Source organism: Balaenoptera musculus, chromosome 20 (genome assembly GCF_009873245.2).
Source record: "Balaenoptera musculus isolate JJ_BM4_2016_0621 chromosome 20, mBalMus1.pri.v3, whole genome shotgun sequence".
NCBI classification, from domain to species: domain Eukaryota; kingdom Metazoa; phylum Chordata; class Mammalia; order Artiodactyla; family Balaenopteridae; genus Balaenoptera; species Balaenoptera musculus.
In genome coordinates this window covers 33,605,744-33,729,582 of record NC_045804.1, presented here as the reverse complement: position 1 = coordinate 33,729,582, position 123,839 = coordinate 33,605,744, and the positions used below count along the sequence as shown (strand labels likewise).

The 123,839-nt window shown below is 51.0% G+C and overlaps 2 protein-coding genes across 6 annotated transcripts; both read left to right on the top strand.

Moving 5' to 3' along the window:
- Positions 1-12,706: 12,706 nt before the first annotated feature.
- On the top strand, positions 12,707-87,786 carry CUEDC1 (CUE domain containing 1). 5 transcript variants are annotated; one of them, XM_036837086.1, is made up of 13 exons: positions 12,751-12,823; positions 20,098-20,203; positions 66,948-67,517; positions 72,224-72,351; positions 77,304-77,430; positions 78,120-78,312; positions 79,229-79,312; positions 80,933-81,004; positions 81,848-81,941; positions 83,040-83,098; positions 83,685-83,854; positions 83,939-84,009; positions 86,220-87,786. In XM_036837086.1, exons 3-12 carry the CDS (start codon positions 67,179-67,181, stop codon positions 83,990-83,992), a joined length of 1,320 nt encoding a protein of 439 aa, XP_036692981.1. In that variant the 5' UTR covers positions 12,751-12,823; positions 20,098-20,203; positions 66,948-67,178; the 3' UTR covers positions 83,993-84,009; positions 86,220-87,786. The 5 variants fall into 5 exon arrangements, with proteins under 5 accessions (XP_036692980.1, XP_036692984.1, XP_036692981.1 ...); XM_036837085.1 differs by lacking the exon at positions 20,098-20,203 and having other exon boundaries at positions 12,707-12,823; XM_036837087.1 differs by lacking the exons at positions 12,751-12,823; positions 20,098-20,203 and adding an exon at positions 56,238-56,446.
- Positions 87,787-97,090: 9,304 nt separating this feature from the next.
- On the top strand, positions 97,091-102,181 carry MRPS23 (mitochondrial ribosomal protein S23). The gene is made up of 5 exons (XM_036837760.1): positions 97,091-97,256; positions 98,062-98,232; positions 100,348-100,425; positions 100,739-100,865; positions 101,227-102,181. Exons 1-5 carry the CDS (start codon positions 97,213-97,215, stop codon positions 101,374-101,376), a joined length of 570 nt encoding a protein of 189 aa, XP_036693655.1. The 5' UTR covers positions 97,091-97,212; the 3' UTR covers positions 101,377-102,181.
- Positions 102,182-123,839: the final 21,658 nt, after the last annotated feature.

Genomic DNA, 123,839 nt, shown 5'->3' with positions numbered 1-123,839 from the left:
TGTAGTATCCTCAAGTATCGTTGCATGGAATGGTAATCACTTTCCCCTCCCAGGCTTAATCTGGCCTTCAAGTCCTGCACTCTTTCCTCTCTAAAGAGTCTTGTAGCCTGAAAGAATGCCATCTGTCCCCATTTGGGCCTATAAATCTCCCCCACAACTGATCTGACCCTGGCAGATTACTGGATAATCTCTCCCTGTCTTGTAAAAGTAGGGGCCAGGCAGATCAGTGCATTATGGTTCACGGCTGAATACTGACTGAGTTTGTGCATTGATCTAGACTCCAGCTTCTCTTGGCTGCTCACTTTTGGGCAATCAAAGGCCCATGTAGTTCCCAAGAAAGGAATGGAGGGAGGGTCAAGGGCTCTGCTTTGGATCTTTGTGTGATCTAGCCCTCCCCTTGGACCAGCCCATCAGGGGTTGACTAGTTAGCTCTCTTCTTCCCAAGACAGGCACTTGACCCAGATCTTGGCCTTGGACCATGAGGGTCAAGTATTCTTTCCTTTACAAAAACTGCCCTGTCATGGTAAGGGAATGGAGTTTCACACTTCAGATTCTGTATCACCACTGACTTGCATCATAGTTTCAGAAATTTTCTTCATCCCTGATGATCTTTAAGTTGACATCCCACCTCCTTCCCAACTGTTAAATATCTCTTTGAAGAGTACATAGAAGAAGAAGAACTTAAAGTCACTCTTCTTATTGGAGTAAATCCTTTCTGATGTATATAACTACCAACCATGCAAGAAGAATTCTCTTGGATGTTTTGGTAAATTTATATTGTTTATGGAGTTTTCTCAACGTGAGGTCCACCTGCATTTGGCTGTGTCAGCCCTTTCACCTGAATGTCATTTTTTCCTAAATACACCTATAAAGAGCCTGGGCAAGAACTAATAGGCTAACAATGGACATTTGAGGACAACTTCTCATTCTGCCAGTGAGCGATTCCTTTGGCACAGCAGCTAGAGAGGACAAGGAGACCAAGGGAAATGGAAGGGACATGCCCTTCTAGTGACTGGTCCAGCAGCTCTGTCTGGCAGTCAGTGCCCAGGTCCAAGGCTGGGAGGAGTAATGTGCCAATTCCAGAGGCTGCTCATGGAGAGGGGAGCCAGCCTCAGAGACTGGGACAGGAAGCTAAGTCTTTGTCAACCTCAGGGGCAATTGGGGGCCACCAAAGCCATGGTTCTTACAGAGTCAGCCTAAATCCACTCAGATCAGGCTTGAAGGAGCCTGGATCCCCAAGGCCCTTGGTCGTGAGCCAAGAAATTCCTAGCTTTGTTAATGGTGGGAAAGGAGCCAGAGAGAAATTAGCTTTGCTTATGAGGTGAGGGAGAGAAGGGAAAGGGGGAATTTGGAGGTTAGAAAGAGGCCCAGGGAAGGGGGAGAGAGAGAGACTTTGGAGAAATTGTCCTTGTGCTTCCTGTGGTGTCATCTCCACCCTGTCCCCCTCCCCTTTCCATGCATCTGCCCCGCGCTGGACATGATTACTCAGAGGACCCTGAGACAGGCTGCTAGTCTAAGCCAGCTGTGATGATTTCAGCTCCAGTCAATGGGCAGAAAAGAAGACATGCTCTTCTTAGCCAGAAAAAGAACAAAACCAGTAGCTGAAGAAACAGGCAAGATTCAGGTGATTAGTAGGGAATCCCCACCTGTGGTGGGGACCCAGGAGCCACTTTCAGCTGAGGAGGTAGGGGTTCCCCCTTCCTGAAATCCTAGAGCTTCATCCCAAGAGAGTAGGCCTAGACTCCAGGGTGGCCTGTCCCACACAACTGAAGTTCTGCCACTTTGCCAACACCAGAAAACTGTGACTGTCAAGGATGTCTGAGGGAGAAGACTGGGGAGAGGGTGGAGTTGTGGAAAGAGGAAGGAGATAGAACCTTTGTATATTCTGTCCCTTAGGCCTAGAATGTCCTCCCCCAAGCAACCCTCCAACACATTTTCTCTGTTGTGAACCACTAGATATCCTTCAAAGTCTAATTAAAATGTTGTTTCCCCCCGAAGCCTTCCCTGTAACTTTTAGGCAGTTGGTTCATTCCTCCTTGGTATACAGGCAGAATTGGGAGATACCCAAATAAAGTGGAGGTAGTCCAGGGCCCCGCAGAAGGGAGGCTAGTTCCTAAGTCGGACTGTATATTCCAAATGTTTTGCCACATCCCCTAAATCTCTGGTTCCAAATTAGTGGGACCACTGCAACCTGCTGCTGACTTGCCCTTGTATCAATGAGTCCCAATGTTCAGGAAGCCCGAAACACAAGGCACCAAGTACCAAGGCCAGAAACAGCAGCAACAGGTAAGTGAGGCCCCCAGAAGATCCAGAGCAGGGCAAGACCTGGCATAAGGGACAGCTGGGAGGTGCTGTAATACAGGGTTGCAATTAAGAGCAGGGGCTTGGAATCTGACAGGCTGGGGTGTAAATCCAGGCTATGCCAGTTGGAACTGTGTGTCCTCGGGCAAGATACGTAACCTCTCTGGCCTCAGTTTCCTCAGCTGTAAAGCAAGGATGATAATAGTTCCAACCTAGTAAAGTTTTTGAAGATCTAATTCATGTAAAGTGCTTAGTACAGAGCCTGATATAGAGGAAGGAGCCTCAGATTCAATATACCCACCCCCCTCCACCTGGTCCTCCTATACCCTATGTAGTAACAGCAACATCAATTCCCTCAGAGGCACCAACTGCGTTCTCCAAAAGAGCAAAGGAGCTGATTGCCTTCCTTCGTAGCTTCCCCATCTCAGACGCTGAGATTCTGAGGATCGGCATCTGGCATGGGAGCCAGAACCTCATCTCGGGAAGGAGAAATTCAGATGGGAGACACATCTGACCAGCAGCTAATTGAAGGCTGCCCAATATGTGGCAGGGAGGGCTCAAGTTACACCGAGGTAATAGTCACCAGGTTGGGAGACATGGAAAATGTCAGGATATGTGCCTATCAGAGAAGTCGTTCCATCTCACGGCATTCCCCAACATGCACTATATCCAGAGAAGTCGCCTGTACAGTTTCCCTCTGCAATCTCACCATCCTGACAGAGTTAGTTCTTATAGCTTGCTGCTAGCCTGGCACGGGCCTGACCTCCTTCCTTCCCAAGAGGAAAGGGAGCGCCACCACCTACCCAGGCAGGATGTCGGCGAGAAGCCTGACATACTTCTCAGACCTGCTCGCTCCGAAATCAGCCCTCATCAGCTCCACCTGTTTTCCCGAAGGCGTCCTGGACTCGGCGCTCTGAGAGAGGAGCCCCGCAGAGTGCGCGACAAATGTGGGTTTTGTCAGGGCTGGGTCAGTCAACCTACTACAGTGCCCAAACTGCCAGGCCTAACATCCGATGCCCTCCACCGTTTGGCCAAATCTACTTCGCCTGCCTCGTCTCCGCGGTCCGCGCCCCCGACCCCGCCCAGGGTAGACTAGGGTTAGAGCGGAGGCAAACAAACAACTCTGGGCGTGTCAGCCCCGCCCCGACTAGAGCATTGCGGAGCCGAGATTGGTTGATGTCTCCTGCGTTCTGATTGGTCGGGTGCGGGTGCTCATTCACAGGGAGCATTGCTCCACTCCCGCTGAAGTTTACTCCAATGCTGCTTCACTTTCTACACTCTGCACAGTAGTCGTGCACATTCTATGTAAATAGATAAAATTAAGTTCTATGATGTGCCTCCCAATATAGTGTTGGCCCCCTGAAGGATGGCCGAATCTGTCAGTTTATTGTATTCCATTTCCAAATCACACACGTGCCGGTGAATGGACAGAAGCTGCAGGAGAGCTGTGTTTTGCCTCTCGGGGTGAGGCTACGGCTTATCGTGGGATGCGGCTTATCCCGGGATGCCGTTTGCTGGGTTAGCTTTACAGAAGAGCCATTTTCCCAGCACCGATCCTTTCTATCATCTACACTTATATTTCACATTTCCTTGCCTTCTGTCATGCTGTTCCATATGGTAGGAATGCTTTTCCTTCTCATTCACTTTTTTTTTTTAATGTGGTTAAATATTCCTGCTCACTAGCTCCTCTGGAGAAAAAGCTGATTGCAGGGCTTGGGCAGGGAAAACAGGGAAAGTGAACCTGGAAGAGTTATGAAAACTTTTTATTTGGAAATAATTTCAAACTTACAAAAAGTTGCAAAAATGAAAATAATGCAAGAGACATCCATATACTCTACCCACATTCACCTATTGCTAACATTTTATCCCTTGCTTAATCACATATGGGCTCTCTCTTTCTATATAATTTTTTTTTTCTGAACCATTCCATGGTTTTTTTATACATCATGGACCTTACCCCTAAGTACTTCTGTGTATATTTCCTAAAAATAAAGATAAGCTCTTACACCACAGTCGAGTTATTAACTTTCTACATTTACACTTATATAATACTTTTATTTAATTTACCATCCATATTCCAATTATGATCTGATTATGTCCTTGAGAGCATCTTCACGCCCAGGACAAGGCCTAGTCTAGGGTCAGGTGTTGCGGTTAGTTGCTGTATTTCTTTAGTCTCCCTAAATCTGGACCATTTATATAGCTGGCTGTTTTTAAAAAATTACAGACCCCTGCTTTTTTTTTTTTAATATAACATTCTTCATTTTGTGTTTGTCTGATGTTCTCCGTGATTAAATTGAGATTATGCATTCTCAGCTGGAATACTGCTGAGGCAATGTGTCCTCAGGATGTCATATCTAGAGGCACATGACGGCCCTCTGTGCCTCATAGGTGATGTTACTTTAGATCACTCAGTCAAGACATTGCCTAGTTTCTCCATCATATAATTACTGTTTTCCCCCTTGCAACTAATAAGAAGTCTGTGGGGAAACACTTTAAGACCATTCAAATATCCTGCTCCTCATCAAAATTTCCCTCTAGATTTAGCATCTATTGAAGGTCTGATCCAGTCTTTATGGTGATGGTGGAAACATCTCTGCACAAGAAAGTCAGGATGGGAATGTATCAAAGAAGATGGGAATGTATCAAAAGAACACAGGAGCCAGCAAATGGCCAAATCCGGAACAATCTAAGCATAAAAATAAATAATGATAATAATAAATTATAAGCTCTTGGGAATTCCCTGGTGGTCCAGTGGCTAGGACTTGGCGCTTTCACTGCCATGGCCCGGGTTCAACCCCTGGTCCGGGAACTAAGATCCTGCAAGCTGTGCAGTGCAGCCAACAACAACAACAACAAAATTATAAGCTCTTGAAGGAAAGGAAGAATCCATGAAGACATAAGTAAATGAATTAGTGTATCCTGCTGCTCCTTTAATTCTCAGTTCCGCTTTCTGGGGAAGCAGCCCTGCAGTGGCAGCTGTGCCCCTTAATGCTGTCACACCAGCTGTGCTGCTCCTTTGACCAGCCACCACCAGGTGACAGTTCCCTGACTAGGGAATGGAGCTGAACTGAGCCCTGGGCTCTACCTCCCCCTACCCCAAAGGGAGCAGGCCTTGCAGCCTCAAGTGTGGGACCTGGGCTGAAGGTCTGGACCCCAGGAACCCAGTCCTGTTAGGGTTGTCTTGCCCCGAGGGGCTCAGTCCTGCTCCTTGGGGAGAGGTTTCTATCTTCCTTTTTAAAGAGACACCTGGGGGCTTCCCTGGGGGCTTCCCTGGTGGCGCAGTGGTTGAGAACCTGCCTGCCAATGCAGGGGACACGGGTTCGAGCCCTGGTCTGGGAAGATCCCACATGCCGCGGAACAGCTGGGCCCGTGAGCCGCAATTACTGAGTTTGCGCGTCTGGAGCCTGTGCTCCGCAGCAAGAGAGGCCGCGATAGTGAGAGGCCCACGCACCGCGATGAAGAGTGGCCCCCGCTTGCCACAACTAGAGAAAGCCCTTGCACAGAAACGAAGACCCAACACAGCCATAAATAAATAACTAAATAATAAAAATAAAGGAATTCCTTAAAAAAAAAAAAAAGAGACACCTGGTGAGTGAAATCTCCCTCAAAGATGTCACTCAGCCCTTTAGGGTCCTCCACCCACCACCCTGGAACTAGCTGTGGTATAACCCCAGGGAGGCTCTTCCACTGAAGAATAAGACATTTTTGCCATTTCTCCTATTGCCCAGAACCTGGCTCAGGGGCTGAGGAAGTAGTGCCAGCTCCCTCTCCTTCCTTTCCTGGCCATTTACTGGTGCAACAGAGGTTCCCTCGCCCGAAGCACGAAGGAGCCCTCCCCAGAACTGCAAGGTCCAAAGGCTCCTTCTCCACCTGTGATCCTGCTTCCCAAGTCCCCCAGGAATATGCATCCTGCCCCACCCCCAACCTCCTCCATGGATCTTCATCACTGGAGAGAATCAGATCTGAACATCTGGATGAAACTAATCGCAGGCAGACCTCCTTGGAATTAAAAGAATGACAATAAGTAAAACAGGCATCATTCATTAAGTGTATTAGAGTGACGAGGAACAGACTTTGCAGCCAGACCACCTGAGTTCCTCTCCTGCCTCTGCGAAGAAACTTGGGCAAGTTACTTAATCTCTCTGTGCCTCAGTTTCCTAGTCTGTAAACAGGGCCTAATGGTAGTACCTAGCACAGGGCCGTTGAGGAGTAAATGAGTTAACCATGTAAATGTTAACTGGTATTATGGGTTTAATTTATAATTATTATAATTGTTATCTCCAGGGGTATAGTGAAGTGCATGGGCTCTGGAGTCACAGGCTGGGTCTGTGTCTTGGTTCTATCACTTATTGCTGGACCTTGGGAACACTTTTGACCTCCCTGGGACTCAGTTTCCACATCTGTAAAATAGAAATGGTAATAACGCCTGCCCCTTGGTGTTTTTCTGAAGGCTAAATGAGCTAAAATGTGCAAAAATACTTAAAACAGGGCTAGACATTGTAAACGTTCAAGAAAATTTATCATTTATTATTATTATTTTTAACCTAGTGGGGAGAAAGGTGATATTCTTATCATCATTTTAGAGATGAGGGACTCAGAGAGGTTAAGTAATTCACCCAAGGTCACTCAGCTTGTAAATGGATACAGCTGAGATTTATTTGTACCCTGGTCTGACTGGCACGAAGGTCTGGGCGCTTAGCCACTATGCTGTACTTAGGGGGTTTAGAGGGAGTTTAGGAGGAAGAAGGAATCTGCTGCTTCAAGCTGGGATTGCACATTTAACCTCTGTGAATGTTTAACTCCAGGCTGGCTTTCCCCAGGAGCTGGTCTGGTGCAGGACCAGGGGACCTCACTGCCTCAAACTCTTGGCATTGTCAAGAAAATAAAAATAAATGTTAATATTCTATTTTTAAATTCAAGCTTGTGCCTGCTCCACAGATTCTTTAGTGTGGTGTTCCGGACCATCCACTGTCACGCCCTCCTCACCTTTCCAGCTTCATTTTGCTATGTTACCCACCACCCACCCTGCACTCTGGCCACAGTGGATATTTACCCACATCCAAATATGCCTCAACATTCCCTCCTCCGTGCCTTTGCTTATGCTGTGCTCCCAGATGGGAATGCCTTTATCCCCAGTTAAAATCTTTTTCCTCTCCTGCCTCTTTTGCACAGCGCAAAAGCCAACTCTTCAAAGGTGCTCTCTCTGACCGGTCGTCCATGAGAATTAACCTTTTCCTTCCTGGGCAGCCCCAGAGCCCTCTGCTTACACCTTGATTTTAGTAAGTGTCACACTCTGCCTTTTATTATTTTGCTAGCTGCTCTGTATCCACCTTGCCCTTAGATCTGGAGGCGGGGTGAAGAGGGGCTACATATTGTTCATATTTGGGGTCTCAGTATGAGTACACGGGAAGTCAACAAAAATGGTCATACAACTGGATTGAAATAATCTAAGTTAGACAAAGTTATGGAGGAAAGTTACTTATATTTAACTTTCCTCTTTGCAGTCATATATAATGATTTTTTGGGGGGGGCCACACTGCTCAGCACGTGGGATCTGAGTTCCCCCACCAGGGTTCTGCCAGGGATTGAACCCATGCCCGCTGCAGTTGGAAGCGTGGAGTCTTAACCACTGGACTGCCAGGGAAGTCCCCATACATAATGATCTTGAAAGCTATATATATATATATATATATATATATATATATGTGTGTGTGTGTGTGTGTGTGTGTGTGTGTGTGTGTGTGTATATATGATTATAAAGGAATGTATGTATGTTCAGTGTGTAGGAAGTTTGGAAAATCTGGGAAAATATGAAAAACACTAACAGTAAAAGTTATCTATAAAACCCTCATCCAACAGTTGTTAACATGTTGGCATGTTTTTTTCTATGTTTATAACTAACTAAATAAAAATTACTAAATTGCCTCACATTGCATATACTGTTTTGTAGCCTTCCTTTCCCATAACATATTTTGAATATTTTAATAGACATTTAATATTCTTTAAAAACAACTTTAATGGTTGCACAGAGTTCCATTTATCTACACCTAATCTCCACCCCACCACCTTGTACAGGACAAGCTGACAGCCTCTGAACAGAAAGGCAGGACCCCTGGAGCCTTACAAACAGTTACCAATGAAGGGAAGACACATGGTTTTTGTAAGGGCAAACCAGGCATGTCTCACCACCTGTCAGAAGTCAGTTCTTTGGCAAATATTTACTCACTCATGGGGCCAGCCAGGCCTCGGGCTGGGAGGTGCGGGCACTGAGACAGAAGACACCCCGTACCTCCCAGGAGCTCGTTCAGAGACCAACTACAATACCATGCGCTTTATAGAGGCTGGCAGGATGGACAAAGGGATGGCATGGGAACAGTTTGTTACGCAAGGGCAAGAGGGTTCAAAGGAAGTGCCGCAGGCGTGACATTGGCAGGGGCACTCTGGGAAAGGGTAAGGGTCCCAGGGAATCCTCCTCTCAGGTGGGAGTCAGACTGGCAATCCCACAGGCATCCATTTACTGTCCTAGAAGGGGGTCACTTACTCATTTTGGGGGGCCACTGTTTCCACGCTTCACCCATGTGTTCTTTCAAAACCCCAAAGTGAAATTACCAGTTCTTTAAAAGTTTCCTCTGAGTTTCTTAGTCAAATCAGTGAAGATGGAGCAAGGGATAGGATGACGCAGATTATCTGGATGTTTACCCCACTTCCTTTCCCACTTTGGGCCTTGTTAAGCTGCCTTTGGTGGTTCGAGGAGGGGAGGGGGTCCCCTGATGGCTGGGACCACATGGTTGCTTCCAAAACCTCAGCCACACGCTCCTGTCACCATTCAGGCCTGCCATTTGTCCTCGCTGGGGAACTCCCCAAGGGAAATGTCCTGTTGGGGGAAGGGCCTCCCTAAGGCATTTAAATTTCATTCTCCCAGCCCTGGGGAGTCACCCACATCTTTTCAACAAGGCAGAGACATCACCAGTCTATGCTTTAGAAAATAACTGCAAGCATTGAGGAGGACCGATTGAAAGGCAGGGGACCTGGTGGCCTGAGCACTGGGAATGCAGAGGGGAAAGAGTCCAGAGAAATTCAGTAGTAAGCCCAAGTTTACTTAGGGGTGTGAACGTGGGAGAGGAGAAAGGCAGTGTGTGAAGTTGGTGGCTTGAGTGAATGGGATGTGCCCTCTCCCAGGACAGAGAATCCTGGCACAGGAGATGCAGAGATGAAGGGCTGCAGACCAGCCATGCTGAAGGCGAGGCAGTTGTGGTGCAGCTTGTCCAATCAGGAGTTCAGGAGAGGGGGCGGGTGCAGGAATGGACCATCAACACACTACTACACCAGCACCAGCACTTATTGCACATTTAAGGCGCTAGGCACTGTTCCGGGCACTTCACGTGTGGATTTGTTTAATTCTCAGCACAATCTTTTGAGGTAGGCACTGTTGTGAGCCCCAAATACAAATCAGGAAACAGGCACAGAGGGAGTTAAGTAACCTGCCCAGAGTCACGCAGCAGCAGGTGGCACGGTCAGGGCTTGGTACCCACTCTGCTCTCTTCCCTCCGTGAGAGCATCCTGGCAATTGCAGGATTTATGGAAAAGTGAAGAGGACTGTGCCCTGGCAAAGCCCCTGAGGCAGGCAGAGCTGAAGTAATGAAGGAGTTGGTGGGAATTCCCTGGCGGTCCAGTGGTTAGGGCTCGGCGCTCTCACTGCCGAGGGCCCAGGTTCAATCCCTGGTCGGGGAACTAAAATCCCACAAGCCATGTGGTGTGGCCAAAAGGAGAAAAAAATGAAGGCGTTTGTAGGAAAATCAAGAGGATAGGAGGCCTCGGGGGTGAGAGTCCCCTCAGGGAGGAGTTAACGGCATCCCAGGTGACAGGCGGGCCCAAGGGTGAGGTGGGGAGGAGGCCGGTGGGTTGAAATGACTGGGAGCCACTGGTGCCTCCTATGGAAAGGTGTCTCTGTTATGATGGGGAAGAAAGCTGGATTTCGAGGATTGAATGGGGACTGAGGAAGCAGAGAGATTATGTAAGGTTGGTTTCTTCTTAGAGGAAGCCTCCTGATGAGTGGGCAAGAGAGAAATAGGGCAATGGTCTGAGGGTAGGGCAGGGTTGGGGTAAGGGTGTCTTACCAGGGCACATTCTGTAGTGTTTGTGGGTATGAAGTGGGGCGGGCTGCGGGGCGGGGGGAGGAAAGAAAGAACTGGTAGAGTTTCCTGAGGCAGGCAGGAGCGTTGGGCTTGAAAGCAAAGGGACATCTCAAGCTCTGAGATGAGCAGAGACAAGAGGGGCCCGAACCAGGGTAGAGCCAGGGAAACAAAGGATGGGGAGAGTGAGGAGGAAGGAACAGGACTCCATAACCAATAGATTGCAGGGGAAGGGACACTTCGGACTGAGGTTTCCAGCTATGAAGCCGGGGTTGGGGTGGGGGAGGCTTGGGAAGGAAATGCTCTGGACCTCTTGCCTCCTTGCATCTGGGGTATCCAAGGGACCTGCAGGTGGAAAGCCTCTGTAGGCAGCTGGGTGTGAGGGGCTGGAGCCCAGGAGGGTGGGCTGGCCTGGGGTCCTGGGGAGCATTCAGCTCAGATGCAGTGGTGGGAGCAAGCGAGGTTACCCAGTGGGGTGTGAGAGGCAGGGAAGGAGTCTGAGGAAAAGCTTCCAGGAAGACAGCCCGGAGAGGAAGAGTATATTACCAACGCCTAAGAAGTGTTCTTCAAGGAAGAGCGTCCATTACGGTGATCGGTTTCATTTGAGGACTATATGAGTGATACATGAAAAGATTTTGTGAGCACTGGCCTCCCAGTGTAAACAGCGAAATCTCCAAGTTTGCAGGTGCATTTTCCCAGCTCCAAAATGCCAAGGTGACAGGGAGAGGAACTGCAGAGGGATCTTGCAAGTAAGCAGAAAAGTGACAGATGAACTGCACTGTGGGCAAGTGTAACATAATCTAGTGAGGAGGATAAATCCTGAGCTCTCGGTTACCACTTTGGGAAAGGAGACAGGAGTCAGCACGGAGGCATGGGTCAGTCCCTCCAGATTAAGGGTCTTTAACCTGGGGTCTAGGGACCACCTCCTGGAGTTTCAAGGGCCCCCAAAACTGAATGTACCACCAAGTGAAGGGGCCTGGGGACGGGTGGGTGGGAGAGAGGAGATCCCCGGGAGGGGGCTGGGAAACTGTCCCTGGAGCTCAACTCCGCACGCTAGTTACTGCTGGGCCTTCCCAGAGGCTGTGGTTCTGAGGTTTCTCCCTCTCCCAGGTTCCCAACCTGCTGAAGAAGCTTACCCTCGACATGCAAATGATGGAAACACATGGGTGTCTGGGGCACTCTGGCTCGTGGTTTTTACCTTCAGATGTCTCTGTGGCTGAGCACGTTGATTTGTCTCAGCCGGCTAGGGGACTGCAAGCCCTCAGGGGAGGAGGGGAGAGGGAGCTGTTCCCTAAGATCTGTACCCAGATGGGCAAGTGGGTCTCTAAGGCACGCTTATCCAGGAGGAGGGTGCAGGCCTTGGCAAGCTGTCTGGGGGCAGTGCTGGAACTGCATTCTGGCCTTCGTCAGCCTCAGATCCCTTCCTTAGGTAGCTCCTCTTCAAAACTGGATGCTTGGCAGGTCGCCCACCACCTGACCCAGCCCCCAGTTGGAGTCTGAAACTAAACCATGTGGAAAAGAAGAGCCAAAGTTGATTTCCCATTTATTAAACAAGCTCTTCTGTGGGAGATCTCAGGGCTCAGACGCCCCTGAAGTGACCTGGTATGTTTGAGAGGAGATGGGGAGATGGCAGGTGGTATCTGATGGTGTGAATGGGTACTACTTTGATTTCTTGACCTCCTCCCCACCATCTCCTTTGACCTCAGCCTTTTATTTTGTTTACTTTCCTGAGCCCTTACTCCCGGGGGGCCTCCCTCCCCTCCACTACAGCTGTCCCAGGTCCCAGATGCGCGTCCACATTCTGCACCCTCTCGGGCAGTCCGGCTCTTAGGTCTCCCCCGCCCCCAGCCGAGGTCTCTGGTCTCCCTCCTGGCGTCGCTCCCCGAGCAGGGTGGGGCAGGACGCCCCGCACCCACTCTGCCCGGGACCGAGACTCCCCGCTCACGCCTTCCGGCCCGCCAGCCGGGAGTCCTCGCGGCTGCTGCGGGGGTCCGGCGGGGATCCGCCTCGTCTTGGCCTGGCAGCCCCCGGCCCCCGCGACTGCGTTACTGGCGGACCCCGATACCGCTTCCCTCCTGTCTCCGAGGGGTCTGCATCGGAGAGGGTCTGGGGGCCGCCGCCCGGCCCGCGCTCGGCCCGCAGTCCCGCTCCTCCCCGCGCAGCCCCACTTGCGGCCCCGCGGCGGCCGCGCAGGGACAGCTGCATTTCGCGCCGCCCGCCGCTAGGAAGCCGGCCGCGCCTCGCTTTCCCCGCCTCCCGCGCCCCAGCCGCGCCGCCGCGCCCGGCCCGCCGCCGCCGCCGCCGCCGCCGCCGCCGCGGGATCGCGCCCCTCCCCCAGCCCCCGGCCCCTCCGGCCCGCGGGGAGCGGACGCGCGCGCGGCTGCTCGGTAAGACCTCCCTTCGCTCCCCGCCGGCGCCGCCCGGCCCGCGCGCGGCCCCGACCCGGCCCGGCCCCACCTTCCCGGGCCCGGTCGCCGAGGCGCCGCCGGGAGGGCCGGGCGGGCGCGAGTTTGATTCCCTGGGCGGCCGCCGCGGCTGCCGGGAGCCCGCGCCGCCCCAGCCTCGTGCGGCGGGTCCGGCCCCGCATCCTTCCCGAGCCGCCGCCTCCTCCCGGGCCGCGGGCGCGCGGGGCGAGCGGGCACCTGGGGGCTGGGAGCGGGGCGCGCGGGGAGAGGGGTGGTCGCGGGCGGGCAGCGCGGGGAAAGCGAGCGAGGCCTCGGCGAGCCGGTGCCGCCCGGAGCCCCTTCCCCGGCCGCTCCCTCTTGTGTGTGTGGGCGCCCCTCCCCGCTTGGCCCGGGCCGGGATTGGGGGGGCGCTGGCTGCTCGGCGACGGCTGGCGGGTGGTGGGGGTGGGGGGCGGGGGGCGCCTGCCGGGGCCAGAGCTCCTTTTAGGAAAAGGGGAGGTTCGCTTCCTGTCCTCGCCGATGTCACAGGTCGGCTCAGCTTTTTCTGGTTCCACCCGGTCCCCTGGGAGCTGCATCTCTCGTGGCTCGGCCAGGGAAAGTTCACCAGGCACTGTCCCCGCCCCTGCTCCCCCCCTCCACCTCCGGTCCTACATGCCCGGGGCTCTAAGCTCCAGGGGGTTGGTGTCGGCGCTAATTCTTTATTTCCTCTTCATTTTCTGGTTGCATTGTTGTCTTACACCTAGCACGGGCTTGCCCGTTTCTTTTCCCGTTAAAAGAAGTTTTAGTTCCAAGAAATTTATACTGAAATGAAATTCCTGGAGAGGAATTTGATTTAAGCGGAGGGAGGTTTTAGATTTTCCTTGTTGTGGTGAGAGTGGAGGGTGACTGGGAATTTATTAAGTTGTCCTAGAGGTGATATAGGATACAAGACCTTCTCACTCCCCACCTGACCCTCAGGCAGGAGCATCGCTGAGCACGGGGAGGAAGCCTTCCTGTTAGTTATCCTGCAGCACCCTGAGCCACCCGGCTCGGGAGAAGGGACTCAGGGAGGTGCTTGGGCCTCTCATTCCTTTTCTTTGCCAGGCATGCTCATCTTTACAGCCTGGGTGGAGCTGGCCACGTGTGCCTGAAGGAGGTGAGGGACACCAGGAATTCTCTCATGAAGGAAGTTGTCTCACCATGAAATTTGGCCCCCTTGGGATCAGGTGTGAAATGGGTCCCTTTCTGTTGTTGGCAGTCGAGGCCTTTGGAACCTCAGTTGGAATGGAGGATGGCATCCCTGGGCTGGAGAGAGAAACCTGGCTCAGGTCACCAGGAGGCTGGAGGGTGTGTGTGGGACCCCACCCCAGTTCACTTTCTTCAGCTGGAGAGAGCGGGAGACAGGGGATCAGGAGTGGGGCCTCAGGCCTGGGCACATCCTTAAATAGGAGAGAGACCTTGGGCAGCTAGGATGGTCTAGGGATGATGATATGACGGGGTGGGGGGGGGAGGGGCTTGGGGCCAGAGTTGGGGTTATGGGTCCCTTTGAGAATCTGGTGACAACTCTAACTCCCCCCTCCCTCCCTCTGACACGTGCATGTGTGTAAGGACACATTTTGTATGCAGTATCAGAAGGTCACTGTGCCCCTTGGAACTGGGGCCCCTGTTGAGACCCCTGATCTAGAGTCTGTGGTCCAGCCTAGGCCATTCAGAACAGTTCCCTCCTTTGTGTCGGGTCAGTGAATAGTCCCAGGGTGCGGAGAGCAGACCTCTCAAGAGGGCTTTTCTCATGACCTTCCGATGCAACTTTGGGCTGTGGCCATGGAGACCTGGAAACTCTGGACCAGATCCCAGCTCCCTACAGCTAGCCAGAGGATGGGGGCCAATGGGGTGGCCCTTCTCCAGGGGCTGATTTTGCTGTCTATGTGGTGAGAAGGCTCTGGGTACTAACTGGGCCAGGGCCACAGAACTGTTGAATTAGAGGTAAATACAGGGACTAGGGTGAGGGATGGATATTCTGGTGTTTCAACAGAATAGGAGCCAGGTGCTTTAATAGCCCCAGCTCATTCTTGGGGCCACGGGGTTGAGGTGGGAGAAGGTGCTTCAGTGGAGAGTGTAAGTGTGAAAGACAATCCTCCTTTTGAGGAGGTCTTCAGGCAGAGTTGTTCAAGGCCAGGATCGAGGTATTGTAGGTTCCTTAGATCCTTCTGGACTAGGCAAGTCGGGGCCAGAGGGAATGGCTGTCACCATCCCCAGTGCACCCCCAAGGAGACCTTGCCTGCCTTTTCTTTCTTAGCCAAAGCTCACTGGGCCCTGGGCTGCTGCTCAGGTGTTGGTGGCATTTATACTTGTTGGGGATCTGGAAGAGCCTTTAGTAGGGCCTGCTGTCGGTGACTTCTCTGCTTGGTATTGAGAAGCCCTTCTTAGGTTCAAGTGCCCCCAGACAATGGTAGTTCAGATTTTTCTTTGCCTAGCAAGCAGTGTTGAGCAGGTAGTAGCACTCAGACTAGTTTGTTCCTTCAGAGCTTCCTACATTTACTTTGCCCTGATGGATTTCCCTGATCCCGGCAATAAGCAACATAGGCAAGTGTATTCTGGAGCCTTGGGGGGCGAGAAGCTGGGAGTCAGACAGGGATCACCTCTGACTATACAAGGTGGCCTGGAGGAGGTGATGTCTCCGTTTTGTTGGCTCTTAGACTTAACAGGAAGTGAGAACCATGAAGGGCTTTGGAGACACTGTGGTCCAGTGGTCCCTGACTTGGAACTTGGAAGTTGTGTTGGTGGGATGTAAGGGTCCCATTGTGGTGACTAAAGATTCACATACATCGGTGGCCAGGGCTTATCTGTCGGCGGCTGCACCGGCTGCCACAGGTTGGTGAGTTTAGAATGCTGGTTGTGTCGGCTCACTCAGCTCTTCTCTGATGCTCTCTGCTTTTAACCTCCCAGTAGGCATCTCTGATGTGTCAGAGTAATATAATGGACTCCTAATAATGCAGTTATAGCTCTTATCTTTAAAACAGGTCATAAATGATAAATAGAGTAACAATGCCTGTCAACATAAACTCCCTTTTCATAAAATGTGAAATGCACTGAGGAATGATTGGTGGGATGAAAACTTTCCAAATCCCTCTAACCTCCACCCCCAGGAGGCAATCCGGCCACTCTGTGCCCATTTCCATAATAGCTTAGTGGTTTAGAATGCAGGATCTGAAGTTACATACATATCCCCAGCTGCAATTCCAGCTCTCCATCTTACTCTGTGACTTTGTAGATGCTTCAGTTTCTCAGCTTTAGAAAAAATGAAAGGAGATCTATGCCAGACAGAAGCTATTATTATTATTATTATTTCTTCACTTGGGTGCTAATGTTCTGAGGCTTCTTATTGCTAAGGAAGATCTTTGGTAAAAACTAGAGGCTGAGGCTGGCTTTTGGAGGGGTGGGATGGGGTAGGGTGAGGCTTAAATTTTGAGCAGAGGGGAGATGAGGAGCTGAAATGTCAAGGGATGACAGAGAAACATAGTTGGGGGCAGAATGACTCGGCGTTCTTAGCCCTGCTGTGGAACCAACTCTTCTCCCTTCTCTTTGGAGAATTTGCCCTCTAAGCTGGTGAGGGTGGGGTGGGGGGAGGATCGTAATCAGTAAAAAGGGTTGAATGGCTTTTTATTTTTATTTATTTATTTATTTTTTAAAAGTCTTTTCTTTCTTTAACTTTTTTTCTTTTCTTTCTTTCTTTTATTTATTTATTTTTGGCTGCATTGGGTCTTCATTGCTGCGTGTGGGCTTTCTCTAGTAGTGGGCTACTCTTTGTTGAGGTGCGCAGGCTTCTCATTGCCATGGCTTCTCTTGTTGCGGAGCACGGGCTCTAGGCACACCGGCTTCAGTAGTTGTGGCGCACGGGCTTAGTTGCTCCGCAGCATGTGGGATCTTCCCGGACCAGGGCTCGAACCCATGTCCCCTGCATTGGCAGGTGGATTCTTAACCACTGCGCCACCAGGGAAGCCCAAATTGCTTTTTATATTAATGCTAATATTGGTCCTGGAGGAACGGGCAGAAGGGGCCTGGAGGAAGGGGGTCTAGTGGGGGGAGGGCAGCCCAATGTCAGTCAAGAGTGGAAGCTGCCGGGGCGGGTCAGGGGTTCTGTGAAGCAATAGGCTTGGGAAATAATAATTCCAGCTCTCATTGAGCACTTGCTGTGGGTCAGACCCTGTTGCAAGTGCTTCTCGTGGATCAGCTCATTTCATCCTCACAAGATCCTATGAGATATTATATCTATTTTTCAGTGAAGAAACGGAGATATAAAGAGGTTAAATAACTTGACCAAGGTCACATGGCTAGAGACTGGCGGAGCCAGGATTTGAACCCAAGAGGCCTGGCTAGAGAGCTTACATCTTTAGAGAAAGTCTCAGAGAGACCCCTACTGAGCCAAGGGCTGAGAGGTGGGGATGCTGGGTGGGGGGATTGGAGGGGTTACGTGCTCTTGGTGAAGGGATGATAATGCAACATTCAAGTATCATTGGGACGTGCCTGGAGGGTTCAGCCTAGCACAGCCTACTGAGAGCCACTGGCTAAGTGCCAGACACTCTCCTGGGGCCTGACCCTGAGTACAAAGGTCACTAAGACATGACCCCTGCCTGGGAGATGGCTATAGTCTAGTTGGGGGGATAAACATGTCAGCCTAGAACTCCAGCTGCCATGGCAAATGCTGCACTGAGGCGAAGCGCTAAAGAAGGGGATGCTTTTCCAGCCAGAAGAGGAGCTGGGACAGGGAGGGCTTCCTGCAGGAGGGGGCACTTGAGCTGAGTGAGGGTAAAGGTGGCTGCTGCCCCATGGGCTTTTGATCTGACCACAGAGTATATCGTTCTCCCACTCTGTGAATTCTGAGTAGAACCGAGGGTCGAATTTTCTGGATCCTGCAACACCCTTGCCTTATTTGGCTACCTTGATGCTTTTGTGGTTTTTAAAGTCACCTCCTATACAGCCTACAGTGAACATGCTGAAGAAGAAATAAAAATCTTGTAAGAGTTGTTGCTCAGAACACAGTGATTCGCTCTTGTCTCTCCGTACTTAGAAGCAGAACCAGAGGCAAATGAATGTAAACTGCAGAGGAAGGACTCGAGTAAGGTCTCAGGACAGTGTTGCAGATAGGACGTGAGATGTGAGAACAAGTGACTCACAGGAGCGGAGGGGAATGGCCATCCCCGAAGGTCTTTAGCAATGGGAACAAGTTCCATTTGTCTTTGTGGTTTAAGAGGTTTCTTCTGGAGACAGGAAGATGAAGTAGAGGCCCCTCGAGATCTGTGTCAGCTCAGCAGCGGGAGGGGAAAAGGAGCTGGAATTTTTGAGCTAGAATGTTGCTCAAATCTGGCTTCACCCCTCATTTTACCATTGAAGTGACTGAAGAATGCCCATCACCGTAAGTGGCTCATTCATTCATTAATGAGCCAAGACACAAACCACATCTGCCCAACAGCTGTGTGCTGGCCTGTGTCAATCCCTGTCAGAGGGGATGCATTCTGGGGGCACTCCGCAGCCCTACTGGATGGAGTCCACGCCTCGTGAAGAGGGCTGCAGGAGACCTGCAAGTAGTTGACCGCTTGTCTGGCTGTTGGCACTAGAGAAAAGCTTCAGCTCCTACTCACAAGATGTTTCTGAGAATGGCCCAGTCGGAGCTAGCGGTCATCTTATTCACCGTCCTGGCCCAGCACCTAGATGAGCTTCAGGCATACCTACGGGGCCTTCAGTAAACTTTGTTGAATGAAGAGTAAATAGCAGACGATCCACAAGTTATTACTCTTTTACCAAACACTTGTTGGGCCAGTGCATTTACCATTTCAATTCTGTTTTGCCCAAGCCAACAACTGAATCATTACATGATGCCCCCAGCAACAGAGAAAGGCATCCAAAAGCATGCTGGGGGCAAGAATGATGAACAGAACAGTTTGGGATTTTTCTCAAAATGTATAATTCTTTGAAAGGGTTTCAAGGGCAGACATTATGTTCATTTATGATGACTTGCTCTTTTTGTTTGTTTGTTGTAGTTGTTGTTTTTGTTCCCAGCATGAAAGTAAAGGCTGCATTTTTTGAATTTAGGAAAAGCATGTGGTCTAGCCATCTAAGCTGCATAGCAAGCAAGATGGCTGCAGAGATCTCCGAAGGGAGCAAGGCTTGCTCTCAGAAGAGAATCTGCTTAAGAATGAGCCAAACATGAACCGATGCTGGAAAATGAATTTAAAATACTGGGTGGTGAACTTTACTTCCTGGGGTGAATATAAATTAACTTGTGCAAATTAAAGAAAAGCAGCAGCAGCAGAAAACCCTGTGGAGGATCTCTTGCTTCCTCCTGCCTATTCATTAAGGAAGCATCGAGTTTTAGCAGGCACCTGCAGAACTCTGTTTTTCCCGGCGACCAACACGCTAGATCTGGAGCTCTGAGGAGAAGATTCTTTGTGGTCGTGTAGGGTGATCAGGCGTAGGAAATGATTTCACTTCGTTCAGGTCTGAGATTAGTTTCGGTTTCAGGCTGTACCAGGAGCCGAGTGAGAGAGAGAGAGAGAGAGAGAGCACGTGCGGGAGCTAGGGCGAGTGAGAGAAGTGAGCTGGGAGAGTCTCACCATTGGCTGCCACTAGTGGCAAGGTGGGTGGGCAGGGAACTCCTGTGCTGAGCAGGGAGAGGAGGAAGATGAATCAGAGATGGAGTCGGGGAAGGCGGCCATTGAGCATGTGTGTGTCTATGGGCTGGGAGGCAGCGTATGAAGGAAGATATCAGCAGGTGTGCACAGGCAAAACCCCGCACAATTACAGGACTACTGAGCTGGGAAGTTGTAGGGAAGCTGTAAAACACGGATTACCTGGATGAGGTGGGTTTTCCATGAGCAGGTGCAGAGCTGAGAGGTAAGCCAGGTGTAAGTGTGCCACGAGGCCTACACACACCTTGTACCAGTATCCTTAAAACTTGCGTCTTCTTGCATTTGAGTTTCCTTAAAAAAAAAAAAAAAAAAAGACAAATGAAGGTTTGAGAGCTGATAGTTGAGAACTTGCAGACCTTTGCAAGTTGGAGCATCTTGTAAGACGCTGTCTTCAAGCTGTCGTTTTTCCTGAGACGGTTTGGGGCCAGTCTGGTGGTTTCACAGGGCATCATTATCCTAGAAAATCAGCACTTTTCCTCCCCTGACCGGATCTGGGTGAGGCAGACACAGATGTTTCATCCCACCTTAGCAGTGCTAGAGCATCTTTGCATTTTATTCCTCGAAGTCATAAATTCATTTTATTTCTAAAAGAGAGAATCACTGAATTTCAAAGCCAGGAAGGATTTCGAAGATCATCCAGACGGCTCCTAGAGGAATTTGTGGTCCTGGGTCATTAAGCACCTTGAAAAGAACTATGGTATGTAGTTAAGAACTGCAAGTCAGACTGCCTGTGTTTGAATCCACCCTTGCTAGTTGCTGCTGTGTTCTTGGGGCAAGTTACTCAAGCTCTCTGAGTCTTAGTTTCCTGACCCATACGATGGGAGTAATAATATCCCCTAATGGTTGCTAATGAGGATCACTTATTAAGCCCTTAGCACGTGCTTGGCAAATCGTAAGTTCTCAATAAATGCTAGCTGCTGCTACTGCTGCTGCTGTTGTTATTATTATTGTTATTATCATCATTTCATGAAATCACGTGGCTAGTTAGTGGTAGAGCCAGGGCTCCAGTGCTGAACTCTTTTTATTCCTAGTTCTCTCCAGCATGGCCATAAGATGATTTCATCACAGTCTTGAAATACACAAAGAGCACTGATGAAAGTACTTGTGTAGAAATCTTCTAATGAATGAACGTTCGTAATAGAGCTGGAAGAAATGGGCTCAATCCATGTATTAGATATAGTTAGACTTTGGGCATGAGGGCATATGTTTCCCAAATAATCTGTGTCCACAAACATCCTTTACTAGTGTTCAGAGGTTTCCTAAATGCCAGAATGGTTACCTCTGCTGGAAAGGTTGGGGTGTTTCTCAATATTTTTGTTGCGCTCTCCTCAAATTGGAAACATCCATATCAATGAGCTGTGGTGGCAAGCAGGCTTTTGGGTGTAATGGAAATATTTCTGTAGCCTGGCTGCTATTTATCAAGGGTGAAGACAGTGCATGTTTTGAAAAACTACGGGCTTGGTGGAAGTCTACATGTCTTAGGCCAGGCCTGCACAAATGCCTTCCCAAATGATTTGCACTGACCTTTTTGGCAAATTGCTGACAGCCTGGGAGCCTCCCGAGGGAGCCTGAACTATTGTTGAGGTGAGTGTGATCCTGGGCCTTGAGGGGTCTTTTGACACCTTTGGTGAGGTGGTACAAGGCCGTTTTGGTATATTTTCTTGGAATATGAAAACAAATGGAAATTAATTTCGTTTGGCAAATCCTGCAACATTCCCTTGAGTTACTGCCACTCTCTGGGGCTTATAGAATTGAAATCTGTTTTTCATGCTGATTCATGGGACTTCTCAAATTTCCACGCCTGAGGAAGGGAGCGTGTTAAAGTGTGAAATTTCTGAGTGTGCGATTTGGAGTCCAAGATGAGAGATCCAGGCTGAGCTCTGCCATGTGTGGACTGTGTCTTCTGTGTTGTTCTGAGCAGATCACTTAATTTCTTAATTTGTACTTTTCTTGAGGTTAATCTATTATTTTTTTTTAAAAGATTGATTGATTGATTGATTGATTGATTGCTATCTGGGTCTTCGTTTCTGCGCTAGGGCTTTCTCCAGTTGTGGCGAGCGGGGGCCACTCTTCATCGCGGTGTGCGGGCCTCTCACCATCGCGGCCTCTCTTGCTGCGGAGCACAGGCTCCAGACGCGCAGGCTCAGTAGTTGTGGCTCACGGGCCCAGTTGCTCCGCGGCATGTGGGATCTTCCCCGACCAGGGCTCGAACCCGTGTCCCCTGCATTAGCAGGCAGATTCTCAACCACTGCGCCACCAGGGAAGCCCGAGGTTAATCTATTATTGTACCCCGGCAACAAATGGCTTTTGAACACATCTGTTAACTAGAGCTCTTAATAATAATCCCTACTGCACTAGATGGTTGTGATGGTCTAATAATGATAACATTTTTATTACGTATTTATTGCATGCCAGTCACCATCCTATACATTTTGGGAGTATATATTTATTTACTCAGCTCCGTATGAGTATAGTATTATTTACCACTTTCCATATGAGGAGACGGAGGCTCAGAGGGTTAAGTCAACGTGCCCAAGGTCACACAATTAGGTAACTGAGGAGCTGGGATCTGAACTCAGAAAGCCAGGCTGCTGAGTCTGTAGACGGTGTTTCCAAGAGGGCTTTGCTGTTGTGTTGTACTTCTTACTCCTTGACTGTTCCTCTTCTTATTTGACAAGCTGAGGGAGGGATAAGCTGAGCCTGGAGGTAGATTAAGTGTACAGATCACAGTGTTGGAAAGAATGAGGAGATGGAGCATATGAGAGCTTTTTTTGGAGTTATAGGGAAACAGCTGTTTCTAAGTTTGGGACAGAGCTGAAGAGAGCCGACAGGGACAGAGAAGGACATTTTCTGGGTGGACTTTTACTCCCTGCCGTGAGGGGCTGCGCTGTGGATTTAAGGGCCATGTGTCTCTTTGCTCTCCTATCACATTTTATTTGGAAGCCTGTCTTTACATCCCAACTCAGCCCTCAGCTGTGACAGCTTCAGAAACTTAGAACTAACTGCCATGGATACAGATAGCAAATTCTTGAGACATGAAAGGCAAGGTGAAGGATGGGCTTTTTAGTGGAAATTCTTCTTTGTTATTGCATTTCTGTGAAATGCATATGGGGGTGAGCCATGGAGTGGCTGGTGTTCAAAGGAGAGAGAATTGGGAACTTGGGTGACTTCCTTTCTTCTCATGAGTTGACTTAAGAGAATGAATCATCCTATTAGCTTTCATCTTGCAAAAGAAGAAAGAAAAGAAAGCACGAGTGAGTGAGATGGCATTTGACTGAAACCAGAGGCCTTCTGTGTGGGTATCCCAAGGTAGAGGCCGGGCCGACACACAGGGTCTTGGTGGCTCGAGCCAAGGGTGAGATTCCCCCAGGGGCTTTGGGAAGGGCTCCCAGCTTTGTGCCACTGCCACCTCCAGCCCTCTCCATCCCCGTGAGGCTCTGGGGAAGGAATAGGCCTTAAGGGGAAGTAAATTGGGGGGTGTGTCATTTTTAAATGGCAAACCACTGGTGAAATTCATACATAGCAGTGATAATTTTGAAGATAATAATGTAAAAATTCATACATACAACTAGACAGTGCAAACATAGTTTTTGACCTTTAGGGACGTGAATGGCCACTTGGACTCCACCCCATGAAGGAGGGTGGGGCCCTCCCGGGTGGGGCCCTCCCTGTGCTAACACCTGACTCCCCTGGGACATCTTTGGGGACATCTTGTTCTCTTTAGAACTCAGATAGGAGCCTTCCAGGTGTGAGTAGTCCCTGTCTGCCCCACCTCACCCAGAAGCCACCCTGTTTGTCTCTGAGTTTGCGAGGAAGCTGGGGGGCACATCCTTTTCTGAGCCACTCTTTGTGACCTTTCTGTGGACTGTCATTTGGATTGTGAGCCGAGGCTGGAGTCCCCAGAGGAATTCGAAGTCCACCTGGGAGGGAGGGATTGCAAGAAAACTCCCTCAGATCAGCCCCCTGGAAGCCCAGTTTAGGAATGGTAATAGGGCAGCTGTGTTTTCAGACACCCTCTGGCTTCATGGCGAACTTTCCCCAGAGCGGTTGCTTTTCTCCGCCAGGCCCCGCTGCCCCCATTTTGCCTCGTTTTCCTTCTTGCCCCAGCCATCAGCAGTAGCTACTGTTAACAGCTCCCATGTGTAAGCGGACTCACTCGTTTCAAGCATTTCACTTCAGTCATTTAATTTAGTCCTGTACCAAACTATGAGCCAAGGATTATTGTCTTTTTAGATGTGGGAACCAAGGCTGAGGGCTACGGGGTAAAGTGACATGCCTAAGTAATACAGCCACTTACTGAGTGGGATGTGGTTTTTTTTTTAAACTTTATTGTAAAAATTTTCAAATATACTCCAAACTTAGAGAGGCTAGTACAGTACATTCCCACCGACCCATCACCAAACTTCTTCGCTCCTTGTGGAGAAGCCCCTGCTCCAGTGCTTCTGGGGCTGCGGCACAGAGCAGACACCTTTGTGTGAATTAGAAGACGGGACCCTTTCTTCAGGGTATGCAGCTTGGTAAGCAGAGCATAGGCTGGATTCCAGCCCCATTTGCCCCTTTGGATGGGCACCTTGTGCAGTGAACAGCCCGCACAACTGTATGTGGTGGCCCTACCTGCCTCACTGCTCTCCTCATCTAGCTTTTGGCAGAAAGAGACAGAGTGATGATTTCTCTGGTTGGCCCTCAGCTACATGGGGTCAGGGGAAAAAAGCTCAGCTGTTGGGGACTTTGGGGGCTAAAATAAATTAAGCAGGGGTGTAATTCCCAGAGGAGATAACTCTTGCTGCAGAGGAGGGTGAGGGCAGATGAGCTGTGTCTTTTGCTGCTGTTTTCTACCAGCCACCTGCTCTCTTGATGACTCCTCCTTGATGCCTTCTCCCCTCTGTTCTGTGCCCAGGGCAAGGGAGGCACTTGTGTGTGGCCGCATGGCTGGCAGGAGGGGAGCTGGTAGAGCCCAGGGTATGAAAACCTGGTGCGAACTCAGTCTTGGCTGCTACCCTCCTGGAGTCGCTGGGACAAGCTGTCTTTGCCTCCTGGAAGCTTAACTTTTCTTGGGGCTCAGTTTAGCCAGTGGCTGGGTGGGAGGTCCTGCTTTCACACCTGTAGGACTGCGCCTTTTAGTCCCAAGGTAGGGCCTGTGGGTCACCAGATAGGGAGCATCTTGAGGAGAGGGATTGGGTCTTTTTCACTACTGTGCTCTTGGCTGTATGTACGTGTTACAGCATCTAGACTTGGTGTTCTAGAAATATTTGTTGAACAAATGAATGTTAGACAAACAAATACAGCATCCTGCAGACCAGAGAAATGTGCTGAAGGGCCCCGGTTGAATGATTCGTGTGTTTCAGCCAGGAGAGAAGCTAGATTGTGCTACAGTAATAATCAAACCCTGACATCCCAGTGGCTTGACACCATCTAGGGTTCATTTGTGCTCATGGAAAGTCTGACGTGGGTTAGACAGCCCTCCCCCACCTGTAGCCACACCATCTGGAATATGGGGCCATCACAGTTCCCCAGCCCCTGGCTTTTAACTGCCTTAGCAAGGAACTGACACCTGTTACTTCTGTGTGTATTTAATTTGGCCAGAACTAGTCACATGGCTCCAACCTAACTGCAAAGGAGGCTGGGAAATGTAGAGGGGCAAAGGGTTGTCTTCATGGTTTCAAAGGAGAGGATTTTGTATTTCTTGTCCAGTGGCTTTAATCCACTGGAGTGCCTCCAGCCTAATCACTTATCCTCAGTTATCTTTTTTTTTTTTTTAACACTAACAAGAAGGGAGCACCTGCCACTTTCTTTAATCCAAGGAAGGAGGCAAGAGATGGCACTGAAGGAGAGTCACATCGCAGGGATTTTAACCTCTCCTTTACTACATTTTGGTCATGTGATATTCATTTAGTCACTCCACCTTTGTGAGCCTCTTTCCTCATCTGCAAAAGGAGGATAATTATCCACCCATCTGTTAGTTCAGACTCTACTGATTGCAAGTGACAGAAACCAGCTTGAGCTATTTGAAGCCACAGGGGAATGGAGGAATCAAGGGCAGGAAATACGGCTGGCCTCCCAAGTGCCTGGAACTGCAGGATACCACTGCGTCTGTGGATGTGTGCCAGATGTCATGGGTCCTCGGCCCCCAAATATACCCATCCTCCTTCCAGTAACCATCAGACTGAATTGTATCTCAGAACCTTGATTCAAATTCCTGAGGAAAGAATCTGATTGTTCCTTTGTGTCAGCTGTCTCCTGCTGGTCCAAGCAGTGAAGATCAGGAACACATGGTCATTGGGACCACCTGGCTTGGGGGCTTTCCCCTGTGAATGGGGGTGGGGGCAGTCCTCAGAAAGGTGCTGGTGCTTACCTAGTTCAAGGGTTGTCGAGTTGATTGGATAATGTCTGTAAGAGAGCTTTGAGAACTATAAAGTGCTGCATAAATATGAGCTGGCGGGGTGGTGTGGGATTTCTCGTTAGGAATCTTGGAGATCGCACTGCCCTGAAGGGGGGTGGGAGAGATTATAATGCTGTGGGAGAGGATTTAAGTTTTGGTGGAGGCAGGAGAGCTGTTTATTGGAAGGTCACGGAGCAGAGACTGGAGGGAGCGGACAGGACTAGCATGGGGCATTGCCAGGGGTCAAGCTACGTTTATAGGCCATTAGACCGTAACATTGTAAAAGAGGGAGTACTTTGAGTGTGCTTTCACCTGTGTAAATACGGATGCCTCGGTAGTTGAAACTGTGATTGTGGAAAGGATGTTAGCCCAGATTATGGCATTTCAGTCCTCGTCCGACACTGCCCCAGTGGGCTGTGTGACGATGAGCAAGGCTCTTCACCTCTTTGGGCTGAGTTAGTTCTGCTCCTTGAGGATGCTGTGTGCGGCATATGCATAGGCCATGTAACGTGGGGATTCCGGCTTGGAGTCTGGAATGAGACAGCTGGGTGTGAATCCGCCTTCTTCACTTGCTAGCTATATGACCTGGGGACATTTCCTAACCTCCTCCAGTCTGTTTCCTCACTTGTGAAATGAGGATATGCATAGTACCTACCTCATTAGGTTATTGTGAGGGTTATATGAAATGAAAGCTCAGTAAAATATTAGCTAATATGATTAACGAAAGCCAAAGCTGGCCGATGCCAGGGACCTGTGGCCATGTGGTAACACTGTGTGCTCCAGCCCTCTTGAGTCAGAGTGAACAAGAGGACTGTGGGGAGGGAGGGTGGGAAGCTGGAGGGGGCTGGGCATCGCCCACTAGAGGCAGTCTAGGGGGCTGATGCTCAGGGCTTTCTAGTAATTCAGTTCCTCCCTGGAGGCCTGCGCCCTCCTCCCGACCTGCAGCCGCTTCCCAGCCCTGGCGCTGGGTGGGCGGTTGGCCGGATTCTGGAAGTTCAGTGACCCCTTCCCTGCAGTCCTGGGAGGCCCTGGGTCTCAAACCAGATCCAGGTTTGGGATTAAAGTGCTTCCCGTGGTGAAACTGCAGATCCTGGAGAGTTAAAAAATAAATGAAGAAACCCTTCCGACCACAGAGCAATTTGAGGGCTGAATTATTCAGAGGCCCCGCTCTCTCTGGCTTCTAGGAGTGGGGGCGGGGGGTGGTGGTGGGAGGGACCGGGAGGAACGTGGGTCTGGCGAGGCTGGAGCTGCCCGGCTGCCGCCGTCAGGCCCGGGGTCCCGGCGGCCCGCGGCTTCAGGCCGAGGCCGAGCCCGAGCCGGCCCCTCCCGACCTCCCCGGCCGCTGGGCCCCGGGCACGGCGAGAATGAATGACAGAAAGAGGTCGTGCGGGTCCCTGTCCCTGTGAGCGGACGGCCGGGCGGGGAGGCGCCGCCGGCCTGCTCCCGGGGGAGCCTTAATCCCCTTTCGTCCCCTTTAGGAGGATGTTTTCTGATTTGAGGAAAATCGGCGCTTCCAGCAGCTGCGGGGTGCAGGAGAGGGGTGTCGGGGGCCCGCGGGGGCCCCGGGGAGGGGGTCAGGACGGGTGTCCCGGCGCTGCGCCGGCTCCGGGCTGCCAGGAGGACCGTGGCCATGGCAACCCCGGCCGGGCTGCGGTCAACACGGGCTTTCAAAGGGGGCCTTGTTCCCTGTGGGAGCCCTTCAGTTCCAGCCAGCGGGCTTTTCAGACCCGGGGAGGAAAGGGGGGCAGCGGGGAGGGGGTGGCCTGTTGGTGAGGAAGTGTCACTCCGGGTTCCCCCCTCCCCCGCCCCGGGCTTGTTTCCTGGAGGCCCCAGTTTCCACAGCTCCTGCTTCTGGAGAATGAAAAGAAACATAAGCATGAGGAATGTGTTCAGTCTCCAGGCAACAGGGTGTGTGTGTCTGTGTGTAATTGAGGGGAGGGAAGGAAGCTTGGAGAAAAAAAAAAAATCACTATCCTGCTGGCATCCTAGAATGGAAGGCCTCGGTGTCTCAGACCAGCGGTCCCCAACCTTTTTGGCACCAGGGACCGGTTTTGTGGAAGGCAGTTTTTCCACAGACGGTTGGGGGGGTTGGGGGATGGTTCAGGCGGTCGTGCGAGCGATGGGGAGCCGCAGATGAAGCTCCGCCGTCTCGCCCGCCGCTCACCTCCTGCTGTGCCGCCTGGTGCCTAACAGGCCGTGGATGGCTACCGATCCGCGGCCCAGGGGTTGCGGACCCCTGCCCTAGACGGATTTTAGCAAGCTAGCCAGGGCCACCTGAAGCAGATCTTTAAGACTCACTCATCCTTTGGGCAATGAATACCAAATGAGAAAATATCAGAGAAAATACTAAGTCATTCATTAAGTGTAATGTAACCAAATGGCAATTTATATTCTTATGTATTAGCCAGTGAATTTTAGTGAGAAAGCTGATCTTGGGAGCTTGAATAGCCTTTGCTGTCTTTGGGGGAGCTTGGCCGTTGGATTTCCCTCCCTTCATTTTGTCTTTAACTCAAGTATAAAAATTGGGAAGAATGGCATGTCTGCTCTCTAAGCACCTATATCACTTTTAAGGTATTCTCTATACATTTGTTAATGAATGTGTGAATGATGAATGCATTTCCACTTAGGGCGGCTAGGGGTTAATAGCCAGATCTTCTCCCTTGACACTCCATCCCTCTTTGGCCTTGTCCGAAGAGGTGGCCAGCAGGGGCAGCCTCAGGTGTGGGGAGATGGGGAGGCAGGACATGAACTTGACTACATCAGTTAACTGTTAACACTGGCCAGGCCTCTGTCAATCAGCTCTCCAGATCCCCCTGGGGATCCTTGAGCGAGGTGTGGGGAAAGATCCTAACCTTTCCAGCTCAGAAAGGAGCTGATTCTGGGCCTGCAATTATTTTCAAGTCACCGTCAGCCTGAGGAAAACAGCGTTCGATCAGGTAGACTGGAGTTTCTACTGCTGCTGCTGCCCCCATTCTGGTCAAGAAAAGTGGGGGATCAATACACTTGAGTATACATAGGTGGGCGTATTGGCCATTTAGCAAATGGTCCTCACACCCACAGGAGAGCATGAAGGGGGACTCATTCAGAGGTTGGACACTGAGACCAAAATCAGGTGGCTGCGTTCTCATCGGCCCCCATCTCCTCTGTCCCCTCCTGCTTTTGAGGTTTGGAGGTTGTAGATTCTTCTTGTCATCTACTATTGCATCTGGGGGAGATGGTGCCATTTGAAGTGGCTTCTTCCTTTGAAGTGGGGGTGGAGAGGGCTCAAGAACTTTCCAGACTCTTCTGATTAGCATAAAATAGACACTGCATGGAGCATTGTCTGGAGCTTTGTGGAGAGAGGGGAAGAAAAGATGTAGTTCATGCTTCTGGAGAGAGTCAGTCTAATGGATGAGTCAGCCAGCACATTAAAGCAACATTAGGGCCTGTAGAGTGACAGACATTCTTGTTTACGTATAGAATCTTAGACCAGAATCAGAATGTGTGTGGGGTGGGACCCAGGCATGGGTGAGTTTTAGAAGCTCCCCAGGTGTTTCTCATGCACAGCCAGGGTTTCCGGCCATTCCTCCAGTACAGTGTTCGCAAATGGGGATGATTTTGTCCCCTGGGAGACATTGGCAGTGTCTGGGGACGTTTTTGGCTATCACAGTTAGGGGTGGTAGTACTACTGACATTGGTGAGAGCATCTTGTACGGAAATAGCACATGGCAGGGTTTGGAGGTAGGAGAATGTTGTTTGCTTTCGCAAAAAAGAAGGAGCCTCGTGGTTTCATGAGAGTCAGCTGAGATCCAGAGTTGGTTTTTTCAGCCTGATTTTCCCCAGAGTTGGGTCTGTGTCTTGTCCAGACACTTTTGGTTCGGATGTCAAGCCCCTCTGACTGTGTTTGCTGTGTGTGTCAGTAGCCCTCAGGCCTTTCTGCGCCCTGTTGTGAGCCAAGTCAAGGAGCCCCTGTCAGGTACCATCGGCCTCAAGTGCCCAGCCCCACCCTCGGAATGACTTTCCCTAAGTCCATGCGTATGTGAAAGCTACTGTGCAGAAGCTCGCCTTCCCTCTGGCTCCAGGAAGACGCAGTGCCCCTTGCCTTAGTTAATGGCTTGGCTTCATGGCCCCTTCGGTCATTTATTCCCTACTTCTTAGAGAAGAGTGAGGAAGTGTCCCTCGTCTTTCGCGTCCATCATGGTACCTGACACGTGGCAGTTGCCCCATAAATATTTTTGAATGAAAGAGTGAATCCCTGAATGAGTGGGAGATCTGAGCATTTTACTGTGAATTGCCCCTTTAATAAGTACATAGTCCTTCAGTCCTTGCGCCATAAGTTGAATTAGGAGAGAGAGATTGGTAATAAGGAGGAAAGTCTCTACGGTCAAGAACTTCCAGGGAATAGGACAGGTAACCTGAAGGAAGTGGGAACCATTTCCCCTTGGAGTTCCCCTGCTCGTGGCCCTTTCTGGCCATGGGAGTGGCCACTGAGTAGCCATTTCTGCCCTCCTGGGATGACCCAAACACGCGTGTGTGGTAATCCTCCCAGGGCATCAGTGTCCGAGATCCAGCTGCAGGGTGGCATGAGCAGAGCTGAGGCAGGAAGCACAGTTTAATCAGAATACCTCCTCTTCTCGGGTCTGGTTATAGGTAGCAAATGCTTCAGAGCCGCTCTTCTCTGCCCTTAAGGCCTTGTTTCTGCAACTCTGGAAAAAAGGGCCCCTGGTGTCCCAGGCTCAGGTTGGGGTGGGAAAGGTGTGTTGCTAGGGCTGCCTGTGATGGGAACCCGGTCCCATGCAGGGCCTTCTGCCCCCTCACAGCCAGTCCCGGGGGGAGGGCCTGTTCTTGGGCCCTTTGCTGGGCTCTGGCTGGCTTTGTCCGGTGGAGTTTCTGGAACCAGCCTTATCTGTCCCTGTGTGATGTGCAGTTAGAAACTTGCTCCTCGAAGTCGGGTCCCCAGACCAGCAGCACCCACGGCACCTGGTTAGAAATGGAGAGTCTTGGGCCCCACCTTGGGCTGCCCAAGTCAGTCTGCATTTTAACAAGATGCCCAGGTGGTTTGTGGGCACGTAAAAGCCTGAGGAGTGCCTTGCTAGAAGACTGCTCGCTGAGGGGGGCAACTGAGGGGGTGGCCTCATTTGAGTGGCATAGATGCCCGTCTTTGCAGAGCGCTTTAGGACAGTGCTTCTCAAACTCTGAGGTGAAGGACAGGTGGTTTATTTCATTCTTTTGAGGACGGATATGTGGCCCGATGAGCATGACCCTCTGCACAAGTCTTTTTTTTTATTTTTTATTTTTTTAATTTGTATTTTTGGCTGCATTGGGTCTTCGTTGCTGTGCACGGGCTTTCTCTAGTTTCTGCGAGCAGGGGCTACACTTTGTTGCGGTGCCCGTGGGCTTCTCATTGCGGTGGCTTCTCTTGTTGTGGAGCATGGGCTCTAGGCGCACAGGCTTCAGGAGTTGTGGCATGCGGGCTCAGTAGTTGTGGCTCGTGGGCTCCAGAGCACAGGCTCAGTAGTTTGGCACGTGGGCTTAGCTGCACCGTGGCATGTGGGATCTTCCCGGACCAGGGATTGAACCCATGTCCCCTGCATTGGCAGGCGGATTCTTAACCACTGCGCCACAAGGGAAGCCCTGCACAAGTCTTAACTGGTCTATATGCTTTCCCTGTTCAAAGAGACAAGTCTGCTGTCGCGTGCTTGAATGTGGTAGCAATATCAAATTGCTAGAAACGTCTCTAAATCCTTACTCTCTTTTCCTGTGCTTATCTTGCCAAGGACCCACGACTAACAGTTTCTGAATGGTCTGCAGACCTGCTTTAAGTGGCCCTGGTCTAGGGCCCCATCTTTGGGTCAGATAGACTTGGGTTTGAATCCTGGCTCTGTCACTGAACTTGCTGTGTGTTCTTGGGCAGCTGTTTAGCCTCTCTGAGTCTTAATTTTGTCATCTGTAAGTCGGAGATAATAATGCCTCTGCCTCATAGGGTTGGAGTTAGGGTTAAATGAGGCAAGCATGGGTGAAGCACAGAACGCGTGCTTGATAATACTGGCTGTCAGCTGTGGGTAGCAGCAGCATCGTTACTGTTTGCTGTCTTGGAGCATCTGAAAATGAGGACAGTGGCTCCACTTAAGGAATACCATTGCTTTTAGATAGACAACTGTCTTTAAAAGTGTAGCAAATCAGTTTGGAACAGAGACTTTCTTCCCCCTGTGAATTTCTGATAGTTTGGAGCTGCTGGTAATGTATTTTCCTCTATGTGAATCCAAGCAAAACCAAGGATCAGAATTGGGACAATGTTGGAACTTGTTTTGCAGCAGTGGAAAGAAGTAATAAGCAGTGGGTAGGAAAGCCCTTTCACCCGCAGGGCCGGACTGTTAACTCTTCCCTCTCCTCGCCCACAGTGTATCTCTTGGATACCCTCTCCCAAGCAGGCCGGGTGGATTTTCAGTGCTAAGTTGCCTAATTCTAAACTGCCAGTGCATCGTCCCTTTGCGGAGAAATTCAGCTTCCCTCTTGGATGTTTCATCAGAACAGGGAGGTGAAGTGAAAAAGTAGAGGGCTCAAGTTAGAAGATCTGTGTTCTGGAGTCAACTTAGCAAGCATTGATTGGGGTATCACCTCACTGGCCCAAGTTTGTTAACCTCTTTTTGGGTTCCAGACCCCTCTGATAATCTAAAGAGAACTTTGACACCCTCCTTCACCCTGAAGAGTGTATGCACACCCAAACACATTAAATTGTGCATTTGATGTCGTTGGGGGGAGATCCCTGGACCTCATCAAAATCTCAAGGACCCTTGGCTAAGAAGCTCCACAAGGCTTGTTACTAGTGTACTAGAATATCCAAGTGGCAGGTTTTGGAGTCAGAGTGCGGGGGTCTGAATCGTTCCTCTGCTGCTTGCTGGCTTGTTGAACTTGGGTAAATTAATTATCTCCTCTAAGCCTCAGTTTCCCCATCTATAAAGTCGGGACAAGGATAGTACTTACCTCATAGGGTAGTTGTGAAATTAGATGAGGTAATATTTGTCAAATGCCTGTGTTGCATTATTACTGTTTAGCTTACAGAATGCCCCGTTGCCCTCTGGAGGAATCCCACCTTGGTAGCAAGAACTTGTGCTGTGCTTATTTGAGAGCAAACAGTATTTGGACTGAGACCATGAGGCTTTCCTTTGGATGGGTGGGGAGTGGCCCCCTGACATACCTCTGGGAAATTTGGAAAGTTGGGCAGCTTTGGAGCAAGGCTCCTAGAAGCCCTCGCGGCCCAGCTGCTCCCATTCAGTAATTTCCATGTGCCATTGTTGGTTTTGGCTCCAGGCTGGAGATCCCTGCCTCTGGAGCTTCCCTGAAACTAGACGCCCGACCCAGAGCAGCAAGGAGGAGGGGAAGGAAGAACAGAGAAGCAGACTTTTTTTTCTCTCCTTAATTAACTCTGGCTCTTTTGCTCCCTGGGCTTTTGGGCTCTCGCAGCCCCAGCAATTAGTGGGAGTGTTAACTGGGGTCAGGGCAGAGGCCCGCCTTCAGGGAACTCCCGGGGACAGTACTGGGGAGAAGGAAGTGCCTCTCAGGCAGGAATGAGGGCTTTGCCTCTGGCCGCCTGGGCCACTGCCCCCTTTTAGCTGAGCCACCCCCAGTTCCAGCCCCAAGTTCGAGCTCAGCTGTCCCGGGAGAATAGCGAGGAGCTAAAGGATTCCAAACCTCGGCCCCCACCTACCGGGCCTTAATTACATCAACGCACAAAGCCGGGGTGGCTGCTCAGCCTGTCCTGGTGAACAATCGCATCCTGTTCTCACGGCCTGTTTTCCCCCAGCTGCGCCTCTCTTTCATCTCGGCCTCTTTCCCAGGGACGCGGGGCTCGTTCCCAGGAGGCCAGAATCTGGGTTCTAACCTTCTTACTTCTTCCCTAGTCTCGCTGGTTTTGTTTACTCCTTTCTCCCTTTCCCTTTTCCCTTTCCCCTCCTATGTTCCTGAGGCAGCCCCATCCAGTCCTGTTTTAGGGTGTGTGGGTGAAGGGTGTGAAAAAAAATGCATGTGTCTGTTTTTGCTTCTAATTTGCATGTTGTCATGAGAGAGAAGCAAAATGCCCCCACTTTATAATGACGCCCCACTAGTCATAATGACACCTTCCATTTGTTTAGAATTTGATAGTCTTAGAAATACCATCGCATGCGTTTCTCGTGGATCCGCACACGTTTTGATGCAGTAGCGAGGATGGGTACCGCTTACACCTAATTTAGGGGAGTGAAGCGGCTTGGCACCAGCCCCATGGCTAGGAAGCCACAGAACAGGGACAAAACCCGGGTCTGGACCCGGGCCCTTCCTACCCCCTTGGTTTCCTGAGTGTGGGCCTTTTTCAGTCCACCCCAGGGTCTCAGCAGAAACGCCTTGGGCAGGAGGACGTCCAGGGCCGCCCCCACCCCGCCCCCCCGTCAGTGATGGTGAACTTGAGCTCCTTGCCGGATGAGCTGTGAGCTGCGAGTGAGGGGCCCCTGAGAACTGGCAGTTCTGGTCTCTCCACTTGACTCTGCCCCTTCCCCAGCTTCAAGGGACAAGGACATCAATTTTTTCCTGTTTTCCTGTTACTATTCCAGATACTTAGGTCTTTAAAAGCTCCAGAGGGCTTCCCTGGTGGCGCAGTGGTTAAGAATCCTCCTGCCAACGCAGGGGACATGGGTTCGAGCCCTGGTCCGGGAAGATCCCACATGCCACGGAGCAGCTAAGCCCGTGCGCCACAACTACTGAGCCTGCGTGCCACAACTACTGAAGCCTGTGCGCCTAGAGCCCGTGCTCTGCAGCAGGAGAAGCCACCGCAATGAGAAGCCCGCGCACTGCAATGAAGAGTAACCCCTGCTCGCTGCAACTAGAGAAAGCCTGCGAGCAGCAACGAAGACCCAACGCAGCCAAAAGTTAAAAAAAAAAAATCTCCAGAGAAGGAGCTTCTCTAGTCCTGTCCACATTCCAGTGTCTCCTGGCCCTGGCCCGCAGCCCAGGCAACTGACCCTGTGATTGGGACGTCTCAGTAAGCAGGACGTGTGGAAGCCGCTTTCTGGACCTGGGCTTCCCTGCCCAGTTGGGTGACAGGCCTGCAGCCCAGTCACAAGGCAGCAAAGCACAGGCGGCTGGGTGACTGTCGGGCCCCTGGGAGGATCTTTGCTTGCAGAACCCGGCCTGGTTCAGGCGGCACAGCCCCTGTAATTAGTGTTGTTTTGGCGACAGCTGGTGCCGTTCCTTCACTTTAAACCTCTTCCCTCCTTCACATTTGCACAGGGCTTAGGGACCTGCCATTCCCCCTCCCGCCGGCATTCCCAGGAGGCTCCTGAGCCCCGTATGGTGAAGCTCGGCTCTCTTCTGTCCTTGTGCTGGTGGGGCTTTGCAGCACAGGCAGGAATCCTCGTCGGCCGGGAGTCTCGAGGGACACTGGAGCCTGCAGTGGCAGCTGTCTGCTGCCCCCAGCCTGGGGCAGAGCACCTGACTGCACTCTTTCAGTAGGCGCCTTTCACCAGAGACCTTTAGAGTGCTTTAAGGGTTAAGGGGCTTTTTGTTATGTTCCCTGGAGAATTCCAGCCCCTTGGGAAGGGTCCCCCACTGGCCCAGGTCTGAGCACCATAGCCCCGTGGCCTTGGACTGCAGACGTGCCTGTTCCGTCTCATTGCGGTGAGCTGCCTCGCCTGGGCTATGCCGTCTCCGCAAGTCTTCATCCTGACTCCTCAGACACACGGACTTTAGTCAGAATGTGCTCCTCTTGTAAATCAACTGTCCTTCAATTAAAAAAAAAAAAAAAAAAAAAAGAATGTGCTCCTTTGGCCCCTGTGTAGTTTACATTCTACATTACATTCCAGAAAAACTGGAAAATGCTTAATTTCCAACAAAAATGATCATTCTGATCATTTAAATAGTGCCACCAATAACATTTGATTGTATTTCCCTCTGTTCTTTATTTTAATATGCATGGATTCTTAAAAAAATTAGTTGTAATCTTACTGATTACATACTTCTGTATGTAGCTTTTTCATGTAACACTGTAGAATGAGCATTCTTAATGAAATGGTGTGGTTTTAAAACATTTTCAGTGGCTACACTGTTGCTTCCTTGTGCATTCCCTGTTGTTCCCCCCACCTCCAGCTTGTCTTTACTTTAAGCCTCAGAACTTCACGGAGCTGGATGGTCAGGAGCCACTGTCGGGGTTGTATGGGTGTAATATTAATCCAGAGCTGCCAGGGTGCTGGGAGGAGGAGGGACCTGGGGCCCGATGGGACAGAGGCTCCCAGCATGGCCTCTTTGGCCCTTGGTGCCGTCGTCCTTGAACGGCCCCTGGCTGTTTCAGGAAGCCTCCGTGACTTATGCAGGGGTGAGGCGATGGGGCACAGGTTCAGGTTGGCCCTCAGGACCCATGGGCGCATAAGTTGAGTTTCATTTCCAGCCTTGGGCCTGGCATGGTGGCCCAGGTGCCAGGAACATGCAGCTGTGGCTCAGCTCTGTCTCCTTCCTTGAGCTGTTGGGTTTTTGGACCCTAGCTGTATCCCACAGCCAGGCCTTCCCCTGAAGACTCCTGTACTCACCCTGGAGTCGTCAGGTGCATTTCACCCTCCCCTCAAGGGCCTGGGGACTGCAGGGGTCTGGGCTTAGCCACCTGAACGTCAGGACAGACACCAACCTTTTCTCCCAGTATCTCTTAACTACACTTCTGATGAAGATAATGATTAATAACAATGCTAACAAGCATCCGCCTTTGTTCTTGGAGACCCAAAGCCACTTTCAGTTCTGTTGATTTATACCCTTTTCCCTTTCTTGTGAAAGGGTAAGTTGAGGAGTTTTGAGCGTGGCTTCCGATCCTGACTCTGTCCTCTGTAAGTTCTGTTACTTATCCACTGAGCCTCAGTCTCCTCACGTGTACAATGAAAGCAGTGATGCCTGACTTGCAAAGTTGACGTGAGGATCAAATTAGCGTATTTCTATAAAATTCTCTGGCACAGAATAGGTGCCCAGTCAGTGGTGTGTTGTTGATGTTGTTTAGGGTCACAAAATGCACCACCCTCCAAGCCGGAGGGACTTGCCGGTCCAGCCCCTTCCCAGCTCATGTTTCCCTGGAGTCCCTTCAACTGTGCACACTTACCTAGCCAGCTCCAGGCAGGAAGCTTTCCTGCTTGGCTGATCAGAGGAGGCAGGCTGACCAGAGGTGCAGTTGTTTTCAGCTCCTTCTGGATGGGACATGGTGCCAGGTTGGGCCATGCCCTCCTACACCCCGCCAATCTGAGCGAAAGTAACTAGGACCCTTTCCTTCTGGCTTTTTTGTCTTAGACGGTGTTGAGAAGGCAACTCCACGGGAATGCAGGGTGCGGTGTCATGATTAACTTGCTAGTGTGCCTTTGTGGCCACGCTTGTCTGCAGGCTCTTGCTAGACCACCCCTCCCCGTCTCACCCACCACCGCCAAAAAACAGCAACATGAAGCCAAAGAGAGAGTCATCAGAGGACAAGCTCTGGTTCTGGGTCCTTGTGCCCCAGTCTGAGGGCATATAGTTGGCTGTCTACTTCCAGGAGGCAGTGAGCTCTAGCCTGGCTAGACAGAGCCGGCCTTTGAGACTTCCAGAGAAGAATCTTATAAACTTGCCAGCCATCTGCCCAAGACCTTGAGTTTTGGGTGCCATTCCTCCAGAGGCCATGAACCACAGCACTGGCATCACGTGGGGGCTAGTTGAAAATGCAGAATCTCAGGCCTCATGCTAACCCTACTGAGTCAGAACTTGCATTTTAGCAAGACCCCTAGGAGATTCGTGTGCACATTAAAGGTTGAGAAGCAAGGATTTAGAGCACAGTTCTCAATCACAGGTGCACGTTAGAATCACCTGGAGAGCTGGAAAAAAATGTACGGATTCCCTCGGGCCTAATCCACACCACTGAATCAGAGTCACTGGGGATAAGATCTGGGCACGGGTATTTTTAAAAAAGGAAAAAACTTTCCTTAGGTGATTCTAATGTGTGACTGGAGTGGAGAACTGATTTAGACAGACCCCTGTCTTTGGGATGGATGGTCCTGAATGAGATGATCATGATGGTAATAGTTGCTATTTACTGAGCTCCTACTCTGCATGAAAGGCTTTATTCTTATCTAGAATCTTCTTTTTAAACCGGAAAGGTGCCGGTTCTCTCACTGTCTTGCATATGAGAAAACTGAGGCTCAGAGAGGTGAAGTTAGGTGCCTAAGGCCACATAAGTATATTGGGGCTGGAACTGCCTGCCTGGAGGCTTCTTTTGCCATTACTTCACTGTAGCTGAAGCTCATAATGGTTTCGAAGGGCCTGGTTCTCATTGGAAAATCTGACAGGGGATTCTTTTCTGGCTCAGTTTCAATGATACCTTCAGACTGTGTGGTTTTAGGATCATTCAGTTTGAGGAAAAGCACAGCAGCTTTTAGTCTTCAGATCTGTGTGTCTCTCAGAATGAGGGGACAAGTTGCAAAGGAATGATGGAAAAATCTTAAGGAAAAGGAGGTATTTCCAAAGGTCATAGAGAACCCGACCCAGCTCTATTTATTTTAAGCTAGCTTTGTGTGTTTGAGCGAGTGCCTTTATCCCTGTGGACCCAGACTCCACCCCTCCCCCGAGACAAGCTAGGGGAGGACTTGCTGCTCTTTCCAGTTCTAAGATAAAAGTGGGGAAACTAAGGCCTCGGCCAGAGTGAGCCGAACTGTGGACCCTCAGAGCAGCTGGGAGGCAGCGCCGGGGCCGGGGCCGTGTGTGGGGAGGCATGGAAAGCACACAGAGGGGAGCATCTGTGCCCCAACACAGCATCCCCGAGTCCTGAGCCTGCAGAGAAACCCGGAGAGGAGCAAAGAGAATGGGCAAGATGCTGAGAAACAGCCCTTTCTTTCTGTGTTTTGAACCACGTCCAAACCTAACTTTTAAGTTCGAATAAGGATTTGAAAATCAGCCTGGGGCTCCCACGGACTCTAAATCCAGGTTGCTGTGTGTGTCTTCCTTATAAAGTCATGGACTGTCTGTGTTTGGGGAATGGAATGAGTGAGGGGGAATGTTTCACTGCTTTCTTTCGTCGCTTTTCCTTTCAAGAAACACCGCACCCTGCCCTTCACGCGGGCCTCTGGTGCATTTCGCTGCGCGGTTGGTCCCTGCACCCATGCTGTGGGGCTTGGAAGGGTGCGTGGAGTGACCCCCCTTTATAGTGGGGGAAACACAGGCCCACAGATGCCAAGTGAGAGCCCTGCTGTCCCGAGGCAAATTAGGGGCAGAGCCTGGCCTTGAATCCAAGTCTTATGACTACAAGCCCAGCGACCCTTTTCTTCTACCAACACTTCCCTAGGCACCCCCTTCCTGGCCTTCCGGGGAACTGTCATTCTTTTTTTGAAAAATTGTGTAACCAATAAACAACTCCATTCTTTTTATTAAAAATTTCAGATAATACAAATGGCCTGGGACTTCCCTGGTGGTCCAGAGGCTAAGACTCCATGCTCCCAAGGCAGGGGGCCCGGGTTCGATCCCTGGTCAGGGAACTAGATCCCACATGCTGCGACTAAGAGTCCACATGCCGTAACTAAAGATCCCGCGTGCCACAACTAAGACCCGGTGCCGCCAAATAAATAAATAAATAAATATTAAAAACGAAAAAAATAAACAAATGGCCCCCCGCTTCCACCACCCCTTCTCCCCATCCCATACCACTCCTCAGAGGTAACCACTGATGAGTGTTTGACGTGAGTCCTCCCAGCCCTTTTTAAAATATGCCTTTTGCATGTGTCACTGATGGATTATTGTAACCCCTAACCACCTTGCTTGCTTTACTTGCCAGCTGTGTGTGTGCACGTGTGGAGAAAGCAAACATTCTATTATTACCTTCAGCAAGATAAAACCAGGTTGTAAATCAGCTGGACTGGTGGTCTAGAGCAGGGGTTCTCCAACGGGGATGTGCATGGGAATCAACCGTAGATGTTGCTAGAATGCAGATTCTGATTCAGTAGGTATGGAGTAGGCCCTGGGATCCTGCATTTCTAATAAGGTCCCAGTTGGTGCAGATGCTGCCAGTCAGAGGCCGCACTTTGAATAGGGAGGGTTTAGAGCATGGCCTCTGGAACTGAACAGACCCACTGGGCCTTTAATCTCTAGCCGACTGAGCTGGGCAAGTGTGTAAGCTTTCTGTGCTTATAAATCGAGGAATAAGAATGACACCTTACCAATAGGATTGATGTGAAGACAAAATGAACTGGGGCCTGTGAAGCACCTAGTCCAGTGCCTGGCACATAGTAAGTGCTCAGTAAGTATCAGTTATTAGTATCATCTGGAGACAGAGACCATCAAGTTGTCCAAGCCAAACAGAAAACACTTGCTGGTTGGCTACTATTTGGTGCTGTTCGTGCCTTGCACTTCTCCATTATTCATTTAATGTTATCATCATCACATCAGGATTTCTTTTTTTTTTTGGCTGTGTTGGGTCTTCATTGCTGCGTGCGGGCTTTTCTCTAGTTGCGGAGAGCGGGGGCTACTCTTCATTGTGGTGCACGGGCTTCTCATTGAGGTGGCTTCTCTTGTTGCGGAGCACAGGCTCTAGGTGCACGGGCTTCAGTAGTTGTGGCTCGCGCGCTCTAGAGCGCAGGCTCAGTAGTTGTGGCGCATGGGCTTAGTTGCTCTGCAGCATGTGGGATCTTCCCGGGCCAGGGCTTGAACCCATGTCCCCTGCATTGGCAGGTGGATTCTTAACTACTGCGCCACCAGGGAAGCCCCACATCAGGATTTTTAATATGTCTCATATGGTATTATTCCCATTTGCTTATGGGGAAGCTGAGTCTCAGGGAGTTTGGGTGACTTAACCAGATCCACACAGCTAAGAAGTAGCAGAAATAAACTTACACCCTGGGTCCAGGTCGAATGCTTGTCATATGCGCTGCAGCTGCCTTCTCGTGAGAACTTATTACTTTCATGGCCCAGTGGGTGGTGTGGAAGATACAGCCTCTGAGTGTGGCTCCAGGGAAGTAAAGACACAGGCTTCAAATTTTTTTTCCTCCCACACCTGCCAAAAGAATTTTGAAAAACTGTATCTCCTTACACATTTAAAAATTCACATAGAAAATTTTTTTCTCATAACTTTAAGCAGAGCGTATTTCCAGGCTTATTTTGTCAAAGCCTAGAATGGCAAACTCAGCCCACACAGTTATGGAAAATGTCTGCCGTAATTCCTAACTGGCAAAGCTGGACCTCGTTGTTAGACCGTCAGCCAAATCATGCTTTGTGTTGGAAAAACTCTGACTCCATTTTTTGATTCAAATAAATGTGTTAAACAGGTGTCCCTGTGTCAGCTTCCTTCCTTCCTAATTCTAAAATAAACAGATGGGTAGATAAGCTAGAGAAGGTCTTGGTAAAATAAGGCCAGCTCCCTTCTCAATGTCCATCCTCAGGAGGCTCCTCCCAGGAATGCTGCATTCTTGAGTTGTCCCTTTGTTTGGTGGCTTTCACCAGGGCAAAGCACCAGGGTAAAGTTGGGGTGGCTGGGGGAATGGGCCTTTCTTCGGGGAAGTGTTGAGGAGGGCCACCTCGAAAGAGAGCTGGTGGGCGGGCTCCGATGGTTCCCAGCACACTGTGGAAGGACACCACGGGGAAGTGGAGGTTTTGGAAACTGATTCCCTGAAGGCCAACCATGTCAGGAAGTCCCCGAGTTTCCCAGGTGTACCTTGGTGGGCAGACCATTGAACCAGATGCCTCCTGGAGATGCTGCCTAGGCTTTTGCTCTGTGAACGTCACGTTGCTCAACCCAGAGCCTGTGGATCTCTGTGAATCTTTGGAGCTGGGACTGAGCCTGTTCCTCCCGTGGGCTCCCTGGTGACAACCCTGGACCTTGCCCCACGTTTCTTCCCCGTTCCTCTCTCTCAGCGAGGTAGTGGGGAACTCACACTGTACTGATGAATGGCAGAGAGGTAAACTGAGGCCCAGACCCGGTGAGTGACTTAATGGCCACAGAGCGGTCCACGTACCCCACCAGGAAAGCTGGCTGGCCTTCCCAGGGGAGGTCTCACAAGTCAAACAAGCCTTGGGTGTGTCAGGAGAGCTGGTCCTCAGAGTCCATCCCCCGCTTCAGTGCAGCTCGCTTGCATTCTCTCCTCCTCGGCATCTCTGTCTGTGAAATGGGCTGATGTGGCAGGCATTTAGCCTAGTGTTCACAGGCTTTGAAGTTGGGCAGACTTGTATCTGAATCCTGGCTCTGCTACTTACTAGCTGTGTGACCTTGGGCAAGTTACTTACCTCTCTGTGCCTGTCTCCACATGGGTAAATGGGAATAAGAATAATGTCTCCCTCATGGGGTGGTTGAGGGGATACAGGAGACAATGGCTAGGTAGCATGCTCAGGAAATATTCTTGCTGTTGCTACGCTTGTTTCTTGTTCCTCGTAGGAATCATGAAAAAGACCGAGTGGAGTGAAGGCCGGGTTGAGACTCTCCAAGGGCAGGGCACCCCTCCCCAGGATGGCAAGCACATGCAAAGAGATGCTTCATAAATGTCACCTGATAAAGGGTGACACCCCTGCCACCTGCTGAGCCTGCTGCTGGCCTCCTGCCTTCCTGCTGCCCGAGGGCACAAGGCTGCCCCTTACTGCTCCCTGCTTTTCCTCGCAGCCTGATGGCTCTGGGGTCCACCCCGTGGGGACCTGTTGGAAACCCTGCTGCCCGCCTCCTGTGCTGTGCCCTTCCTGGGGGACGGGCCACAGGCACTCAGCTCTCTTGCCTTCTGTTCGAAAGCTGCCCTGGCTCGATTTCTCGAGGGTCTCTCCCGGCAAATGTTTTAGAAGCACAGCCTTGTCTCCACCCCTCTGTGCCTTCCCCTTAGGAATTTTGTCATCTTTCCTAACAAACTTTCAGCTGGAAGTTACTCCCTTCTCCTCCTCCTCCTCTGGCCCACAGAAGTAAATAATGAAACAAAGCAAAGCTCCAGTCTACCTTGGGCTCTGGCCCTTTCAAGGAATCCCTTTGTCAAGCAAAGAATCCTTTTGTAAAGTGAATAATGATTCACTTTGGGCTTCAGTTTGGGTTTTTTTTTTGTTCGGGGTCTTTCTCAAGAGTGGGGGCCAGGCTAATTTGTAGGCTTGGGGGCTGGGGGGGTGGGCGCTGCCTCCCCCTCTACCTACTGAAAGGGCTCCCGGTTTGGCTGCTGCTGTTCTGGTTACCTGTAATCCTTCCGATGTCTTCCTGTCAGGGCTGTGGCCCGACAACGTGGATCACACTGGCCCAGAAGGTGGTGACGGTTTGTGTTTCTCGCTCTGTTTTGTCCCCTTGCTTCGCCCATCGCGTCTCCATGGAAACAGGCGCAGCCTTTATGTTGCCTTTGCTTTGGGCAAATTGATGCCTGCCGACTGGGGATTTTTCTTTGCTCTCCACCCTCTTCCCCTCTTTGGGATCAAAGGGGAAGGTGGGGACCGCACAGGAAGACTTGCAGTGGCCTGGAGCTCCCAGGTTGGGGGAGCCATAGTCAGTCCTCCAGCTGGGGACCCGTGCCTGGGCCCGGCCTGTGTGGTGGAGCCTCGTGCGTCATGAGGCCATGGGTGGAGCGAGTGCGCCATGGTTTATAGACACTCAGCCCCCTCGGGCCCCACCCCCCACCCCCATACTCGCAGAGGCAGCTGCTGGCCACTCGGGGCGGGAGGCTGGTGGGAGAGCTGGCACCTGCTGATCCTCTGGCAGGAACTTTGCACGAGGCCTTTAACCTTTCCAGGCCTTGGTTTCTCCGGGGAGGGTGGAGACGTTTTGAACCTCTTTGATACTGTGACCCCTTTTACCTTAAGGAAGCCCCACATCTGGGTAAACTGCAAAATCATTGTCATATGATTGTTCTATGGTAAATAGTAAATTCTGTGTTTGACTCAAACCAGTGAGTTGCCTGGTTTGAAATGAAACTTCAGAATTGGGAGCCTCTCTTTAGACTGGACTGAGCATTTTGCACGTGATCCAGGCTCCCAGGTGCCCCCTCCTCCTGCCCAGGGTGTCCTGCATTCCCGGGCTGATCACGGCAGGGAGACTGCTGTTCCAGGCCAAGGCAAAAGTGTTGGCCCGAGCAGCCCAGGGCAGGGCAACAGCAGATCTGCTCTGTGTCCTCACGGACCTCCCAGCAGCTCAGTAGCGAGTAGGCGAGGATGGCCCAGGCAGGACCGGGCTTCCCGAGCAGTTTTCTGCCTGAGCGGGTTGCCAGCCACACTTCCTGTGGTCATCTCGGGCACTGCTGGCTTGACAAGCTATGTTATCCAACAGGCGAAACAGTAGGCTTTTATCACTCAGTACCACGCTCGTGCCAGCTTTACTCACTGATCAAATACGCCACCTCCACGCTTCATTTCAATATCGGAACTCTCCACCCATCTGCTTGTCAAATTTAGCAAAGGATGTGTTTAACCTCAGATTTGTGTTGTCCAAAAGCCTCCCTTGAGACTGGAGCTGGAGCCAAGATGTCTGAGGGGAACTCCGAGTGTGTCAGGTGATGCTCTCGTGGTGATAGAGGTCAGGCGGTCCAGTCTCCTGCCGCAGAACAGGCACTTGCTGGAGTGATGCACTGTTCGGGGGTCTCTCCTGGGAAGTGCTCTTTCTAACACCTCTTTACAGTCAAGAAAGTTTCTTCTGGAGTCTCACCTAAATCCCATTTTATTTGGTCTGTCTTTAAGAAAGAGAACAGAGAGCAAGTAGCCTTAATGCTTTACCCAAAGACCCGTACAGCTCTACTCAGCCTTGGCCAAACACACCTGATTTGGGAGGGTCGCCTCCCTGCTCTCTCTTGTTCCAGCAGAACAATGCCCGAGTTTCCTGTTGGTAAGACAAGGAGAGTGGCAGCTGCCTCATTGGGTTGGTGTGAAAATTAAATCCCGTGGGGACGCACGTCACCAAGTGCCTGGCGTATGGTCCATTTTCCATCATTCCGGTTAACTCTGAATGCATTTTCTTTCCTGCCTACTTTTATGCCACCCAGGGTCCCTGCTTTTCCTCATAGCCGCTCCTGAACGAAGCCCCCTGGGCTGGTGGGACATCCTCTCACTGGCCCAGAGCAAAAAGGCCCTGGATGGCACCATCCCTGTCCCTGTTTCTAAACTGACCTCCAGGAGCTCCCAGTTGGGACTGCCAACTCCCAGGCTCTCCCAGGGGCTGCAGCAGGGTCCCTGGTACCTCACTGAGAGAGGCCTTCACCAACTGGCCTGTGGACAGCAGCCTGAATCTCTGCTTTGTCCGAAGGGTGACCCCCAAGCCACAGGAGCAAGGACTGCAGAGGGAGCTATTTTTTTCCAGGTTTTACTCTTTTTTCTTTTCCCTTTGAACCACAGGTACCATGGCAGAGTGGTTGAGAGCAGCGACTCTGGAGCCAAACTGCCTGGGTTCTCACCCAGCTCTGCCACCGTGGCCGCCCTTCCCTCCCTGTGTCTCAGGCTTCTCTGTGGCACATAGGCAGCGCTAAAGAAAATATTTGCTATAATTTCCCTAGAGTTTTGAAAAGTGTGCCGTTGTTTGATTTAAAATTTACTCCCCTCCCTTTCTCCTGATCAGCATAAATATACAGGCAGACCTCAGAGATGTTGTAGGTTCGGTTCCAGACTGCCGCAATAAAGTGAATATCGCAGCAAAGTGAGTCACACACGTTTTTTGGTTTCCTAGTGCATATAAAAATTATGTTTACACTATGCTGTGGTCTATTAAGTCTGTAATAACATTATGTCTTAAAAAAAACAATGTACATGCCTTAATTAAAAAATACTTCACTGAGAAAAAAATGCTAACCATCATCTGAGCCTTCAGCCAGTCACAGTAGTAACATCAAAGATCACTGATCACAGATCACCATCTCAAATATAATAATAATGAAAAAGTTTGAAATATGGTGAGAATTACCAAAATGTGACACCGAGACACAAACTGAGCAAATGCTGTTGGAAAAATGGCACCAATAGACTTGCTCGTTGCAGGGTTGCCACAAACCTTCAGTTTGTAAAAAACTCAGGTGAATGGCAATGAAACGAGGTCTGCCTGTACATATTGCTTACCTGCTTTATGCTGGGCACTGAACTAGGCGTTGGGGACAGAGAGCTGAATGAGACCAAAAAATGCGTGCTCTGTCAGGGCCACCAACTGGCACATTGGTAACTTTGATATCATGTGACTAGTGCTGCCATTTTGATGGTGCAGCAAGAATCTAACAGGCCCAGGCCATGTGGGGGAGAGCCAAGGAGTGCATCTGGGAAGGCTTCCTGGAGGAGGAGGTCTGTGTTCTGAATCCTAAAATTGCAGTTGGTCAGGGTGAGGCTGTTAGGGCCGAGGCGTTAAGAGCGCAGGACTAGGGAAAAGTGCTGGGATGGTATGGTGGCCAGAGGAAGGAGCAGCCCAGGACTCGGCCACACGTGGCTGAAGCAGCAGGTCCCTAGAGGATTGGTCAATCTGTGTGCAAAGGAGGTTGTCTCCTCTCCAGGATCAGATTTCTGGAGTGGGGAACAGAAAGGAAGGGCACCTCAATATTGACATTCCTTCTCGCCTCCAGCTTGTCTCTGAGCTCCCTTGATATTTTCCCTGCAGCCACTGTCCCTCCCTCCCCGTCTTTGAGATAATGATTTGCCACTCACCTCTGAGATAGTGTATCTATCCCAGATACACTGGGAGGGGCCCAGAATACCCCTGAGCCTCTTTGACTTGCTTGGGGTTTGGGGGACAAGGATTGTGTGCACCTCAGGAGATTCTGGTTCAGTAGAGGGTCCTGGACCTTTGCCTTTCAGAAGCTCCCTGAGATCCTGCTGCACCCCTCCACCTGAGAATCCTGGCTTCAGGGATGCCCGAGTACCTTTAGGGTTTCCACACTGAGGCGCTGATGGATCTTCCCTGCCCAATCTCCTTGCACTTACTCTTACTTTTACGAAGTGGCATTGTTGTTGTTTGTTTTTAATCTCTCCTTTTATTCTTCCGACAGTGATCTCTATCATCTTGTTTTTTGGCTTTACTACTTTTTAAAAGGTATTATTAGATAGGGAAACTGGGGCACAAGGAAGTAAACGTTGTCCAAGGTCATGGAGAAGCCAGAACCTGCCTTACAGAGTCCACGGTGTCTTCAGCCTGCTGAATGTCTTGCTGGGCAGAGGGCCTAAGGGTCCCGAGCCCCGGGTGTTTGAAGAAGCGGGGAAGGGGGTCTGCTCCTCAGACACCGTAGTGTTTTCTTGCCTCCCTCTGCTGGGTTCCAGGCTGGCACAATCACGACCATTGTTCCCAGTTGCTCTGCCCGCCTGCCTGGACATCTGTTCTCCTAACAATATCTACCCATAAATCCTGTCCCCGACTCCAGGGTGGCTTAGCTGGGGGACAACGAAGCCTGTGACCGGCAGCCAAGCCTTTCCCATGGCTGCACGAGGGCGCGTCCACACCTGTGTGTGCTTACTGGTGGCACCAACACCTGCCTCTCAGGCCAAGGTTGTGTGTGTGCAGCGGTCTCCGGGGCTGCAGTTGGAAGGGCTCCTCACAGAGCCCTTTCTGCTGTAACCCACGCTATTGTAAATCTTGTTCTTTATGAAAAGAGATTGTTATCTTGTGTATCCTGGCATACAGTAGGTCCTCCCTAAGTGTTTTTTGCCTGCCAGTGAATGAATGAGTGAATAATTAGAAGCCCATGTGTAAATGTCACTGGGGTGTCTGTGAATGAAACAGACCCAGTTTGCCTGGTACATGCAGAACACCCCCTGGGTGGCATGGGGGCGCTGAAGAAGCATCCCTCCCTGAGTCTGCCCTGAGGAGCTGGTCTGATAGAGGGAGACAGCAAATGATGAGGTGCCACCTTACCCGTCATTACGGCCACTCAGTGCTCTCTCCCCTCTTCCAGGCCACCAGACCGCTTTGAGTGCTGTGGCCGATCTGGAAGAGCAGAGGGGGATCAATATTGGCCGAAGTTTCCAGAGACTGTCTCATGGAAAAGGGGAACCTGAGAGGCTCTTGAAAGCTGGACAGGCCTTGTTTATGAGGACGGAGGAGAGGTGCAGACGGCTGTGCTCTGTGGTCCCTGAACCAGTGGCATTGGGGGTAGAGCCCAGCAGTGTGTGTTTGACAAGCCCTGCAGGTGACCCTGATGCTCACTGAGTGTGGTGACAGCTGATGCAGAAAAAGGAAGGGGTCTGATCTTTACGCAAGAGACTGAGGAGCTGGGAAGTGACCTGGCGCGTTTTAGATGAGTTCTTCTTTTGGCAGCACAGAGAAGAGACAGGAAGGAGACAGGCTGACCAGCCAGGAGGCATCAAGGGAAGCAGGCTTGGGGTGTAGAGGACCCCGGCTGGGTTGGTGGTGGCCGTGGGAGCAGAGAGCAAAGCCAAGTGGTCCTATGACAGGAGAGCAGACAAGCCTGGTGACACATTTGATCTCGTGCCACGCTTTCAGAGCACTCTTTTCTTGAAAATGTTTAAAAATGATTTGTCCCCTATCACGTTGTTATATGCTAATTGTGGAAAATACAAGAAAGAAAAAGGGGGGGTACAGAATTCCACCACCATCCAGGACAACTATTGATACATTGGAGTATTTCCTTCTACTCCTTTTTCCTATGCATCTTTCCCTTATGTAGTTGAAAGCATACCATATGTATCAGTTTGCTTCCTGCATCCTTTGCTTAACAAAATACCGTAAGCATTTCCTGATGTGCTTTGAGGCTGTCTCTTTTTGTTGTTGACAGGAGCGCCATAAGATGGGCAGGGTGGCACTGGTAAGGAAGCAGTTACTAAGGCTCAGGGAGAAAAGGAAACTTGTTCCATGAACTTCAGATAGTAGGGAAGTCTGAAGTTAAACAGCCTGGGTTGTTTAGCTCATAAATTACAAGGAAAAAAAGGGATGAAGGGGGAACCTGTAGATTAAAATAGACTTTAAAGACAATGTGCAAGACTTAAGTATAGTGTTCAGGCATGCACATTTGAGGGTTAAGAAATGCAAGGAAGTGATTACCATGCAAACAGTTTGTGGCATGTGGAGAGGGTTTTGGAGCACCTGGCAGAGTTTCATTTCTTGACATGAGTGGTTGAAAGGTGTTTGCCTTATGATAATTCATTCAACTTACATGTATTTTGTGCAGTTTTCTGTATCTGTTTTATTTTTTAAAAAAGGTTGAAAGGAAAAAGGAGCTTGCTCAAGGATCTGTGTGGCAGAGTCAGGACCAGAACCCCTGTTCACCGGTCCTCCCTTGGGCTTCATTTCCAACTGTTCCCACCCTTTGTGGGTTGTCTGCTCACCCACCTCCCAGCCCCTAGCCCCCAATCTGCAGCTTGCAGGAAAAACTGCAGATTTACAGCTCATTTTGGTTGACTTTCAGGGCCAAGCTGAGACAGCCTGGGGGGAGAACAGGGATTCCCCTTTGACTCAAATGGGGAAATTCTTGAGGAGATCAGTTAAGTCAGGAGTGAAGCTGTCTCAGCCGTTTCTATCATTGTGTGCGGTGTGTGTGTTGCAGGGGCAGGAGGTGCCTTGACAATTTCTCTCTCTGGTTAGTTCAAAGATACAGGCTCAAGCACCCAGGCTTCTGTGTGCTTTCAGACTCCCTTTTCATTCATTTCCTTAGTCTGGCGCATTGGGTTCCTGGAAACAAATGGTTTTTTTTTCTTTAATAAGCACTATCCCTCTCATACCCCATCACCACACACCCTGCCTCAGCTGCCCTTTTCCTCTGACTCCTTCCCAGAAGCCCAAGGAGGCAATGCAAGGGCCACCATGGGGCACACCCAGGAGAGGGGACAATGGATGAGCCCTGCCGATGCTAAGCACCCCCTTCGTCCTGGCAGGGCAAGCGGGAGAGACTTTTCTGAATCAGGTCCTTGAGCCCAGGGCCCTGCTGGTTCTGAAACCAGACTTGGGCTCCTAGCTGGATTCCTGCTTCTCCCTGCCTGGGTGTCAAGTTTCACCACGGGAACTGGGCCAAAGCTTTGATCTTGGATGAGGCCAAGGACACCAGTGGGGAGTGTGCCTAGTACTCACCCTAGCTCTGCCTGCCCAGGAGAAGGGGCTCTTTGCACTTGCCTGCCCTTCCCAGAAGGTTGTGGAAGGGCTTTTCTGTTGGGGATCAATTGTCCACAGTCCTTGGTCCCCCCCCAGATCATTGTAACGAAGCCCCCCAATTACGGTACACCAGGACTTCATGCTGCTGAGGAGGAGGGCTCCCCTTAGGTTCTGGAACAGCACTGTCTGATAGAACTTCCTGTGATGTTGGAAATGTTCTAATATATGTGCTGTTCAACGTGATGGCCATTGAACACTTGAAATGTGGTCGCGTGACCGAGGAACCGATTTTAAATTTTATTTAATTTTAAATAATTAAAATTTAAATTTATCTGGCCACACGTGACTAGTGGCTACCTTCTTGGGCAGTACAGTTCTGGAAGGAGCGGGTGTCTGAGAAGGCTATACTGCCAGCTCCCCTCTTGCCTCTGCGCACACATACACACATTACACATTTCAGGAAGGCCCTGGATACAATGTCCTTTTTTAAAATAATTAATTAATTAATTAATTTTTGGCTGCGTTGGGTCTTTGTTGCTGCGCGCGGGCTTTCTCTAGTTGTGGCGAGTGGGGGCTACCCTTCGTTGCAGTGCGCGGGCTTCTCATTGCGGTGGCTTCTCTTGTTGCAGAGCACGGGCTCTAGGCACGCGGGCTTCAGTAGCTGTGGCCCGCTGGCTCAGTAGTTGTGGCTCACGGGCTCTAGAGCACAGGCTCAGTAGTTGTGGCACACGGGCTTAGTTGCTCCGTGGCATGTGGGATCTTCCTGGGCCAGGGCTCGAACCTATGTCCCCTGCATTGGCAGGCGGATTCTTAACCACTGTGCCACCAGGGAAGTCCCTATAGTGATGATATTGTTATGAACACTGGTGTTCAAATGTCTGCATCTCTGCCTTCAGTTCTTTTGGGAATATACCTGGGAGTGGAACTGCTGGATCGTATGGTAATTCTGTGTTTAACTTTTCAAGGAACAACCAAACTGTTTTCCACAGCGGCCGTACATTTTATGTTGCAGTGTACCTTTTAAAATAATTCTTAATTTTTAACTACAAAAACAATGCATGTTTGTTGTAAAAACTTCAAAGGATGCAGAGGTACATGAAGTAACGATGCAACCCTCCCTTTTAGACAACTGCTACTTAGTGTTTGGTGTGTATCCACTTGGACCCCTCCCTGTACATCTCCAAATATACAAGCATACACTCAGACATTTCAGCAAAAGTAGTGCACGGGACACCTGGCCCTGCCACTTGGTTTTTTTCCATGTCATCCCATGTTGCACCTGAAGTTCTCGACTGTGTGCCTCTCTGTTCTGTGGATGCACCTTGTGTCATGTATCGGTTCCTGGGTAGTGAGAGACAATTCTCACAAACCCTATGCACTCACAGCTTCGCACACGTTGGCTGCCAGAGCTGACCTTGGCACTTGGGAGGCCATGCAGCCCAGAACCACCTTCCCCATCAGTCTCAGCTTTTCCCAAGTTGCTCTACGCTTGGGGCAGCTAAACTAGCTGAGCTGTGTTTTGTGAAGGAGGGCCACCCACCTGGCCTTATCGAGCTGCAGCCTGGCGTGGTACACCCTCCCCTCTGGGAATTCTGGGAATCAGCCTCCTTTGAAGTGAGGAAGTAACTTAGAGCTGGGCGGAGAGGTGAGCTGCTGCTGGAGAGAGAGTCCAGACTCTCGCAGCATGGGGCGGGCGGGGTTTCTCTTCGGGGCTCTGAGAAGGAGCCTGTGGGACCATCAAGGCGTGCTGTGCCCTCACACACTTGGAAAGACCCAGCTTAGGCCTGGCAAGAGGCCACCTTTCAAGCCAGGGACCAGCCTATCTTTTGCCAGCACCTTTTTCTGCAGAGCCCCAGGCAGCTGGTGGGAGAGTACAAAGAGGCCTGGAAAATCCACAAACTGCATAATCAGCCCCTGCATCTTGGACGCTTGACTCTGTTTATTGCTTCCTGTCCCCGAAAGCCCTTTACAAACAGAGGGGCTTTGAGGGGGGTGAGCTGGACCTGGTGGGTGGCCTGCCCCTGCCAGACGTCCCACAACTCTGGGAGCCGGCAGCTTCCCTAAACAAGTCCACTTTCCTTTCCACTTCTCTCTGCCACCCCCAAAGGGAACAGGGGGTTGTCCAAGAGTGTGAGAGGGCCCTAACTGACAAAGGACAAGGGTCTCATTTCTACCAATTTCCTTGAAGGCCTGGAGGTTAAGCTCTAATGAGGTGCAGGAGGGGAGCAGGGTAAAACCTTAGCCTCTGACTGACCCCTGTGAGGTGGGGAGGGGAGCAGGGGGTCTGTTCCCTGGGATCTAGGGATGGTCCTGTTCCAAGGGCAGTGGGACTCGCTCAAAGCTGTTTTCTTGTTTGTATTACATTTTTTTTTCTTTTTGGCCATGCTGCGCGACTTGCGGGATCTTAGTTCCCCAACCAGGAACTGAACCCGCGTCCTTGGCAGTGAGAGTTCAGAGTCCTAACCACTGGACCGCCAGGGAATTCCCTGTATTACATTTTTTTTAAACAAATTTATTTGTTTTTTATTTACTTATTTTTGGCTGTGTTGGGTCTTCGTTGCTGCGCGTGGGCTTTCTCTAGTTGCGGCGAGCAGGAGCTACTCTTCATTGCAGTGCACGTGCTTCTCACTGCGGTGGCTTCTCTTGTTGCGGAGCACAGGCTCTAGGCACGCAGGCTCAGTAGTTGTGGCACTCGGGCTCAGTAGCTGTGGCTCGCGGGCTCTAGAGCACAGGCTCAGTAGTTGTGGCACTCGGGCTCAGTAGCTGTGGCTCGCGGGCTCTAGAGAGCAGACTCAGTACTCGTGGCGCATGAGCTTAGTTGCTCCGCGGCATGTGGGATCTTCCCGGACCAGGGCTCGAACCCGTGTCCCCTGCCTTTGCAGGTGGATTCTCAACCACTGCACCACCAGGGAAGCCCCTGTATTACATTTTTATAAACAGGTTTCTCCTTGTTGACTGACTTTTCTGCCTTCCCTTCCTCTCACCTCCCCAACCTTCATCCACCCTGTCCCAGAATTAACTAATTCACTTCAAAGCGTTTCCCACCACTGCTGGTGGCTGAGATGTGACTCTTTCAGGGAAGAGCTACAGCCCTGAGACGTTCACCTGGACACTCATGGCTGGGGGTGCCCGTGAGGGCTGTTTGCTGTGCTTTCCTTGCATCTGGGAGACATGGGCAGGGTGGGTGCGGGGGGCACATGGTTGGAAGAGGGATGCTGTGTTTTGGGAAGAGGGGCATGTAGGAAAGCAGTCGCCCAGAGCTGGGGCTGCCCCTGCCAGCCAGACGTGGGGCGAACTGTCCCTCTCCGACCCGGGGCTCCTGCTGTGGTCGGGCCGGGGTCTGAGGCCTGAGTTCCCACCCTCCCTCTGCTGCCTGTGTGCATCCTCCCTTTGCTTGGCGTCCCTGACTTAGAAGCCGATTGACCACATAGCCCTGATTTACCCCTGTTGAAAGGCCTCTGATTTAAAAAGCAGAGGGGATGAGTTGGCCTGTGCTCTCTTTGTGGACCTGCCGTATGTGAGGGTTGTCGGTCTGCTTGTACTTTTCCGCAGGGGCTGTCTAAGCAGACTTTCCACGTGGGACCTCTGTGTGTCTGAGCCTGTGCATTTGGTTGTGCAATTCTGATCCTGCCCCACCCTCCCAGCTCCTTCTTGAAAGTGAAATGCTACAGTCCTTGCTCAAGAACAAAGGCTTGAGCTCAGCCCTGCATGTTAATGATTTTCAAGTGTGGCCACTTCCTCCTGCTGGGCCTGACTCACTCAGCTGCTGCCCGCTGTGGTTGGGATGGAAACCCAACTTGAAGAGCCCAGGGACGGACAGGGGGGCCCTGCTGGGGGTGGGAGCCGGAGCCTGGCAGGGTCCTGTTGGCCCTGGGACCCCTGTGGCAGAGGAGGCGTATGGCAGGACTGGCCTGCTCAGCTCTGAGCTGGGGTGCACCCCCTTCTTTTCTATCTCCCTGCTCCTGGCCAATTCATGCAGCCGCTTCTCTCCTGCCCCAGGGTGACCGCACGTTCCCAACCCTTCTGGAGCCTCAGGTTCCCTTTGTGCCCCATGCAGAGATCAGAGGCTCCCCATTATAAGTGGGGTGACAGTGCAGTGAGTGGTTGGGAACATGGGCTTTGGGGTAGAATCCTGACTTAGCCGCTTGTTATTTAATTCCTCTGTGCCTCAGTTTCCCCATCTGCAAGATAACACCTCCTACCTCGAAGGGTTGTTGCTAGGATTTCATGGAGGTGAAGTGCCCAGCATGGTGCCAGCTGAGCCCCTGCTCTCGGGGAACAGGCCCAGCCTAGAGCCTGGCTTGTGGAACTTGCCCCTGGCACTGGAAACTGTCAAGTGCTGTGCACATGTAAAGCACAGTCATTTGAGGAAAGTCATCACGTTCAGAGTGAGAGAATGATCTATTTCAGGATTTTTAAACGGCTGGGATCAGCAGACCTTGGCTACAATTCACAGATGTTTCCCACTGTGGAAGCTGGGTTTTCACTCCTGCCTTTCCTGTCGGTCTTTCCTCTTTGGTTATTTTGCACACGCACACGGGTTCCCCCTTTGTGCCACACCAAGGGGGCATGAATCCGAATTCACTCCGTGTCTGTGGGCTGTGGGTCTGAAAAGCACCACGGCTCCTCTGGCAAAGATTCATAAACTTTGAAGGATGAGTCAGTCCTGTTTGCCACCAGCAAGAAGTGCTTGAGCACTAGCTGAATACCTCGTGTTTTAACGGTGCTCATCAAGGAGCCATGGGACTAAGGAGTGTCCAGCTGCTTTGGAAAGGTCCCAGCAATTGCTGGACTGTCCCCATTGTCGCCTCATACCCCTTAAGTCTGGGTGACTTGCAACCCACTTGTAGGCTGGGGCCATTCCGGCTACAGCCTCTCTCCGACCCAGCCCTCGTGCCCATCCCACACTGGAAGGAAGGGAGTGCAGGGTCCACACATCCCCGGCTGGCGGCTTCCCCGGGAGGGACAGAGCGGCTACGAGTTTGGACTTGTGGGGCGATTTGGCAGAGCATTTGTTTGATGACTGTTGATTAAGCCCAGGTGTGTGGGCCTAATGTTTACAGAATCCTGATTGGCTCAGGCTGGAATGAAAAAAATGGATATTCAGGGGAGTAGGGAGGTGGCATGGATAATCCAAAAGCCATTTGTTCAGGGCTTGGAGCCAGAGATAAGGTATTTTTGCCGATCTCCCTAAATCAGCCAGATAGGAATTCTTTTTAATGTGTGCCTACAGTGTACATCGGCTGCTCCAGGGACTGAACGGTCCATGAAACTCAGCTCAGACAGCTGTGGACCATCTGGGGACTCAGGGCAGACACAGAGGATGCCAAGAATGAAAGGGATCTTGAAGATCATTTAGTCCTCCTTGCCCATTTTTCAGATGGGTACCTGAAGGCTCAGGCAGCAAAATGACTTGCTCAAGGTCACTTGGCTGGTCAGTGATGGAGCTAAAGTCAGAATCTGGGGCTCCAAACTGCATCGCTCTGTAAGGTAGTGGTCCTCACACTTTACTGGACATTCAAAAGATCTGGGGAACTTGTTAACATACAGATTCCCAGGCTGTATCCCCAGAAATTCTGATTTCATAGTGGGGAGAAGAATATATGTCCTTAGCAAACCCCTCAGAGGAGTCTGGTGAAGGTGGTCTCCACCATCCTCTGAGATACACTGCTATAATGCAAAGGGCATTTGCTTTTAGACTGATAGAAAAGCACATTTGCACTTCCCAAAGCCACGTGAGCAGGCCGGTAGCAGTGCCGGGAACAGGCAGAGATGCAAACAGCTCTGGTTAAACCTAGGCTTTAAAGCAGGTTGCAAGAAACTGGTGTTGTCAGAAGACTTGACAGCACGCTGGTTTCTTTCCTGTGAGACCATGCAATTTGGATGTGGTGCAGCCCTGGACGACCTTTAGGTCACACATGACGACTCCTTGTCCCTATCTGTAAAATGGCTCTGATAACGGTAGAAGGTAATAATCTGCAGTTCTAGATTATCGTGAGGATTAACACAGTGCACGGGAAACACAGCCCAGCACTCAGTAAATGGCAGGTTCTCTGATTACTAATTGCTGGGGGAGGGAGGGGAGGGCAGGCCTCTGCTTAACGTCTTTATGGAATGGATTTCTGCTGAGGATGTCATTTGAGGACAAGGGTTCTGGTTCTGTAGCTAAAGAAAGGGTACAGGTCCTTCCAGCCCTGGGGGACTGGGATGCAGCCAACCCCTTCTGCAGAGGTGTCATCATGGTTTGTACCTAGCTTGGCGGTGCCTTTCTCTGGCTCTGATCCGTCCCCCACCCCAACTCATGTCCTTGCATCTCTGGGAGGTTTCAGTGATGGGGAAGGTCAGACTGAATAGGGACTCTTTCTCTCCATTTTCTAGGGATGGAGACTGAGGCCCCCTGGAGGCAAAGAAGGCTGGTTCTGGGACCGCCAGGAGCTCCTGCCCCTTCCCCTGACTGTCAGATTTGAGGGCCAGGGCTACCAGCCCCAGCGGGCCTGCAGCCCTCCTTGCACTCCCATCTGGGAGTTGGTTCTGCAGGGAACCAGGAAGCTGATGCCTTGGCCAGGGTGTGCCGCTTCCCAGTTCTGGTTCTGGCCAGATTTGCTGCAAATCAGGTCAGCCTGACCTCACCCCTCACCACTGATGCACCTGACGCCGTAAAAACCATTCTGGGCACATTTGGGGAAGAGAGAGAGGGATCAGGGCCTCATCTGGCCCTGCTGTCAGCCTAGCGAAGGGAGGGGCTTGCAGGGTGGGCCGTGGGAAGGCTGAGGGTGCGGTCAGTGCATGTTAGCGTGTGTGTAGGACAGTCTGGCTGGAAGAACACAGCTTCCAAGTTGGGTGAAGAGAGGAGTGGACTGAGTGCCTGGGCTGGGCGGGAGGGTTCAGGAAAATCTAAAGGAGGGGAGCGTGGCCCCTGGCTGTGAGGCACCCGCCGCGCAGTGAAGGCTTTGAGGGAGCTGGTGTTATGTGGCACACGCAGGCGCATGAGCTGTGAGTTGCTGCGCTGGGGTGCACGCCCACACGAGGACAGGGCGCTGGCCCAGGACGCCCCAATCTGGGTTCAGATCCCAGCTCTGTGGCCACTGAGCTCTGACCTCAGGCAACACACACCATCTGGCAGGGAGAGCATGGGGTTTCTTCCTGAGGGCATATGTGGGCACGTGGGTACTGGAGTTGAGCAGTGTGGGTGAGGGAGGGCCACAGGTGGGGAGGGATGCCTAGCCCAGAGGTGGCAGAGGAGGGGCACGGGGGAGGGAGCAGCCTGTGGCTGGGGAGAGTAGCGGGCCTGGTAAGTGGCTCTAAACAATCCCATCTGCTGTCTGGGCCGGGTGGAATTTCTGATGGTGTCCAGGCTGCCTGCCTGAGGGGGGTGATGGCCCTCCAGCTGCAGCTGCCTCCTGCTGTTTGAAGCTGGGCCCCTCCCCAAGCCCCTGCTCCCCAGCCTGGGGCCTGCATTCCCCAGCTGCTATAGGAAGCACTTCTGAGAAGGGCACTCGGTGAGCCTGTGCTCCTGCTGCCCAGCCCGGAAGCCCCTCCCCGGGGGCAGGCCCTTGTCAAACTAGCCCAGCCCCCAGCAACAGCGGGAGCTCCACGCAGGGGTCCCAGAGCACCCCAGCCTGAGGTCCTGGAGGCCCCTGAGAAGAGCCTTCATGCTGCACACTCTCCCCGCTCAGGGCCAGATTCAAGATCATAACCCCAGGGGCTTGCCTGGTGGCGCAGTGGTTAAGAATCCGCCTGCCAATGCAGGGGACACGGGTTTGAGCCCTGGTCCGGGAAGATCCACATGCCGCGGAGCAACTAAGCCCATGTGCTGCAACTACTGAGCCTGTGCTCTAGAGCCTGTGAGCCACAACTGAGCCCACGTGCCACAACTACTGAAGCCTGCGCGCCTAGAGCCCGTGCTCCGCAACAAGAGAAGCCACCGCAATGAGAAGCCCGCGCACTGCAACAAAGAGTAGCCTCCGCTCGCTGCAACTAGAGAAAGCCCGCGAGCAGCAACGAAGACCCAACGCAGCCAAAAAAAAAAAAAGATCATAACCCCCCAGGCCTGACTCCTGGGCCAGTCTCTAGACACAGGCAGTCTTACTGACAGCTGCCCCGACTGAGAGAACGTGATCCCCCTCAGGAACCTGTCTGAGGAGATACAGGTGTCCCCGTTCTACACATGAGGAAACGCACTCAGAGATGTTCCACTCACCCAAGCAGCAGTGATCAGGATGGAAGCCGGGGTTAGCCCGGAGCTCAAGCCCACCCTTAACCACTGCGCTCTTACCCCAGACACAGCGCTGGTAAAAACCAACTTGTGGTTTCCCCTCCACGGGGAGCTTCCTGGCTAGACCCCGCCCCACTGCGCGGCTCCGGTGGGCCCTCCACACTGTGGTCTGACCTCTGAAACAGCTGTGGCATCAGCCATCACCTTGCCCACCGGGAACCTTTGTGTACCCTGCAACCCTACCAGGAGCTAGCCGGGGCCCTGGCCCTGAGGCTGAGGCTCTGGAAGCACGTGCGAGGCAGGACTGGGGAGGGCTTGCCAAATAGTCCGGGTAGGAAGGATGGAGTTGGGATTCTAAGGATTACAAAAGTTTTAAAGCCCTGGAGGCTCTGTGCTTTTAAGATTTTTTTTCTATCATCATTCAGTTGTTTTTGGTTTGGTTTGATTTGGTTTTTTAAAATCAGAGAACAGTATAAGACGGAGGTTAAGAAGAGCATGGACTCTGGGGACAGATTGTTTGGATTCACGTTTTGGCTCTGTCACTGACTGTGTGACCCTACATAAGTTATTTAAACTCTCTGAGTCTTAGTTTCCTCATCTGCAAAATGAGTATGGTACTTGCTTTACTGTGGGGCTTTGATGAGATAATGCATGCCACGTGCTTAGAAAGTGTGTGGCACATAGTATGTGCTCATAGATATTTGCTATGACTATTATTAAAAAGTAATTCATGTCAATTGTAGATAATATGCATATGCAAAGAGAATATAGAAAATCACTGGCAGAGCTATCATTTTGATATTCTTTATAGGTTATCTGCTTATTTTATAATTTTTAAATTAATGAACATGAATCAAAATTTAAAAGATACAAAAGGATTTACAGAGAAAAGTTTCCTTGATCTGTCTCTTATGACCTAATTCTCCCCAGTGGAAGCCTATATTATCAGTTTCTTATGAATCCTTTCAGAGCCCTTTCCCTCACCCTCTCCATATGTAGACATACACATACCATAATGCACTATAGTATAGAGACTATACTTACTTTTCTGTGCCTTGCATTGTTCCCCTAAGCAATAGGTCTTGGGCATAGAGACATACAGAGATGCCTCATTTCTGTTTACCATTGTATAGTGTTCCATTAAATATGTTATATGAATTCCATAGAAGTGGAATTCGTGGAACAGTGGGTGGGTGCAAAGTGTGTGCTAGTGTGGGGTAAGGGGACAGGAGTTGGGACTTCTGTTCCCAGGACCCTCCTCTGCTCTGAGCACCCCTCCCTAATCTTGGTTCCTTGGCCTGGACTCCCTGGGCATGCTCAGATACTGAATTATGTGGCATCACTGACTGACCACCTGTCCCAGAGGCCCAGAGACATCTCCTGTTTCTGCCCAGACTTCAGGGCTCAGCACCAGACCATGCAGGCCCAGCCTGTGGAGGGGCCTTCAGCTTAACTGCCTGAAGGACATGCCCGGGGAGGGGCAGCTGGCCCCTCTTTGCCAAGGAGCTGGACCTGGGTCAGCAAGAGCTCATGCCTGGAGCCAGCCCAGCCTCACTGCCTTGCACCTGAGCTGCCAGTGCCCCCTTCTCCCAGTTTGGGCCATTGCACTTGGTCCCAGGTACAAACACATTCCTGCCAGCCCAGAGGGGCTCCCCAAGGCTGCAGCCCCTGGGTGGGGCAGCGGGGAGCAGCTTCCCCTCTGTCAACTGAGGTCTGATCTCCTCCCAGGCACCTGGGTTGAGTGACTTGGCTGAGCTGGTAATGCTTGTTGATGGAGAGAGGGATTGTTGTAGAAATAGTCCCAACCAGTTCAGGTAGAGATGGAAAACAGTTGGTTGCCCAGGCAACTGACAAGCTTGATGGAGTAGAGAAAAGGTATTTGTAAGGAAACTGCCATGGTTCTGTCTTTCCTTCTGGTAGGCTTTGCCTAGACTCCTTCCTCCTCCCTTCTTCCCTGGACATGAGCATCAGGCACCCCCAGCCTCTCCAGGGGCAACTCTGCCCCGTTAGGAGTCAATTCAGTTCACAGTTACTGAGTTCTTGCTGTGTGCCTGGCTCTATGCTCAGCTTCGGGAATGCAGAAAGGGGGTCAGGCCTGACGGATTAAGAGTGTCAGATCTGGAGTCAGATCAGTTTGGCTGCTTAGCTGTGTGACCTTGAACAAATTCCTCGACTCCTCAGTGCCTCATTTTTCTATCTATAAAGTGGAAATAGCATTAGTAATATGTACCTCTTAGGGCTGTAGAGAGGATGAAAAGAGTTATTAACATGCATAAGGCACTTGGAATAGTGGTTGGTACATAAAGAAGCAGGTGATAAGTGTTATGTTAGCATTATTGCTATTATTACCATCATTCTACCAAGATGAGCCGAACAAATGACATGTTACTCATGCCTGAGGAGCTTCATCTTGGCTCTTTTCAACTGGAAGGCAGAGTTGACTTCTCAGCCCTTTTACAGCAGCCAAGCCCAATGTCTGGGCCTCAGGAACAAAGATGATCAATGGTGTCCTTAGAACTGAATCTCTGGGGCCAGTCCTTTCATAGGGTAGGGACCTTATTAATTTCCTTTGAAACTTCTTGCCCTAATCCACACCCAACAGCCCCCATCAGCTATAGACCTGCCCACAGAAGTTGAAGCAAGAGAGAGAAAAATTAGGAAAGAAAATATCTTTTTTCGGTTTTTTTCTTCTATAGATTTTTAAAAGATATTACTGGGGTAGGTGGATTTCTTTTCTGCCCCAGCCTTAGATTGGACTAATTGATGGGGGATGGCCCAGAGAGGTAAGTGGCTAACCCAAGGTCACACAGCCGGGCATGGCAGAACTGAGTCTGCCTCTCCCTCTCTTCCTCCTCCTCTTCTCTTAGGTCCAATAAGGCCTCCTTTTCCCAATGGCCGTGCCCGAGGGTCGTCTCTGCCCTTCCTGACACCCCCCCCCCCCGGGAGTGGGCACAGGTGCGGCTGCCCAGCGGCTCCCGGTGCCTCGGGAATGAGGCCGGCTTTGTTGCGGCCCCAGCAGCTGTGGCCGTTTGAGTTTCCATTAAGCCGTTTCTGCGCCTTGGTCTGGAGCAGGAGGCTCGGCATTTAAAGGTCACCCGGCTTTTGAAGCTGCAGTGACATTAATAGCTTGGGAAGAAAACAAGACTGTGCGGGGACGGAGGACAAGGCGCCTCTGTCAGGGCTCCCCCCCGCCCCCCTCCCCCGCTGGGTGCTCACGCGCATACACACACACTTACACACTCGGACACACACACACACACAGACCCTGACAGCCTCTCTCTGTCTCTTGTCCCGCCCTCCTTTCTCCCCTTCTGGGGCCTCTCCAGCTCAGAAGCCAAGAAGCTCAGGCAGACTTCCCTGTGCCCTGCCCCCATCACGTCTGAGGTGACAATTGGACAAGGATGCAGCTGCCCCAGGCCCAGCAGCCTCTCCATTAACACTGCCATTACCCACTTGAGGTTTCCCCAGGACTTAACCATGGTTACACAAGCATCCCATGGGTCATATGACCTCATTCTGGCCCTGCTGGCTTTTGCAGCCTGGATTCCTAATGAGACAAAATAAGCCTGGGCCTGGTCTTCTCATACGGGAAATGAAAGGGCTGGCAAGCAGGGTGTATCTTGCTTGCCAGTTCTAATCACTTGGTAGTGGCTTGCCCAGAGCGCTGGGTTGAAAAGGCTTCTGAGGCTGTGTGGGTTCCATAGGACAATACCTAGATGGATTAGTGATGCCTGCCAAGGACACAGGATATAAATTAGTGGCGTGTGTGCCTTGTATTTCGCACCTTGGGAATAAATTATTTTGAAACTCTTCCAGTCTTGGATTCTAAGATCCCTGGAGTGGCTGGGTGGCTCCTCTTCCTTTTAGTCAGCCTGAGAGTGGGGGTGGGGCTGCTTTTTGAGTTCTTGGAGAGAAGCTGATCTGTATGCCCTTTCCTGGGAGCAGCTGTGGCCTGAGCCCTGGGACACCACCTAGTGGCCTGGAGTGGTAGTGCCATTGGGCTGGGCCCAGATCTTATGCAAGAAGGGACAGCGAGTCCCTCTGCAGGCTGTGATCACAGCAATTACAGATAGATCACAAGACCCGGTCTGTCCCTGTCCCTGGGAGTTTTCAGAGGAGGGAGCCTGGGGTGTGCAGGGACAGAGCTGGCCTCGGGTAGTCACTCCAGAAGAATGGGGATGGGGGGGCCGTGCAGAAAAGTGCTGGCAATTGGGACCTCTGGCCTCCCAGCCCCATACTTCCTTCTGAGGCCTCCTCTTCTAATCCCCACCTTTTGGGGTTGAGTCCTGGTCCTCCTGGGAGGCAGCAGAGTATCAATTCAGGTGTTGGAGGGGGTCGACCTCCTGCCCGCTGGAGCTGTCGCTGGCTTGGAAAGAAGACCAGCAGACCAGCCTTGTGTGCCAGGGAGGAGGCCCTCAGGCCAGGTGGCAGAGGGCTCAGGCACCTTAACCGTGTCACTGAGCAGCCTTGGCCTTGGTCGCTTCATCTGTGAAGCGGGGTAATAATGCACACCCTGTATAAATGATAGGTTTGTTGTGAGGACTAAATGAGAATGCAGAGAAGACAGGGCTTCACAGGGAAATGAAGAAAGCACCCCGTCCCCACCGTTAATATGAGCCGGAGAAGGAAGAGAGGGGAAGGGAACCCACAGTTGCTGCGCCTCAACTTCTTTCCTTCCCTTCCTTACTTATCCGCCTGATAAGTTACGTTGGAGCTGCTGTTGGACACCCATGTGGAGGCAGCAGGTCAGCTGTGCAAATGTGGAGTTGAAGGGCGTGTTCCCGGGAGACCTCAGGGCGAGAGACATGTGGGAGCCAATATTCGGCGTGTAGACAGTATTAAAGCTGTGGGACTGGATAAGATCACTCAAGGTTTGAGTATAGCTCAGGAAAAGGGCCAAGACCTGGGCTGGAGACCGCACCAACCTGTCTCGTTGGGTGCTTCCTATGCTGAGGCACCCGTATAAATTCTGTCACAACACCCCTTCCACGTAGGTATGATCCCAACTTTGACAGACGAGGAAGCTGAGGTTCAGAGAAATGAAGTAATTTCTCCAAGTCACACAGCCTTACCAGGCCCAGGCAGAATGGGAATCCACTCTGGCTCCTGGGCTCTCACATCCCCCATGTGGGCCCTACCTGGCCCTGCAGGAGACTGGCTGGGATGACCTTGGACAAAGTCGGGAGAATGACTCTCCAACTCTCGGGCAGCTGGCCCACCTCCCTGGGCCAGGCCGGGAGTGACTCAGGCCTTGGCTGTCTACGCACGCTTGGAGGGAAGCTTGGCTGTCTGCCGCCCCTGCCAGGCCTGGATTCCTTTCTGGGGAGGCGGAAGGCCTGGCTCCCTGGGACCTGGGGGAGGACAGGTGTGGGGTTTCTGCTTCCCAATCCCCAGGTTGCTCACTACCTGTGAGTTCAGGAGAGCCTCTGAGTCTGCCTCCAAGATGTCTAATGGGCTCAGCAGGTTAGATTCACTTCCTTTTTCAGAAGTCAGGGGTTATCTCCCTCTATTTCCCTGCCAGTGCCCAGCAGCCAGGGTTCAGAGAGGCAGCGGAGTGATTTCCCCAAGGTCACAGAGCCAGTTCTGGGGCAGAGCCAACAGACCCCCTCCCTGCCCTCCCTCCCCCAGTGCCGTCTGGGTCACATTTCCTCTGCTGGAATGTCAGCCAGGCTGTGCCGTCTCCTGAGCCTTTCTGAGGTTCCTCGGCTCCTAGCCCTGCAAACCTGACTTGGCATTTTTGGCTCTTAGGAAATGAGTTCCTAATTCTGGCTTCTCTACACACTGGCTGTGTGACTTTGTACAAGTTACCTAACTTCTCTGAACTGGTTTCCACAGCTATAAAGTGGGGACAATAACATCTATCTCTGGAGTTGTAAAAAAAGATTAAATGTGAAAGCGCCTGGCACAAGCTCGTACACCTAAGCTGCCTGCTTCATTTTTTCATGTATTTTAAATTTTTTTTCATTTGAGCTGTGCCGGTTGTAGAAGGCAGCCTGGCACGGATGACTCTGACCCTGAGGACAGTCCTTCTCCCTGCTCCCAGCCATGCTGGCCAAACCTCAGCCCTGGCCTCAGCCTCTGCACTTGAGCTCAGCGAGGGCTGGGGGGATGGTCCTCTGAGAAGTGGGGGCCCTCACAGCGGCCCCTCCTGGTGTTAATTGTAGGCAGCCTGGCTTTGGGAGTCCGTGGGTCCTTGCAGAGTCCTATGAAAATGGCATTTCTCTACACTGAATCCTGTTTCCCATTACCGTTTCTGAGCCACTTTCTCCTCATCCACAGAAACGCTCCCTGATGGAAAAGTCAAGGCTTTACCGCTCCTGCTCTGTGTCCTGGGCATCTCCTCTGGTCCTGGGTCTCGTCTCTTCATCTGTAATGTGGAGCAGGCTGTAGAGTTGTCGGCCGTTTTCATGTCGCGGCAGACACACAACGTGCTCTTTTTCAAGGCTTTGCACCTGGGGTAAATGGAAGCAGCTGCTGCGGCCCAGCCTCCCCTGGGGCCGTGAGGATCAGTATCTCCTTCCCGAGGGCTGACAGAATTTCGGGGGTTGATGCTGGGGAAGGATTGCCTAGAATCCCCCGCCCCATCCACTCCAGGAGCAGCTTGGCTGGCATACCAACTGCCCTTGGCTCTCTGCCGGCCTTGTGGGGCAGTGGGAACAACAGTCACGCAGCTAACCACGTTCCAGGCACTGTGCTGAGGATTATCCTGTTTAATTCTCATGGAAGCCCCATTCGTATAGGGGAGGGATTGGGCACAGAGAGGACAGGGGACAGGTACCAGGTCCCACAGCTGGAGCGGCAGAGCAGGAGTTGCAGCCTGGGGCTGAATCAGGGCACTTACTTAAATGGTAGGAGGGCAAGAAGGTTTCTTGGGGGCTTCCCGACACTCAGGCCCGGGGCCCGAGGGACCTGTAAAGAGGGCTGTTAATGGGGAAAACGTGGACCCCATCATCTTCCATCTTCCTCTGTCAGGGGTGGATCAGGTCCTGGCCTCTTTCTCCAAGGGGCTGCCCTTGGCAAAGTGAGGGCCAGGTCCCTCAATCTCTCTTACGAAATTACTCGAGGGGGAGGGCGAAGGTGGTGAAGGTGGCCGACTCCAGAGGCGTTAGCACAAGGCACTGACCCCCATGTGTGATGACACCAGGACAGGAGATTGCAGCCCAGGGCACGGCTTCTGGGGCCTCCTGGCCCTGAGGTCCTTGTTAGAAGCCTCAGGGCAAGTTTCCAGAACGCAGGACAAAGGCAGACACCAGGGTGGAGCCCCACTTTGGAGGGTGTTTTGGCAGCATCCTCTGACCTTACAGTGTGTCAGGGCGGGTGGAAGGTGTGGGTGAGGGGAGTTGGGGTGTCTAAAGCCAGCTGCGGGAGGCCACGTCACACTTGACTCCCCTCCCATGTTCATCCTCATAACACATTTCTTGGACTGATCATTTGAGGTCACTCCTCTGTGCTTCCTTGTGCACTGGCTTTGGCCTCTCTGAGCTGTGACTCGCTCATCTGGGAAGCGATGGGGTGGAGGAGGTTGGATAATAAATCATACTTCACCCAGTCATCAGAATACTACTCAGGCATTAAAGACCACAAAGGAGATCTCTATGTTCTGACATGAGAAGATGGCTACAATCAATAAGCGGAAAAAAGGAAGTTGCATAGTAGAATTTATGGTCTGATCACATTTCAGTAAAATGAATTCATACATATGGTAGTATGTGCATAGATAAATGTATCTGCATGTAGATATTCCAGTGTTAAGAGGTTTTCTCTGGGGGTGGGAGGGGATTATAGTTTTGTAACATCAGTGTCCGGAGGCTGCATGGGGCCCATGTGCTTCTAGTTTCCTGCCCTTGAACACAGCCCGCCTCCCTGGGACTAGGCAGACACCCACCCAGCAAGCCCCAGAGCATGAGCCCCGGACAATTTCCACGTCCCTCGAAGGAGGTGGAGGTTTGAAGGAGATAAGAATCTCAGCATGGTGACACTGGAAGGCACTGGGGGACAGTATGAAGCCCCATTTTTACCTGTGAGGGGACTAACCTTTAGGGACAGAAGGAATCAGTGGTAGTGATGTGTCTTCTGGCCTCAGGGTGAGGGAGGGCGCTTCCACTGCACCTTCCACACCCTCTGGTCTGATCTTCCTTTCATCATCAGTTAACTGTGGAGATCATGGCAAGGAAGATCATCATGCTGATTTGCTCACACCAGCTTTTCTCTATCATCTGTTAAGATGATGACCCCAAGTACTAGAAAAGGACTTAAGAATATCCTTTGCTGGAACAGTCCCTTAAAAATAAAGCTGCCGCTTTTCTACAATTAGCAAAATTACCGTACATCCTGGGATAAGCATGAGAAAGTCCGAACTTGATGTTTTTAGACACATTCAACTCTCAGTTACCTGCACTAGCAGAAGTGCTACCTTGGAAGTGATTTACAGGCCTGGTTCTGAGTGGGCTGCACCGTGTTCTGTTGCAGATTTACTGGAGCTCTGCACAAGTGGATGCCATGATGGTGGGGCCCTGAGGTGAGGGAGCTAAGGAAAGCAGAGACTGGATGGGGCTGGAGACCAGAGGGGGAGGACATTGCCTATACAGAGCCCCTCCTGCCCCAGTCAAGTCTCTAGGAGTCCTTGGCAGTGTGTGTAGTGGTTGAGACCAGTGGCTCAGGGGCCATAGTGCTGGGTTCAAATCCCCGCCTCGTCCACTTTCTCAGGTCTGTGCCTCTGCATAAGGGGGATAATATCACCTGCCTCATAGTGGTGTCAGGATGTAAGCCCTTACTAACTGGTAAAGAGCTGTGACCGCAGCTGGAGAGAAAGCAGAAAGAAGCTGTTCCCCCGTGGGCTTGGCGGGGGTCGCCCGAGTTCGTTGCATTCTGCCCCTGACTCTTGTCTCCCTCGGTTTCAGGTGGGATGGTCCGTGGAGCCGGACCCAGGATGCTCCCGGGGTGTGGATGACCAGCCGCCCAACCCCGCACGGCCCAGGCCCGGATGCCGCGCCCTTGTCTCCTGACCCGGGGACCCCGCCCGTCGCGGGACTGAGCTTCCCGAAGCCGCCGAGCGAGCGGCGACGGCACAGGGACCCGGGGGAAGGGGCTCGGCGCCGGCGGGAAACATTTTCCCCCAGCGGCTCGGCAAGATGACCAGCCTGTTCCGCCGGAGCAGCGGCGGCGGCGGCGGCGGCGGCGGGGGCGGCTCGGCGGCGGCGCGCGGGACTGGGGGCAGCGCGGCCGCCTCGCAGGAGCTCAACAACAGCCGGCCCGCCCGCCAGGTGCGCCGCCTCGAGTTCAACCAGGCCATGGACGACTTCAAGACCATGTTCCCCAACATGGATTACGACATCATCGAGTGCGTGCTGCGTGCCAACAGCGGCGCCGTGGACGCCACCATCGACCAGCTGCTGCAGATGAACCTGGAGGCGGGTGGCGGCAGCGTCTACGAGGACAGCTCGGACTCGGAGGACAGCATCCCCCCGGAGGTAGGGGCACGGCCCCGATGATTCCCAGGAGCTCCAACAACTGTTTGAACCTCTTAGAGGACTTGGGTTATACTCCTGTCTGGGTTCTACCTAGCAAGCAGCCTTATTTCTCCCAGGGAAACGTACCCAAGTCAGCCCGTGGCCTTAATTTATGGGCAAAAATCATGCGGTCACTAAACAACACTGAGCACTACGCTGGGGCTGTGCCAGGCACGGTACTAGACCCTGGGTCAGGGGTCATCAGAATGAAGGAGCCTGTTCACAATGTAGACACCTGGCCCCCACCGCAACGTCCCGAACCCCACTTCCAGGCTGGAGCTCTCTGGTCTGTATTTTCTGAACCTCCAGGTACCCGCTAAGGCCCAGTCAGAGTTTCTGCCCTCACAGAGTTCACAGTCCAGTGAGGACTCCAGGCAATGGCAGCCCGGAGGGGTGAGCGCTAGGATGGGAGAGATGAAAGCAGCAGAGAGGAAGGGATGGCTTCCCAGAGGAAGAGTGAAGAGTGAGGGAAAGGTGTGTGGGCAGAGGGAACAGCTTGTGCAAAGGCTCAGGGGTGAAATAGAGCAGGAGTCGTTAGGGAAATGGCAGCAGGACCTTCTGTCAGGATCCTAGAGTGAGCAGAGACCAGGAGGCCTTGCGGCTGAGAAAGAGTGTGGTGTGTTCTGGAGCGCAGGGACCCGTGCAAGAGAGCTTGCGAGTTCAGTTCCTCTGACCGAGGCGCGAGCGATACCCAAGCAGTTCCCTCCTCTCTCCAGGAAGGTGGCTGAGGGCGAAGGGACCACCCCAGTGCATCAAGACCCACTTGCTGGGTGTGGCCAGGCCTCCTCGGCCCCTCCAAGAGCTCAGTAGATGTCTGAGCCCCCAGTCTCAGCAGGACCTGCAGTGCTGGGTGCAGAAGGGGCACTCAGAGTCTTTCAACGAGAGGGTCACTGCCCACAGGGGCATCTGGGACATGCAGCCACAGACAGGACGGAAGGACCCAGCAGATCGGATTCAGCTCTGTTCTTCATTGAGTCCCAGCCTGGGCCAGGCACCATCCTACATGCTTTAGGTGTATCATCTCTTCGAATCTTCATAAACTTTGTGAGGTGGCGTTATTATTACCCCCGTTTACAGTGGGAAACCTAGACCCAGATGTGATCTCAGAGTCCTTCTCAACACAGCCCTGCAGGTGGCCATTCTCCGTTAATCAGAGTCATCCTGCAGGGCAAAGCCCGCTTGCTCTTCCTCCTATAGGGCTGCTGCCTGGGAGTTCTCCCTCCGGATGGAGGAGAAGCTCTGTGGGCAATGGCATCTGGCTCATCCCTGTGTCACGTGCAGCACCCAGGACAGTCACTGCACATAGCAGGCACTCGGGGTGTATTTGTTGAATGAATGAATGTTGCTGCTGTCTGTGCACGGCTTTCTTTAGTCTTTTTCCCTGGGAGAGCACTCCTTGGCTCTGCCTGGATTAGCCAGTGGAGGGAGTTTTGGAAAAACCAGATCTTCTTTGTGAAAGGGAGGTGTGTGTATGTGTGTGCAGATACATCCTTTAAGCGTGAGCTGGAAGGAAAGTTCTCTGCAAACGCTGACCCCTTCCACAGTCTCATTTGTTCCGACTGTCTGGCAGGTAGGATCATATTTCCTTCTCTGTTCGTGGCACCCACAGCCCTGTGACCCTCCGCAAAGCTTGCCTGATGCCCTAGATGGGCCTGCACTGTGTGCACTTCTGTTTTCCCAAGAATCTTGCTTTCCAGATTGAGCCCCTTCTCAGCACCCCTCCTTGGCTGTTTCCCCAACCCCCCATCTTTGGAGCTCTGCGTGGGCCCATCGGCAGGCGGTTCCTGAGCCCGCGGAAAGTGCTGCGGAAAATTTATGAGCAGCAGCTGGGCTGACGATAACTGCTGACTGGAGAAAGCCCCCTCTCTGGGGGCTGATGGATGGTGGGCTGGCCCGAGGGGTATCCTTGCCACAGAGAAATATCTCCTGTCAGATAAATGGCCCAGACCTTGGCCCCCAGAGCACCTGGCAGGCATCCATCACCCACATGGAGTTAAGCCAGGAAGCCACAGAACCAAAAACTTCAGCACCTTTAGAGCCAGAAGAACAGCCTCACTGTGGCTGGTGGGGGAGGGGGCGGGGCGGGGCGGGCGGGGTGGGGAGACCAGAAACATGGCTGGGGTTACTTCTCCCTGGAGACTGGGGATCAGCCTTTCCGGAGCGTGCCTGGCCTGCTGTCTGCCTCCTTGGTGTTTCCTCATTCTGCTCCAGGAGCCTCTGATGAGCGTCTGGCTCCTGCAGCCCCAGGAGGCCGCGCTGAGGACCAGGAGCGGCTGAGAGGGGAGGAAAGCCCCCCTGCGTGGCTGTGGAGGCCCGATCTCTCTGAGCCTGAGGGGCGGCCGCTATGGGCCCCAGTCAGAGGAGCCCCAAGCGGCTTCCTTCTGGGAGCAATTCCTCCTGAGTCTTCCCCTCCTCGCCCGTCTCGCGCAGACCGGCTTCAGGGGGGGGGGGGGGGGGGGGGACGGTCCAGGCCAGCCACTGAGGGGGAGGGGCTCGGCCTACAGGCCCCAGCGTGGAACCTGTCCCTTAGAGCGGTTGTGTGCCCGGCACCGGAGGTTGTGCAGGTGTGTGCCAGTGAGCAGGGCTGGAGTTGACAGTGTTCTCTCTCTCTCTCTTTTTCTTGTGGAAATTTGGGGTAAGGAGAACAGTGACCCGAGAAGCTGCTGCATTCTTCTTTTTCTGCAAAAGCATCTGTTTAAGTACTTTCTGCCTCAAAGGAAAGAACGTTAGTGCATTCCAGAGCAGGAGGCCTCCTTGGGTCAGGCTGGCTGTGTGTGTACAAAGCATGGCAGTGTGTGTGTGCTGGTGGTATAGTGGAGAGCACAGCTGCCTTCCAAAGCACGGCAGTGTGTGTGTGTGTGTGTGTGTGCACTCACTCACCCACCTGCCCACCCGCTGTGTGGTGTCCCTTTGAGACTGGGTGCCTGGGCATGGCTGGGCTCGGGCAGAGATGTGCAGAGGCATCTTAGCAGTGATTTCTGCAAATTCACTTGGGGTTCAATTTGTGGGCCAGTTGACAGCCTCTGAGCCCTTCCCACGTTCTTTGGTCTTGGAGGAGACGGGCACAGAGCTGGAGAGGAGGGCGCGGGGGTGGGGTTGTGTGACCTGGGCTCTCCAGGTTGATGACTTCCTCCTGCTCCAGACGCCTTTGCAGAGGGTTCAGGTCAGTCCATATGGCAGGAAGCCTGGCCTTTGCCCAGCCTTGGCCTCTCCTGCCCCTTTTTCTGGCTCCTGGATGAGGAGAGGAGGCCAAGAAAGAGCCTGGGCTCTCCCTTTGCTGCTGTCTGCCCTGAGAATCCAACCTGGGTGTGCAGGCATTGTGTCTGAAGGAGGCACTCTTGCTGTAGAGACCACATCTAAGTTAAAGACTCAGTTCTAGAAACAGTGTGTGGCTCTTGCCATGTTAATCAGTCAGCCTGGGCCTCAGTTTCCTCATCTGTAAAATGGGGGTAATGATCCATAGCCTACTTTGCCAAGTTGTTTGAGCTTAAGGTGAGCTAATCGATGTGGAAGTACTTTGAGAGAGGGTAGGAATGATGTTAAAGTTATTTATCAAAAGTAACACAGGGACAGAAGAGTCCATGAGTCACAAATACGCAGCTCGGTGAAGTTTCATCAGCACCTGGATCAAGAAACATCAACACACAGATGGAGGTGTGCTTTATATTTCTTAAAGAATTATGTACCCTAAAGGAATTTGTAGGGACAGATGAGTTTTACTTAAGAGTTCACAGATGTTTTTGCTTCCTCTACATCACTTTGTATGTGATTGTTTTTTTGATTTCTGTTAAAGGTTTAATTTTAGTCATAGTCTTGACAGATGATATAAAATCATCTAGATAAATATTATTATATTTAATATACTATATAAGTTATTTTGCTAGCTGAGTCCAGGAAGAGACAGTAATGGTAGAACTCTAGTTTTCAAATAAGTATAGAAAATCAAAAATGGAAATTGAACCATGTTTCAGTTCTGACAATAAATTCAAATTTTGTACAAATCAAAAAAATAAAAAATAAAAAGAAAAGAAACATCAACAGAGCCTGGAATCCCCGTTGTGCCCCTTCTTAGCCTTCCCCAGAGGTCACACTGCTCCAACTGCAATCCCAGTGAATTTGTTTTGCCTGTTTTTTCCCCCCAAATATTTATTTATTTATTTCTTTATTTGGTTGCGCCGGGTCTTAGTCACGACAGGTGGGCTCCTTAGTTGCGGCTCGCCGGCTCCTTAGTTGAGACACTTGGGCTCCTTAGTTGTTGCCTGCGAGCTCTTAGTTGCGGCATGCATGTGGGATCTAGCTCGAACCCAGGCCCCCTGCATTGGGAGCGTGGAGTCCTGACCCCTGTGCCATCAGGGAAGTCCCATGTTTTGCCTGGTTTTGAACCTTACTTGGATGGCTAATGCTGCATGGAGCGTTCCTCTGGGGAGAAGTGCTTTCACGTCTGCTGTGTATGTTGGAATCGTGGGCTCAGGAGTAGCCCATGTGCTGAGCGTTAGTACAGGAAACCAAATGGTTTTGCAGAGTGCTGGTTATATCACTTTACACTCCCACCAGCAGCAGCAGAGTTCCCTTACTACACATCCTCGCCCACACTTGATTTTGTCTAAATGTTATTTAAATTCAAGGAAGGATTGTTAATATTTCTTTCTTTGTCATCTCTGATACAGATTTTGGAAAGGACCTTGGAACCTGATAGCTCTGATGAGGAGCCCCCGCCTGTGTACTCCCCTCCAGCCTACCACATGCACATGTTCGACAGGCCTTACCCTCTGGCTCCCCCCACTCCACCTCCCCGGTAAGAATCCGTCTCCTCTCAGAACGCAAGGCAATGGGGAAGGGGATCAGGGGTTGGGATTGAGTACAAACACAGTGGGAAACTTGACTGGACCCTTCAGTATACTATTCCACCAAGAACAGGCTTCTACTGCAGCAAGAGGCATTTTAGCTAGATACCAAAGAGAACTTTCAAACTGTAAGGATTGCAAGAGCAGACATCCACTAAATTCCTGCTCCAGACTAGGTGCTATGCTGAACACCGGACAGGACACAGAGATAAACGACGCTCAGCCTTTGCTTTCTGGAAGTTTATAGTCAAGGGAGATGCAGAGTGGGGATGACGAGCACATGGAATGTGTACTGACACTTCCCCTCCTGAGCCCATGGCAAACATTACTAATTGGTCACTGTGCTCTTTCCTGCGAAGTTGAGACAGAACCCCAGAATCCTCCTCAAAACAGCACTCCCAGACAGTCATCAGTAATTGATGGAATGGATTTCTATTTGCTATCCCTGTTCTAGGGATGTTGTGGGGATTTTTAAGCAATGGGAGCAAGTAAGTCTCTTTTTCTGGGGTAATTCGATAATTGGAAGCAGAAGAGTTAGGTCCCGGGAGACTTCGTCCAGATCAGGGACTCTATACTTTGGAAGTTTAAAATGAAGCTGGTTGCCAGCTGGGTCCCTGGGTCTCTGAAGTGCTTGTTTTTCTGGGCTCTGTGCTTGAGGAGGGCCGTTGGAGCCCAGGTGCCTCTTTTTCCTGGAGCTGCTGGTCCTGAGAATAACTCAGGCCTGGGGTGGGGAGGGGTGGGGGGACAGGATAGGACGGGGAACTTGTTCCAGTGGATCTTCCCTTCTGGGGATCTTGGGAGCCCCAGACAGTGGTGGTGGAGAACTCTGTGATCATACAGGTATAGATGATAATAACACCTACCATTTACTAAGTGCCCTTCAAATGCCTGAAACTGACAAGGTTCTTTACCTATGCCATCGCATTCAAACCATCTAACAATTTGTGAGGTAGGCACTGTTGTCATCCTCACTTTACAGATGAGGAAACTGAGCCTCAGAGAGGTTTCATAACTTCCCTAAGACTACAGAGCTGGGATTTGAAGCCAGGTCATTTCTGACTCCAAAGCCAACAAATGCTCTTCCCTGCTGTGTCCTGTCATCCCCCTAATGAGAAAAACCTCTGTGATTGCAGCTCAGGGAGCTGATAGAGGCCCAGAAAGTTATGGGGGGGAGGAGGAAGCATTGTTTCGAGTCAGGGACAGGAGCAGAGCTGAGGTCCTCCATCACAAGTGATACCAGAGGCTGTAATGGGACAAAGCAGGGGGTAAGTGGATAGGTCTGGGTGAGATCTTGGCAGGACTTGCAGCCCAGGATGGGTCATGATGCCCATGGCTAAATGATTTTCCTTTGACATTTTTTTAATATCCCAAGATGCTTTTGCAAAAAGTTCAGTTTCTATTAGGCAGAATAGTTCTGCCTATTTTTCAGAAGGGAAAACTGAGCCCATAAGAGACAGAATCCCATTGTAAACCTGGCATGGATATCCTGGCCGCATCCTCCCTCCCCTCCTCTGGCTATGGTGGGGTGAAGTAGGGCAGGGGTAGTGTAGCCCAGTGATGGGAGGCCCAGTGATGGGAGCCCCAGTTGGGGGCAAAATGACCTCGGCACTAGACCAAGGCTCAGGGGGTCTTGCTCATACCTTTGGACAAGTTACTGCCCTTGCCTCAGGTTCAGGGGCCTGACCCGGAAATGAAGGCTTTGCTGGCCTGGGGGTGGATACAGGGAAGAGAACTTAGTTGTGAAGTCGGACAGAGGCAGAGTGTTCTCCCCACCCCGCCTCCTTTAGCTGCCTAACTTCTGATTCTTGAGGTGCCTTTGGCTCACTGCTTAACCTCTCTGAGCTTCATTTGCCTCATCTGTGAAATGGGAATACTAATCCCCGCCTCAGCACTCTTGTGAGGGTTGAATGAGATATTGTGTGGGGGGCCCTTAGCACAATGCCGGATATGAACCAGACCTGTCACCAGTGCTTTACTGCTCCCTCCTGCCCCTGGCTGCACAGTGGGCCTCTGGGGTCAGCTCTGACAGTGAACATTGAGACCAGGGGTAAGGCGGCCCTCAGAGGCCAGTGCTCAGAAGAGGCAGGGCCAGCCTCTGAGCACGTGCCCCTTTGCCCCGGGATGGCCCTGCTAGGCCCAGATCCACCCCCAGCCCACTTCCAGGGCCTCATTCAGTCTCTCCATCCAGGACATGCATTTCCAGCGTTTATGGAGTCACCTGAAGCATGCAGGTGCTGAACCATGTGTGATACAGAGATGAACACAGCCCCGCCTTGACCTCCCAAGGAGATCAGGGTCTGGGGGAGGCACAGACGCACGGCAGGGTACAGGGAAGGCAGCCTAGAGGAACTGATGTCCAAGCAGTGACCTGGTAAAGCGGAGGACAGTAGGGCGTTCCAGGCAAAGGAAACAGCATGTGCAAGGGCCTGGAGGCAGGAAAGAGGGCACCATCTGAGGGAACTCCAGGAAGTATGGAATGGTTGGGTGAGGCTGGAGGGGTGAGAAGATCATGGAAGGCCTTGAGGGTCCTCCAAGGAGCTTTGACCTTATCCTCCAGCCAGGGGTTTAAGCTGGAGAGTGACGGGGTAAGGTTAGTGTTTGAGGAATCTCTCTCTGGCTGCTGGGGGCAATCAGATTCAAGTGGGGGGGTTGGGGGCAGGAATGGCCTGGCTCCCTTCTGCCACCTCCAGTCCCTGGGGTGCCTTTGAGAGTGAAGATGGAAGAGGGTTGGGGAGCTGGCCCTGCTGGGGCGCAGAGAGGCAGGCTGATCCCAGGGGAGCATGCCTGGAATGCCAGGATTCCTGGGCCCAGGTTTTCTCAGGATGATCTGTGTGTTCCAGGACAGGCCTGACCCCATCTGGGCCTCCATGTCTAGTCTTTACCAAAAATCTTGCCTGGAAGGCTTGTTGCTGAAATCCTTCTGGGCTCTGATATTCTTTGGGTAAGCCTGGGGGTCTGATGGGGCATGCAGTTCTAGTTCTGGGGACCGGAGGCAGAGGCTCTGGGCCAGGAGAGCCTCCCCAGCCTTCTCTCTCCTTCCCCTCGCCCAGCCTGTCCTTTCCTGAATGAAAGACAGGCTCTGAAGCCCAGAGGCGCCCCTCCTCACAGGCCACCTGCTGTTCTTCCATTGAAATTACAGCCTTGGAAGTTTTTTATTTGCCTCTCAGCTCATTTCTGACATTCCTTTCTGACCACAGTGGAGTTGCCTGGGCCGCCTGTGCTCAGGGTCCCCCTGGCTCTCACAGCTGTGGGCTGACCTCATCTCAGCCGGTGCCAGGGCAGGGGGCTGGCCTGCCCCTCCTCCAGGACCGCGGGCCCAGCAGCGAGGGACACTCAGCCTCCTGCTCCTCGTCCCTCTCCCGACTTGGGTTCTCAGTAACAAATGGCTAGAGGGGTCCAGCTGCAACTCCGGGGCTCTCTCTCCATGGCTTTCCTGGGTAGCTGTGGGTGTGATTGAGTTGGGGTGGGCACCCATGTCCCAGATGAAGACCCTGAAGCTGGAGGAAGGGTGCCGGGGTCGACCAAAGAAGGTCCTCGAGTCCCAGAGGGATGGGGTATCCACCCCCTTGACTCTCTGGCCCTTGGAGAAAAATGAAGCCGCCAACAGTGATAGGAGGTGGATGAGCGATGGAGAAGGAAAGGCGCCCAGGAATGGGAGTCCCGGGCTCTAATGCAGGCTCTTCTCAGGACCATTCCCGCATCTGTACAGCGAGAGGGGCCCTGGGGTTCCTTGGCTCCTGTCTGAGCGCTGAGCTCCCACCAGGCACTTAGCGGCTTGTTATCCTGTCTGCTGCCGCCCCCGCCCTTCCCCCTCGGCAGCCAGGCCACCCGCCCAAAATAGAAAAGGAAAGGAAGTTATTTCCATAGTCAGGGGCAGCCCGGAAAAGCTCCCCTCCAGTGAGGGGGCGGGCGGGATTCCTGGAGCTTGAGACCAAATCAGAGCCAGGCCCGAGAGAGAGTGGCTCCCGGCCCTCGGCTGCCTTCTCTGTGTGTCATTTCCCTGATTCAGCAGCACACGTGTCCTGCGGTTGCCACGCTGCAGGCTGCCGCGGAGCTGTGGGGAGCTCCTGGCCAGGCCCCAGGCCGCCCTCAGGCCAGGACGGCAGGGCGGGAGGCCGGGGGTCAGGGAGGCCACGCGCCATGGTCTCCTTCCTCTCCTCTCCGCCTCGCTGTTGGCCTCTGCCCTGGCCCAGGAGAGCGGTTCCCCAGCGCCACTTGGAACAAGGACCCTTCCAATCCCACACCTCCATGTGCCTTTTCAGCACGTTGTTCAAGACAGCCTCCCGAGGGGCTCCCACGCACCTGGGCAGGGAGACAGCAGCTGGTAGGAGACTGAGCCCCAGAGGGGACAGGGTCTCACCCAGAACCACGTGGCTGGCTTGTGGCTGCGCCAGAACTGGAGCCTAGATCCGCTTACCCTCTGGGGATCCTGGTGTCCCCATGTTCCCCAACCCTAGCAAACCAGCACTGGGGCGGGCTGGGCTGCTGGCAGCTCTGTGTCTGTTCACTCGGAGCACGCCTGGCACTCAGCAGCCAGGAGGAGCTCGCGTCATGCTAGGTGCTAGGGATAGAAGCGTGAAGGGCCATGACCGCCATCCATGTCAAAATCCACAACGCTCAACATGAGCGCCGGCAACACAGAGCTCTCTAGGCCCAGAGACCTTGAAGGCGCTGAGTAGTTGAACATCCAGTGCAGCGGAGCCCAGGCCCAGAGGCTGGGGGTCAGCCGAAGCCTGGTTGAGAAGGGGAGCTAGCGTGCTGGGGCTTTGTGCCAGAGGCGGCGGAGGCCACGGGAGGCTCTGCAGCAGGAGTGCCAGTCTGAGCAGGATCTTGGTGTGATGGGCCAGGACACCTGTGTTTGGGCCTGACTGTTCCCTCCTCATCGTCACCTCTCGCCCTGCAGCATCGACGTGCTGGGCTCCGCGCCCCCTTCCGGCCAGAGGCGCTATCGGAACTGGAACCCCCCACTGCTAGGCAACCTCCCCGAAGACTTTCTCCGCATCCTGCCCCAGCAGCTGGACAGTATACAGGTAACGGAGGATTCCGCCGCCCCTGGCCTGTGCAGTAGCTCTGCTTGCCCACACCGTTCATGCCAGCCAGCGTCACTCCCTGCTGTTTAAGCCCAGGCGGAGATATTTCTGTTGTCCTGGGTTTGTAGGGAAAGAACACTGAACCAAAAGCCTCATTTCCTGTCTGGGCCTGGAGGTTTCCTCTTCCACCCAGGGAGGTGACGGCCCTGAGGACGCTCCCTGGCTGCAGCCATCACCCCAGGCTGGAGGGAGGTGGGCAGGGGCGGGGGGTGGGGAGCTGTCAACGGCAGAGGACCAGAGCACCTTCCTTCCCTCCCCTGGGAAAGGGCCAGGGTGCTTCTCCCCAGAGGCTGGCCCTTTGCAAGGGGTCTCCCCTGAGACAGCTTAGACAGGGAGAGCTTTGAGTTTGGGGACCCTGAGCAGTTCGCAGATCACTCTTCAGGACTATTCAGGTTTTGATAAAGGAAGGGGGGGGGGTCCAAGGTGGAGGAGGTGGGGAGTAGTTTTTAAGCCCTTGCTGCTGCCTCAGCAGAGAGGGCTCTGGCCTGTTAAGTTAGATAGGAGGTGCTGGCCGCAGGGTGCGGCCACAGCGTCCTGGGAAGGACACGTGTACCCCCAGGTGCGCGTGGATGTTTGTGCAGCGCGCGTCCTTGTGAGTAGGCGGTCCACATGCTCGCTCCCTTCCTCAGGCTAACTCCGGGGGCTCCAAGCCTGCGAGCACAGAGGGAGGCCTGCCCCTCACAGCCGGGCCCGGACCCCGGGACCAGGAGAACCGCTGGAAGCAGTACCTGGAGGACGAGAGGATCGCGCTCTTCCTGCAGAACGAGGAGTTCATGAAGGAGCTGCAGCGCAACCGCGATTTCCTCCTCGCCCTGGAGAGAGGTGGTGCCCCGGGTGGGGCGTTGCGGCCGCTGCTCCATGGCTAAGGAGGGGCTGATGTTGGCTTTAGCCTTGGGGCTCAGGAGAGGCACTGAGCTGGAGGTCGGGGTGGCCTCTGTGCTGTTGAGTTATTCTGGTGGGAGCCCCAGAATTCTGCCAACAGGGACCTGAATCCCCAGCCACCCCTTCCCCCCTCTGGAACTCAGAGAGAGAGAGGGGTGCCCTTCCCTTGCTCCCCTGCCTGTCTGCTCTGTGCCAGGCACTGGCTTCGGCACCATGTGTCTGGAGCTCCAGGAATAGAGTGATTGGGTCCGTGGGTGCCAGAGAGGGTGCCTCCCTGAGCAGAGGACATTAGAGCAGGGGCTCTTGAGTTTTTTGGGTGTTTGAGTTGTCCTTGGGCCCAGCACTCTACTCTCCCCAGCCTGGCTGCCTTCCCCCTTCAGGGTGGGAGTGTTTGACGGGGGTACAGCGAGGGGCCTGTGGGAGAGGGGTATGTGTGTGTGCGTGCGTGTGTGTGCCTGACTGTGTTTTGGGGGAGGGAGCACAGTGTGCAGGGAAAAGTCTGGCCTGAGACACAGGAGGCCCAAGGCTGGTCCCAGCTCTGCATTAAAGGTGCTGGGGGTCTCGGGGTCTTTCCTTTTCAATGAAGGGCTGGACTATCCGATTTCCCAGGGACCTTCTAATTTTGGCATTCTGACACTGCAGGTGGTTGTCAGGGCAGTAGTTTCTGTATCTTTGAGGGTTCTGGTTCTTTGAGAGCCCGTAGGCGTCGTGTGTGCACATATTCCGTGTGTGCGTGTGTGTGCATGTGTGTGTGTGTGATTCTGGGGGTTTGGCCTCTAACAACCTCCTGCATCTCAGCGCAGGCTGCCCCTGGGTGGGAGCTAACTTCCCTGACCAGAATGTGGTCCTTTTCCAGATCGACTGAAATACGAGTCCCAGAAATCTACATCCAGCAGCGTAGCTGTGGGAAATGACTTTGACTTTCCCGCTCCTGTCCCAGGTAACCTTGCCTTCCTAAGAGAGAGGCCTGGAGGGTGTAGGGGGCTCACACCCTAGCTGTGGTCTGCATATTTGGAGTTTGGGGGTAGGCTGAGGAAACAGGCTGGTGGGGAGGTTTCTCCTTCTTCTCCATACTCGCCGAGAGGGAGATGGCCCCTCCACTCAGCAGCCCCGGGTTCTTACCAACCCAGCGGCTGCTGCAACCCACACCCGGGATTGGCCAACGGGCTGGCTGAACTCCTTGGAGGTGCCTGGAGCACGGGCAAGAAGGGGACACACCACACCACGTAATGTCCCACGGGGTGTCGGAGGTGGGGTGGCAAGGGACTCAGAGACTGGGTCACTGCCCCGGGGGAGCTTATGGTTTTACTGGGAACGAACACTGGAGATGCATCCAAGAAACAGGCAGAATGAGGCAGCAAGGCTGAGGACACACTTGTTAATTATGGCAAAAACATGTTGGCGGGGAAGGGCAGGATCAATCTGGGAAGAGTTCATTCATTCATTCATTCATTCAGTAGCTGGGGAATATCTGCCACAGGCCAGGTTCTGCCTTAGTGTTGGAGGAATAGAATTGGAAGCTTCATGTCCAAGCTGGTGAGAAGCAAGAATTGCCTCAGTGGCTGAAGGAGGGCCAGGGGTGGACAGCAGGCTGCTGGGCTGCACGGACGAGGGTCAAGCTGGAGCTGGGGACACCCTGAAGGCCCCGGTTCCATGCTCGACATCTGGACTCTGCCTGTGTGTGTGCACAGTGGCCCCTGGTCAGCCAGTGCCTGCCACACACACACAGGCTGCCCGCCTCAGAGGAAGAATCCGCAGCTCTTGCCCGAAACAGATCTTACATCGCGTGGTAGAATGGGGGAGGGGGGCAGAAGGATGGGGAGCTCAGCTGATCCCAGCTTGAAGAGAGAAAATCCTGTCGAACTGATTCATAAGCGACAGGCTGGGAGCTTAGGTCCCACCAGATATGCATCTGGGGGTTTAACAGCAGCCTCTTGTCCTTGATCCCAAATTAACCATAGACACCGGGACCGCTGAGGTGGATCAGAGTGACTCACAGGGACTTAGCAGGCAAGGTGACTCGGGATTAGCGTGGGAGCTTTAGAAGGGCAGTGAGGGACCCAAGTGGGTGCTGAGTGAACGGGGAGACTCGGCGCACCATGTCGGGATGCAGGCAGGCTGGCCACGTGCTGGTGAATGTTTAACAGCCTGTCGGGGTGCAGGGGGAGCCCTAGTGCTTAGCATCTGGTAGCTTCCATGGTGCAAACACTCCCATCATGGCTGATTTCAAGCTACCAAAGGGCCTTCCCGGAATGCAGAGTGGTCAGAGGAGCGGACAGTTGGGAGCCTGCGGGAGCCGGCCCTCCACACGTACAGACCAGACCACTGACCCTTTTTATAGAAAAGGGGAGAGTGAGGCTTGGGTGGGGAAAGAAATGCTCCTTGAACCCCGGTGTCCTCCTTGCTTTAAGCTACCTTCTGGTTAGGCCAGAAGCCTTCTCTTTGTTCCCTTCCTCAAGTGGAAGGGTGGGCTGAGCCCCTGTCCTGTGGGGACAGCCCTGACCCACCTCCCCGGGCCTTGGGCAGCCACTGGCCCTCAGAGGTGTCTTCCACCTTCCAGGAACCAGCGACAACAACCCCGCTGTGTCTGAAGATGCCTTATTCAGGGACAAGTTGAAACACATGGGAAAATGTGAGTCCAGCCCACGCCCCCTCTCCAGCTCTTCTAACACAGGCCTGTGGCCTCCTGGGAGGGAGGGAGCCACCCGGAATTTTAATGCAGCTGACTCTTGGTGAACCAAAGTGACATTTTAATCACGGGCTGGCTCCCTCAGCTTTCCTGCCTCACTTCCCTGTGCAGCTGAGTCTGGATACAAATTAAGTTTTAAATCCTCTCGAGCCATCTGTCTGCAGAAAAATAATAATGTGCCGGACACCGCGCCCCCCTGCCCCCCGCCGTTTTAGAGTTCACATTCTCTGTGGCTTGAGGGGGCTTGGCCCGGCCGGGCCTGAGTGGGGAGGCCCAAGCTAAGTCCACGTTCTGTGGGTGGGCGGTCCACCGGGTCAGTGGCCCCTTCCCACAAAGTCCCGCCAGCCGGGTCGCGCCTTCCCCTCCACCCCACCCGCCAGACACACAACCATGCATGAATGAGGCTGCCATCCTTTCAGGCTCCATTTCAGAGAAAATCTCGGATTAGTCATGGAAACCCCAGAACCAACCCTGGAGGTGGAGAGGGGAGAAGGGGAGGTGGCAGGAAGAAAGCCAAGATGCGAAGCCGTCTGTCACAGCTGGGGAAGGAGGAATACCCGGATCTCAGCTGCTGGCTGCGGTCCCTGGCCAGGCTCTCGGCGGCCCGTGCTGCCTCTGCCGGCCGACCCGGGATGGCAGCCTCACTCCGCCAGGGCACCAGCCTGACCCCGGTCTGCGATTGCTGTCACCTCTTCCCCTCCCCCACCAGCCTGCCCATCTGCCCCAGTCCTGGGGGGCAGCTACCTGCTGCTCTGGCTGCCGGCTCACAGGTCTCTCTGCCCCTAGCCACCCGGAGGAAGCTGTTTGAACTGGCCAGGGCCTTCTCGGAGAAGACCAAGATGAGGAAGTCAAAGAGGAAACACTTGTTGAAGCATCAGTCGTATCCTTTCCAGCCTGGCACTGGGTGGCAGCGGTGGATGCTAAGGGTGCTGAAAACCCTGGGCTGGACTCCCTGAGGCTGCGTCCTCCCCCGGAGTGGGACCGGGCCGTGTGACTCTCCCCTCTCCTGCCGTGGGCCCTGCTGCCAGCCTGGCGCTGCCCTATCTCTTGACGCCAATGTTGACCCCCATCACCAGGCATGGGGAAGAGGCCAGTGTAGGCCCCCTGTAGGCTCAGAAGTTGTCCTACCACTTTTTAACTTTTTGTTTGGGGTAATCTGCATCTTGAGAGAAAACTTCGTCCTTCCATGGAAATCAGCAAACCTTTTCCTAATTTCTTTCTTTTTTTTTTTTTATAAATTTATTTATTTTATTTTATTCATTTTTGACTGCGTTGGGTCTTCGTTGCTGCACGCGGGTTTTTGTCTAGTCGCGGAGGGCGGGGGCCGCTCTTCATTGCCGTGCGAGGGCTTCTCACTGCAGTGGCTTCTCTCGTTGCGGAGCATGGGCTTTAGGCACGGGGCTTCAGTAGTTGAGGCTTGCGGGCTCCAGAGCGCAGGCTCAGCAGTTATGGCGCACGGGCTTAGCTGCCCCACGGCATGTGGGATCTTCCTGGACCAGGGCCCGAACCTCTGTCCCCTGCTTTGGCAGGTGGATTCTTAACCACTGTGCCACCAGGGAAGCACCCCTAATTTCTTAAGTTGAATTGATCCACAGACCTTTCCACCTCCTCATTTCACGTGTTGGCCCTGCCTTCTCACTCTTAGTTCCTCCAGTAAAAATATGGTTTTCCACAATTTTACCCAGACTTCCATCCATGCTTGGCAAACAGGGCCCAGGATATTATTATAGAAGCTGAGCAGCCAAAGGAGAACAGGGAGAAGGTTCCTTCTCTGTCCCTAGAGATGGGAGCTGGGTGAGAGAGTCAGGGCCTGGCTGCTCAGGTGACCCCAAGAAAAGGAGCCTGCGGGAGGTATTGGGGAGTTTGGGGGGATAAGGCTGGTGCGGTGAAGGCCTCCTGAGCTTGGAGCGGGGGTAGAAGTCCAGGGACAGGGAGTCCCCACCCACCCCTGGGACAGTTTTCCTGAATGGCCCGGCAGACTGGGGGCTGCGGCATCAACAGCCAATCTCCTGGACGACGTGGAGGGCCACACTTGTGGTGAGGCGGGGAGGGCAGGGAAGTCGAGGCTCTGAGTTGCCTGTGATGGGTGGTCCTCCAAGAGGAGGACCTGGGTATTTCACAGGTGAACCCAGACTGTAAAGGAGGGGACACCCAACCTGGGGGACATATCAGGGTTGGTGGGCAGGTGACCCAAGGAAATGGGTCCCCCCACCCACTTGGTCCATATTGCCTCTCCCTTCCACTCCTGAAAGGGGCCCAGCCACATCTCCACCTAAATCTTTACCTGGAGCACAAAGTGCCGAGTGCTGTTTCTGGAGAATATTCTCTGGGGTGTGAGGGGACTGACAGGCCCACCCACATGGAAGGGCCTCCCCTTGAGAACCAAGCGCTGGGCAGTTTCAGTGTCTGGGGCCCAGAGGCCTTTCAGTGTTCATTCCGTCCCTCCCAAAGGCATGTGGGCCAGCAGACACTGCCTCAGACCTTCCCAGGCCCACAGCTGAACCCTCATCCTCAGGCCTCAGAGCAGAGGAGCCCTTTGATGGTCAGGAGACATCCAGAAACAAGGGCTAGAAGGGCCTTGGAGGTCATCTGGACAGTCCAACTTCCCCATCTCATTTTATAGATGAGGAAACTGAGGGAAGAACTTGTCCAAGGCCTCAGGGCTCATCGATAGAGACAGAGCAGCAGCCAGGGGTCCTAACCCCGCACCATGCCCAGTTGCCCCTCACCAGACCCACGCATCGTCCCCGGGGATCAGCGTGTGCCCTGGCAAACAAGGGTGGAGAGAGTTGGGTGAGCTGTCTTGCCCAGCCTGGGGGACGTGCCTGAGTGAGGCCCTGCAGGGTGGAGGGTGAGGTGCTTTCCTCTGCTTTTCAGACGAAGACTTCCGGGGAAGGCGACAGGAGGTGCCCAAGGTGGAGGAAGCACTAAGGGAAGGACGGTAAGAGGTAAGGCGCAGGACTGCCCTGCCCCACACCCCAGCTGTCTTCCCCGAGGTCCAGAGGCATCAGGCTCAGGCAACTAGATGGCGCAGGTCCGGGGTTTTTTCCCTTGTTGTTATGGCGGGGGACGTGTGCATGGGGGAACTCGTGTTTTGCATTATTTATTCATTTGACAAAAGATAATCACACCTGCCTGTGCCAGATGCTAGGAACAGGAAAAGAAAAATCAGCTTTGACCTTGAATAGTTTACAGCACAGTTGAGAAGAGAGTCCAGGATACACACAGCACGCTAAGAACAATTTAAGAAAAACTGAGATGGCCTCACCCGGCCATGTCCACACAGAACTCTGCCATTGCCTCTTGGGTTTTGGTGGTGGGGAAGATGAGGGAACGGCCCCTCTCAAGACAGCTCTGTTTCTGGCTGGAGCCGTGGGCCTCCAGGCTGCTTTTCCTCCTCTTTCCCTGTGCATCCCTGGGGAAGAAACAGGGAACGTCAACACCTCCTCCAGGGCTCAGGGGAACCTGCCCCTCTTCCAGCCCCTCCCCCATCAGGAAGCTGCCTGCCTACCCTGCCCCCAGCCACTGTCCTGGTCCCAGTGGTCAGCTATCTGCAGGGCTTTCTTGAGCTCACGGTGTGGCAGGTATGGTTGTTTCAGGCTATGGAGAAATACTTGCTACCCTCAGGGTAGCTGTAGTGGAGGGGAGAGACCAGGGTGGGGAGGACACAGCCAGGAGGAGTACAGGCACCCTCTCCTCTCAGCCTGGGCGGCTGGCCTTCACGTCACCTCTGGTTGACTCGCCACCCTCCACCAGGCCCTTCCAGACCTCTTCTGTTGTCTCAGGCTCTCCTCACCCATGTTGCTGCACCCATGCTTCCCAGGTATCCGGAATGCTGAAATAAAGCCAGCCGGGGGGAGGACCCCCGCCTCCCACGCAGTGTCGCTGCCACCTCCTTCCCACTGTTCCCCCAGGAAACGTGCTGGCCCAAAGCCACCCCTTATCAGGACCTTCCTAATCATTTCTTTCTTTCCTGAATCTTCCAGCTTTTCCCTTTCCAGCTCCTTCCTCAAGTCTACATCCTCCTCGTCCCATCTTAAAAACCAAGAGTCCTCAATATTTTCCATCATCACCCAGTTTGCAGAAAAGTGCATTCTCCTTCACCCATTGCCAGCTGGCCGCCCCCCCCCCACCCCCAGATTGACTCAAGATCACCTGCCAGGTCCTGGGCCTTTTCCTGTTCCGCATCCTCTGGTGCTGTCTCTGCACGCCATGCCCATCGCCTCCCCTGAAACTGCCCTCCCTTGGCTCCTGTGGCCCCAGGAATCCTGGATCCCCTTTCTCTCTGCCGTGGATTCTCTGTGCGCTTTTGGGCTCCTGTTGCTCCTTCCACTCCCTCAATCCCCGCTCTCCCCCCGTAGCTCTGGGCTTGACCCTCTTCAAAGTCTCCTTACTCCCTCTCCCTAGCGGTGCCACCAGCCTCTCTTACAGCATCAGCAATACTTATGCGCAGTTGGCTCCCAAATCTGAATCTCCATCTTAGTTCTCCAAATCCACTCCATAGCCCCAGCTGTGCCCACGATGGTCTTTCTAGCCCTGGCTGTCAACTCGCTGAAAGCTAGACAGTCCCACTTCTGATGTCCCCAGTTCATTTCTCTTCCTTATTCCTTGCATCACTGCCCTGGCAGACTCTCATCACCTGGTTAACAGCTGCTGGTCTCTTCACTGCCCCTGCTCTGTTCACCCATCACCAGGACACCACTTTAGTTCCATTTCTCCCTTGCTCTCTGAATGGGTCTTCCAAGTGAAGGCTCCTCAGCTTGGTGTGGGGATCCCACCAAATTCTGATCCCATTTTACTTTTCTGCCCCTACAGGTGCCCTTGGTGTAGCTCAGCTGGGCTACCGCTGTATCACAGAACAGGCCAGGCACGCAGGCACACCTCTCAGCCCTTCACAGACAGCTGCTTCACCCCCCCCCCACTCCATCTCTAGCTGCCACAGTCCCTGGTGTTTTGCAAGTTGGAATGTTCCTAGGAGCTTGGATTGGTGGGTGTGACCGCAGGCAGAGTTCCAAGGCTGACATAGAGTCCCTGGGGGAAGGAGAAGGCTCCTGTCTTTAGAAGCTTCTGCCCAGAACCATCTCTCCAGGAACCAGTGGTGAGGAAAGACCCCTGGGCTCCACTGAAAAAGACTTCTCCCATCCCTTTTTCCTGCCAGATGCAGCAGTTTCTCCTCGCCGGAGACCATCTGACCCGGTAGAGGCAGCCAGAGAGCAAACCGGCCCTCCGCTGAAGAGCCCAGCTGCAGCCGGACGGATGGTGCTTGAGTTCTGAGGCCCAGTGGTTCTCCGGCCACAGTCCAGCCCAGCCACTGCCACTGCCACTTCCCAAGGGACTTAGAACTTCGGAGTTGCATGCTGTCATTGGAGGAAGGGCCTGAGGGTGGAGGCAACAGCCAACCACAGTCCCTTTTGTAGCCAGGCTGTTCTATGGGGAACGAGTGGAAATGTAGGATCTAACCCCTCTTCTTAAAAAAAAAAAAAAAACCACCCAGAAAACTGTCAAACGTTGGAGTACCCAAAAGGGGAGGGTGATCCTACCAGAGGCTCGTTGGCCTGAAGGTGGAGCCCCTGCCCCCGTCTTGCCCTGGTCTCTCCTGTCGGGCCACAGACACTGCCTGATCCCCTACCCCCATCCCCAGCTCCCTTCTGGGCACCTAGGGTCCTTTATTCCCATGGCCTTCTGCATCTCAGTCTTTCCCCAGGGGTGCTGGTCCTTGGCACACCCCTGCACGGAGCTCTGGGTGAGAGAGCCCTGGGCAGTCACTCGGGCCCGCTCTGAGGAGTGATGGGCCACGGCAGAGAGGTATCTGCTGAGTACCCTGCCTGGGCCCCTTGGGCTGCCTCTGTTAGGGGCTGGCAAGGGCCCCCAGCAGGGATGGGGAGGCTGGCCACCCCGGAGCTGGCGGATTCTAGCTAGGCAGGGGTAGTCTTTACTCTGACAGAAGACAAAAGTCAGTTCTGGATGGGATCCTGTAGTCCCACGACACGGGGGGCTCCAGGGGCTCTGACTCCCCAGTTGGCCTAGAAGTTCTGCTGTCATTAAGGGTGGGCAGCGGCCAGTTCTTTAGTAACCCTGAGCAGGTGCAGGACTGAGGGGCAAGAAGGAGAGGCTGCCAGCCGGGCCAGAGCCCCTGGGGCAGAAGGGCTTGCTGGGTGCCCCTTGCCAAGAGTGAGAAGGCAAATGGCCAGGAGGAAAACAAGGGTCCTACGAACCTGACCCGGCATCAACCACTGCCAACGGGAGGGAGGGAGGGAGGGAGGAAGGGAGGGGCAGCCCGGCTTGTGTGGCCCAGCTGGAGATGGGAAGGCGCCGACCTCGGGAGAACCGGCGAGCCAGGGCAGGCGCGAGGCTAGGGCCCGAGCGGGGAGCCAGCCCAGCGGCACAGCGGTGGGGCGGTGGGAGCAGGCGCCAAGCCTGGCGGGCCACCTCGAGATAATGAGGGCGTGGCGGGCTCCCCGAGGTGCCGGAGGGGGGACCCTGGCCCGGCTCAGCATCCCGAGCGAGTGCGGAAGTGCTGCCGCCCTCCCATCCCCACCGCCCCGCAAGGGCCCCTGACGACCGGGCACAGCAGAGGGGGAGCGCCAGTCGCCCCCCCCCCCGTCTGTGTGTGTGGCTTTGTCAGTTTTCTTGTTTTTGTTTTTTCTCCTACGTGTGGGTTTTTTCTTGGAGCAGTTTCATAGGAATTCGTGTAATAAAGACTTGGTGTTCTCTTGGTGCTCTGACGTGGCGGCGCGTGGGCTGACCCTCCTCTTCTCCTCCCCCTCCCCCCGGCACCCCGCGCCCGCGGGCCGCCTGCCTGGCCCAGCCGCCGTGCACGCGGGGCCCCGGGGCTCGGCATCCCCGCAGCGCCCCTCAGGTGGCACCTGTGCCGCACCGCAGCCTCGCCCACCTGCTGGCGCTGCCCGCCTTCCTGTTTGCCTGGGAAAGTAAACCGCTTGCTGACAGGCCAGGGAAACGCCAGTCTGTTGCGAGAGCTCCAGCCGGTCACCTTCCTAAATAAACAGAAAGCTGCCGGAATAACGTCTCGCCTGTAGCTGCGGGGATGTGTAGTCTCAGGCTTCAAAGGGCCCGCAGACATCTTCCAGTTCAAACCTCTCTCGCTTTCCCTACTCCCAGGCTTCGGTGAACTACCTCCGGCGCCAGGGAGCTCACTGCCAAAGGAGGAGGCTGGTGCCCTTTTCAGACAGGGCGGTTTTCAAGGTTAAAAAGTTCTTCCTGGTGTTGAGCTGTGGGCCTCCTTGTGGCTTCAACCCACACAACTTGTTTCTGGGCTCCGAGTCACCCAGGCCAAGTCACTGCTCTTCCCCTGATGCCATGTTTTTTTGTTTTTGTTTTGAATATTTATTTATTTATTTTATCATTTATTTGGCTGCACCGGGTCTTAGTCATGGCACGCGGGATCTTTGTGGTGGCATGAGGGATCTTTAGTTGCGGCATGTGAACTCTTAGTTGCAGCATGTGGGATCTAGTTCCCTGACCAGGGATCGAAGCTGGGTCCCTTGCAAAGGGAGCATGGAGTCTTAGCCACTGGACCGCCAGGGAAGTCCCCCCGCTCCCCATGCTATGTTTGAGTTCAGTGGCCTTTCTCCTTCTGGATAAACAATGCAGGTTCTTCCTGCCTCCCCTACAAAAATGTTCTGCCCCCACCCCTGCCCTGCCCCCAGCCCAGGCAGACGGAGGTGGGCTTGTAAATTGACGTACCTGGACATCTGGTGATGCTCCAGACCTGGTGTTTGGACCTCAGCAACCCAAGATTATCCTCTCACCCCTGCTCTGTGCATTCTTTACTGATAGCTGTTGATCAGTGTAAATCCCCCCACCGCCAGCATAGCACCAGCACCTGGGACCTTGTTAGAAATGCCAATTCTCAACCCCACCCCAAACTGAGTCAGAAACTCTGGGGGTGCAGCCCAGCAGTCTGTGCTTCTGCTATGCACTGAAGTTCGGGAGCCATGGTGCTAGGTCAGTACCTAGTACTGGCTGCAGAGTAGAATGACCAGAGTAATTTTAAAAGTCTTGATGCTCAGTACCCTACACCAATTTAATCAGCAGTTATAGGTTGGTTTCTTTGAAAGCGCCTCAGGTAATTCAAGTTCACACTCAAGTTTGCAATCAAGTTTGAGGACCAATACACTAAGCAGTCTGTTAGGTGTTTCATATTAGCCCAATTAATCTTGCCCAATAATGGCCACTTTACAGGTGATGAAATGACAATTCAGAAAGGTTAAGTAACTTACCTAACAGCTAGCAAGGTGTGAAGTCAGAAAAGGGGCCAGGGCTGCCTGACTTCAAAACCTGTGCTCCATCCTCTATATCCCTGCTGCTCAAAGTGTGCTCTAGGGACCAGCAGCATTGGCATCGCTCGTGAGCTTATTAGAAATGCATGTTACCAGGCCCTACTCCAGACCTCCTGAATCCAAACCTGGGGTGTATTTGAACAAGCCTTCCAGATGATTCTGATACGTTTGAGAACCACAGTTCTACTACCTTGCTACTCAAAGTTTGGTCTGCGGACCAGCAGCATCTTGATATCCGGGAGCTTGTTAGAAACAGAATTTCCGGCTCTGCTCCAGACCTACTGAACAAGAATGTGCATTTAAAAAAACTCCTCAGTTGTCTTGTATGCACAATAAGGCTTGAGAAACACTGGTTCTCAAACTTGCTGCACACTGGAATCATCTCTGATGCTTGGGTCCCATTCCCAGAGATTCTGGTTTAATTGATTTGGGATTTAGCCTGGGAATCAGATTGTAAAAGCTCCTCAGGTGGGCTTCCCTGATGGCGCGGTGGTTAAGAATCCGCCTGCCAATGCAGGAGACACGGGTTCGAGCCCTGGTCCGGGAAGATCCCACATGCCGCGGAGCAACTAAGCCCGTGCGCCACAACTACTGAGCCTGCACTCTAGAGCCCATGAGCCACAACTACTGAGCCCACGCGCCACAACTACTGAAGCCTGTGTGCCTAGAGCGCGTGCTCCGCAACAAAAGAAGCCACCGCAATGAGAAGCCTGCGCACCACAACGAAGAGTAGCCCCCGCTCGCCACAACTAGAGAAAGCCCGCGCGCAGCAAGGAAGACCCGACGCAGCCAATACATACATACATATATACATAAATAAATAAAATTTATTAAAAGCTCCTCAGGTGATTCTAATATGTGGCAAAGTTTGAGCACCACTCACTATTATGCCTATTAGTGTAGATGAGGCTGAAGGTGACTGGAACCAGAGAGGTGGGTGTGGGGAAAGAAGGCAAAGAAAGCTTACCAGGTCCAACGGGAGTGCGGAAGATGAAGCCCCTGCTCCATGATGAGTCCCTCCCAGTTGAACAGTGTGTAGAGGACCCAGGAAGGAGTCGGGCTGAGTCAGGTGACTGCCTCAGCCACCCACCCTCACACCATGCTCATCTGCAAGTCCTGGGCTCTTGGTATCCACAAGGTGATACTTGCAGATTTATCTTCTGCAAAAATGCTGAGCTGGGCTAACTGAAGTCTGGTCCAGCCAATGCCCCTCCCCCTTTGTATGCTTTGGTGACCTCAGGGCTCAGTCCCAGCTTGAGAGGAGCTCATGGGTCTGGGGGATGCTGTGCCCAGAAGAACTGGCCTGGTTATTACCATGCTGGGGTCTCAACCCTCCCTCTGTTCTCCTGAAGCAACTGGTAAGGGGTTGAGGTTGGAGGAGACACAGGAGAGCTTGGTTTGAAGCAGGCAGGTAAGGTGTGGGACGATGATGCTGAGAGCTGCTTATCAGTGCTTACTGTGTGTCAGTCACTTTTCTGGGGTGCTTTACAAACATTATTTTATCCCACAACTATTATATGAAATCAGTATTTATACTCCCATTTCCCAGATCAGGAAACTGAGGCCCAGAGATGTTAAGGTCCTTACTCAGTATCACTGTCAGTAAGCGGTAGTACCTGAATTTGAACCCAGGCAGCTGAACTCCAGAGCTGGTGCCTAAACACTAAGCTATATATTGGGGTGGGGGGAACAGGTGATAAGACTTAGAACCCCTGCATAAATGAAATTTGTAGAGCACGGAAAGGTCCACCTGCTTAAAAACATCTTCAACAGCTTGCCCGGAAGTCACCTATTAGCATTCTTTATCTGATTTTAAAAACAATCTCTTAGCATTTCCATTAAATGGCAAATATGCTACTGAGAGACGCACATGAACCCCTTTTGCCCATTATCACAGCATAGATTAATATTCATTGGATTAGTTGGCTAGACCAGCTGGAGAAAGATTTGGAAGTTTCTGGAGCTGATGGTGGGGTGAGGGGTTGGGTTGGGGTGTTGGAGTGTTGGAGGGGGCTGTGTAAATCTACTGCCACCTGGTGGTGATCTCTCAGAAGTGGCAGTTGCTGGTCACCAAGAGGCCCAAACACCATGTTCCCCGAAGGAAGACCCGAGCACCTGTGTGGCCTGAAGCCAGACAGAGGAAGTTCGCTCTGTTCACATGGTCTTCTGTTTGGTAAAATTTGCAAAGCAAGGATATTTTTGTACCTTTTTTCTTAAAAGGGCCATTGAGATTACATAAGCTTCAGGCCCCACAAAACCAGCATCTACCTGGCCTGTCATTTCTATAAAGAGTCACAGTTCTTTATCAGGCCAGGAGGATTATTCCAGGGACTCTGCAGGGAGGAGTTGTGAAGCTCAGTACAAACTCAGCACGAGCCTGCCTTGCTCTGACCTTGCCATTCAAAGCGTGGTCTGTGGATACAGTGACCGACTGTTCTGGTTTTCCAGGACTGAGTGGTTTCCTGGGATGTGGAACTTTCAATGCTAAAACCAGGAAAGCCCGTGGCAAACGGGTGAGTCAATTACTCTATCTGCAGACCAGCAGTGCTGGCGTCAGCCTGGAAGTTTTTTTAGAATGCAGTTTCAGCCCTCACCCCAGAACTACTGGGTCAGAATCTGCATTTTCCAAGAACCCCATGAGCTTCAGGTACACATTAAAGATGGAGGGCTCTGCCTCCCCCAAGAAAAGAAGGGCCTACCCCAGCCCTGAAATGTGTGCCTGCAAGGGTCTCATCTTCTGCTGGGAAAACTCCACAGCGTGGTCCCCACTGGACTTTAATTCTGATAACAAAAGGCCAGACCTAGCTGGCTCCTGTTTCCTTGGCTACAACAGGAGCCACAGTGATACAGACCACCCAGGGCAGGTAGGTACAAAGTGCTTCTCTCTCCTCTGCCTGAACTGGATTCTCCTCGGGGGCAAGGCTGCTGTTTGCTGAAGAAATGAATGGGCAGCCATGTGAAAATGCCTTGAGGGAATTCCCTGGTGGTCCAGTGGATAGGATTCCACATTTTCGCTGCTGAGGGCCTGCGTTCAATCCCTGAAAAAAGAAAGAAAGAAAATGCCTTGAAAATTGTTAGATGAGATTTAATTGTAGGTGTGATTGAATACATTGTGATCTGTTGCTCTTAGGCATGGAATGGTCAGAAATTGTTATCATCATTACTCCTATTTATTGAGCAATTACTATACACCAGGCACAGTTTTGAGCACTCTACGAGTATTAACCCACTGGTACTAACTACACTGGTTAACTCACTGGTTAACTATAGGTATTAACAAGGCTATGTGGTAGGTGCTATGATGATGCCCATTTCACAGAAGACAAGCTGAGGCTCAGAGGTTTATAAAAGGGATCTATCCTATCAGTGAGGCACAGAGGACAGCCAGAACGGGAAGTGACCAGGGGCCTGATGGGGTGGAGGATTGCTTCCATTCAACCACAGCTTTCTCCGTATGGGTGTATCCAGGGAAGGCCTCCAGGAAGGAAGGCAGCAAAGGAGGGCTGAGGTCACTGCATCCTCATTTGCTCTAACTTGGTTTTATTTCTCCATGCTGTTCAACTAGAAAATTCTTTCTATGAGCCAGCTCTGGGCCAAGCACCAGGCTGGGTGTGGGGAGGCAGAGATAAGAGTCCTGGTTGCTGCCTCAAAGAGGCCCAGCTAGACAGACTCAGACAAGCAGACAGTTACAACAGCAGGCCCGCAAAGTGAGAGAGAGAAGCTGAGGGAGCGAGCAGGTCCCGGGGGTGCATGCATGCAGTCTGGCTGAGTGTGTGCTGGGGCTGAAGCGCCTTCCCGACTGACTGTTGAAAGGAAGTGGAGGTGTGGGCCTCCAAGGAGGGAGGGTCTGGCCCAGGGGACAAACAGCATGGAGGTGAGAGGGGGCACTCCTGCCTCTTCCTTGAAGAGCCCCCCCTCCATGCCCTTCCTCTTCTTGGGCCCTGTCCTGTGGATTGAATATATATTACTGCTTTCCTCCCCTTTTAAAGCAACATCTAACTGCTCTCTGGTCCTGGCTCTCTGCCAAAGGCGAGTAGCAGTATTCATGATTTCATCAGCATGCTGGGGGGTTCACTTGCCAAAGCTCTTCTGCTATTGGAGATGCTCTTGTTCTTTTTGTCAGACAGACTCCTGGGCACTAATTACAAAGATGTGGGCAGACTGTAGGGAAGCTGCAAGGGTTGGCCTAGACCCTACGGGTGGTACAGAGGGGCACAGTTGGCCGTCTCTAGGCCTGAAGAGAAGGGAGGAGACTGGAACCTGGGGAGAGAGCTGGGTGTGAAGAGGCCGCCCTGCAGATCTAAGACTTTATGGTCCTGGATTGTATAGGGAGGAGGGGTGGGAATGACTTCTGTCTCCTCCTTCTTCCCAGTCCCCGGCCAATGCCTCCCATTGGTGAAACAGAGGGCAAGGGGCTGGAGGATGCAGTCCTAGAAGTCAGCCTCCGGGGGGCGGAAGCAGAGCTGGGTGAAGAAGGGCACAGAGTGGGTGTGGCTCTGGGCAGGCAAATGGAAGCTATTCACTGCCAGTTCTTATTGATCAATGTTGTGGGCTGAATGGTGTCCCTCCAAAATCCATACATTGAGGTCCTAACCCCCAGTACCTCAGGATGTGACTGTGTTTGGAGATAGCATCTTTAAAGAGGTATTTAAGTAAAAATGAGGTCATTAGTTTGGGCCCAAATCCAATATGACTGGAGTCATAAGAAGAGGACATGGACACACACAGAGGGAAGACCGTGTGAAGACACATGGAGAAGACAGCCATCTACAAACCGGGGAGAGAGGCCTCTGAAGAAACTAGCCCTGCCAACACCTTGATCTCTGTCTGACTTCCAGCCTCCAGAACTGTGAGACAATAGATTTCTGTTGTTTAAGCCATTCAGTCTGTGGTATTTTGTTATGGCAGCCCTAGCTACCCAATAGTCAATAAGCTATTCAGCACGGAACTTATCAATTATGCATTTGCCTCTCTGTCTCCCCCTCTGGACAGCCAGCTTCTCCAGGACTCAGCACAGGGTCAGGTAGGTGCCGAAATGTTTGTGGGATGAATGGATCATTGAGCAAGAAAATAAAACATTAAGGCAATCTATGAAATATCATCAAAATGGTGCAGTCTCAGGTGGCAATCAGTGGATTACAGGACACAACAGCAGAAGTGATGCTGTAACAGCCACTAGACTTGCCCATTACAAGCACTTACTATGTGATAGGCACTGTGATGCGTGCTTTACATGAATGATCGCTTTTACTCTGACAATGAGCAGACACTGCCAGATGTTACATGGGGAAAGAGAGGCTTGAAAAGTTACATAAGTGCCCAAGATGACAGGATTAGTGGGCACATCTACAGTGTGATCCAGTGGGACAAAATGGGGCCAAGCGGTAGTGTGGAAGGAATATGACCTTCTGGAGAGTTTACAAGCTCTATTCCTTTATCTGTAAGATTGTCAGGACATGATCTATGGCCTCAGGTAGCTGAACTATTGAAGGAGATAATCCAGGTCCCTGGTGCGGTGCATGGCATGAGTGCATCAGCTTCTTGCAGCTTTGAGAGACCCGGGTGAGAAGACAGAAAACCTCTACTGTCCATTCTGCCGGCCCCCAGCTCCCTCCTACGTGATGAATGAATGCTCCCTGGGATGCAACTTCCTGTTGCAGGTTGAGGGTTCCCAATCCATCTTTGCTCCCACATCTCCATGGTTCCTTACACTACCCACCAACGTTCCGTTCTCAGTCACAGAAGCATGAAATAGGATGCTGGAGGGGAAACTTGAAAGGCTCAGAAGAGGAAGGGACTTCCCCAAGAAGATCTAGAGAGAAAACTGCCACCTTGCAATTCCTCCCCCATCGAGCGTTTGGGTCTTTGGCTCCCCTCCCTGAACTTGGAATAAGCCCTTCCAATTCTTTAGCAGCGGTAACTGGGTAACATTAGTGGCCTACAGGGCAGGCCTGAGTGGGAGAAGGGAAGTGTGTCTGTGGTCTGGGCTGGCAGCTAGTTCTTACTTGGACGGAATTAGAAACTTGTTTTGAAGCCTGGGAAGACTATATTTAGCTGCGAGTATGTTTGCTCTCCCTAGAGCAAAGTCTTGTAGATCTGCCTAGGACTCCACGCTTGGCCCAGCGGCCAGAGCTGTGCTCTCTCTTCCCTGCTCCAGAGGGTCCTGAGGCAGCAGTGAAACCCACCTGTCGGCCCTCAGCCTCAGATCACCCTGTCCCCTGCCCCTGGGGCCAGTTCTGCCTGACTTTCTCAGCCCATCAGTCTCCAGCCAGAGGCATGGCTGAGGAGGCATTGTGGGGTCCTAGAAAGTGCCCAGGTGGGGCTGGAAGCCTGGCTCTGTCAGTTACCTATCAGACAAGTTACTTAACCCCCTGTGGCCTCACATTCTCATCTATAATGCGGATAACAACAGCCAGTTGTGGGTAGGTGTGTGGATTCGGTGAGAGAACACAAGCAAGCGTTAACTGCTCGTCAGACATCCCCCCTCCACCTCACCAGCCTCCCAGAGAGCAGGGAGGACTCTGGGATGACTTGACACTCTTCCTTGATGACAAAGATAATGGGCTCCCGGAAGATATTGTGTGTGTATGTGATTCAGAACATTTCACTGGATTAAACAGTTCAAAAATGAATACAAACTCTTCACAGGTCAAACTCTGAGGGATACATAAAGAAAAAAAAATTCTCCCTTCCCCTCCTGCAATCTCACTGGAGATGATCAATGTTCACAGCCGTGGGTGCCTTTCCACATAGTTTCTATCCTCATACAAACACGTCTAAAAGATTTCTTTTTTCTTTCGATTAAAGACGCTTCTCTGCAATTTCATTTAACAATAAGTCGTGGGCATTCATCTAGGTCAATACGTATGGATCTAGCTCGTTCATTTCAATAGCTGCATAGGACTCCATAGATTATATGAAGCATAATTTTGCAGCCATCTCCCATTCGATGGATGGGAGGGTGCATTACAAACAATGCTGCAATGACGCTCTCTGCACAAATATCCTCATGAAATTGTGTTTTAATTTCTATGGGGTACTTTACCCAAAGTATGACTGTTGGGCCAAAAGGTTATCCCGAGAGGATACTTCCCCAGATTTTTGAGTTTCCTTCCCGGAATTTGTTTGTTCCGGACACTTTCACTTTTCAAGCTCAAAGGAACAGCTAGCTAGCGACGCCTCCCGGGGAGAAAACACTAGCTGCCCGCAGCATCCCTATTAGAGCGCATGCAGGTGGCGCTCCAGGGCCAAAGGGTTTAGTGGGGAGCGCTAAACAGTAGGAGACGGAGGACGGAGGCTTGGGCTCTAGGGTGACCCTGGGCAGGCGACGTTCCTCCCTGGACCTCAGTTTCCTTCCGCGCAGTCTTTGACTCCAACCAAAATTAGGTGCAGCCCGGACCTAGAGCTGGTGACCTCTTATCTCTGCCTTACGAATTCCTAGACTAGTTGGCTCTCCCAGGACGTAGGCTGCGCCTCCCTCCTCCCTCCCCATCATCTTCCCTCCGCACGGCCCGGTCTTCTCGGGCGGAGTTGGCTCAGTAAGGCTAGAAAGGGTAAAGCAACCACCACAATTAACCCCTCCCCTGGATCGGTCATTTATTGCTTCTGCCGGGCTTTGGCTCGCTCCCTCCCTGGAGGCTCGGCTATCGAGTGCTCCTGTCTGAACCTGGCATGTAGCCGATGGCGTGCCGATGCGGTCATCCTTTGCTTCTGCCTGGCTCCGCCCTCCTGTTGGGGCCGGGGCGGTAGCCCAGAGATCCGCGGCTCGGCCCGCGACTTACAGTCACTTTTCCTGTTACGGGCGCTTCCGGTTCCGGTACGAGGAGCCGCAAGGGATCCGAGGCGCCGGGCATGGCGGGCAGCCGCCTGGAAACCGTGGGGAGCATTTTCTCGCGGTGCGTGCTCGGAGCCGGGGTGGGCCGAGGGCGCCTCTCCTTTTTACGCCGTTTCTTGGGTGGGTCTGAGTCCGGCCAGGCATCTCTTGTGCTCTCTCCTGTTTCTGAAGAATTGTGCTTGACTGCGTCACCCCTTGAATTTCTTAGCTCTCACGTTCAAGATCGCACCTCTCCGCTCCCCGAGTGGAGGTCTCTAGGAAGAGGATGGGGCTGATGGGCCTGGCGGGACCGTCTTTGCATTTTCCTTGACGGGACGGGGATGGGGCGAGGGGGGTGGGACGCACATAAGAAGGTGGAAGGATTAACTCCCGAGCACTGTTAGGTTGGTTTGGAATGATGGAAACATCTTACCTGTAGGTAGGGGACCTCCTGCTCTGCCCTCCTTTCGGTTGTCTTCCGGACTCTGTGACCCCGCCGGTGTCCCAGGCTGCGGCTACACTGATTCTCTGACTGACCTTGGTTCTTAAAATTAATTAATTAATTTATTTTTGGCTGCAGTAGGTTTTCTTGCTGTGCGCTGGTTTTTTTCTAGTTGCGGCGAGCGGCGGCTATTCTTCGTTGTGGTGCGCGGGCTTCTCATTGCGGTGGCTTCTCTTGTTGGCGGAGCACGGGCTCTAGGCGCCCGGGCTTCAGTAGTGTGGCACGTGGGCTCAGTAGTTGTGGCGCACGGGCTTAGTTGCTCCGTGGCATGTGGGATCTTCCCGGACCAGGGCTCGAACGGGTGTCTCCTTCATTGGCAGGCGGATTCTTAACCACTGTGCCAGCAGGGAAGCCCTCTGACCTTCGTTCTTTACCCTTCCTTCAGGACGCGGGACCTGATTCGGGCTGGTGTGTTGAAGGAGAAGCCCCTCTGGTTTGACATATATAATGCCTTCCCCCCACTGAGGGAGCCAGTCTTCCGAAGGCCCCGCTTGCGATACGGCAAAGCTAAAGCTAACATCCAGGATATCTTCTACCACGAGGATCGGATTAGAGCGTGAGTGCCGGGCCCGTATGGTGGACCGGAGGCTGCAGAACTTGAGAAGGAAAGGTTTAGCCAGCAGTCTGGCAACTTAAATAGGAATTGAGTCTGGGCTTGCTCTGTGGAGCCCCGGTCTTGTCTATCTAGCCGGATTAGGGAATCAGAGCCCCTCCCCCATGTGAGAGAAGCAGAAGTTCAGAGAAGTAGAATCTGGAGCCCAGCAACTGACTGATCATTGCAATGACAGCTACCTGTTTCTGCACATCTGTTTGGTGGCTGGCACCATGCTAAGCCCTTAACCAACGTTATCTCATTTACGTCTTACTTCAGCCCTGCAAGGTCGGTATCCTCGTCTGCATTTTAGTCATGAGAACAATGAGGCTCAAGGTCAACTTACTGGGAATTCACTGACAAAGCCCTTTCCCTCAAATACGGATGTCAGTTAGTTTTTAGTATCCAGAGTGTGTGCAGTTTCTTTTCTCTTTAAATGTTAAGATCAGAGATTGTGCCTAATTGAAATTAATACGCATCCCTTATTCTTACCCCTATTCCTGGATGTAAGAAAACAGTTTATAAAGTCATTTTCTCTATTGAGGTCTAGGCACCTTTCACTTGAGGAATCTTTTTTTTTTCTCCCCTCCCACAACACTCCTTTGAGGTAGGAGAACAAGTATGTTCTGGCTGTACTTGGAAATTTTCAGAGATCTTCGGGGCATTAAATACTTTTTCAGTACTTTTCTGCTCAGGTCCATTGCATGCTCTCGGTCAGGATGCTTTCAAGGTCATTTACACATTAAAATCATTTGTGCTTCTACTGTGTGCGTAGCAGTGGAACTGGGTGATGGTCACTGGAGAATGTGGAATATTTTACTGCTTCCTCTTTTATTGCTGTTAAGGCCAAAATAATAACACCTTATACTTAAATAGTTTTTTGAACCTTTATCTTTTTGGCCTTTTTTTTTTTTTTTTTTTGGTGTTTTTGATATTTTTAAGAACTTATAACAACAAAATAAATTTCAGGTTTATCAAAACCTAAATGTAAAAAGTGAAGTCGTAAAAGTTCTAGAAGAAACTATGGGATAATTTAAAAAATAATCTCAGTGGTAAAAGCCTACCTAAGCATGATATAAAAACCCAGAAGCCATAGATGAAAATATTAAAATTTCTGCACACAAAAACTACCATAAGCAAAATCAAAAGTCAGGTGACATACTGGGAAAAAATTTTGCAACATGTATGACAGAGGGCTAATTTCCTGTTTATATTGCTATAAAGTTTACTTATGAGTCAATAAGAGAAAGACCAAAAGGAGAAATAGGCAAAGAACGTGGACAGGTCACAGAAAAGGAAATTCATTTGCTTTTAAACATGAAAAGATGTTCAGCCTGTTTCATAAGAAAAGCAAAACTACAGTGAATTATAATATTTCACCTGTCAAATGGACAAAGATCAAAAAGTCGAAAGATGTAATTAGGTGCGGGTATGGAGAAATAGGCAGTCTCCTGCCTTCCCAGTGTAGGTGTAAGTTGGCACAGCCCCTTTGGCAAGCATTCTGGCAATTTGCAAGGCCAAATTACAAAGGCACATACCTTGACCCAGCAATGCCATTTTTATGAAATTATTCCACAGGCTTGTTTGCACGGTACACTAAGAAATATAGATAAAGGTAATCATTGCAACACTGTTTAAAGTAGCAAAGGACTAGAAACAATCTACGTGCCCTGATTTGAAATGATCTCTGAGAAATATTAAGTAAAAAGGCAAGATGTGTTTACTATCCTTGGGGTTAAACAGTGTGGCTGGGGACAGGGAATGATAGATGCGTGTTTGGTTGTATAGTGATAGAACATTCCTGGGTGGATACACAAGAAGCGGGTTAGTGTTGCTTAAGGGGAGGGGAACTGGGAGTTTAGGGTACAGAGGTGAGGAGGAGTGTTACTTTTCACTGGATACCTTTCTGTAACATTTGATGTGTTTACCATATGCATGCATTGCTTATTTAAAACGAACAAAAAAGGTCTGTAGGTCATGTTATACTCAATTACTCAGGGCCTAGCAGTTATTCTTCCCTCCATTCTTGGCCATGATCTATAACTGGAGATTTATATGGTGTTGTTTTGTACTTTCTAGGAAATTTTATTCAACCTATGGATCTGGTCAAAAAGCTTTTGATCTGTTCAATCCAAACTTCAAGTCTACCTGTCAACGGTAAGCCATTCCACAAGTCTTTGGTTACCTTTCTTTTTTTAGGATTTAATTGTCAATTTGAGGAGTTTTGTTGCATTCCACTTGAGGAAAAAGATGTTCCTATAGGAAGATCTCTTTTTTTTTTAAATTAACTCTTTTTTCTTTTTTTAAACCATAGGTCCTTGTTGGTTATCTGTTTTAAATAGAGCAGTGTGTACGTGTCAATCCCAGACTCCCCAGGAAGTTCTCTTAAGGGAATACTCGGGACTGTGTAATAGCATGTCTTGACAACTCTCAATATACAGACTGAAGATGTGACTGCTTGGAATTCTAGGTTTGTGGAGAAGTACATTGAGCTACAGAAACTTGGAGAAACAGATGAAGAGAAGTTATTTGTGGAAGCAGGGAAGGCTTTATTGGCAGAAGGTGTCATTTTAAGACGAGTAGGAGAAGCAAGGACTGTGAGTATTTTATTAGCAAAGCTGTTACTAGGATTGGTTGTCTGTTTGTCAGAGGTTAAAGGAAGGCTAGGTTTTCTTTCCCCAACCGTGGCTCCAGGTCAAATACTGTTAGATTGAATAGACTAGAATTTTGTGGTAAGGACTGCTGCTTGGAACAAGTGAGTTGTCATGAGGGCTTTTAAAATCGTGGTTCTGTAGAGACTTTTATCATGTTTATTATTTGTTGTAATCAAATTTGACCTGAGATATTAATGTTAGATTTTTGAGTCAGTGATAGGATGTGCTAGTCATACAGCTTCAGCTGATTAATTGAGTGAAAGTCATAACATCTGTGTGATGTACTTATATCTGGTCTTTTAAGCAACAGGATGGTAGTCACATTTCCTGGAAATCTGAACCCATGGGTGTCGAGCCCCAGACTGCGTTGGAGAACCAGTCTCTGAAAGAAGATCCACAGGCCCAGCATTTGGGGGCACCTGGAGAACAATCGACAGGCCTCTCACCTCCCTGAAGAACTTGTATGCTGTGTATACTGACATCCAAACTGGATTCACTACATGAATGTTGTACTGTTTTTAACAGTTGAACTGTGTAAATGTTTCTTGATCTCTAAGGCATCATGTTTGCCTTCTTTTGGTTCCCACTTCTAGGTTGTCATAAAGCTCTGTATCATGGTTTGAAGAAGCAGTTAGGTGAACTTTTATGTTAGGGCGGTATTAAACAAAGAATTCCTTGGTGCTTATAAAGTAAATTTACTTTAAAATTGTAAATAGCATGAGGAAACCTTTGTAAGTATTGTTTGAATGGGACTCATTCTGAGGAGGTTTGCTTGGAGTTTTGTGTTCACATTTAATTCTCTGGTATGTTTCTCTTCTCTTCATCCATCAGACTTTTACTTGCACATCAGGTGTGGTTCCCTGGCCAACTGTGTCTGCAGCTAATCTTTGTACTTTTTGCTTGAGAGGCCAGGCTGACTTGTGCTTTGCAGTAAGCATGAGGACCTATCATTGATGATGGACCAAGGCCAAAACTATGACTTTAATCTCATGGATTGAGTGCTGGAGATGGTTAGCATAGACCTGCATGTAGTAGGTTGCTCAGGAAAGATTTGTTGAGTGAATGAATGATTACATCCCGCTGAAGACTGAATTCAGATGACTTCTCTGTAGGTAACTGGGTTGCCAAGAGGGATGACGCTCTTCACCGGCATCCCCCTTCCTCCCTGCTGTCGGTGTGCTTACGAGTTTTTACCAACTCTCCTGCTTTCTTCATTTCCTTATCTTTTACTGAATAAATAAAGCACCCTTCAGCTATTAGTTTTCAGCTATCAGTAATTTGCTGCTCCAGAAACTTCTTACTTTAAAACTTGTGTAACTTTTCCCCCCTGTTCCTGTGTGCAGTCTCTTCTGTCTCCTGGCATGTCAAGGGCGGGGCCCACGCCCCGCAGACTGTACACCTTGCACATGGTGCTCAGGTAATGGAAGGTCAGTGAGTACATGAGGCAAAAGCCATTCTCAGCGATGCTGCTTCTCCCCCCCACCTTTGTCACTGTTGTACAATTCCTCTTGTTTAGGGAATGCTTTACATTTAGATGGGGAAGTAAATTACATCCATTCGACATTAGGCAACCACTGGGTGCCGGATACTGGGCCTGGCCTTGGGAGGAAGACTTCGGCAGGTGGAGGGGTTGGCTCTGTCTCAGAGGAACGATCGTGGCTCCCTCATTCTCAGAAACCTCATCTTTCTGGGATTTAAAAGGTGGTTTCTTTGTCAGAGTAATGAAAACGTTTAAAAAAATTATTTGTTGCATAATTAAAAAGTTATACATGCTCATGGTTCAGAATTTGAAGGTGAAAAGTCAATCTCCTTTCCACTCCTGTCCCCTGGCCCTCCCATTTTCCCTTCCCTGGGGCCACCACTATCACCTTTCTTTCCAGAAATAATTTTGAGTGTGTACAGGGGGACACAACGTATACTGTTCTGTACCTTGTTTTCCAGTTAATGTCTCAGAGATCCTTCGTATGGACGCGTAGCAAACCTTGAGGTTGAACCTCAGTGATCAAAACATAGTCAAAGGGAACGTCATTGTGAGCAGCTGAGTGGTGGGTGCCAGTTCACACACAGCCGGGTTGGGCTGCACGATACGAGGAGAGGTCTGCGTGCTGCGGGGCTGGGTTGGGAGCGTGCTCCCGCCTTCCCTGTCCCCAACCCCGAGCCAGAGAGAGAACCCAGGAGCCCCAGCGCCCCAAATAGAAGGATCCCTGAACAGCCACCCCCCTCCCCACTGGCAGCTGCTAGGGCAGTGGGTGACCAATGTCTAGGCTTCTGAGAAAGCCAGGATGGGAAATCTTTAAAAAGAAAAAAATAAAACATTGTCAAAGGTGTGAAGCTTCCTTGGGGAATTCAGAACTCTTCCCATGGTCAGTGTGGGCAAAAGCCATCACCAGGTCCTTATAGTGTTTGGAGAGAACGGAAGTGTGACCTCATTCTTGGCTTTAAGGAACTTAAAATCTAGTTGGGAAGATAAGAGTGACTTTCAAAACAAGATGAACAGGAATCCTTTTAAATTACGGAAGTGTAGAGAGTGGGGAAGAGGGATCAACCTTGGACTAGTCTAGGACCACTGCCTGGAGAGCCTTGAAGGGCAGGTGGGACGTGAAGTGTGCGTGCTGTTTCTTTTGCCCGGAGCACCTCCCTGCCACCACAGTCTTTAGAAACCATACCTTCACAGCCCTTTCAAAAGCTATCTCTGCTCGCAAGATTTACCAACATCCAAATTGAGTCTCAAGTCCCTGTCGAGACACTTCCAGGCTGCACTCACTGCAGTTGGCACCCTGGGTCCACTATTTGTACTCCTGCCTGGTTGACCCTGGTCTTCCACGCCAGAGGTAACTATCCTCTCCCTGTTGAGAGTGTGAACAACAGCAGAAATTCTTATTTGTATGCACTAAATCATTAAATCGGGAGTAGACCCTCCACGTGGGTTTGCTGAGCTGAAGCCGAGGAAGGCATGTGACCAGGTGACAGTGAAGTTTGCACCAGGCAAGTCTGAAGGTCTGGGTTCTAGTTCTGGTTGTTCCAGTTTTTACTGGTGTGACCTTGTGCCTGTCACCGTCTCTCTGACTACAAAATAGGGATGACGTTTGCCTCTTTGGCTTCCAGTTAGTACTGTGAGAATTACTTGAGATAATGAATGCAAAACTCACTTGTAGCATGTGTGACAGGTGCCTTTATTACTCTCTTGAGGAGCAGTGGAAAACAGGTTTGAGCAGATAGGATGGGATCAAATCATGGTGGCCTCGATAACTACACAGCGGACTTGAGTGGGTATAAGGAAGTTTGAGCAAGGAAGTGACGCATAGTGAAAACTGTCAGGTCAGAGGAAGGTTCACCCAGATGTGACATAAAGAATAGGGTTGGGGGAGTGGGCAGGGAGGGAGGTTAGAAGAGACATGTCAGAAAGACTTTGGTCTCTGTAGCCATCCCACTTGAAGGCAGGGATTTCAAGGTTGCAAACCTGAGTGACCAGAAGAATAGCGGTATCACTAACAGACAGCAAGGTGGGGAAGAGAACTTCAGTTCTCAACGTACTGAGTTAGAGGTCATGGCTCAATGTTCAAGTGGCAGACAGAGATGGGTTGGGTGTCTGGGAGATGCGGAGGAAACCTTAGCACAGGTAAGGGTTGGAGCCAGGAGAATGAACGAGCTCTCCAAGGGGGAGGGTAGAGAGACACAGGGTGTGGGGACTGAGCCAGGATGGGGGAACAAGAAAGTCAGCAGATGAAACAGGTCCTGCATCATCCATCATTTAAATAGAGAGGCTTGTTTAAGTGGTCCCAGAATCACCAGGTTTTACAGAGTTCTCCTTTTGCTTTTGTTGGGTAGAACCGATCCTTGATTGTGTGTCCTTAAAAGGCAAGCACAAGTCTTTTTGTAATTTTGTGTAGTCTTCCTCAACTTAAGATGGGGTTAAGTCCCAATAAACACATCATAAGTTGAAAATATCATAAGTTAAAAATGCATTTAATACACCTAACCTACTGAACATAAGAGCTTAGCCCAACCTACCTTAAACATGCTCAGAACACTTCCATTAGCCTACACTTGGGCAAAATCGTCTAACACAAAGCCTATTTTTATATAAAATGTCAAATATCTCATGTAATTTGTTGAGTACTGTACTGAAAGTGAAAGACGGAATGGTTGTCAGTGTATCAGTTGTTTACCCTCGTGATTGCATGATTGACTGGGAGCTGCCCTGCCCAGCATCACAAAAGAGTATCACAGTGCATATTACTAGGTTGGGAGAAGATCAAAATTCAAAAATCAAAGTGCGGTGTCTACTGAATGCGTGTTTTCGCACCACTGTAAAATCTAAAAATCGTCAGTCAAACCATCGTTAAGTCGGGGACTGTCTATATAATATTTAATGTCCTGTTTTCCTGATAGTGAAAGTGGTATTACAGAAAACCTGTGCCTCCAAAGGATTCCTGATTTTGTTAGAATGATACCCTTCCCCCTAAATCAATGATGGCTTGCCACTTGAAAACATTCAACAGATTCTTTTTTTAAACAAAGTCATTCAGGTGGGATGATAAGATTTTCTCTGAGGCTAGCACTGGTGCCTGCCTCTGTTCTTGGGCATCCAGATGAGGCACGCTAGCCTTGTGTGGCCTTATCCATCCTTCTAGGCTCTCAGCTCTGACCAAGCCTTGCTCAGAGCCAGGCTGTCTGTTTCCCTGACTACCTGGGACCTGGGGCATGTGACATGGTGTGGCTCTGATAATGGAAGCAGGCTGGCACTGTGGAGCTAGGAACAAGGAAAGGTGAGTCGTGTGTGTTTGGGGGGTGGGGGTGGGAGGGGGCAAGTTTGTTACTTTGTTCCTGGTCCCTGTGTTCCTGCGTGCTATTCCAGAACAGCCAAAAGGTGGAGGACCGGCTGGCTGGGTTAATCATGCGTTTTGAGCCTTTGATGGTGCTCGATGAGCTGGATGCCTGAGCATGTTCAGTGAGCAGCTTGGTTGAGGTCACCTTAGCTGATGGAGGAAGGGCACCTGCCCTCCTGTGGAAAAGGCAGGAAATGGTTTTCCTGTCACTCCTAGGGTAGCGCTCAGTGTGGCAAGTGGGTCTCCGATTGGATGAGGCCAGCACTGGAGCAGTTTCTGTGGAGACGCTGAACCAGACAAGTGTTTATTGCTGCAGCATGAAAATGAAAAGGTTGCTAGGGGAAGGCAAAGGAGGCCGGAAGTTAAGTGCTATGTTCTCTACAAATGCCACCTCCATGGCCCACCCCCTACCCCCCACCATTGGGGCAGATTACAGAGAAGGGATTTTCGTTAAATGTTAGCTGACAATGAAATTACATTTGGGGTATAGTTTTACCCTTGATTGATGCTTTTCCTGGACTGGAACTTAAATGTCAGTCACCTGACCTTCTAGTTGCTCAGTTCTTTTAATTAAAAGATGATTCTAAGTAACATCCAGTAGTGGTCTATTTATTATTTATCAAGCATTTTCTTTCCAGCAGTTAGTGAAAGGTCAGTCGCTTCAATGGATGCTTTGTTTTTGGTGAGCAGCTTAGATGAAAAGATATACAATCAATCTCGGCTCCCTCCTGTTTGCTCATGGGCAGGACACTGTTTAATAGTCATTGTGGCATTTAGGATCGCAGACCTCTTGAAACATGCAGAAAAGTGCACTTGCATCCCTTGCTGCCGAACATTTCTCCAAAAGTAAACATCAGGTTGTGATTATGGTTAATAATGAGATATTGATTGTTTGAAAATGTCACCGCCTGGGACCTTGGCCCCAGCACCGCTAGATGGCGCTGCACTCTCATGCTGATCGGCCACAATCATTTCATTTCCTTGCCTCGGGGTACCTTGCCTTTCAAGGTTGGCGAGTGTCCTTGTAAAATGGTGTTCTGCCTGAGATTTAGGAAGCTGAGGTCCTGGGGTGCCCGGGATAGGGTAGAGATGGGAGCAGATGGGCCTCCGGGCAGATGACAAAGACTTACCGGGCAGGGGGCGGGGGACCCAGCACTCTCTGCATCATAGCAGAAGGGGAAAGACCTAACTGGTGCTGAGCCCCTGGGGACCCTGCCCAGAGCAGTGTTCTCTAACCTTCTCCAGTCAGTGACACATCTGCGAATTTGCTGCGGAGGATGGAGGGAGAGAGAGAACGGTGCAGGCAGGGGGGCAACGCGGAGCAGTGGAAAAAACCCAGGCCTTTGGAGAGACAGACCCGGGTTTGAAACCCAGATAGATCGCTTTGTCTTGTGACATTAGGGGAGTGAGTGAATGAATAGCTTGTGCCTCAGTTTCCTTATCTGTAAAACAGGAATACTCACATCTACCTCTTGGAGTTGTGAGCAAATGAGCGTGAACAAATCAGATGTGTTTTCGCTCTCCCTGCTTGAAGGCCTCAGCAACTGTTGATTCCCACTGGGTGGAGACGAATGTGCTTTAGATCAAAATGCAGAAGAAACCAAACAATGGTGTTGTGTACCTTTTCACCAGCTGCCTGTTTAACCATTTATCTTTTCTCAACCCTTCCCCCCTAATAGTTACCATCTCCTTTATCTTCTTCCAGCCTTCTAGCACCCAATCAATCAATCAGTCAATCAATCAATCAAAAAAGACAAAGGAGAAAACCAAACACCATCCTGCGAACTTGTCCACTATTGGAACTTACCCAATGCTGGTAGGTTTCACTGAAAAACTTGCTTTTCTTTAGTTATTTCTTAGGCAGATAGTGTGTGTGTACGTGTGTGTGTTTGCGTGTGTGTATAGAAACCGGTGTCTTAATGGCATTCCTTCTGTCCCTTCTTTCCTTCCTCATTGTTGCTCCCCTGCCCTCCTTGTGTTAAACTTTTCTCCTTTCTTTCTCCCCCCTGCACCCCAGATTGTGGAGGGAAGCCAGAGGGTCACAACCTAGAGGCCCAGCAGAAGAAAACCTCAGAGACATTGTTTCTGGAACCCGGGGCTGCTCAGCAATTGGGGCAGGAGTTTCTGGAACTCCCTCTGGTCCTCCTCCCAGTGAAGGGCAGGAGGTCGTGGGTGCCAGGGCCGAAATGGTGGGTCGGATGGGAGTGCGGTCCGGAGAGCCAGAAAGATCTGTTCATTGTCCTTCCCCCTGTCCAGTGCCCCTCTCCCTCCATTTGACCCTGGCTGGTCTGCAGGTGGGTCGTGGGACCCCTCTGCCTCTGGTCACCCAGGATGCTAGGTCAGGGGAGCACAGGGCTTAGGGTGCCACCCAGGTGCGTTGGGAGGAAGAGCTCTCCGCCTTCTTTCCTCTCGAGGTCTCAGTCAAAAGCATTGTGTTCAAATCCTGTGTGACTGCGGCTTTGGGCAGGTCACTTAACCCTTCTAAGCCGCATTCAGTCCCAGCACAGGGTCTGGAGCCTAATAGGTCCTTGAAAGTGTATTTGTTGAGTGAACGAATGAACAAAGGAATGCTTCCCCATCTCTATTGTGGGGATAATCGTATTGGCACCAAGGATGCTTTGGGGGGCAGAATGCCAACAAGATGCTGGTGTGGCAGAACTTTGTAAACTCTCAAGCCTTCTACGGTTCCGCGAGATAAAGGTGCGGGAAGATGGAAATGGGTGCGGAGCCGCAGGGCTGGGCTTCTCCCAGGAGAGCAGAGCCGGAGACTGTGGCCTCAGGAGAGGTGCAGAGCAGCCAGAGAGGATGATGGTCCCGTCTCTCCTGCTAAAGAATTCTGCAGGAAATGCCCAGTGTTCCTCAAACCCCCTCCCGGGGTGCTCAGTTTAAACTCTAGACGTGCTCAGGATTATCTCTAGAATATTAAACATGGGGAGAGGAGGATCCTGGGCTTTATCACCAGCTTCGCCCGGCTCCTGCCAAGTGAGGTGAAAGGGCCCTGCTCCAGCTCATGGCAGGGTCACGGCCTCCTCGCCCTGCTGGAGCTCATCCTCTTCCCAAGGCCTGGCTTCCTGCTGGGACCCATCCCCCTGCCATGGCATATGTGTCACTTTGGCTCCTCAAGGCTTCCAGCCCCCTGAGGGTATAATTCAAGGAACAATGGGCTTGTGCTGTCACTGCTGCCAGCCTTGGGCTGTCACCTCTCACAGCGAGGCAGGGTCTCCAGTTCAGACCGGGCAGAGGAAGGGTCCAAGCCCAGTGCCTGGCTTACCTCAGTGACTGTGCCTGAGCCCTGGCTCCCGGTTTCGCTGTCCAGCCACACTCATGGGGCCCCTGAGGTTAGAACAAGAGGCTTAATGTCCGAAAAATTCCAAATTAAATCCTAAGAAGGCAAACTTGTCTTTGGTAACATTGCCCCATCCCTCACTTTCCCAATTTTGGATGTGTGAGAAGAGGAAGGGGCCCTGGGAGACAGGCCGGGTGAGTAGGAACGGTCTGGTAACCTGAGCTCCAGGCAGATAAAGGGCACCAGAATATTCCATAGTCCTACAGCATTCCAGCCGGGTCTCTCCTGGCCTGGGCAACCTAACCTCCAATCCAGCATGTTCTTAAGGTTGGACCTGTTTATTCCTTCCCTTTTGATTGCTGAAGTAATCAAAATCAAATTCAGACTGGCTTCTGAAAAGAACCACTTTGAATACCTGTAAAGTCAAGAAGGTCGAATTTAGGAAACTCACCTCCACAGGACTTTGTTCCCCTGAGCTGTTGGCCACTTATAATTAATATTAATGAAAGATAGATGACAGATGCTCACTGCTCAACTAGCATGCGTTGCCAAACCCCAAAGGGGTTACTTTAAGATCTAAAGGACTTGAATGTACTTTACTGTCACGTTGAAGAGAATAAAACTTTCAGGGTATAGTCAAAATTTTGTATGTATGAGAACTCACAGGCGATGTCTGCCTTAACACAACACAAGACGAAACAGAAAGAACTGAGTGTGCTGCCACTTCTTACTGACGTTTAAAAATAGCTCCCTTAAGCCCAAAACCGATGCAGGAGAAGACTTGAGACAGTAGATGGAGCACAGGCTGAGGCTCCTGGAGACCCCGGCCCGGCCCCAGCTCATCCACTAATTGGCTGTGACTTTGGAAAGTCATTAAACCTTTTCAGCCATCTGTAAAATAAGGGGTTGAGCTACAAGACCTCAGAAGGCCTATTCTTTGGGTCTGTGGGTCCGAGAAGAGCCACAAAGATGGGACGAGCAAGCACCTTCCAAGACTTACTAAATACTTATTTAAAATCTTTTCACTTTTTCAATTTTGATTATGGAAGCACTCGTAAAGGTAGAGAAAATAGTGTAATGATCCTCCATATGTTCATCGTGTAGACTTAACCCTTATTAATATTTTGCCGTATTTGCTTGCCTATATTTTTTCTGAAGTATCTTAAAGCAAGTCCAGACATGACCTCCCTCACCCAAGGCTTCAGCCTGCTTCTCTGAAAAAAAGACCTTTTCTTCCATCAACACAATACCATCATTAAGCCTAATAAGATGGTAATTAAAAGTAATTTAGGGACTTCCCTGGTGGTCCAGTGGTTAAGACTCTGCGCTTCCACTGGAGGTGGTGCGGGTTCGATCCCCGGTCGGGGAACTAAGATCCCACATGCCGCGCGGTGCAGCCAAAAAAATTAATTTAATATCACCTAATACCCAGTCCATATTCAGATTTCCCCAGAGTTCCCTGAATAGGCTCTTAGCCTTCTCCTATCCCAGGTCTGTCCCTGGGGTCAAACACTGTTAACTACTTCCGGCTTTAGTGCCTCTGGTGATTACCTTCCCAGAAATCATAGTTTATACCACCACTTCTTGTTTACCAACTGCAGTCACAGTGTCTGGGCTTCCTGCTATGATAGATGAGGGTTGAGCTAACTTAGATTCTCTCTTCCTTCCACTGGGGTGTATTTCCACCTAGTTCTTCTGTATAGTAACACCTACTAAGGTTCTACTTTGGGTTGAATTGTGTTCCCCCCCCAAAAAGGTATGTTGAAGTCCTAATTTCCGGTGCCTGTGAATGTGACCTTATTTGGCAATAAGGTCTTTGCAGATGTAATCAAATTAACATGCGGTTATACTGCATTAGAGTGAGCCCTAAATCCAATGGCTGGCACCCTTGTAAGGAGAGGGATATTTGGAAACAGACACACACAAAGAGGGAAGACAGCCATGTGAGGACGGAGGCAGAGATTGGAGAGATGCAACCGCAAGCCAAAGAGCGCTGAGTTTTGCCGGCAACCACCAGGAGCTGGAAGAGGCAAGGAGGGATTCTCCCTTCCAGTCCTCAGAGGGAGCATGGCCCTGCAGGCAACTTCATCTCAGACTTCTGGCCTCCAGAACTGTGAAAGAATAAATTCCTGGTGTTCTAGGCCACTCAGTTTATGGCAGTTTGTTATGGCAGCCCTAGGAAACTAATATGGTTCCTCTATCTTTGGAGCATTACTGTAGGGGAAAAACTCAGTTTTCCACATTCCTATGTAGAGAAAAACCCAGTTCTTCCCCCCTGGGTGTTTCTTCTTGTCAGTTTCCTTCACTGCTCACATAAAACACTTCACTTCTGGTCACCAAATAGGTGGAGGTTTCCCCCACAACAAGCGATTCTCTGAGACACCAGCTGAGTATCCTACAATTTAATTCAGTTCTGACACTATCTACCCAGAGATAGCATCAGATCCCACAGGTTAAGAGCCCAGCCTCCCAGTCTTATAAGACTGCCCACCCTCACCCCGCATACACACACACATACTTCGGATGCCAGTCACAAGCCCAGGTCATCATCTGTGCTTCGGACCAACCAGCTGTAGATCAGAGTTTCCAACGACCCCCTCCTTGGGTTTCATTAATTTGCTAGGGAGACTCACAGAACTCAGCGAAACACTTACTTAACGTTTACCAGTTTATATGTGACAAAGGATCAGATGAACGGCCAGATGGAGGAGATGCCTAGGACATGGTATGGGGAAGAGACGTGGAGCTTCCATACCCTCCCCAGGGTGCCACGCTCCCAGCACCTCCACATGTTCACCAACCTGGAAGCATTCCGAACACCATACTTTTGGGATTTTACGGAAGCTTCGTCATATAGGCATTATCAATCATTAACTGCATTTTCAGCTCTTCTCCCTCCTCAGGAGAATGAGGGGCGGGGCTAAAAATTCCAAGTTTCTAATCGTAGCTTGGTCTTTCTGGTGACCAGTCCTCATCCAGCAGCTATCTAAGAGCCCACCTAGAGTCACCTCATTGGAACAAAAAACACTCCTATCACCCTGGAAATTACAGGGGTTTCAAGAGCCCTGTGTCAGGAGCCGGGGGCAGAGACCAATGCATATTTCTTGTTACAAATCACAATATCACAATTACGTAAAATGCTTATGTCTGTATTTCTTGTTCCGTCAACTACCTCGATTCTCTACTTTGTGAAATGGGGATAAGAACCAAAGGTTTCAACAGCCAACTGAATGGACCCGGGGTCCGAGAAGTCGGAGGGATCCTGAGCTGCGCCAGGCAAAGGACGGATGCTTCTGATCCGGGGCCACAGCTGCTCCAGCTCGAAGGCTGTAGAGGGTCCCATCACCGCCGGCAGCAGGAGCGTGAGGGAGGGCCCTGCCCAGAGCTGATGCTATCTCATGTGCCTCCAGGCATCAGCCCCCAGAGTCTGCCTGCTTCCCTCTTGCTTATCACAGACCTGTTCCTCTGGAAAGGTTCCAGACGCTGGCTCTGAAGATGGGTCCTCACAGAGCAGCTTCTTCTGAGTCCTGTTTTGACATGAAACATTGGCACGCATTGGGGGATGCTAGCAAATGATTGCATGATGCTCCCCCCTTTTTTCTGTAGGAATGTCCTTAACCATCTTGCCAAATTGCTCTTCTAGAACAGTTGTGCTGAGTAGGCGAGTGTGCCCATTTCTCCCACCCTGGCCCATTCTTGGTGGTGTTTTGTGTGCTACTTTTGCTTAAACTTTGCTTGATCTTTCTTTCCCTTTGTCCAAACGTCCCCATCTACTCATTTTTATCCTCGTATACTTTCTGTAAGCCTTCTTTCGTCCATTCGCCCTCCTTTTTTCTTTTGAATGAAGCAGGATCTAAATACATAAGAATTAGACAGGGCCCCACAGAATGGAGGTCACAATACACAGGGGCTGCCTGCTACCCCAGCCCTGGTCCTGCAGGTGTCCTGGCTCTCGGGATTTGTTAAGGTTGCTATCAGTTGTGGCTAATATATGTTCAGTGCTCACTACATAATAGGTGCCCTGGTTACATTATCTTGTTCAATCTCATAGCAACCCCATGAAATACAACCATTATTCCCAGAACCTTGATTCAAAGGAGGCAGTGATGCCAGAGTCTCTGCTCTTAACCAAGGCCTCCAACAGGGCTGCCGCGTGGGGTGGCTCAGGCTGCACGTCGCACAACCCCAGGGGACACCATTTGCACAGACTGCCTTGTGAATGGCACCCCCTGGAGTTGTGCAGTGCAGTGACCCTGGCCTTCTACTAAGTAAGAGCTTAAGCAAAACGCTTTCTACCTATTTGACAGGCTTAGGAGGGTAGATCTCACTACCCACTGAGGGGCTTTTCTGTTTTGGATTTATAGGACTTTCTTAAGGTCATGGTTCTTCATGTTTTAAAAGCCTATTGGTGTGGAAGCCCTCCCACCTACATAAACATTTGTTTAGGAAGGGAGTGCCCAGCGTGGGCCCCGTGCACTGACACCAACCATGTAAGGCCATGGACTCGGCCGCTGTTTGTGGCTTCCCCCCTTGGCCACCGCAGACTTATTGAGCAATATATTATGAGCGTGCCTCACTTTGATGATGTGTTATAGATAAATCATTAAGGAGGCAGCTCACCGCGGTGATGTATTGGTGTAATAGATCATCAGAGTGAAGTCTTCTGCCGACATACGGCCTGGCTCAAAGGGTGGTGTCATTCAGGGAAGAATTAGCCCAGCAGCAGATCTGGCTTAATTACAGGATAAAAGGTTTGTGAATGATAGGTTGAAGTCTACAGCACCAGCATTTTGATTCTTGATGTAAAAATATAATTGGGCTTCCTGAGAGAATTTTTGATTATTTTCAAACGGCCCTCCGCTTTATCACAACAGCACAACTTGCCACGTGGCTGCAGGGGTACCTTTTATTCGGGGGAATCTCCAGGCCCTTTCCACATCTGAGTTACTGTCATCCTTTAAATTTGTAGGCCACAGAATGAGTTAAGGGGAGATAAAATCCAGGAGGCCTGCCTTTAAGGCCTTCAGAATGGCGTTCTTAGCAAGCAGACCGTTGGAATTGAGTGATTTATTCAAATCATCATTAACTAAGGCAGTGGTTCTCGACTCAGTCTGTGTGCATGTGTGGGGAAGAGGGCAGTCTGGCGAGTATGTGTGTGCATGTGTCTGAGAACATTAGCATCTCAGGGATAATAATAATAATCATGTTTATCGGACACTTAACATTGTGCTAAAGGCTTTGCATGTGTTATTTAATCTCATTTAATCCATACGACAACATTGTGAGACAGGCATTATTATTCTTCTTCTCATTTTCCAGATGAGGAAACCAGCCAAGAGCTGGCATTACCGGCCAAGGTTGCACAGCTGCTCGGGCGCAGAGCCGGTGGGCCTGGTGCTGCAGGTGACTCTTACCCTCTCCCCTCCCACCTCTAGATCCCCCACCGCCTTCCCTTGAGAACCCTAAACCAGCGCTCTGTGGACCACAGACCTCAGTGAGCACAATTCAAGATGCGTTTGTTGAAAAAGTAATTATTTTATTTTAAGACACATAAATCAAACATTCGGTATTAGTAGGGCCTCAAATTTGGTCTGAGTTGGTTATTTCTTGAAAAGCTTGTAGGATGAGACTTCTAGGAATTGTAGGTGAAACTATTTGGTCCAGCTCTCCCGGGAGACAACTACAATAGATGCATAAAATATTTTTTGAAATATTCTTAAATAGTATTAAATTGCTGATAGGAGAGTAAGAATGACTAGGTTGACAGAGATGGAAGAATAGGAACCAGAGAGGTGAATGAGCACAGAGGCTGCTTTCACCCTGAGGGTTACTGATCCTGATGGCCCTACAGCTACTGGAAGAGAGAGGGCGAGGGAGGCCGGAAGGCAACCCTCTCCACGGTATGTGGGCACCCCCAGGGCTATACCCCTGGGGGAGGTGACCTGGAAGTGGAGCAGCCTTCACGCAGAATTACAACCCAGGTTCCAATTACCCAGATTGTCCAGGTCCAGGAAATCTCAGCCTTGAATGTGGTTTAAGGTGGGCCCTTGGGACTTCCCTGGATGTCCAGGGGTTAAGACTTCGCCTTCCAATGCAGGGGGTGCAGGTTCAATCCCTGGTTGGGGAGCTAAGATCCCACATGCCTCGTGGCCAAAAGAAAAAATACCAAAAACATAAAAAACAGAAGCAATATTTTAACAGATTCAACAAAGACAAAAAAAAAAAAAAAAGGTCCACATCCAAAAAAAAAAAAGGTGGGCCCAGACTGCTATGGCTCCAACACATTACAGAAGCAGATCTCTGGACATCTGGCCTCATATTACTCCTATAAATAATTTAAAAAATACTGGACTATGGTCGATGAGAACCAGGCACACAAGGAAACTCGACCCCGTGAGACCCAGCAAAAACAGGCAATAGAAACAGATCTATAAAGACTTCAGTTACTGAAACCATCAGACTACAGACAATAAATGACTTTTCTTCCTTATTATGTTTAAATAAATAAAACATGAGCTTGAAGATCTCTTACAGAACAGAAGACAATAAATGAGAAGTTGTTATAGGACAAATACTCAGCTGTCTATCCACCGCTCTCCCCTCCCATTCCACCCTCAACCCTTGTCCCGCAAAGAAGGAAGAAATTCTGGGCAGCAGGATTCAGTATGGAAATCTCACTTAGCTTGGTACCAGGAAAACTAGGAAGGACATTGTCTTATTCTCAGTATGTTTATTTTCAATAAAGAATGTCAAATATAGAACTTCCCTTTGGCTCTTATTTGTGACTTAAAAAAAATATAATTTGAATTTTTATTTGTTTGGAAGTAAGAAATACTTACAGACAAATTGACTGAAAAATCTTGAAAATAGACAACCAACAATATACCACAGCCCTCTCCCACAAATAAAGGGGGGTATACAACCTCACCTTTTTAAATCATCATAGAAAATATACTATTAAATTTGATATGTAAGTGTTAAAATCTGAAATGTAAGTGGCTATGATGCTATGATGTATAGATGACATTGCTAAAAATCCTTAGGAATCAAGAGTTAAAAACATGGGCTCCACCTCAGACAGACTGGGTTGAAGCTCCAGTTCTGACAATTAATAACATTTTGTAATCTAGGGCAAATTAGTTAATTTCCCAGAGCCTCAGTTTGGTCATCTGCGAAATGGGGATAATAATAGCACTGCATCTGCTTCAAGGTGTTGAAAGAGTCAAAAGAGATCCAGGATGGAAAGAGCTTTGCACTCTGCTGACCCAGGAAACTTGCCATCGTGACTTTAACTTCCTGGAACAGCACTACCACACCAGGGGAAGCTGGCATTTGCATTTTGCTTGCATTTAAATCTAGGAAGGCTTTACGTAAAGAGACTGATTCCTTATGTGTAACTACTAAGAAAAACTCTCTTACCATGAAAAGCTGATGAGACTTGGCTCCTGGGGACCGGCTCAGGGCTGCTCAGGCTTGGCCGTTTACAGGGAACCTTTTGATAAAGAAGCCACTTATTCTGGCCTCTAAAATCAAGGCCATCTCCTTGTGAAGGGTAGAAATCCAGGTGAGATAAGATTGATAATCCTGCATTGCAGAAATTTATTAAAGATGTCCAGATTAAAAATTGAGTTGTTTGTCAATCAATCATCCTGTTTTCTACCTTTTTCTCTGTCATTTACTAAAAATATTCCTGTATAGCACGGAACCCCCTGTAAACAACCTAAATGCTAATCTCCCTTCCCTTGCCTTTGGAAGGACAAGCTTGGTTGTGTTCCTTGACAGAGGTCCCTGGGTTTGTCCTTGTCTTGTTGAAGGCTTTACTATTATTAGTTAAATTTTTCCTGAGTCGTATGATTTCAAGTGAGGAAGAAGGACACAGCAGTGGAAGTCACCAATAAAGTGTGGTTCAGCCTGCATTCTCCTATTTTTGATAATTTCCTTAAACCCCAGTGAGAGGGGACAGGTTGCAAACAACCAACCTAAAGATTGATCCAAGGCTTAACTATTGATCAGTAGGTCGCTGTGAAACTGTTGGGGTTCCTTGTTTCAAAGAACTAAGTCAGCATCATTTGAGTTTTCCAATATCTCAGCATGCACTTGGGGGATGTCTTAGGTTGGGTCCCCTGTAAGCAGACTCTGAGATGGAGAGCTGCATGCAAAATTTTAGTTAGGCGCGTTCTCAGGAGATATACCTATAAGGGGGCAAGGCAGGCAGGACCAGGCCCCCAATGTGGTTGCCTTAGAGACCTCAGCTAATTGTATGGGGAGCTCTGCAAATGAGATGGTCCTTCAGAGTCGTCCCTAGGGAAGGGGGCTGGGCCTTTGCTTCCCCCCATCAGCCAGTCATTGGCCAGGGCCACCCCAGGGAGAGGATGTACCTTGGGTAAAGCAATTTCCAGTGAGGGATGAAGCTCCGAGCCATAAGCAGCCCATATTCTCAGCAGCTGGGAGACGGGCGGGTGGCCCTGAAGAGGGGGATCTTGGCGGACAGTATTCGTGACAGATCATCCATTGAGCTGCTCAGACCCACTTGCTTTTCATAGTAAGTTTGCCCCATCTCTGATGGTTTCTCTAGGACTGTGGGTTGTTTCGTAGGGAAACTGACAAGAGAAGGCTTGATGGGGCAAACTGCAGCCCCTGATACTGCATTTGATCTCAAGACTCTTAACTGATACTCAAATGCCCCCTTCTCCACCACCTGTACTAGATTCTTCTTACTCTTGGCCAGCATCTCTGCTGGTCTAAGTGGCTTGCTCGGTGGGATGACCCAGACTCTCGTTCCTGAGGATTCTGAGGGGCTTTGGTTACCACTCTCATTTCACGCCTTGGCTGCCATTTGTCATTAAAATTGGGTATAACACCAAGAAGTGCCCCGGTGGATCATCTGGGTGTCAAACGTATCCTCCTCCGCCTCCACTGAGAACCAGCAGCCGTGGTTCACACTGACATACACTGAGCTGACCCATGTATGAACTTGGCTCGGCTTTTTTCCTGCTCTGTCAGCTGGCCATACAGGACCCCCGTGCAGCCTTAGGCCTGGAGCTGGGGCGACACTGGTGCACGACATGGGGTCTGGGCTACCTGTTCCTGAAGCTCACTCGTGCTGATCCTGAGTGTACCACTTCCATCTTACGATGGCTTGCTGCTGGGCCTGCCTGTGACTGGGTGGATCTGACAAAACCAAGTTCACGATGGGCATCTCTGGTTGCCTGTCTGATCACTTGGTGTCACTTGGTTGGAACGTCATCTCTCCCGGGTTCTGTAGCATCTGGGAACTGCTTTTGAACTGGCGTGTAGTTCTTCCTGCAGATGTCCTGTCTTGCTTCAGAACCGTAGGCGTCTATAATATTATTCTCTTCCTGGGGCTTGCCAGAAGCTCCACGTGGCGTCTTTTCCTACCGCAGATCCTCTGGTTCCATGGAGCCTGCTGGGTGGTACAGCGCAAGAGGCAGGGTTGCCCGAACTTGATCAGAGCCCTTTCCTGCCCTGGTTCCCACTCTAAGCTGGCAGACTTCTGTGTTACCTGGTGAAGCATGGGCTATGGTATCTCCAGAACCCGATGAGGCCTACCAGGTATTATGCTCCCTGCTAGGCGGTGGGAACTGAGGCTCCGCAGCCGGGATCGTTCTTCAGGAACAAGGAGGCAGGGCTCACATCCCTGCCTCAGCCGGTCCTTGGCCACAGGCTGCCCCCTGGAAGGGATGTAATTTTTTTTTTTTTTTAATTTTTATTGGAGTATAGTTGCTTTACGGTATTGTCTTAGTTTCTACTGTACAGCAAAGTGAATCAGCTATGCGTATATATATCAGCTATACATATATCCCCTGGGATGTAATTTTGAGCAAGGCGGTTCTGTGTGGCCAGAGGAATTCCCAGTGAGGGATACAGCTGTGAGCCCTCATCAACTGATAGCTCCCACTGCTGGGATGTGAGCATGGGGGTTCTGGGCAGAGGACCACAGTACCTACCACAGGAATCAAATTCCAGGACTGGCACTAGGGTGAGGCAAGTGAGGCACATGGGGCCCAGACTTGAGTCCCTCACTCTCAAGATTACACAAGCGCAGATTTGGTGCTTGCCTTACCCTAGTCCTGGCCTGTCAAACGCCCATGGAAATCTAATATCAGGAAATGGTAAAAATTTCAGGTTGATCAGAATAAAATTCCCAGTCCCCATGAAGTCAGCCTCTTTCTGGAACTGGTGGAACGTTGGACAACATAATTCTAGAATATTTCCTTTCTACTTCTCGGCAGGGGACAGGGAAGGGTGGACACTAGGAGAAGGTGTTACCTGTAATTACTGCTAAAAAATTCAGAGCACCTTTCCAACGTGCCAATTATTCTATGACTTTATTTGTCTAAGCCCATGGTCATTACCTTACGATCTCTGCGTTATGGAAACGAAGTCAAAGGAAGGAAGAACAGAACATTTCAGTTTCCTTCCGTTATTATGACATTGATGGCATTGTCTAATCCTGACCCTACAGGCCAGCTTCAGTGGGTGGGACCACTCACCTGCAAGAGAATGCAGATTATAGAACGACCATAACATGCTAGGAGAACAAGAGGTGGTTGGAAGACCAGAGAAACACATAACTCATATACAAGTAGAAATCAGAGTTGGAACCCAACAGGAAAAAAAGCAAGAGTTGAATACAGTGCAGGCTGAGTGGAAGAGGACATGGGTATGGGGTAGGATCATTCTGGGACTGATACTGAACCTGCTGGATTCCAGCCATGGCATCCTGGGAATGTGTGGGCATCGATGGATAGTTTTTGTTTTTCTTTTTTACCCAGAGCGTCTTAGAGCATCCTTCCCAATCATATAGTTAAGGCAACTCTAATCAGATACCATTGCAGTTTTTATTATTAACTTAACAAGTTGAAAATAAAGTTCATCAGGAAGGATAAATGCATGAGAATAGCCAATGAAATTTGAAATATAAGAATGTGATATACCTACTAACTATCAAATGTATTAGGGCAACAATAATTAAAACAGCATGATACAGGTGTAAATAAGCAATTAGACCAAGGGAGTACAACAGAGTTCAGAAAAAAACCCTGTGTATGGATATTAAGTATATGACAAAGCATTTCACATCAATGAGAAAAGGGTGAATTATTAGATAGACAGTGTTGGGAATAGGTTATGAATTTCAGGGAAAATGTTAATTTAGTTGTCTATCTGGCACCATACCCAAAAATGATCCCACACGAATTAAAAATCTAGAACTAAAAATTAAAACTATAAAAGTACTAGAAGAAAATATAGGACCTTTTTGAACATGACATGAAATTCAGCAGACAAAAGGGAAAGAGTGACAGTTCTGACTACATAAAAGAAACAGTGACAACAACTTCTGTAAGGTGAAAAATACCACAAACAAAAGTTAAAGGATGGAAGAAAATATTTTAAACATATACGCTAGACAGAAGGTTAACATCTATCATATACAAAGAGCTGCTACAAATCAGTAAGAAAGAGAAATACCATGGACAAATGAGCTAGCGCTGTGAACTGGCAATTCACTGAAGAAGGAATACGTGAGGCACATAAAGAAAAAATGCCCCACCTCAGAAACAATGAAAACAACACAAATCAAAGCAAAATAAGGTCTATTTTCCCTGTCAGAATTGGCAAAAGTTAACAAGATTGCTAACACTCTGTGTTAGCAAGACAGGATACAGATAAAAAGGCATACATAGTTGAAATTGAAACTTGCTAAAACTTCCCCCCACCCCCTGCAATAAACATGGAAGTGCTTATGTCTCTTCAATGACCTGTTTTCATTTCCTTTGGATAAATACCCAGAGGTGGGATTCCTAGATCTTACATTAGTTTTATTTTTAATTTTTTGAGGAACATCCCTATTGTTTTCCATAGTGACTGAACCAATTTACATTCCTACCAACAGTGTAAAGGTTCCCTTTTCTCCACAACCTTGCCAACAATTGTTATTTTTTTGTCTTCTTGAAGATAACCATTCTCACAGATGTGAGGTGATATCTCATTGTAGTTTTGATTTTTATTTCCCTGAAGATTAGTGATGTTGAGCACCTTTTCTTGTACCATTTGTATGTCTTCTCTAGAAGAATGTCTATTTAGTTCCTCTGCTCATTTTAAAACCAGATTTTTAAAAAAAATGTATTTATTTACTTGGCTGTGTCAGGTCTTAGTTTCGGAATGTGGAATCTTTTGTTGTGACACGTGGGCTCTTCATTGCCGCGCGTGGGCTTCTCTCTAGTTGTGGCACTCCGGCTCTAGAGTACACGGGCACAGTAGTTGCAGCACGTGGGCTTAGTTGCCCCGTGGCATGTGGGATCTGAGTTCCCCAACCAGGGATCGAACCCACGTCTCCTGCATTGGAAGGCGGATTCTTAACCACTGGACCACCAGGGAAGTCCCAGACTGTTTGTTTTTCTGTTATTGAGTAGTATGAGTTCTTTATAGATTTTGGATATTAACACCTTATCTGATACTTGGTTTGCAAAATTTTGCCCCCATTCTGTAGGTTGTTTTTTCCCTTTGCTGATCATTTCTTTTGCTGTGCAGAAGCTTTTACATTTGATATAGTCTTACTTGTCGATTTTTGCTGATGTAACATTTTTAAAGAAGCATTTGGCAATATCAGTCAAATATAAAATACATTTGCCCTTTGACCCAGAAACTACACTTTTAGAAATTTATCATACGGAAACCCTCCTTCAAGAGAGACAAGATATATGGCTAAGTAGGTTCAGTTAGCATTAATTGTTATAGAAAAACACTGCAAGTAACCCTTCAGGGTAAGAGAGGTTAGATAAATTGTGGAATATCCATACAATGGAAAACTACTAAGAAGAATAGGGCTCATCTATGTTGTACAGATTTGGAGTAATGTTCACAACAAGTTGTTAGTTAAAGGAAAAAGCAAATAGAAAATTATTTCATAAAGTATGAATCCATTTTTAAAATAGTTAAAAAAGTAAAAGAATAGTTTAAAATTTAAGCTATTACTGTAGAAATTTTCAAGCACATAAAAAGTAGAGTGTAATGAACCCCTCTAGTCCCAAAGCATTGTTGCAACAATTTTCAACTCTTGGTTTTTCTTTTTCCATCCCATTCACTTGCCTCCCCAACCCATGGGTTATTTGAAGCAAACCCCAAATATCCTATCACTGTATCCATAAGTATTGGGTGGGCCAAAAAGTTCATTCGGGTTTAAACCCGGACGAAATTTTTGGTCCACTCAGAACATCAGGTCCACGTTCACATTCAAAGGATGGTGCAGGCAGGGAAGAAAGGAGACACACTAACTTGATGTCAGTGGTCATCCTTGAGGAGTAGGCTTCATGGGGGTGGATTTTTATTTTTAACATTTCAGTAGTGTATAATTTGTTTTTACATTATTACGGTAAAAGAAACCTCAGTAAAGATTTTTAAGAGAGTAAGAGAGAAACCTCAACCATCCTTTTTATCTCTACAAAACCCCCTTATAAAAGTTAAAAAAGCAAATGAAATCATTGTTACTTGATTTAAAAAAGCCATCTCCAATCTTTGATGGAATGGTTTGGGATTAATACATCAATAAAGATATTAAAATTGGAATACGTAATTAATACTTATTACTATCAGAATATCCAGTTCAGGCCAAATTTTTGATAGTTGAGTTATAGACTTTAAGTGCTGCATGAACTGTATGTATATTATAATATAGCGAAGCTCTTATAAAAATCAAGATTGCTGGGACTTCCCTGGTGGCGCAGTGGTTAAGAATCTGCCTGCCAGTGCAGGGGACACTGGTTCGAGCCCTGGCCGGGGAAGATCCCACATGCCGTGGAGCAACGTAGCCCGTGCGCCGAAACTACTGAGCCTGTGCTCTAGAGCCCGTGTGCCACAACTACTGAAGCACATGTGCCTAGAGCCCATACTCCACAACAAAGAGAAGCCACTGCAATGAGAAGGCCACGCACCGCAACAAAGAGTAGCCCCCGCTTACTGCAACTAGAGAAATCCTGAGTGCATCAACGAAGACCCAACACAGTCAAAAAAAAAAAAAAAAAAAAAAAGTCAAGGTTGCTATAGACTGAAAAAAGTTTGTGTCCCCCAAAATTCATCCGTTGAAATCCTAATCCCCAAAATGGTGCTATTTGGAGGCAGGAAGGTTGGGAGGTGACTAGGTTATGAGGGTGGAGCCTTCCTGGATGGGATTAGTACCCTCATAAAAGAGACCCCAGAGAGCGCCCTTGCCCCTTCTGCCATGTGAGGCAGAAGATCCAGAAGATGGCAATGAACCAGGAAGCGGGTCTCACCAGACACCAAATCTACCAGCACCTTGATCTTGGACTTCCCAGCCTCTAGAACTGTGAGAAATAAGTTTCTGTTGTTTATAAGCCACCGGTCTATGGTGTTCTCTTATAGTGCTCAAAGGGAGTGAGACAGATGTATACATGTATGACCATTTTATGGAACTGAAGTAGTCCAATTGCAAAGTTCCCAGAGGGAGACTGTGATTGGCCCACGTTGGGTCAGCTGTCCCCTCGTGGCCCAATCAGCTGTAACTAGGAGGGTGGGGCTGTACATGCCAGGGTGGGTGGGCTGAGCAGAGATCTCATCTCCACTCAGCCGGCTTTTCTATTTCTCCCCCAAGTTTCCTTCCCTTGTGTTTCTTGACCTAACTGCCTTGTGCAGCCCGCAAGTGTGTGGAGAGAGGAGCATGGTGGAGACATAGAGGAGGGGGCTTTGAAGGCAGACAATCTGGGTTTGGATGGACAAACTGGGATTTTGAGTAAAACCCTCCTCTCTGAGGCTGGCTTCTCA

Excerpts from the sequence above, each read along its gene's own strand:
- CUEDC1 (XM_036837085.1), top strand. The coding sequence starts at position 67,179 with ATGACCAGCCTGTTCCGCCGGAGCAGCGGCGGCGGCGGCGGCGGCGGC. Across the intron at positions 78,313-79,228 it reads CCTCCTCGCCCTGGAGAGAG|ATCGACTGAAATACGAGTCC; the intron begins GTGGTGCCCCGG and ends GTCCTTTTCCAG. Across the intron at positions 79,313-80,932 it reads CTTTCCCGCTCCTGTCCCAG|GAACCAGCGACAACAACCCC; the intron begins GTAACCTTGCCT and ends TCCACCTTCCAG.
- MRPS23 (XM_036837760.1), top strand. The coding sequence starts at position 97,213 with ATGGCGGGCAGCCGCCTGGAAACCGTGGGGAGCATTTTCTCGCG. Across the intron at positions 98,233-100,347 it reads CACGAGGATCGGATTAGAGC|GAAATTTTATTCAACCTATG; the intron begins GTGAGTGCCGGG and ends TGTACTTTCTAG. Across the intron at positions 100,866-101,226 it reads GAGTAGGAGAAGCAAGGACT|CAACAGGATGGTAGTCACAT; the intron begins GTGAGTATTTTA and ends TGGTCTTTTAAG.